This window comes from Amblyomma mixtum, chromosome 3, assembly GCF_055824585.1.
Source record: "Amblyomma mixtum isolate Tamu chromosome 3, ASM5582458v1, whole genome shotgun sequence".
Lineage (NCBI taxonomy): Eukaryota > Metazoa > Arthropoda > Arachnida > Ixodida > Ixodidae > Amblyomma > Amblyomma mixtum.
The window spans coordinates 206,627,988-206,772,166 of NC_143014.1; the positions used below are offsets into that span (position 1 = coordinate 206,627,988).

The 144,179-nt window shown below is 44.5% G+C and overlaps 3 protein-coding genes across 7 annotated transcripts; 2 read left to right on the forward strand and 1 right to left on the reverse strand.

The window, feature by feature from the left end:
* Positions 1-13,568: 13,568 nt before the first annotated feature.
* Positions 13,569-41,892, forward strand: LOC149353424 (uncharacterized). 4 transcript variants are annotated; one of them, XM_089582547.1, is made up of 11 exons: positions 13,573-13,801; positions 14,141-14,318; positions 17,733-17,848; positions 20,996-21,115; positions 26,634-26,720; positions 28,554-28,680; positions 30,551-30,591; positions 32,437-32,523; positions 35,996-36,078; positions 37,767-37,873; positions 41,786-41,892. In XM_089582547.1, exons 1-11 carry the CDS (start codon positions 13,751-13,753, stop codon positions 41,815-41,817), a joined length of 1,029 nt encoding a protein of 342 aa, XP_089438673.1. In that variant the 5' UTR covers positions 13,573-13,750; the 3' UTR covers positions 41,818-41,892. The 4 variants fall into 4 exon arrangements, with proteins under 4 accessions (XP_089438676.1, XP_089438674.1, XP_089438675.1 ...); XM_089582550.1 differs by lacking the exons at positions 37,767-37,873; positions 41,786-41,892 and adding an exon at positions 33,825-33,860 and having other exon boundaries at positions 13,569-13,801; XM_089582548.1 differs by lacking the exons at positions 37,767-37,873; positions 41,786-41,892 and adding an exon at positions 36,674-36,692 and having other exon boundaries at positions 13,570-13,801.
* Positions 41,893-45,850: 3,958 nt separating this feature from the next.
* LOC149353425 (uncharacterized) lies at positions 45,851-73,015 on the reverse strand. Its single transcript, XM_089582551.1, has 7 exons — positions 72,171-73,015; positions 66,378-66,514; positions 64,533-64,694; positions 61,279-61,314; positions 59,890-59,985; positions 56,870-56,969; positions 45,851-51,992 (listed from the first exon to the last, which is right to left on the reverse strand). Exons 1-7 carry the CDS (start codon positions 72,601-72,603, stop codon positions 51,406-51,408), a joined length of 1,551 nt encoding a protein of 516 aa, XP_089438677.1. The 5' UTR covers positions 72,604-73,015; the 3' UTR covers positions 45,851-51,405.
* Positions 73,016-73,259: 244 nt separating this feature from the next.
* Positions 73,260-110,988, forward strand: gcl (germ cell-less). 2 transcript variants are annotated; one of them, XM_089582552.1, is made up of 14 exons: positions 73,260-73,862; positions 74,533-74,656; positions 76,371-76,467; positions 78,204-78,301; positions 78,387-78,433; positions 81,981-82,118; positions 85,285-85,369; positions 88,317-88,404; positions 91,826-91,954; positions 93,680-93,749; positions 96,858-96,933; positions 100,165-100,226; positions 102,141-102,315; positions 106,410-110,988. In XM_089582552.1, exons 1-14 carry the CDS (start codon positions 73,738-73,740, stop codon positions 106,524-106,526), a joined length of 1,431 nt encoding a protein of 476 aa, XP_089438678.1. In that variant the 5' UTR covers positions 73,260-73,737; the 3' UTR covers positions 106,527-110,988. The 2 variants fall into 2 exon arrangements, with proteins under 2 accessions (XP_089438678.1, XP_089438679.1); XM_089582553.1 differs by having other exon boundaries at positions 73,742-73,862; positions 74,471-74,656.
* The last annotated feature ends 33,191 nt before the right edge of the window (positions 110,989-144,179 follow it).

Consider the following 144,179-nt stretch of genomic DNA (forward strand, 5'->3'; position numbering starts at 1 on the left):
GTAGCGTTAGGCTGTTGCTCAAGCATGGAAGAATGTATCTGGATGTGTGCATCCTTCTACAAATGTATTTTAGTTAACTGACGGGCTGATCTGGCATTGAAAGCAATGTATTGCTTCCACTGCCACCTGCAAGCAGCCTGCATCATTCATGAAAGTATAGGAGAGCCCTAGAAAGCAGTCAGTCTTTCAGACGGCCTGCTGCGAGTCGTCGTGGCGACCTGTGAACCTTGCAAATATTTATATTTAGATGATTGCTGCTGCTTTTAGCTGGAATGACACACAGGGCCATGAACTGGCCTCTCTTGTCAATGTGTCCAAAAATATTTGCTACAGGTTTTTTAAGTCAGAAAAGTCTTGTACGGTAAAGTCTACCTTCAAAGAGTGAACTCTTGCGCTAGTTGGTATTTTGACATCACATTCACCTTATTTAGCGCAACCTGCAGGGCAGCAGAAGACTAACACCGGCGCTTTATGTTCGTCTTCTTTCTCTGTTGTCCTGTCCATTGTGCTAAATAAGATGAATGTGATGTCACTCTTCAAGTAAGCGGCAGGTAAACAACCCCTGGCAATTTGCAGTGTGCACTTCATTTTGCCCCTTTGTCCCCCAGATTTTGACTTTGGCAGGTTGCCAGGTATATATGGTGATGTTTACGTGCATGAATTATGCTGGTTTTTCATTCTTTCTATTAGTGGAGCCCTAAAATGGTGCGCATGCATTTCACACCTTCTACACGTGTTAATTTCACAACCATGGTCCCAACATTGTGAAAGTAGCATCCACAGCTTCACACGCAGTGAACACCATTGCATGCAGACGTTCTTCCAAGTGTTAGCAGATTTCATATTTTTTACGTGAAGGCCTTTAGTGTGCAAGGACATCCACATCTAAGTAGGAGGAATGAATAGAGCGCATGTTGTGATTGGCACTGCTGTTTAAGGCACCCTTCTTTGGCGTGATTTCATGGCCCCAACTATGGAGGCTGACGACCTAAAGTGCATTTCCTTCTTGAAGGGGAAAGCAAGCACAGCCATTCATTTTGCAGCGAGAGCTGTCAGTGTCTCTATTCCAGAGATCTCGACGTCGTCCGTGCAGGAATAAGATTAAGACAATGCAGAGGAGGGGAAGAAAGCGGCCAGGGCTGAAAAGAGTATGATGGGTGGCGAGAGGAGCAAGCGGATGAGATGCATGTCACGTCCCATCGTGAATTGACCCACTTGAGTAGTAACACCCTTCAGTAAAACTGTTGCGATTCCATGGAGATACTGGGCCCTTTAAACAGTCTTTTGTGGCAGGCACGAAGTTCTGAATGGAAGCGCAAGACAGCTAACGTGTAGCGGCATCTGCAGTGGCTACAGAAATGAAAGGTTGCGAACACAAAGACCCAGATGCAATACACCAGTCTTCCCTGCCCATAGCCTACATGCAACACTGGTAGCTCTTGGCGTTACAAATGGTAAATGTACCTTGAAAGTTTGTCCAGTCTTCATTTTTATTTTCTTGTTAATGTGATGTTACTCACCTTTTTATTCTTGCTGTCTTTCTGGTTGCTTTGAAAATTGTTTTCGTTTGGAGGGCCAGTCTACTCTTAACATACTGCACCCGTGTCTGTTCAGGTGGTGAAGGTGGCCTGTGATTCAAGCAGGGACGCATCAGTGCAGGAGGTCTGCACTGCTATCGAGAAGCTGTGCCGGCAATAAAGCCATCATTTGTTCATGAGCTTGTCTTGTCGGTGACCTTCTCTTTATTGGGCACAAACGAAGGGACTGTTATTCATGCACATTTTAATATGCGGATGCATTTTACCTGACTGTGTGCACTGCTCGAGGTGAAGGCATTTTAGAACCAGTGCTTTTTAATTTCTGATACTTTTGGACACTGCCTCGATGCCGCAGTAAAGCCTACTTTACTGCCCGCGCTTTAGCCCACACTGAAAGTATCGTACCGTATGGTAATCTAGCGGTCACGAGATAAAAGGTCTTGAATCGTTTTTTGTAGGAACGATAGGCTTGAAAGGAACGATTTTATAGCAGTACCTGTGATGGAAGAGCTCCATGATTAAAGGTTTCAGAATGTACAAAATTTGGAATAATTTTCTGGTAGTAATAATTGAATATGATTCGCGCCACAGTTTTACGGTTCGAAACTTTGGAATGTCTGGACATTGCAAAAGGTCTTGTCCACCTGAACTCGCGGCCAAAGACTAAGGCGTTTTCCGGACAGCGCTCACATAGTTGGAGCATCAATTTCAGTTACTCTTCCGTTTTGGAGAATCGAATGTTAGCACGTGGCAAAACTTATGCTCGGTAATGCTACAGACCTTGCATAAAGGCCTGGCGCTATCTTTCACTGAGAGGCGCCGCGGTGCGATGGCGGTCCAGAAAACGACGTGCTGCACCACGGGGAGCGTCACTACGTCGTGCACGCTGTGCACGGCTAGCTGTGAATACGTCGGCGAAGAATGCGAACCGACGCCAATGTTTTTGTCATTTTGATAGCTATGCGAATCTGTGGCCCGCGTGCGTTGTTTGACAACGGCCGCTTACATTCTTCTGGAAAATTCGCCAAATATTGTCTGGTATCTGCGCATTTTGGGTGCAAGAACATTGGAAAATATCTAACAGCGAATTGAATATACTCTTACGTACTGATATTCACGTGCTGATAACACGCAGCGCTGCGCGCAAAGGTGTCGCAACACGATGGTGACCGCCGCGAGGATGTCGCAAAAATCTGCGCACATTTGGACTTTAGACGCGTCCCTCATGACCCACGAAGAGCGCATAAGCTTGAGCGTGCTCCGTCAATACCCAAGATGTCATATTGCGTGCAGAGGAAGTTTATTAATTCGAACTTTAAGGAAGATCGAAAACTTGAAGGAAATTAAAGCGGCCATGACAGCCTACTTTTCGGCGTACCTTGCTTATTGCATATAATTCCCGACACGTTAAACTAGAACTCCCCGAAGTTTCACTTGAATCTGTGGGGTATATATGTTTAAAAAGAATTTTTTTCGTTTCTCTTACGAGCTGCTTGCTGGTCTGGCAACCTCTGATCGCTAATGTCACAAGGGCTTACCCGCCCCGCGTCGTCTGCTGCGTGCTGTAAGCTGCTTTGAGGTGCTCGCACGGCGTGGACGGCGGTTGCTCGAAAAGTTTTTGAAGCGAAAAGCTTCACTACGAGGGTCGGAGCCGAGCTTCGCGTGAGCCGTGAGCCGGTGCGCAAATTTGTCAGTGCTGCGCATGCGCGAAACCGAGTGACGTCACACGCAGCGCAGGTGGCCGCAGCCATCGCCGTGGACCCCGTCGCCTGACCTGTCGCCGCAGCCGCGCTACTGCGCGTCTGCGCCGCCGCTATCGCTGCGCGCGCTACTCCTCCTCGCCACCGTTTGACATTTCGATGCAGCCGCGCGCTACGTACAAAGATACTTCGTCGCGGCTGGGAATCGAACCAGGGCCTTTAGCATTTAACGCGGAGACGCTCCCACTCCGCCACGAATGCTCAAAGTTTGAGCATGAATAAAGGCGCATCTAGTGAATGCATGGCTCTCATAAATGAAATTAAAGGAACCAAAAAATAAGAACATGAAAAAAATAAAAAGATTTCGAAAAGGAAAAAAGAAAAATAAAAATTATGAGGGAACAAAAGAAATGCAAAGAAAAAACTTTGAAATAAGAAAATGAACAGAAATAAAAAATGAAATGAAAAATAAAATATGAAAATTTAAAAATTAAGAAAGAACAATCAATAACAAGAAAAATTAATCAAAAACAACAAAAATAAAAGCACAATTAAAAAATGCGAAAAGTAAGAAAAAGGTAGTGCGCCAGGAAACGCTTTCGCCTTGCAGCACTTTAGAGAGCCAAAGTGCACCCTGAATTTTAACCGCGCCGATTTCCGTCTCCTCCTCCGCCTCCGCACAGGCGATGCGTGGACGGCCGAACGCCTCCACCGTGGTGCTCGCAGTGCATTGTGCGCGAACTGCAACAGCCGTGACGTCAAACCAAGCATAACTGCAGCTTTTCGCTTGTATATCCAGGCTTAACCAGAGCTAAGCCGTTGCCTCATTTTTTCTTTTACCTTAGCGAAATAAAATGCATTTTCCATGTTTTCTTTTCGGAAGCCTTCAGCTTAGCGCACGTGCTTAGTGAACCTTTGGGAAAGCACACGGGCTCCTGGAGCCTGGTTTCTGATTATTGAGGGAACACAAATCTGTGCACCCCTGCTTTATTATTTACACTTAGAAGCAGAGAAGTGCCCCCGCATGTGAAAAACGGCACGTGTCATGCAGGCCTTCGCCGCCGTGCGCCGTGAACGGCGCGGCGATCTGTCGCTGGCTGTTCTTGCCCGCTATTCGTCGGCTTGATAAATAAACTCAAATTATCACAAGGTCGCACTAGAATAAGCTTCCGGCAAGACAGGAGCAGAGAAAAGTGCCAAATGCGACTGCCTCCCCGCTGCATGCGTGTGTGTGTGTGCGTGTGTGTGTGCGTGTGTGCGTGTGCGTGTGCGTGTGTGTGTGTGTGTGTGTGTGTGTGTGTGTGTGTGTGTGTGTGTGTGCGTGTGTGTGTGTGTGTGTGTGTGTGTGTGTGTGTGTGTGTGTGTGTGTGTGTGTGTGTGTGTGTGTGTAAAGTGTCAAAAGTCTGTCATCAATGTTGACACTGTTTCTTTAATATGTGAGCGATATCTCACAATGAATTCGCTTGATGGCCTTAGCGGAAAACAAAACAATGGTAGGAGCGCTCTGTACGCCTAAAGTCCCTAGATCAGCTTTGTAGAAAAGCTTATACAGGGACTTTATGTACGCCATCATGTCGCTGCCGCTCTCCGCGCTCGCATTGGCTCCCGCTTCCCGTCGTTGCGTTTGCCGCGCGCGGCTCTTCGTTGACATCCAGCAGGTTGGACGCAGGCGACGAGCTGCGATCGGTCGTTGCGACGAAGTTCGCAGCGGCGCCGCACGCACTTTTCGCAAATATGTCCCCCGCCTTAAGGCTGAAATTCCATTTCGGCACTCAACCGCAAATGTCGTTCCTTCAGGTCGGGGTCAATAGTTCGAGAGAAGCCGCAGCGACGGTTGCAAGACATAGGCGAACACAGCAGACAGCGGGAAAGCGAGCGAGCGAAAGAGCGCGTCAACCGGAAGTAAACAAACCGATCTTGTCGATGACGTATTTATGGGCGGAGCATGGTCCCGGCCTGTAATCTTGATTTTTTTATGGTTCGCTCCGGTGTACGAGTTGAGAGGGAAAATGCCGGCGGTCATTTTTAATAGCCATTATCTCTGGTTCCACACAAGGTACATCAAACATTTTTGTGGTAGGATGATGGATGGTTTAATGTCTATCAGTATTTAGACTTCTCTTTGCCTACATGGCCGCCTTTTCAGGGACCTTTTAAGAACGATTGATGTGGGAATGTGAGAAATGTGCCAAGCCCGCAGAATTTCTAAATGAGCAGTATAAATGTAACAAGAATGAGTGTACCAGGTTTGATGGGTGTCAAAAAAAGGAAATCATTGTTCACTATACTAAGCTGGTGAACATCATAATTCACTGCCGCCCTATTTACGGGACCGAAGAAAGTGTAGTGTCGAATAATGGGGGACCAAAATAAACCGTAGCACAGTGTCCCACACCAACGAATTTTTTTTGTTGAAATAATCCGTAGTAATTGCTTAGAGCAAAAAAATTAATTTTATTAATGAAGCACTTTTTTTTTAAATCGGGCTGGCAGCGGCGTGCTATAGTTTTTCATGCTGTATACTGGAATATCGCATCTAAATCAGGCGAAAACAAGAGAGAATTGCCTTTTTTAGCATAAATATGCGGCCTGTGCCGCGGGGCACGCCGTGCGGCGCGCCGCCGCCTGTGATTGGACAAGAGGTTGTGACGACACACTGAGGACCGGTGAAGCTGCCGATATGGATCCGGCGCTGCGTTGAGTGCAAATCGTCGCTTTCCGTGGTGTTGTAAAAGCGAATATGGAGACTATTTTTTAACTGACCTCCAAAGAAAAGGATACTACAGTATGTTCATTCCAAGTAACTCGTGAAACCAAAAAAGACGCAGTAAAAAAAATCTACGCCTAGCACAAGCATACGCCAGCGTGCAAGACGCGTGTGCATTCCATGCGCGTGTGCATTCCAGCACAACCTCGGCTCGCACACTCGGAAAGGAAGGGGTACCAACAATACTCAAGCCAATTACCACCACTAGACGCTTCCTGGCTCGCCCGAAATATCGTCATCCTAAAAAATAAGGCCCAAGGCGTTGTGTACAAAAAATCCTGTTCTCAGTACCCAGCCTTGTAGGTTGGGGCAACAAAGTATTTCAAGGAAACAATGAAGCAGCACAAGGCTGATGTCAAAATGAGTGAAGCGCAGTGGCCGACCACTGCGAGGCATGTGACCACAGGATAGTGCCGTAATCACTGTGCGCTGGAAACCAAGCCAAATACGCGCACAAGGCAGCTGCTTCAGTCGTGGCGCGTTCAGCAGATGCCAGGAAATATTAATCGCTCCCTCGGAAACGTTCGCCCTTCCTATATCTGCAGTTTAGGTTCAGCGACCTGGTGGTCAATTATAATTGACCACCAGGTCGCTGAACCTAAACTGCAGCGGGCGAGTTGCAGCTTGGCTTTTAAACTCACATGTATACATGTGAGTTTAAAAGCCAAGCTGCAACTCGCCCGCTGCTACAACTTGATGAAGAAACCGAGTAAGGTTGCGAAACATCGTTTTTTTTTTGCAAAAACTTGCTTGGCGTTCACGTTTCTCTTAAATTTGCAACCGAAATCAGACAGACCTCGGTCGAACGAAATTATTCCGGAGCCCTCCACTACGGTACCTCTTTCTTCCTTTCTTCTTTCACTTCCTCCTTTATCCCTTCCTTATGGCGTGTTTCAGGTGTCCACCGAGATATGTGAGACAGATACTGGCCATTTGCTTTAATCGAAGACCAATTTTTATTTCATTTTACTTACCCTACATATTGACAGTGAAAGCGCTCAAAAGGACAAGGACGACAGAAAAGAAAAGACATACAAAGCGCTTACTTTCAAATGATTTTATTTCATGCGAAAAACAATTTTATACTCATGGTAATCACCTGCGCATGCTTACAAGAACATTACCAACGAGTAATAGCTGGCACGTTCTTTCAGACAACCGGCATTCCCGATGTAAGATAGGACATCTCTTTTTCTGACAACAAAATTGATAGAGCGCTTACGCAATCATCGCCCGCTCGTGCTATCTCAAGAGCCTCCACAATCTCTCTCGTTATTTGACATTTACTTTTAAAAAGTACCTAACAACTGTGAAAAACGGGACGGCAGCCTTCCTTGCTTTTCTTGCTTTTCTCTTTGCTCTTCAGACAATGGATACTCAAGTGCCCACCTCTTTTGTTTTCCACGTTGTAACTATGCTCTCCTAACCTCTCATTTATGCATCTTTCCGTCTGCCCTATATAATATTTGCCACATGTCAAGGGCACCCTGCACACGACGCCTTCTACGCATCTTACAAAAGGCTTTTGGTGCCTGATTGTGCAAGCGGCCTGTCCCTGGTTTCCGGAAATGCTTTTCTTGCATAGGGCGCTCAACTTATTCGGGGCTGAAAACTAAACGTTTACGTTTACCCTGTTGCCAATTTCTCTCAGGTTGTGTGATAGCCTATGCTTATATGGAATAACAGCCAATTTACTTTTGTCAGTTGTCTTATCCTGCTCTTGCTGGGTCGTAGTTTTCCTTTTTTTCTTTCTGACAAGTCCTTCGGCCACTGGTACCAGCAAGTGAAGCGGATAACCCGCGTCTTGCAACCTTTTTGACTGCAGAAACAGGCTCTCCTCACTCACATGAGGGCATGACTATTTTAGACAGTTTAGAAACCCTAAACGAGCTATGTTTAGTTTTATAAGCTTATTATGCGCAGAAGTGAAAGGCAAAAGCATTTTTCCTTCCCTAGGATGATAAATCCAGCATGCGTGATCTTCTAAAAACTTTAACCTGATGTCAAGAAAACGTATGCTATTGTTTTCAGGATGCTCATGTGTGACGACCAGTGGAGATAAGCAGTCTGAAAAATGATCTAAAATACGTCCCACGGCCTCATCGAGGGGGATACAAGTGGTGTGTAAAAATATTAAAAAATCGTCAACAAAACGAAAGACCTTAAGCACTCCTAGTGCTTCAAACCGGGCAAAAAGCCTTTGGTCACATTCAGCTAAAAAGATATCACTTAAAATAGGAGCAACACTGGATCCTATGCATATTCCTTGTTTTTGTAAAAGCAGGTCATCGTCCCACTTAACAAATGTAGATTTAAGATAGGTGCTTAACAGCTCCAAAAAAACCCAACGCTCACACCCGCAGAATTCTGGAAGGCAACGACACCAGCTTTCTCGATACATCCTTCTACACACTGTAGCAAACCATTTTGGGGGAGCGAACAGTACAGATCTTTTATGTCGACTGAGAAAGCAACCAGATTCTTTCCTTCAGTTTTTTGAAGAAAGGAACTCACACTTTCTGAATTTTTTATCAAGAAGGGATCATCAACAACTATTTCCTTTAGACTTTTTTTGCAGAAAATCAGAGACTGACTTTTGAAAGGTACCCGCTTTCGAAACAATAATTCTTAAAGGACTCTCGATTTTATGTGTCTTGGCAGAAAAAAAACATTTCAAGATTCACACCTTTGGCTTTTTCTACAGACTGAGCTAGACGGGTGAGATTCAATGAGACACAGAACTTCTTCGCTTTTGATCTTAGCCGCCGCGGTGGCTCAGCGGTTATGGTGCTCGGCTGCTGACCCGAAAGACGCGGGTTCGATCCCGGCCGCGGCGGCTAGAATTTCTTTGGAGGAGAAATTCTGGAGGCCCATGTACTGTGCGATGTCAGTGCACGTTAAAAAACCCGAGGTGGTCGAAATTTCCGGAGCCCTCCACTACGGCGTCTCTCATAGCCTTATACCCGTGCCACACGCGCACAAGAAATGGCAGTAAATGCTTAAGGCCTTAAGTTTGTTAATGCCATTATTTCCGGAGTTGGTGCTACACGTCCACATTTAATGCCATTATCGGAAGTGACGATGGCGATAACGCTTGCAATGTAGTTAAAAGTTTCATCTGAATATAGACATTCTTAATGAGCACAGTATATCGGGAATGTTGTTCAAATGTAATGTAAAAACGATTTTCCAGAAAATACGGCTGTTCCTGCTTTACAAGTCGAAAAAGTAGGCATAAACTCGCATGTCAGCACATAAGTCGAGAGTACCTGTGAATAAGGCTGTTTAAAATGGCGCTCTTCGCATCGAAAATGCGGTATAGATGCCTCATCTGACTGAAAGTTAAGAATTAACCATTTCCTACTGGTTAGGAAGTTGTTACTAACAAAGCTGCATGCTTTTCTGCGTGTGGAATGGGAACGAGAGTACACGTTGCACGGGCGAATGAGTTGTGGCGAACTCAGTAGGTCGCGAATGGCAGTACGGCTAATGCCATTAAATTTATGCGTGTGGCACCGCATGAATGCCATTACAACTTAAGGCAGTAAGCACTTAATGGCATTAAGTCTGTCCGTGTGGCACGGGTATTAGTCGCTTTGGGACGTTAAACCCCATAAACCAAACAAACCAGCTTTTGACCTTATTTTAGAAAGATTTACGTCATCTTGCCTGTCAAACACGTTCTCGACAGCAGAATACACTTTTTCGTGAAACATATGTTCCGTGGCATCACATCAAAACCGCCTTTCTTATCGCAAGGAAGAAGGCATAAATCGTCGCGCTTTAGGAATTTCGAAACGTTTCTGGGGAACGCTAGACGCCTCGTCTGCGAACAGTTCTTTAAAACGTCGACACCCTGAGACACGCAGCTCCCTTGCTCACACATAGGTGCAAGTTTCGATACCGTTCGGACCATGGCCAACAGTTCCGGTTTTGAGTTCTTTTGCTCAACGCCGAACTTAGGCCCCAGCTGAAGACACTTTTTAAAAGTAAATGTCAAATAACGAGAGAGATTGTGGAGGCTCTTGAGATAGCACGAGCGGGCGATGATTGCGTAAGCGCTCTATCAATTTTGTTGTCAGAAAAAGAGATGTCCTATCTTACATCGGGAATGCCGGTTGTCTGAAAGAACGTGCCAGCTATTACTCGTTGGTAATGTTCTTGTAAGCATGCGCAGGTGATTACCATGAGTATAAAATTGTTTTTTCGCATGAAATAAATCAGTTGAAAGTAAGCGCTTTGTATGTCTTTCCTTTTCTGTAGTCCTTGTCCTCTTGAGCGCTTTCACTGTCAAGATGGAAAACCAACCCGCCCACTCAATTCCATTATTCCATTACCCTACATACTCTCTTAAAGAGCGTCGGCGCCCCGCAAGGGTCCTTTCACCTTTATTCTTTAAATTGCTCTCATCCCCTTAGCCCGACAACTAGCAACCATTCCTCACCTGAAACATGCCCTCTATGCCGACGACATCACGCTGCCGACTACCCATGGCAGTGATGGCGCCATAGAGGACACCCTCCAAGCAGCCGCCAATCTGACCCAAAATTATGCAGTTAGCTTCGGACTTTCTAGTTCCCCAGAGGAGTCCGAACTGCTCTTCATCCGTCCCAAGAACCGCACCTCCCCTCGCTCTCCCATCGCAATCGAAATAGATGGCAGACTGGTACCAGAGGTCGAAACCCTCCGGATACTGAGCATGCATATCCAGAGCAATGCGAAGTCCGCCACAACCCTCCGGAAACTCAAGCACGGAGTAAGGGCGATCTCGCACCTCATCCGCCGGGTCTCGGGACACAGAGGCATGAAGGAGCGCGGCTTATGTCACTGTCTTCATGCCTTTGTACTTAGCCGCGTGCTAGCTCCACCTCATATCTCCAGCTCTCTCGCCGTGACATTGACGTCTTGGATGCCCTCATTCGTCGGGCACACAAGGTCGCCCTCCACCTTCCTATAAATACACCTACCGACCGACTCTTACAACTAGGCCTCCGCAACACAATCGGGGAACTTGTAGATGCGCACCGCCAAGCATAATATATTCGACTCCCACAGACCGCTCCTGGCCGGTATATCCTGCATTCCTTTGAAATCCGGATACCGGCCAATTCCAACATTACTCTCCATACCAAGACCCCTACACGAAGAACTGCACATTAAGCCGCTCCTCCGTAGCATGCGCCCCGAACACCGCGATCAACGCCGTAGAGCCCGATATTACGGCTCCGAACCGGACGCCGTATGGCTAGACGAAGCCTGCACGGGCGCTGAAGCGGTCGCTGCTGTGGTGGACCACGGTGAATTGCACACATCGGTGAATTCGGTGAATACATCGGTGAATTACAACAAGGACGCCGCGCCCCCGCGAGCCCTTTGGATCGTTTCGGTATACGAAAAATTTGGGAAAGTCAGTTAAGATTCCAGCGTTAGATATACGTTACTGCTTAGCCAAGTTTCAGTGAGTATATCATTATGTAGCTCCTGGATGACGAAATTTCATTCAATATGAGCTGGAGCTTCGGAACGAAGCTGCGAATCATAGTGAATAGGGACTGTCAGAATAGGGGGACCCTATCGAAAGGAGACAAGGAAATAGTGTGCCGCCAGTGCGCATGCGCAGGCCAATAACGTCTCCCGGGTTACTGCCCTTCGCACGTACACTGGCACCCCGCTATTCCCCTATCCCCTAATCGGTAGGGTACCCCTATTGTAAAAGTCCCTTATATCACGGAAAACGTGAGAACAATGAAGGGTGTTTAGTGCGTTGGCGCGCTTTTAATGCGCAGTTTATGGTTTATGGCGGTTTAACGTCCAAAAGCGACTCAGGCTACGAGGAATGCCGTAGTGAGGGCTCCGGAAATTTCGACCACGAGGGGTTCTTTATAACGTGCACGACATCCTCTAGAATTTCGCCTCCATCGAAATGCGACCGCCTTGGCCGAGATCGAACCGGCCGCGTCTTTTGAGTCGGCAGCCGAGCACCATAAGCCCTGCTATGCTACTTCCTTAACGTGGTTGAATGATGAGTCAAAAACAATTTTGAGCCGATGTGATGGGACTTAAAACGCAAGGCAAATGGGACAGATTTCCTCCTGGTAAATATACGTATAGGTCTTTCCGCGCGAAACCAACTCCACTGCTGGAGTTGGTGTCTTTGAATTTGCTGTCATTCGATAGTAGTGCGCGTCCTTATAGTTTTGTGAATATGCCTGCCCGGAAGCCAATTTTATGTGTGCACGTGTAGGGTTGGGGGGGGGGGGGGGTAGAATTCAGTGCACTAAAGCCCCAGCAATCGCTACTGCGGACAACAGCATTTTTGCTCTCCTCTCAGCATAAGCTTCGTATCTCAGATTTGAAATGAATTTAGTTGGAATTCAGCGTTTGTCCTGCAGGAATTTTGTTCTTGTCATCCCGCCGCAGATAAATGCATTGACTCAATTCCCACTATCCATTGTGATCGGACACGTCAATGAGGGCAGGATGACACTTGCAACCAGGGCAAGTAAAATAAAATTGAATAAAGTTGAAGCTGAGTTTTTATCCAGACAAAATAGTTGTCAGAGAAGCTGATCTATACCTATAGCTAAGTATCAACTTTCTTACAAAGGACCCGATCGTCCTTGAGTTGCTTGTTTCTGAAGAAAACGAGGAAAAAAGCGAGAATAAGAGAGTAAAGCTTCGGTTTCCACTCGATGCTACGATGAGCGGCCAATACCATCAATATCAACGGCACTGGTTTCTACTGCACGCCGAAAGTCCGCTGGCCCGTTCACTCAAAGCATTGGACGCACTCGATTGCTTCAGAAGATAAGTGTGCAGCCTACTCAAGCGCGCCCCCACAGCTATCAGTAACGGTTATCAAAGAAACACAGCCGCAGGGACCACAAGCACGCTCCACTCGCTTACGCTATGGAACGGCGTTGATCTGCGGAAGCACTATGAAGACTGCGTGTGTGACTGTCTTTTCAAAACCAGCGCAAGGCCTACTTTTGGAGAGCGGGCTTCTTCGGTGAGTAGTCCACACGGTTTTCTATCGTCTTAGTAATAACTGCCTAAAACATGATCAAGAATACTAGGCCATTACGTTAATTGTGTCTCGAGAGGGCCGAAAGCATATTGTTTTCTTTGCATTGATATGACAGCACTCTGTTCTTGTGTTGTTGACAATAGCTTCGTAGTCTATAAATGTACTGAAATAGCAAGCAACCTGCATTCAGTGCAGTGTCGCTATCAGTATAAACAAACATCCCCAGACACGCCAATTAGCTCTGCGTTGGAAAAAGAAGAAATGCACTAGCTACGCTTGCACTGTCGGTGATTTAAATTGTGTGTCCATCGGAAACGTTATACCAGCGGCTGCGACATCAGAAACAGGTATAACAACTGTATCAAACTAGCTGATGTGCACGGTTCAAGCGCAGGCCGTGGTTGCAGCAATTCGAAAATTTGTTTGAGCCACCTTCCTAAACCGCCTTAACACCGTACAGGTGGCGCTATCTGGTGCTGCAATATTTTACTATGTTTCAATGGCGGCCCTTGCTTTCGTTAGCGAGCGTTTTCGTAACTGTAACTGCATCCAGCACCGACACACTGTCATGTCGAAAGTTTAATTCCCACGTTCAAGCCAGGTGTGAACATTAGGAGTGAACTTATGACACTAAAAGGCTTTAGCCGGCGTTCAGAGCCGGTTTGGCTGCTACGGTGCAGAGTACCGTTCTCACATCCAATGTGTTGAGCGTGCCAGCATGCTATTTCAAGGGGCCATTGGACTGACTGTCATCTTATTGCTGTCACAGGTGGGTCTCCATATTTTATTTAAGCCTTCTATGACTTCTTGAATAGTGCCGCAAGGTCGTTTTGGCGAGGCGTGTTAATGCTCAGTGAAATGGGCGCGTTCTCTTCAAATTGAGAAAGTGGCGCTTGTACGGGTTGCTGTGTGGCGAAATGGATTACCGTGTTCCGTTATTTTCAATGTTGTCATGCAATCTGGCATTCACAAAAGATAAGTTGCCACGAGCTTTATCGCGGAGATGACGGTGCGGGTGCAAGCGCATATGCGCGTCCATATTTTAATCCGCTAACGTTGGCTACATTGATCCCCTACTCATGTTTCAGCTTTCTTATTTCACCGATAGGTGCCGCCGCTGTGGCAGCCAGCGTCGGAGATGCTTTTACACGTGGGGAAGGCCTTTACGACCGGCTTTCTGCGACTGCGAGGTGTCTCATTCAGCTTGGCGAACGTGTCACGAACCATGGCCTACTCAACTGTCGAGAGGGGTTCACCCAACACCCTGACCTACAAGCTGTATTTTCGTAAGTTGCTTACCGCATGTGGTCCTGTCCTTTTTTCTATGATGGGCGATTTTCTGGTTTTGGCGGCGTCTGGCATGGCCTTGGACAGTTACTCCACTGTTGAACGGGGAAGTCCGAACTCCGCGAACTACAGCATGTATTTCCGTAAGTTTTGACGAATGCATGTATTGTTCGTCTGCTTTCGTGGGGTCTGCTTCATGCCTGAGATTGTGCGTGTTCAGAGCATTTATGGAGCGCCTGATGATCCTGCTTGGGCTTGGCCAGCAAGCATTACTATCTCAGGGTGAGAACTGGAACGGTTCTCTGTCCTGCTTTCTGATTTATTGTTTGCTAGTTCGTACACACCTGACCTTGCATTGATACAGAGCAAAAACCAGTGTCCCTTTTAAGTGACTCTGATAGCTAGCGTTGGTGCGCGTATGCAGTCGGCAATCATAGTGGTTGCTCGTTGTAAACCAAGTTTCGTTGGATTGTGCAGCAGGTATGCGCTTAAGTTTGGGCATTCACTGCTGAAACGCGAATGGATCTGAAGCATTTTTTCTGTTGCACCCATAACACTTGCTCCAGCTTCTGGCTGATCTGGTGCACAGATTTGAAGCATTTTTTCTGTTGCACCCATAACGCGTGCTCCATCCAGTTTCTGGCTGATCTGGTGCACAGGATCTTGTATTTTGCCTTCATGTGTTTGCTCATGGCTCATTCTTGAGCTATTGTCCTCATTTAGCTTTTTCCTTTATCCGTGTCTGTTTCCTGCGCTTTTTAGTGCATTTCTTTCTTTTTTCCTTAAGTTAGACTGGCGCCGGATTCTCTGGCTGTAATCCAGATGTTGAATAGGGCCATACAAGCTCCCACAGTGCTCCTTTTATCTGTGTCCTGTTCGTAACGCGTTATCTGAAAAGTCCCGCGTCACGCGCGTTGTTTCAGAGGTGCCTGAGCAATCTGCCTTTCTTGTAAAGGTAGAATGACTCAAAGTGGCCCAAGGCGATGTAATTAACGTCTTCTTCTCTGCGGTATGTTGCGCGAAAAACGTATTTTTGTACGACTGCTAATGCCGCTCCATGGAGAATCAATTGGGCAGGGTCGAAATGTCTATTTCAGGACCTGTAGCTTAGCAACACTTTTACCTGCGCTGCTTTCGAGTCCACGCGGGCACACCTGAAAACACTGTGGCTGTGTAGGTTGCATGCCCCTTGTGCACTATTTCGTACACTGTTTACTCAAATTTTGTGGTAGCCTGTGGATAAAGCACCAGACGCGTAATTCGGAGGTCGTGGGTTCGGATCCCACCGGCGGCATGTGGTTGTTTTTTCTTCTTTTTTTTCTCTTCTGATTTTCTAATCAATTAGCTTTAAGCGACAACATATTCAGTAATATTCTTACTTGATCAACACCACAAAAAATAAATTAATTAAAAAATCCCCTGTGCTCCTTGGTTTCTGTGGCTGTTGGCTTCTCTCACTTTTTAGTCATGTTATGTTAGGACGTTTGTGCAGAGTGGGGAATAGTGCTTGCTTTGTTCTTCCATGTGAATCGCTTTGTTCTGGTTATTCTACGTTTGCAGCGGACATGGGAAGTAATTTTCAGCTTCAGACAGATTATCTGCTGCATCACATGACAAATCCCCAAGAGGTCTAATGTAACGTGTACTGTGCACAAGTGGCACGGCTGGCGGCTTATGCAGCTAGCACAGTAATTGCCTTTCACAGCGATTGCGGTCACAGAGATCACAGGCTTTCTTGCTTTTCTGCTTTTGCTTTTCGTGCTTTGTTTGTTTTGTGTGTGTGTGCGTGTCTCCTCTGTTCGAAATGTGGGCAGGTGGCATCCATTTCAGATCAAACATTGAGTCTCTAGCAGAGCTGTCTTTGGCCGAAGCTTTGGGTATTACAGAAAATGTTTGGGCTTGAGTACAAGGTATTTGGGTGCCTGGATTTTAACACAGTTATCAATATTCCTTGCTGCCTAATCGTTTCTTACTTGCTGTAAACTCATTCATTTCTTGCTGGTTCAGATTTCTTAATATGAGCTCATGCTTTTATGATACACCATGCTTGAGCCAACCTCATTATGAACATGTAAGCTTGTATGCTGCATTCAAAGTGCAATTGATACAGCTGAATTTCAAAAATCCATGGTACATGTCGTGTCGAACCATATATGTTTGTCTGGAAAGTAACGAGAATGATATTGCTGCTTTGCTGGGACTTCTACCCTGCAAGGAACATGTCGAGGACACTTAAGCTGGGGTTCCAGGTACTTGGAAGCAACCTTGTCAGTTGTTTGGTGCCCGAAGGTGCTGAAGGGATTGTTATCATGGTACCCGTATGCAGTACATCATCATGGAAAAAATACAGGCCAGTTTGGAACATTTGTGCGTGAAAAAATTCTGTGTGAAAAATGGTAACAGTGCATTTTTGTTCAGTTAGCAAACCAGATTTTACAAGCTGTCACTCTAAGTGAATTCTGGAGGTTTGCATAAGTTGCTGAGAGCAAGCTGTTTAATACAAAACGGCCTCATCACCCTACCCCAAGAAGGCTTACACAGTCAAATTGGAAATTGGCATTAGTGCTTATTTTTGTTATTGATTCTTGGGAAATTTCATAGTTCCTTTTTGCATGGTAATGTGCTGCTTCTCACTTCACAAGCTGTGAAAGTTTTTGACAGGAAGATTAATTCTGCTGGTTTCAAATCTGCATGTAACTTTTTCCTTCAAAAGGTGAGTGGCCAGTGTTCAAATGCAATGGTTCTGAACATGCTTACAGCTGAAAATTTCCTGCACGGCTGCCAAGAATGATGAAAGCTCACTGGAAACATCTACATTCTCAAGGGTCAGACTTAGAGGGACAAATATTTTTGGAGTCTTTTCAACGCAACAGTTTATAAAACTAATTCTCATTACTCTCCGGTCACCCTTGATAGGGAATTTATGGTCATAATGAGCAGTGCTTTGAGTATTTAATGTTTCTTTTGTGTGCAAGTTAGTGTAGCAAATGTGGGTGACAGTTTTATTAACCATGAAGGAAGAGTAAGCTCTTAGCCACAAAACTATTTAGAAGTACAATTTCAGTTCTGCTGCAGTGGGGAATGGTGCTTGTTTTGTTCTTCCATGCGAATCTCTTCATTATGGTTATTCCATGTTTCCGGCGGACTTAGCAAATAATTTTCAGTTTCAAACTGATTATCTGCTGCATCATGTGATAAATCCATTATTTCACGATGGTGGATTCAGCATACAGTAAGCAGAAATTTTTCTTGGGAGCATGCCCATTCTTGCTCATCATGGGGACACTCTTTTAACTTGAAAGAGAGCTTGTATTGTTGTTCTGGGTTTCATTTCCAGTGGTGCCACGGTTCAGTGGGAGAATGCTGGTATTTGTGGAAAGTGTTTAATAATTGCTGTCACTGTTTCCTCACAGGCAAAGGAGATCAGTACATCTCTCCCTTCCATGACATCCCCATGTTTGCGGATGAAGGCAACCGCATTTACAACATGGTAGTGGAAGTGCCCCGCTGGACCAATGCCAAAATGGAGGTCGGTGTCTTTTCATGTGATCTGTACGCTTCTGTTGTTTATTGCTCGTGTCATTTTGCTCTTGTGTGCCTATTTGATATGAATAAGAATGCCCTTGGACTCAGATGCCTCTTTCTCCTGCCTTAGCATGTTGCACATAGCAGTGGTGTTTTCATGTATAGTATTAATGATATGTTGCAAACTGTCTTGGTGTGAAAACACCTAATAATGTTACCAAAGTGGCTGCATGAAACACTGCTGGTATTGAATTCAATCATTGAGAAAACACCTTTGGGAAGTATAGTCTTCATGGGCCATTGCCCAAGGGCTTTGTCACATCTAGGGTTTTTAACCACATGCATTTTGTCTGCAAAATTGGGAGGGTGTAGTGCAAATGTTTGGTCAGCTGCTTCATTTAATACTACAGTGGCACGTCACTGTACAAAGTTCAAAATGTGCAGTGGCTGATGCAGGTGAAGCAAGGAATGCATGCAGTGCTGACAGGTGCAGTTTGTGTTGTATGTGCAGCTTGAGCTTCATAAGCAGGAATGAACCAGCTAGCCAAGAAGCCTTACTGTACCCGAGCTGTAGTGGAGTGGTCTGCTATATGAAACTCAGATATTATCTCATCATGCGCAGTTGATAGCTGTTGTGAATGTTCTTCTTTCTTTTAACATTCTTGAAATAGCTAAAATTAGTGGTTTTTCAGGACCACTGGTGCAAGCTACAAACTGTGGCATCTTTTTCTGGGTGAAAAACTTTGTGGATTTTGCAGTGCAGTGTTCTAGCATAATGTGCTGTCTGCGATTATGCAAGACATGTCCTTGAAGTGAATTTCAGTTGACAGTTTAGTGTGATAAGAACATGAAAAGAAAGCTGTGTTCATTACTGGGTGTAAAGTAACATGTAAGCAGGTTTTTGACACAGTATGCTCTGCCCTTGTTTATATATTTGCGGCAGCATGCACTAAGTCTTGCATGGCCAAATTATGTCTTCTACCAAGAGACATCACCACCATCTGAACCGAAGCATCGCTGTCTAAATACCGTCTTGCCACAAACCATTTCAAGTGTAGAAAGAAGTGAAAATCAACGTGTGTGAGGTCAGGGTTGAAGACATTCCATCTGAACTGCTGCACAAGAACCCCCCTGCTCCCGAGTCTGTAGGGCCATGCACAGCTGTGCAACATTAGCCTTCCACGTCAATTGTACCATGTTGCTGTGTGCGCTTTCTGCAAAGTGCAACAGTACTGATCAGCATTGATGGTGCAGTTAAAATTTCAGGCAAGCACTGGTTCATCACTGCTTCTGTCATCTTCTTAGCATGCAAAGGCCTAATTGCATCACCAACCTTGCAGTGGGTGGGAGGCTATGTCAGAGTGACAGCCTTTCTCTTGGTAGTGTGCTACAGAGGCTGCTTCCATGGAACTTTGCACAAACCCGGTCAGAGCCACATGTGACACTTGATTTTGGCACTCTTGGAACTAACCTTATGTGTGGATTTGTGTATATATGCCATAACAATGTTAACTAGGTCCATACATTTGCCTTGAACAGGTTATGCCGTGAAACTCGTAAGTACATTGAATGGACTCGTGGTCACACATGTGGAACTACCTTTTTCGTGAACAGTATTAACTTGACAGCATTAAAGGTGTCGTTCAGCAGCATACCCACTGTCGGCGCCGTTGTGACTGGAAAATACTGATTGGTTGAGAGGGTAGCGGCATAGAAAAGCTGTTTCGCTTAAAAAGTAAAAGGCAGTGGGATCAGACTGCTGTCCTTTGGGCTGGGAGCCGGGCATGCTACCCCTAGAGCACTTGGGAGCGTTCAGTCAGTGGGATAAATGGAGGCCTTGTACGAGCACCTCATACTGCACAGTAGGCCAACTACATTGTAGGAACACTTAGTTAATTGGGATCACTAATCATTGTTGCTAATTAATATGGACGATGATGTGTAATAAAGCAGTATGTGATGGCAATTAGCGTGTCAATGTCTGCGTAAGGGTGTGCCAGGGGACCCCTACATGCCTGTAGGGACCCTTTAACACTGTTGCGTCGTATTCTTAAGGTGAACTTCAGTGTCCCCCAAGTTTTTCACTTCCTTTGCGAGCAAGGATGGTTTTTTACATGCTGCAAGTCTGAAAACAGTTTTGCAAATGGGTGCACCACGTGCAGTGGTGCATCCGTATTTTGTATTGTATTTGTATTAAGTACTGAGAAATATTGGCAGCTGCACATCACGCAGAGAAAGTGCTGGTATCAACTTGGATGTTATGCGACAGTCAAAGCCTACTACCTCTTAGACGATGGAAATGCAGAGCCCCACAGAGCACAAATAAAACATGTAGCACCCGCAAACCATCCGCTTAGTACAATGAATTGGGGGATAATGAGCGAGATCTATTTTACTTGTTTCCTTGAGTGTTCTTTATTTACATGCGCCCTGTGGCTGCAGCATTCCAATAAAAAAAAAATGCCATTTGGGACCTCCAAAAACACAAATGGAACCAACACTAATCTGATAGGTTCCATTTGGTCTCCAGTTGTTTTCAGTAGTAGTGGTAGTAGCAGATCTTTTCTCACTGGGATCAAGCATCCAGTACCACTTGGACATTGGAGACCAATATGTCTAAAATCGACCTGTGTGCTGCTTTAAAATCTGCAGCTTTACGCTCCAGGTGTAAGTGAAGGACAGATGCACTTTTTGTGTGGACGTGTGTGCATTATTATTAGATTTTCTTATAGATGGCTGCCTAGGGGATTTTCAGATGTGAATCGTGCCACCATATACGAGAGCTGGATGTGTTTTCTTGCAGTGCCTAATGGTGCATGGGCTTGATGGCCTGTGTCATTTTTATTGGGCAGAGTTGGGGGTTTTGTTCACTTGTGAAATGCACTTCTAGACTTGGTTGTTAGCATAGGTGAGCTGTTAAAATTGATTGCACCATCGCTATTAGTCATTTCAGTCAGTCATTATCTAGCTGCATCCTGTCATATTTGTACTAGTACTCATTTTTTTTCCCCTGAAGTGTAGTTTGTGAAGCACTGCTGTTCATTTTTAGCCAGGTGCTGTTTCCAGCAGTTAACTACAGTGGAAAGATCTGTAGTGTTGTGTGCCACTTGCAACTTTGCTTCATCTTTTGTGGTGTGCTTTGTTCCCTCAGATCGCCACCAAGGAGCCGCTGAACCCAATCAAGCAGGACATCAAAAAGGGGAAGCTGCGATATGTTCATAACTGCTTCCCTCACCATGGCTACATTTGGAACTATGGCGCCATCCCACAGGTGCTGTCAGTTATTAAGTGACTTCTCTTTACATCGAGTGCTTCATGAAAATTTTTCCCCGCCATGGTGTGGCTTAGTGATTAGGGCACTAGGTTTCTGAGCGTGAGGACATGGGTTTGATTCCGGCCACCACGACCCCATTGCGATGGTGGCATCAACAGTGCTTATTCTGGCTCCATCAAAGGGGGGTCTCTAGTGATTCGAGCAGAGGTGGAGAGGGAAACAAAGATAAAGCGGCTGGCAGCCAGTTTTACACATTGTTTTATACAAAGGGGAGAGACAATTTTTAGAGGTCGTTGTTTGCTCAGTTCATAACACAGACCTGAAGCAAACAGTCTGCACGTTTTACCAGTGTGCTCGTCATTGTGTAGCCTTGAAGCTCAGTGGCAATTGCTGGACTGACTCTTGGTGCGAAGGCACGGGTTTCCCTTTTTCTTGCAGGCTTTGTAAAACGTTTTTGATTCTTATTTCTCCTTCTCAGGTTCTAGAAAACATGGTAATGGTTCTTACTAAAAGTCGGTGAAATTTTCGAAATGATGGGGAAGAAATGTTTCGACAACCACTGACAAGGAGAAAAAAAAATGGCTGCCTGCTTCGGATTCATGTAGTCCCTTCATTCTAGCATGAGGGGTCTCAGGTCCCTTGTCACAACTGGTGGGGGGCCTGAGACCCCCTTGACTTTTAAGTCCTGGGCGTGATGAAAGGCACTCATGTACAGCCGGCCAAATCTTTAGCTGGCGTGCGCGATGGCCGCGTTTTCCGTGCTCCTGCCCCTTGTGATGAAGCAAACTTGTGAAAATATCAGCTCTAAGCACAGGCTCACTAAGCCCGTGCTTAATAAGAAGCTTTCCGAAAGTTTGCTTTGTCGTAAAGAGCAGGAGCGCAGAAAAAGCGGCCGTAATGCACACCAGCTAAAGGTTTGGCCGGCTGTACTATGCAAGGTCAGTGCACGTTAAGGATTCCAGGTAGTTGAATTCACTCTCTCTGCTATGCTATGCCCTCTGCTGTGGCATCCGCTCATAGCCCATGTCGCTTTGAGACGTTAAACTCCATATACCATAACAATGAAAAGCTGGAGGGGACACTTAAGCTGTGCTTTAAGGGTATAATGCAATGGCATTAATGGGTTTATGCCCATATATGCGGAACTAGTCATTCTGTGCTTCATAGATCCCTGGGAGTCCTCGTACAACTCCCGGCTGAGTGATGTGGTGGTCAAGAGATGGAAATGCCTACCCTACTATACCCTCCAGAAGCACCACCCAGTTGAAGCCAGTGTAGCAGAAGAACGGAAAAGGAGTGGCGAAATCTAATTCATACTCGGTGGAAAAAGCCAGCTGTCCTCCAGAAGCACCAGCCTCCTCCCCACCCCACGCCCCTATGTAGGGGGCTGCTGGCCACCCACTACCATCACCCTGCAGAAAATTTCTGTTGCCTCTGTCTAGCCCCAGCTGAGAGAGCAAAGCATCAAAGCAATCATCAGGGGTAAACCCAACTTCACTCAGAGGATTGTTGCATTAGATGTCTGATCGTGCTATATTTTCTTTATTAGCAATGGGAGAAGGATGCTGTTTTTTTTTTTCTTTGTCAGCATCCCATTAGCCATCATACACCAGTTATATATACTATGTGACATAAATATGTACCACAGGGTGCTCCCGAGAAATTCTCAAGAAGTGGACATTTGTCAACAGGAAGCGTGGGGTCCAGAATTTGGTCCCGAAATCTAGACACCTGAATAATGGGACATTTGCGCGAGAAGAGCACAATTTATTATTAAAAGTAACGATAATAGGTTTCATTCATCACGAGACCCCAGGGAAAGGAAGATGCATACGATCTGGGAAACTTGGTATCCGAATACACTGAAAAGAAGCTGTAGCATTGGAATGAGCCCAGGTCTATTTCTGTCTGGGCGTGAGGGAAAAAAACCGTGCATCAGTGTCTTTTTATTTTTTTCTTGCTGCCAGCAGAAACTCGCTTCTCAAAAAATTTATGGCGTTTGATGGCTGTCGGTGCGAAGCAGCTGTAAAGTCGCTGAAAAAATTTTCCAGTGACTGCAAGCAGCTGTTCGTAGAAAGGAAGTGGCGAGGAGGAAGGGAAGCTCGCTCCACACATGTGGGCTCCCGCGCCGTTGTCGCAGCGACTGCTTTAATCCAACACAGTTCTCGTCTGTTGGAATCTGGGAGCTCGCCTACGCCACAGGGGTCAGGAATAAAGTGAATGAAAGAAACAAAAGCTTCAGAGCCAACCCGCGCCTCAGCACCTCGTACAGAGCTGCCCGCGCGCTGCATCTAGCGGCATGATTTCGTTTTTTTTGAAGTGCGTAAGAAGCATGAGCAATGTAGTCACTCTTTTCCTTGCTTACTTTTTATGCCCACGAGGGTAGGCGCGCCTAAATGTCAAGCTATAGGCAATTAAGCAAACAAGGGAAGCGGAATGAGGGGCTCGTTATAAATATGACAGAAGCCAACAGCCACAAAAACCGAGCGGCACAGGGGACTTTTTAATTTATTTATTTATTTTGTGGTGTTGATCAATTTAGAATATTACTGAATATGTTATCGCTTAAAGCCAATTGATTACAAAAGCAGAAGAAAAAACAACCACATGCCGCCGGTGGGATCCGAACCCACGACCTCCGAATTACGTGTCCGGTGCTCTAGGCAAGCTGTAGGCAAGTAGGAAGCAAAACAAAAAGTCTTCTCTTGCCCACGTGGCCACGTTTAAACGCTTTCGTGCATGTACTGCAGGCAGCGCCTTCATCTGGGCATTAAGTTGTGTATTAATTATGGTTTTATACATCACTTATGGAACACTAAAGTTTATGGAAAGACTTGCCAGGCCAAAAGGATATTGCTACTATAGTCATGATGGAGTGCGTGAATGTGCTGTTTACAATTATTATAAATCTTTTTTAACAGAGAAACGTTCACTGAAAATTTTCTTTAGGGGCTGCTGACCCGTTTGGACAAAAAATATATTTTAAATTCTAAAATGTGTCGAGGATGTCTTTCTATTTTTTTTAAATAAAAAAAAGAGCTGGGCCGCCACGATGGCGCAGTGGTTATGGCGCTCGGCTGCTGACCCGAAAGACGAAGGTTCAGTCCTGGCCGCGGTGGCTGAATTTCGATGGAGGCAAAATTCTAGAGGCCCGTGTACTATGTGATGTCGGTGCACTTTATAAAGAACCCCAGAGGGTCGAAATTTCCGTAACCCTGCACTATGGCGTCCTTCATAGCCGGAGTCATTTTGAGACATTAAGCCCTCATAAACCAAACCATAAAAAAAGAGCTGCTTAGAGAGTGAGAGTACAGCAAAATCTCGACGGTACGATTATGGTTGGTCCGAATTTCACGCTGATACGAATTTTAAACATGTCCCAGGCGGCGTGCGTTATATCGGGATGCTATGTACAATTTCTCAAGCCATGGTGGATGATGTGAGCTCGCGAACCACTGGGCGCCTTCCTTCGGGCGCTCGGTGATGAAGATGCCGTTCAAAAGGGACTTCTTAGCAACATCGAGGTAAAAAAAATGACCCAATGAACATTACAGACTTCATCGGCAGAAAATAAGAGCCAGGAAACAAATATATCCTCGCACCTAGCTGTGCCCGCTCCGATGGCATGCAGGCATCAGGCGGCGCCGCACCACTTAAGTGGCTGGTGGTGGTGCGGCAAGCGTTCGCGCCTTTATGGCACACCAAAGCCTCGCCAGCGTATGGTTAGGAAGATCCCCTCTTTTGAGGATGCCGGAAATCCTGAAGAAAATTGAAGACCTTAAAGAGGAAGCGTGCCAACTTAGCGAGAACCTCGATGATAGGAATCTCGACTGGTCGTGATAAATATTCGTAACATCCGAAATACGCGTCGTCCTAAACGAACAAGATCTGTATGCAGAAGCATGGGAAATGCATTCATGCAGACCTGTTTATGGCCTGCGGGATTTATTTACGACAGTGCGCCACCACTCTCTTGTGACGTCGGCGATGTGTGGGTCGCACATGGAGGAAGGAAAGATGGGGTCGCACGTCGCCGCTCACTGTTGCCAGTGTGCACCGTGCAGCTGGCGATTGCGCCGTCGACAGTGCTAGGCCTGTGGTAGCTCTGTTGATGCTCTGCACCATCAGAGCAAAACAGAACTGCGCGAGAACGATGGGACAAAAGAAGGCACGAAAGCAGGGTGCTTATAAAGGCTATCACAGCACCCTGCTTTCGCAAAATAAAGTCAGTTGGAAGTCTGCGCTTTGTGTGTGTGTTTTCGTGCCTTCTTTTGTCCCTTCGTCTTCGCGCAGTTCTGTTTTGCTCTAACCATGAACCGACTAGCCCAACATCATGTCTTACTGCACCATTGTTGGGCAGTGGGATGTAGTCATGAGGAATGCAAGGTTCTGCGCTGTTTTTAGCATTTTAGTTGGTGAAATTGAGGGGATAATGGTCCAAACGTAAAATATTAATTTTTTTTGGCCAAAAATAATTCCACAAAATAATACAACTACTATTTTCTTAATTTTCATATTGGAGTTGGCTCGTTTTGGATTTTGATAATTTGGGATGGTACGCTCATTTTGCATACTCCCGGAGAACTTGTATTGAGAGTTCAATGTAGCTGTTTCATAGTTCTCATGCTGCAGCTCTTGCAGTGACAGTTAATTTGTAATTGTGACAGTTGAAGATAAGCTTGGCAGCTGTGTGTAATTGCGAGCCTTGTCAGTTTTTGAGTAGCTGTCATCTGGGACAGTAAAAGTACTATAACAGCAAAGTATGTCTGGTGTATCTGTTGGATGTAATATTTAACCATCATTTTAGCATCCAAGGTTTGTTTAAACGTTCGTTTCCATGTCTTCGATTGTTTCTGCTGACAAAGTTGGTCTTAAATAATATGGTTTTCTTCTGAGGTATAGGTTCTTGGCCACTATATTTTTGACATAAGGAAGGGAAAAATTTCCTATTTTTTGTTTCCTTTCGTGCAATTTTTTTGCTTATCAGATCACTGTTCCTAGTAAAAACTATATATTTGCTATCTCTGATCACTTATTCATCGCTTGACTTAGTGTTTGCATTTTTGTGTCCCAGTACCACTAGCATGAGCAGGAAGTCAGTATTGGAGTCAGTTCACTCCACCAGCTGCTTCTCTGGGCTTTCAAATAGTGTACTTTGGTTAGACCCTGTAAATATATTTAAAGTGTACAGTAAGGAAAAGAATAATGCTCATTTGATTGCAAATGTGAATGTCTGAATAATTGCACTTAAAATCGGCCTGAATATGGCAGATTACTGGCGTGGTTGATTGGAACTGCACTCACTAGGTGCTCAGTAGAGTAGTTATCACTGCACAAAAACCATCCTTTGCCTGATTCTGTACTGGAAGCCTACGATGGACTAGTGTGCATTGGCCTGGCACCGAACTGCGCACACTGCTATTCTGTAGATAGGAAATGTGGCACAGTAACGTTTGAGCTTGTTTTTCTGTTCTCCCTGCTTGCGTACATTGTGGGCTTTGTATTTTCATTGTAGACATGGGAAGACCCGAACCACACTGACAGCAAGACCAACTGCAAGGGAGACAATGATCCCATTGATGTCTGCGAGATCGGTTATCGGGTGAGCTCGTGAATCTTTTGTCTTGTGTACACGGATGATTATCATTGTGAGCTGGGTCACATAGCAGCAGCCATGACGTGTGCCAATTTTCAGCAGGCTTGACCTGGGATCTGAGTGTTTACACATTCAGTTTAGTCAGTGAGCATGACTGCTGGTATTGTGGACCAGTATGGTATTGTTTGATGCAAGTGATTGATTATTAGGGATGTTTCAACATGATAATGTTTTAATGCCACCAATCAAAGTGTATTACTGCACAGGCACTTGCCAGAGTGTGCTATTACATTTCGGACACTGGCACTGATATGCAGCGTGGTAATAACAACATCCAGAGATAGGGTCAGTTTAGCCATTCTTGCATTGTCCAACACCTCCTATGTACAGGTGTCTGCAGAAGTTTTCTGATCATGGAAGTCATGAAAAAAATAAAGCCGAATTTTTTGCCACTCTTAGAATGTAGCCATGAACTGGAGGTTGTGCATGCTCTGTGCCCCTCAATGTTTGGTCGCACCTTCAGAAGTAAAAAAATTTAGCTTTTTAATGGCTTCCATGTTCCATAACTTTTTTAGGCACCTGTTCATGCTTTGACCTTTGCTTACTTAATTTTGCTTGTAATCTTAACTTTGGGAAAACACCAAACCTGCAGTCTGATAAAGCTACTTACATGCATGCAGTGGTATGTTTAAAGGCAAACACAAAAGAGAATGTAAATGCATTAAAGGGGCTCTGAAACACCTGAGCAGTGCGCATGAAGTCGCTCAATCACTGAATTGCGTTGTCAAGAACACCTGAGCCAGATGATACACTTCTACACACAGCAGAGAACCCACAATCATGTGCAAAAGTTCGCGAGCCTTTTCCACCGACTTTTTCATTATTGCACCCTCCTCAATCGTTCGCGCCTGCGTATACAAGTTGGGAGATGGCTATTGGTTAGATTCTCTCAGACTTCAGGCAGCTACCATGGCTGCGGCCAGTAAGCCGCATAGCTCCGGCAGGTCAGGAAGCTCCGGCTCAGAGGTGGGCCCGGCGGAAGACCGACCTTCCAGCGTGCAAAAAGTAAGGAGAGGAAAAGGTGCGAAGACGCTGAAATTCAAATTTTGCACTACCGATAACTCAGCTTCTACAAAGCGCATTAAAAAGATTCTTGCTGGACGGTATTCATGAAGCGAAGTGCTTTAACATCCCAGGCCAACCGCAACTTTATTAGAGCCCCTTTATCAAGGGGACAATGGTGAAGAGGAATTGAGAGGGGTGAAAACTGCAAGACCATTTCCCTATCTCCACAAAATGTGATGCTGATTGGTGCCATTGCCCATCCAATGGCAGCACACACTGGCATATGCTGTGACATTGTAGGCCATTCAGAGTACACAGGTCACATGTTTAGAGAGATAGCCGTCCTTCCATTTCATTGTTGCACGCTACAGAACCAAGGTTTCATCTTTGAGCATGTTCTTGCACAGTGTTGCTAAAGTTGGCACTGTGATAAGCTCCGTTGCTTCTGTGCAAGACTAAGCCTAGGGACTGGGAAGTGTGTTCAAAGTGACTTGTGGAAATGGTTGCAGCCCATGATTCCTGGGCAGGATATGACTGCTCATTACTGAAACAACAAGAATACCATGAAACTTATTTTGCCTGTGCAGAAAAAGGGATTCATATTGCAAAAAATTGCGTTTTGATGAATAGAGCATCTGACCTGCCAGTAGTCTAGTGTGCCCAACTTCTGAGGCGATTTGTTTGAAAAGGCTACCAGAACTCGCTATGGATAGCATGAATTTTTGTTCACTTGGCTTCTGATGTCCATATTTATTGCGTTTGATTGTATGATAGGTGGCTAAGCGAGGCGAGGTCCTTCAAGTAAAGATCCTCGGTGTCATGGCACTCGTAGATGAAGGGGAAACTGACTGGAAGCTCCTTGCTATTGATATTAACGACCCTCTGGCCAATGAACTGAATGGTGAGCCGGGGTTCATTTTCTCAAGCTCTCCCTCATTTCTCTGCAGTGCAGTAAGTGTTGTGTACTTGTGTCACTGCGATGCACTGCATTGAATGGCACCACATAGGTCATGCCATCCTTTCATTCATCATTCTTGCAACGGGTCATCGAAAAGGTGAAGGCTTTTTTTGGTTTTTCAAGCTTCATGCTGGGAGCTCATCTGTTCTCCACATCATCACTGCCTAGCAGCCTAACGTCGATGTGCTAAAACAGTAAGCATTGTTGCATTGCACAAGAGCACTAAGGGTACTTTGTGAGCCCCTGTATGTATCATATATGCTTCTATGCTGCCTCTAAGACTGTATCTGCCATTTCAACTACTTGTGGTTGCTAGAGAAAGTAGTGTGCCCATCATAGGTCGCCACACACTCATGAGCACACTCATCTTACCTCACTTACACGCACATCTGTGAGTGGGTGTGAGTGGAGATGAGTGTTAGTGGTGAGTGAATGTGAGTGTGAGTGGGAGGGAGTGGAGGTGAGTATGCAAGTGAGTGGGTGTGAGGGGAGGTGAGCGTTAGTGGTGAGTGGATGCGAGTAGACATGAGCGGTGGGGATGCGAGAGTGAAGTTTGCCACCTGTGTTTCGCAATGATGATATCTGCTTAGCTTTTTTTTGTTGTTGTTGACAGTTGAGGGAAGCAAATATTCACTTCTTCTATACCTGAGGAGTGCATCCAAAATATAATGTCTTTAAAACCAGCAAAAAAACTGTTTTCCATTTGCGGTACCTTGGTTCAAACGTATTTACCACGTGTCCCAGATAAATGTAACCAAGCTTTTAAAAAAGACTTATTGTCCTAGCCGCGTGCATCCAACTGAGAGTTGTTTAGAGTCACGTGACCTAGTCTGCAGTATTTTGCAATCTTCAAAGGTAATTAGTTAAGCCTAATTAGCTAACGTTTCAATTACTGGCTTGAGGAACAAAGTGTCAGCAGAAAAGTTGTAGATCACTTTGAGAAACAGCTCACTGAAACTTGTGCACCAAGGTACCATTAACGTAGTTTTTTTTACCGGCCTTTAGCCATAACTCGTACAATTAAAAAAAAAAGCTTCCACGTGACGATGGTGCCACTTCAATGTCCCAAGACTGATCTTGGAGAACAAAATCCATCTTTTTTCCTGAAGTGCTTTTCCCAATGAGCCTTTGCGTGCACATTGGGGCAGAGATTTGAGCCAACAGCTGGTCGCATGGTAGCTTTCTTTTAAGGCCAATAAATAAAGCTACATAAATCATATCTGGATAGAAACAGCGTTGCTAGCAGTTTTTTGTGATGGTCTGCAACTTTTCCATTGACACTTTGTTTCTCAAGTCAGTTAATAAAAAGTTAGCTAATTAGGCTTAACTAATTTGAAGAATGAAAAAAATACTGCAGACTAGGCCATGCTGCTCGGAACAACCCTCAGTTGGTTTCACTGGGCTCAGACACTTCGCCTTTTTTTAGAAACTTGGTTCCCTTTAGCTGGGACACCTGGTGTGTATTTATTTATTTTATTTGAAGGTACTGTCAGGCCCTAATTAGAACTGTTACAGGAGTGGGTTGATGTACAGGAGTTGAATACAATCAGGCATACATGCAAAGCCAAAAAATAAAATAAAAATAAAAAGGACCATACCTTAGCATATGTTCTATATAAAGGCTTGTAAGGGCTGCAACCTTTTTTTTTTTTAATTCGAGGATGAATTTTGAAGGTGCAGCCCATCCACAGATTTAAAGAAAAACTGAAGCCGTATTATTTTTCTCAATTATCTAGTCCAGTACAGGGGTTGTGTGGCCCATACACAGGTGTGGCCTTTGCACGAGATTATACGCTAGTTCTCTGATTTGCAGATGTTGCAGACATTGAAAAGCACATGCCTGGTCTTGTGAGAGTAAGTAAATACCAGTTTCTTATTGACATCTCTATGCCTAAAAGCTAGACCATTAGGACCTGTGGGTGCAGTGGCTTGTAATAGATATGTGGCACTGTTTCCACATCTAGTTGTCATTAATTGGTGTCATGTGTGTGACATAACATTATATGACAGAGTAGTGTGATTCAGTTCAAAGCTGCCTTACAACTGGCTGAGCACTTGAACTGTGAAAGGAAATCATTGGCACAAAATGGATCAATTTAGCAAGATGGAAGGTGTTTTTATCTGTCTTCTCTAAACCAAAATTATGTATTCAGTATGTACCAAATTTGGTTTAGGCTTATGAGGTTTAACATCCCAAAGCAACTCGGGCTATGAGGGACGTCGCAGTGGAGGGCTCCGGATAATTTCGACCACCTGGGGTTCCCTAACGTGCACAGCACACGGGTCTCTATCACTTCGCCTCCATTGAAATGCGACCGCCGCAGCCAGGATCAAACCAGCATCTTTCAGGTGAGCAGCTGAGCACTATAACCACTGAGTCACCGCGGTAACAGTACCAAATTACCACGTAGCATCCTTGAAGCCATGCCATCACTATTATTTCGATGAAAATCATCGTTACCATGGTGCTTTTCTTATTTCCCACTCATCATGGGGCTTATTATGTCGTGCTCTATACAGTAGGATGCCTTTATAGTAAACTTGCTAAGGCCATCAGGAATCATTACTGTACTAGTTGTTAGTGATGGCATGGCTTCAAGGATGCTACGTGGTAATTTTGGTACTGTTACCGCGGTGATTCAGTGGTTATAGTGCTCAGCTGCTCACCTGAAAGATGCTGGTTTGATCCTGGCTGCGGCGGTCGCATTTCAATGGAGGCGAAGTGATAGAGGCCCGTGTGCTGTGCACGTTAGGGAACCCCAGGTGGTCGAAATTATCCGGAGCCCTCCACTGCGATGTCCCTCATAGCCCGAGTTGCTTTGGGATGTTAAACCTCATAAGCCTAAACCAAATTTGGTACATACTGAATACATAATTTTGGTTTAGAGAAGACAGATAAAAACACCTTCCATCTTGCTAAATTGATTCATTTTGTGCCAATGATTTATTTTATCACATTTTCGATTTCTACCCAGTTTTGTGGAAGTACCGTATTTGCACAAATATTACATAGCCACAAATATAACAAGGAGGGGAGTTTGAGGCTATATGAAAATAAAAGCAATGCGTGAACGCGATGTTGTCTTCTGTGGCCGCAGTGTCATTTAAGAGGCAACAGTTAAGAAACATGTGACACCGGTGGCTTAGTGGTTATGGTGCTCGACTGTTGACCCGTAAAACGCGGGTTCAATCCCGGGCGCAGCGGTTGAATTTCTAATTCTAGAGGCCTGTGTACGGTGCAATGTCAGTGCACGTTAAAGAACCCCAGGTGGTCGAAATTTCCGGAGCCATTCACTACGGCGTCTCTCATAGCCTAAGTCGCTTTGGGACGTTAAACCCCACAAACCAAACCAAACCAACCAAACACAATCGAGTGCAGCAAAACCTTCCACGCAGTGCTGCAACCGTTTACCCTTTTTTTCCCCTTTTTCTCAATGGTTCATTCTGTGTTTCATGTCTCCACATTTGTCTGTAATAATATAATGCTTCTGATATCACTACAAAGACATGCTGATGTGGTTCTGAAAACTAATTTTGCAGACTGGCAGTGCTTTTTGTATTCCTCAGTAAGGGCGTACAGGTCTTCCTTTGCTTTTGGGTGTGTTGTACTTATATGGCTGCTACCTGTGTATCGTGCATTTTTTGATTGCATCATTTAATTTTTAATTGCATCATTTAATGTGCATCATTTCATTGCAGGCAACGAATGAATGGTTCCGCATCTATAAGATTCCTGATGGCAAGCCAGAGAACCAGTTTGCATTTAATGGCGAGGCCAAGAACAGGGTACAGTCACCTTTTTTTGTTGTTGCTGTGATTGAGTTCCCATATTTCTTCATCATTGGTTGGTGGTCAACTTTCAGGGAATGCTGTGGGCTAGAATCACTTCTGTTTCATGTTTTTTTTTTAACTGCACTGTGCTTCTTTACATTTGTCATGCATGCCTTCTGAAATGAGCTGTATTTGCTGCCTTTGACAGTCCCAGGCTATCAGATTTGTAATTGGGTTGTGCCTGTGTTACGTGGTCAGATTGCTGTCTCTCAAGTTTTCATTATTTGTCTTGAATGTTCGTTTTTGCAACTGTTTGGCACCTGCATCAGATGCACAGGCATTACAGCTGAGGTTACAAACTGAATTCTCAAGAAAGCGTTCAGGTATTTAGAGTGGCTGTTAACCCTAGGAACAACTCATTCTAGATTTACAGGTAAGCTTTTCAGGATAGCAATTCTAGGCTTTAGCAGAAATGGAGCCCTATTAAAGGAGAAAATAGTGTAACTGTCAAGTACGTCTGTGACTTGCCATACATTTTTCCACACTGCGGACTAAGATCATTTTGGACCCCAGCAAGGTGAATCTCAGAAACTGCAATTCTCGGAACATGGTAAAAGTGCACCTGAAGGTTTCATGCATTCGAGCGGGTTTTAACCATGTGACGCTTTCTCTACTTGTACTGTTGGGTTACCTAGTCATGTAACAAGGTGGATATTCCTAAGGTATGCTACCTCAGGTTAGCTAGATTAGTGCAGGCCAGCTGGAGTTAAGCTAGGTTAGAAAAATGTAGACGAACCTAGCAGTCAAGGAAACAAACAAAAGTCGTGAGGTGCAAGGATGGGAAAAAATACCATTTTTGATGACATGAGCATAAGGACTTCAATGAAATGGCGATTTACATGATGGGCATGTCTTGATCAAACAGTGTTTGATGAAATGTTCGGGAGCAGTTTAATGGCGAAACTTGTTCTCAGAATGTATATCCTACCATGAATTCCACTGTTTGACAGCCTTGTATGCCATTTGCTGACTCTATGGCCTGTCCACATTTTCTGCTCTTCAACTGCTGGCAAGCATCATTTGAATTACCTTTCTTTGTGCCATGTGGCTGAGTATCGGTGTTCCTAGAAAATCTGAACTGTGCTGTGTCAGGAACGCTGTCTAAAGTAAGTTTTGCAAGTGCCTTATTTAAGGCTCTCGTTTTGATTTCATGAACTGCTGTGACCTGTTTTCAGTGCAGAGGTTATTTCGTTTCCCCCTAAATTTTTTTGATGACACGTCAGGAAACTCATGGATTGGGTTTGTACTCTCTCCAGACAGGAGCAAGACACCCAGTGGACACATAAAAAAACGTAAACCCTGGCTACTTTTTCGTTTTCCCACACCATTGGCCCTCTTTCACCTTTGTTGCCAGATTTGGCGTTAGGATGCCCCAGATTTACTTGACTTGACCCAACACTGAGGCGTCAGAAGCCCAGCACAGGCCCATCTATGTATGCGTCTGATCCCAGCCCAGGCCTGAAAACTGAAAGCTGGGGCCGAGTCCAGGCCCAGCAAATGACCGCATTTGGCCTGTTGAGGCACGTGCTTTTGGGTAGGCTGTGCAGTCCTGTAATCATCCTTCATGGTAAATAACATGCTGTGTATAGTTTGCAGTAAGTGTCTCTTTGGAATGTGTCTGTACTTTAGTGTGTGTTGGAGCACTTATCCTTCCTTCTTCGTCCCCTGTCACAGCGTTTTGTAGTCAATGTACCAACTAGCTCAACTCTTTGTTTTACTTACTGCCGCCGCGGTGACTCATTGGTTATGGTGCTCGGCTGCTGACCCGAAATATGCGGGTTCGATCGTGGCCGCAGCGGTCGAATTTCAATGGAGGCGAAATTCTAGAGGCGGCCCGTGTACTGTGCGATGTCAGTGCACATTGAAGAACCCCAGGTGGTCGAAATTTCCGGAGCCCTTCACTACGGCGTGAAGCAGCACAAGAGTGCTGGTGTGGGCTGCTTGGTGCATCATTTGGATGTGAAGTTGGAGCAGTGTTCCTGCACTGCTTATGACATGCTATGCATGTGCTGCAAATGTTTGTTTGCAGTGCATTTCTCCACTAATGTGTAAGCTAGTGCCTTAAAAGGTCCTCTGTAATCTTAACAGCATTCCACTCTCTCTCTCTCTTTGTTCCCTTGTGGTTGTCTTGTCGTTGTGATGTTTTCTCATTTCCAAGTAGCAGCACTAAGTTGGAAAATCATTGGAACTCTTCAGGATGTTTGTGTGACACAGGTAAAAGAGAGCGTTGTGTTGTAACAAATGAAAGGAGTGACGATTTGTAATGCTCTGAGGGCACTTTTTTTTTCTTGCAAGTTGAAGGTGGCAATTTATTCATTGTCAGTTCATCTGGTTGTGTATGCTTGTACTGATTTCATAGATTTTTTAAAGAAAGTAAAAATTTCAATGAAATGAATGTAATTGCTTGCAGTGTCAAAGAATTTGTTAGCTCGTAGAGCTCTACATAATATATATTTTAAGAAGGTTTAGATTCCTGTCAACAGTATTCTGCAAAGTGGCGTAGGCTTCCAAGTAACTGTGCGAATCTTGTCAACATGTACTGTTTAGGGCCCGTTGTACCTGGTTTATACTTGCTCCTTTTTTTTTTTTTATCTGGAAGTAAGCAGTTAGGCTGTGTATTGTTTAGCTGAAAATGAGGCACAAGTCAAGGGCTTTTGAAACTTTTCCTCTATATAGATTCCTTTTTAGTTGCTTCTAGTAGTGCCAAGAATTAACCAAGAGGACTCTTTTGTTGTGGTACAAAGGGTACTATATATTCACAAACAAACCATAGACTACTTGCATGTTGGTATATGTACAAGTTAATTTTTTCTATTTCTCACTTTTTTTTACTTGCTTACATTAGCATTCACAGTAGTTGTCCTTCTGAGATTTGCGTGCCCTAGCATGTACTTTGCAAAAATATGCTTTCATTGCAACAGCTGCCATTTGGAATGCTTGGCACCATTTGCGTGCGGCGCTGCTAGCACAGGAAGTGTGTCATACAACAACGCCAGTGAGATGCATCAATACCTATGTTCTGCGGGCTCACCTCTGATAAGTGCTTTTTGAGCTTCATCGTGAACTGAAGCCACATCTTGGGTATCTGAGGTGAAAAGAGGTTTGCAGTCATGAACAGTTGACTGAAGAAGCCTTCCTGAAGTGGATTAAAGGTGTGTGCTAGGTTCTGGAGTGTACCTCCAGCTGTTTGCACTGACAAACAGCGCTTTCAGGGAGGTGGCTTTTCAGTAGAAATCCAACTTAACCTCGATGTTATAAAACTTGTTCAGTGGAACAAAGGTCCTTGGATATTATAACATATTAAGGGTTCATGCCATAAGCAGATGCATGATTGAGTATTGTGTGTGGTGCATCGTAGTGGAATAATTAGTGTTCCGATAGCCATGCAGGTTGTATACTTTTCTGAGCACTGCATTATTTTGTGCAGGAGTTTGCAGAGAAGGTCATAGCCGAGACGCATGGATTCTGGAAGGCACTAATGCAACGCAAGGACACTTCACCATTGAACTGGTAAGGAATACCATTTGCACAGAGTTTTGTCACCATTTCTGAAGCTTATGATTGCATTAAATGAGCCATTAAAGGGATGCTAAAGGCAAGCATCTGATCTGGTGACATTAAGGTTGCTGCTAAGGAATTCTCCCCACATTTCTCTTGCACAAAGGGATGACTTTATTTCGGATAGATCACACGTGAAGTCCCTTAATTCACCCCCATCTGACCGGCCCACCGCAAGTGGCATTAACTGTCACTTCAGGAAATTTTTCAACCCCTTTTTTCTTGCTAAATCAGAGGTGCCAGTGTGAAAAGACGGAAGGCACTTGGAAGTGAACGACATTCTTGTCGTAATGGATTCTGCTGCTGCCCCTGATGATGACTCCAGATGTGTAGGCTGAATCACTCTTCAGCCGAGTCCAACAGCACATTATTCTTTAGAGCTCAAGAGTGCAAGATTTCTACATGTGATGACATCCTTCAGGCTAAGTGAGCTAGCATGGCTCTGCATTCTTGTTTCTCTGTGTGTGAATTTGCACTGATTTGTGAACATTGAAATCGTAGCAGTTGACTATTGTAACTGCATGGAACATTGGACTTTTATTTCAAGGTAGGGCTTTACTTGGCGCGGCCTACCCTGCTGCCGGACTGGCTGCAGTGTCAAACGTTGTCTGGCAACTGCCGGGTTGTGCCGAAAAGAATTTCTCTGAGATTGGACTTTTGCTTCATGTAAGAATTCTACATGCATCAACCCAAAGTGACTGAAGTTCAGCATTGTATATTATAAGAACTTATACCCCTGTCACTGATACAGGTTGAACGTTCATTGAGTCACTTGTCATCGAATGTAATGTGGATCGACTCAGTGGAAGCTCATGAACGGTCACTGGAATCTCGAGGATCCTTTAGGGCAGCCTTGCACCCACTGATAGAGAACTGAAAATAAACAGAAAAGTTTTAGTCATAAATTTTCAAACAATGTTAGCTTGTCCACCACCTAATTTTTGTTCAGTACTGAAAATGACAGCTTTGCAAACTCTGATGGAAACAAGCCAGAGCCGCTGTTGTTGTGCACCATCTCCGTGTTTTGCTTGTTTTCGCCTCTTGGATCACATGCTCACTGCACGATGATCATTGAAATGTGGTGTGCGGTAGTGGTGCATCTGGATGGACCTTGAAAATTTCAGTGGCCATTGCCGTTTAATCAAAGTTTAAAAGCAGCTCTCACCACTTTGCGTCTGTCCTGCTGCAACAATCCCCTTCATGTAATGAAGCCATGATCATTAGAACAGCACTCCAAGAAAGTGGTCAAGTGAACACTCGTCAGTGACCACACTTGTATGTCGCAAGGGCCCATACAGGCTATGACAATGGCATCTCTACCCCATCTTTGAGTTTCGTGTCATTAGCTTATCAACACTGCTTTCTTGTTAAACCGGCATATTTCTTACCTCACAGTGCTCATCTATCGATACAGGTTCACTTAACGTTTTTCTCTGGTGTCCTCTTGAATGCAGCTTGGTATGAAATGGCAGCATTACTCTGAAGCCACTGCTGTCAAGTTGCTAACCAATCACCAGCTGGGCAGCGTAAAAGAATCAAGCCTCTTGCATAGCTGTTGTCTTGTTGCAGTTGACATGGGTTCAATGGTTACACTCGCTGTAACTGATTTGTCTTATTTTATCGCTATGTTGTTTCGGCAGCTCGACTGTCCAGCCAGGCTCTGAACACCATATCAGTGATGAAGAAGCGTCCTCAATAGTGAATTCCACACCAGAGCTTGGTCCTGACGCAGGCATGGATCCCATAGGTATGTCACCCTTTCAACTGGCATGAAGTACACTCTGAACTGACATGAAGTACACCAGAGATTTTTGTTTGAATTATCAGTAGTGCTTCTTAATATAATCCAAGACTGAACGTAATTTGCTTAATGGATATCTGTGCGCTTAAAGAGTATTTTCGAACTATTTCTCCATGCAAACAAAGGTAAACACCTCAGGAATAGCATACAATTTGAGTAAAGGGCACTGATATGTTTACTCAGCCAGATGTATCCAGCCGGTTGTGTGGTTGAAAATAAGTTATCAGTAACATACTAGTTTTGCAATAGAGTGAGACCACATAATGGGACCTCAACGTGTTGGAAAAATCGGCCGAATTATTCAGAGGTCAAACCATATCTAATGGCTGCAAAAAAAAAAAAAAAGTTGCCTACTTTTGAGTCAAAACTGCACGGCAATAACAATATTTCACGATTCTGTCATGCTGTACTGCATGGCAGTTGCGGCAATATGAAAGGTAGACTCTAAATACAGTAAAACTTCGTTAATTCTGACTTTAAGGGAGTGGACAAAATGTCCGAATTATCGAATGGTCCCCAAAAACTGCCAAAAACCATTTGGGTGAAAGAGAAATTTATTTGGTGGGAACCTGAGCAATTATCTTTTTTTTTTTTAGACTAAAACTGCGAAAGCAGCGATTTCACGCAGTTCGGTCAAACATTTTAATTAGTGCATGCTATTAGGAGTGGCTGAAGCAGAACTGCTCCACAATGGTATGGGTCTTCGTGGCTTCTTTCAGTGTTTGAAACAGTAGCGCTGGAGCTTCTTTGTGTGTGGTGTCGCAGTGTTCGCACAAACGGCGAACAGCATGTGACGAGCACAGAGTTTCAGCGCTCTGGAAGAACAGAAATACCACACGGACGGAAGTGAGGGAAGCGCGCATTGGCGCCGGAGCGGCAAGACGCCTTCGAAAAATAAACCAAAAAAGATCAGCAATAAGACAATCATCACACCAAATCGTGTGCGGCTTGGTTTGCTCGCCGATATGTGCAGCAGAAGGCCACCGTCGCCGCGGGCTAGCGACAAAACTCCGAAAATGAAACTATGCGACCGGTCTTGGCCTATTGACGGGCTGGCAGCCTAGCTGCGCGCTGGTAGCAAAGCTTAGAAAACAAAACTACGCAGCGACGGAGAGCCTCGCCAATCGGACCTCGACATGGCCCCACTTTGGAGAGTTCAGGTGGCCGAATTTTCAGCTTGTGCGGTGCCGCAAACCTGGCATATCCAACCTCAGCTGCCGCTCTGTCGTGCCACCACAAGTGTCAGAGCAAGACAAAAATTTTGAATTTACCGAATTTATGGAAAACGGATGTACGAATTAAGTGTCTTCAAAATATATTAACAATATAGGGAGTATGCACTGCTGTCACAGTGGCGACCATTTTGTGGTGCATGTAGCACGGCGAAAGGCTGCAAACATACCTAATTGGCTTATTGCCACCTGCTCCGGTTTGCTCTGCTGAGGCAGCGCGCTGTACCACAAAATGGCACCCATGATGTCACATGAATACCTCGGATACGTGGCCAACCAAAATTTGGAAATTCGTTTGAATTAACTGAAAGTACGAATTATCAGAGTTTGAATTATTGCAAGTCTACTTACTGTATGGTAAGCTTCTACACCCAACTGTCATCACGCCTTTGCCTTTGAGGATTACACATGCAATGCTGAATAAACATAGGTTTGCATTAGAAACTGATGGAAAATATAAAATATCATTTTTAGATTCCAGTCCGACACACTTCTAATGTAATGAAACTTGGTAAGGTTATGGTTTCTACTCTATTCTAGCACAACAACGTGCTTCAATTAGTTATAGGAAGTTCACATTAGAGCTAGTTGTGCAGCTGTTTTCTTGCACCCCATGTGGTTGCCACAACAGCTGCGGAAGTAGTGGCGTTGCATCATCTGTGGTTTGAATGAAAAGTTTCTAATATCAAGGCACATTGTAAGCACTGGCTTTGAAGATCACACAAATGTGCCAACTTCTAATATCATGGCATGCATTTATATGCTGCCATGGGTAGAGTTCATGCATTTTCAGTGCCATAGTAATGAGCACAAGGTGTTCTATATCTTTGTTTTCTAGGGATAACAATATTCTAGTGAAAGTGCTTCATAAAGTTCCAGAAAGTTTCCCTCTTTTGGGGGTATGTTTGTTGTGCGAGGCAGTATATATTAGCAAAATTTGTAGCGGTGAAAACTAGATAATAAAGCAGAACAGAAATTGCATTCACCAGGGTGGAAATTTGGGCAAGTCGGTATTGATCCATAACATAAGAGTAGCGCAAAACCAGGACGACGGACACAAGGGGAGAGAACACACACCAACAACACAGGCGCTAACTTCTGACTGACGAAGAAAACCAAACCCAACCAAGTGAATGGAACCTGAGCAAAAGTAGCGCATGCGCTGACCTAAGAGAAAAAAATCGAAAAAAAAAGTGCGATAAAATGCGATAAAAAATGTGAGATCACGGATGTTTTGAACCCAAGAAGGCCAGCTCTCGAAGAGCTGGCCTTCTTGGGTTCAAAACATCCGTGATCTCACATTTTTTATCGCATTTTATCGCACTTTTTTTTTCGATTTTTTTTCTCTTAGGTCAGCGCATGCGCTACTTTTGCTCAGGTTCCATTCACTTGGTTGGGTTTGGTTTTCTTCGTCAGTCAGAAGTTAGCGCCTGTGTTGTTGGTGTGTGTTCTCTCCCCTTGTGTCCGTCGTCCTGGTTTTGCGCTACTCTTATGTTATGGAGAAATTGCATCTGCTGTGACTGGCAATTGAAATAATAGGTCCAAATTGCAATTAACGTGGAGACATGTGAATATTAACAGTGTAATTGGCACATGGCTGACCATGAAGGCTATGAAGTCTGGAAGACACCTGCGCACAGGACCCATGGCTGTTGCACAGGGCAACTCTGCATGCCCATTTGCTTTGCTGCCAAAATGTTGCAGAAACAAATTGTATCTTAGTTTTAATGCAAGATTGTGTTGGCAAGAAGGTTAGACCTCTTTTGTGGTGTGCGGTGGCTAGTTCTTGAGCACTGTCCACTGCGGCTTCAATGCAGAGAAGGCTAGGCCTTGCAACACCCAGCAAGTGGCATGCTATCAGTGCGCCATGGCCCAGTGTACTGTTAGTGTGGGTGCACCTCATTCTTTGCGCAGCAGGCAAGCAGTATAAAATTTGTGCTGTCCTTTAGGACTGAGGCACCGCAGTGGTGAGGCCTCTATGTGATAGTGGTTTCAGGCGGAGCCTGAGTGGAATGTGTATCTTTGTAATATAGTCTTGCTGTGTGTCTCAAAATTCTTCCAACAAGCTGCAGCAGCCTTATTTTGATGCGTGTACTACATGAGTACATGCACATTTCATCAATGCTGAAATGGCTCTTGGCAGTTTGGCTTCATATAAATGCTCTTGCACAAGTAGTAAACACTGTATATTTTTAGTCAGAGTAGTGGGCAGTGTTCATTATGCAAGGGAACTCTGCATGCCCTGTGTGGTTAAGCATGTGTGCCATTTCATTCTCATGGTGGCCTGTCATTTAGGTGCTTCCGAACTAGCATGGTACTACTGATTTTTCAAGTACTATACAGTTCATGCTTACTTCTTGGTGCGCCAAAATTTGTGATTTTGCCAGTCATGATGTAGGGAACCACTCTCGGGTTATGTCTAGAAACATATATTTTTTTTGTTAGTCAGCACAGGTGAAGTGCAACAGAGTAGCACATGACAATTTTTCTGTTTTGGGTGCTCATGCTAGGCTTCATGTGCTGGTGCTTGTGTCTGTGAGCACTAGAAGTGTGGTTATAATTGTTGACTATTTTAAGTATTACATTTGCGCTCTGAATTCCGTGCTCTGTATTGCTTCCCCCACAGTGGACAAATGGCACTTCGTCTCCCTCAAGTGAACATCATTTGGCCGGCGATGAATACTTTGAAGACACCAGCGTACAGTAAACATGAATCGACTTCGTAGAAGCTCATTCCTGGTTGTTGCGTCATTTCTTGCCCATAGGAGCAACGGCGTTGATGTCTAGCACAAATTTATTTTTACATGTGTGCACTAAGAGATGATAAATAAGTAATATGGTTAACACGTTTCAGGTGTAAGCTTTCAGAGCTTTTCACACCATCATTTTGGTTGCTCCTGCGGTAACTGCAAACGCAGTTATGTGCAGCTTTGTCAAAACTGCCCCACTGTTCATAAACCAGCTTGTGGCTACTGAACACTGCAGTAGAGGACCATGGTTTAGCATTTGTTATTGCTCTATTCTCGCCTTGTGCTAAAGCAGTAGTAGGAGTGTTTACTCCTCAGTTGGTTTAGGCTTAATGTGCTATACCACCAGTATACTTGATGTACTTATTGAAGCAGAAGTTTGACAAAGGATGATGACAATCATGGTAAAAACAAACAATAAGCTTCCAAAGTCAATATACAGGTTGTTTCAGGGAAGTAATTTTCAAAAATAGGCTGTTTGGAAAAAAATATGGCTTTTGCGGCATAGTATTACCAGGGTTGGCGGACACCGAAAGCCGGTGAATCGTCATAAGTTGTGAGCTGGTCAACTAATTTCTCATAATTAACTTTTTGACTATCACAGCTAGGTAACTGGTTGCAATTAGAGATGTGTAGCTGGTCGTTTTAAGGGGGGACACTGGTCTTGAAAAAAAAATTTTTATTAATGAAGTCACAGTTATGAAATCTTCAGGGCATATGTATTTTTGTGTGCTGATTCTAAATATGTCATTTAATTTCATGTAAAACAATTCCTTGAACACTTATGCACTTTCTATGCTAGTATTTTGCGGAGAGTTTTGAAGAAAATTTGCTGCGGGAAACTCGCTGAAATGTATGCCATTGGGTTCTCTTGACACCAAGGAATACAATAAGGGTGAAATTGTCTTCCTGCCTATCATAGAACTTAAGTTATAGAGTTTTGAACGTGTCGCTTTAGAAATGAGAAGGAAAATGTGTATTCCTTTGTGTGAAGTGGCAGCTTCAGTACCCTATTACTCAAGTTCTATGAGAGACAGGATGATAATTTTACCCTTATTGCATTCCTTGGTGTCAAGAGAACCCAATGGCATACATTTCAGCTAGTTTCCCGCAGCAAATTTTCTTCAAAACTCTCCGCAAAATACTTGCATAAAAAGTGCATAAGTGCTCAAGGAATTGTTTTACATGAAATTAAATGACATATCTAGAATCAGCACACAAAAATACATGTGCCCTGAAAATTTCATAACTATGACTAAATTAATAAAATTTTCTTTTCAAGACCAGTGTCCCCCCTTAACTGCCGTATCAGTTTTTAGTTTCGAAAACACTAGCACTCTGCGCTGTGGGTCGACAAAATTTGGCTATATTGTGACAAAATACATGTGCTTTCGAAAAGCATGCAGGCAAAGCAACCTTTCCAGTAAACGTAACTACTAGTCAAAAAAGCCAAATTTTGTCGAGCTAACTACTTAAGACGATTCACCGGTTTTCTGGTGTCCGCCAATACTGGTAATACTGCGGTGAACAATTTCTTCCTAAAAAAAAAGACCTTATTTTTGAGCATTACTTAACCTTTCCCGAAACACCCTGTATATTTAGTGGCTATTGTACAAAGCAGTCATCATTTAAACACAGGATTGGTACCAGATCCTTTCACCACCGCAAACCATAATGCCAAATTTAGTCTCCCTCTTAGTGAACATAGAAGCAATAGGTGCCTGCTCGCAGGAGGCATCGCCACTTATGTGCATGCACTCAGACACCACCATTTGGTGAGGTGACAAAGTTTACACGTCTATTGTGTGTGTGCTACCGTTGCTTCAGGTCTTTTTCTGTGTATATACCAATATAGAGGTATGTTTTCGAATCTTTGTGGCCTCCGGGGTTAACCTATGCTCAAATGCTTTTTGTTGCTCTTATCTGGCACCTACTTGAGGCACTAACCTATTTTAAAGGAGAGACTCTGCTTTCAGCAAAACTATTTTTCATGTATTTACATGAAATTTTTTGAGTGTTCTAGAAATAATGAGTACTGTCACTAAATTTTACTGCTATATCTCCAGAAAATTGTCTTCTAGTATATGTATATTCTCTCTGAATCTTGTGAAAAGGCAGCATAGTTAAGAAAATGTGGCAGAAAACTTGTTGAACATTCACTGCATTCTTACTGGCATGCTACAGGCCAAGACATTCTTAGAATTTTTTTTTTTTTTTCACTAAGCACAAATTTTGCTTTTCGAATTTTTGTGATGCAGTGTCCGTTGACACATCTAGGGTGAAAAGGAAGGAAGGAGTTTTAAAACTGACAAATTTTAAAAACATCTTGATCTACATTATAATCCTAGAAGTGCAACAAAATGGTCAAAATCGATAAAACAGTCTTGAAGAAATCTGCTCCCCAAGGTAAGTATCTAGGCAGAAAACAGAATAACTCCCATTGTTGAGCGTTTCCCTGCTATGCTAAGCTTCTGATTTGATTTCAGTAATAGTTGCCTACCAGCCATGGATCCCACACAGTTCCATGGTTCCCCGCCACATTCACCGCAAACTACTTGTCAAACCTCTCCCCAAAAACATACACCTCACCTACCTCGAACCCCGCCGCAGAGCTCGCGCACGGGCGCTCCACAAACACTATGGCTCGGAACCGTATGCCGTTTGGGTGGATGCCGCATGCACAGGCGAGGGCGTGGTTGTAGCCATCACGAACCCCTCCCTCCAACCGATTGCCGCCACCCTTCACATATCCCCCGCTGCCACTTTGGAGGAGGCCGCCATTGCCCTGGCCATCACACGCGCGGAGGCCCGATATATACTATGTATCTGATTCTAAAACTGCCATACTAAATTTTGCTCGCGGGAGAGTTCACGTCCCTGCATTTTGCATACTGAACTCCCTCGCCGCACACCTGCCCCGCCACGTGGAGCTGATATGGACGCCTGCCCACTCCGGGAATCCCGGAAACGAGACCGCCAACGAGGTTCTCTCGACCAGGCACCGGCGGCCTCCGATCTGGGGTTCTCGCGGGAGCGCATGCATTCATTCAGTGAAATGACGCGCAAAGCCGAGTGTCGGCTCTACCTCCCACGTCCTTCCCTTGACAGTTATCATCAGACACTTTGGAGGCGGCTCCAAACACGCACTTTACCCTCCCCTTTATACGCGCGCGTTATCACCAAGCCCACACGAACCACTCCTATACCCTCTGCCACCACCCCAAAGCCACTCTAGACCATATCCTTTTCCTCTGCCCGGCGGATATCCCCCGCGGGGCCTGGAGCACCTTACCACTTGGGAGGCTTGGGAGACCCCACTGTGCTCCGAGGACCCGGACAAGCAAGCCATCGCCGCAGGCCGGGCTGCCAGCGTCGCGAGCCTCCGGGACATGAACGTTTGAGTGCAGTGGGGCCGTGCGGGGGCCCAAGGACCTACGTGTCCCAAACTCCCCTGTTCCAAATAAAGTTTTCACCACCGGGTTCGCTCCCGGCCGCAGCGGTGGCTCAGTGTTTAAGACGCTCGTCTACGGAGTACCTGGGTTTGAACACGACTGCGGCGGCCGCGTTTCGATGGAGGCGAAGTGCAAAGATCCCCAGGTGGTCGGAATTATTCCGGAGACCTTCACTCGGCACCTTTTTTCTTCTTTCACTCCCTCCTTTATCCCTTCCCTTACGGCACGGTTCGGGTGTCCAACGCTATATGCGACAGTTACTGCGCCATTTCCTGAAAAGTGGTTATCATTTTCAAATTCCAGAGACCCGGGTGCTGAGTGACGTCAGTGCTCAGTAATGTTGCGGCATGCCTAAGACGCCGCTTCACAAATATCCTCCAGCAGTTTTTTTTTTTTTAATGCGTTTTGTAGAAGCCGAGTTATCTGTAGCTTATATTTGAATTTCGTGTTTTCGCGCATTTCTCTCTCTCTCGACACTTTTGCTCACTGAGGTGAGGTGAAAAAACTTTATTTCCGCCAGAAGAAGACCCGTGCCCCTCCGGGTCCGCACGCAGGCATCCAGGGAGGGGCAGCGTCGCAGCTGGAAGACTACCAACAATATAGTCGCGCAGCTTCTGCTGCCAGGCGGGTAGCGTATCGTTGTATGCTAAGGTCGGCACTTCTCAGTATGGTCTCCCATTCCTCAGCATTATTAATTCTGCCATATCCTGGGGCATCTCCGAGTGTAGCGGTATGCCCGCAGAACTCGCACACCTCCGCATCCTCCCTCGTGTCACCTGTCCAGCTCCTCCAGAGCGGTGATGCAAAGTTTCTAGCTTGGAGTCTTCTCCAGTCATAGGCCTCAGCTGAGCTAAGCGATCTATCCGGAGGAGGATGGATCATTTTGCTCTTTTTCTGATTGTCTGTGATGCTATTAAAGGTGTTGGTTTCCTCTTTAGTGCTGAATTCGTATCTGTAGCTTATATTTGAATTTCACGTTTTCGCACCTTTCTCTCTCTCTCGACACTTTTGCTCACTGAAATGTCTGCGTTCCCCGGCCCCTACGCCGGCTGCCAACGAGCTGGAGTTCCGCGGGGGGCGGAGCTTCCGGCCGCGGCCATGGTAGCTGCATGACGTCAGAGAGTTTGCACGGCGAACCAGTGACAGCCCTCCACTGCTGACGCAGCGCAGCACGACTCGTTGCGCACGGATTCGGGCAAAAGCCCGGCGCCGACAGTCGCCCCGAGACGTGGAAGCGCGAATTTTTTAAAATATATTGCAAATGATCGGCACGGATTGGATTAGACAAACTTTATTGATCTAAAAGATCAGTGGGGTGGGATTAATGGCCCCCTAACCGAAGGCGACCTTTCCTACCCAGTCCGCAACCTTGGCTTGTGTGTGCTTGTCTGGCTCCCTCAGGAGCCTAAGCCAGGCCTCCCGGGAGGGAGCCAGTGGAAGGTCTTTTGGAGGTGGATTTTCCTTACAGTCCCATAGGATGTGTTCGTCTGTTGCCATGTAACCGCAATGTATGCAGTTGGGATCGATGGGTTGTGTGGTAATTTTAGAAGAATAGGGGTCAGACTGTCCCAAGAAAGAGCTCAAGCATATTGGTTCACCTTCTTGTTTCCCGCATTTCCCTCGTGTGCAGAGACCCAAATAATTTCTATGTGGCTTATTCTTTGGCTGTGTTTGATTAGTCCTGCGGCTGCAGAGCAAATCGGGCCTTTCATGTAATTTTGGATCACAGTCACTAATTATTGTGCATACGCTGTCATCACTGAGAGCTAAGGCAATGGCTACTTCTTCGGCCTCTGTTGCTGAAGTTATTGTCGCTACGGCAAAGAACCTGGGCTGGTCTTCTGTCGCTCGCACCTTGGTGGTGAAGTATTTGTCTTCCTTTACTCTGGCCACATCCGCATAGACTGCAGCTAAGTAGCTACTGTAATGGTCTTCGATTCTTTGAGAACGGCTCGCTCTCCTGGCTGCATGCCTTTCCACTGTCATGTTTTTGGGGAGGGGTAGGATTTTGATGTGCTGTCCGATTGCGATCGGCAGCATCTTCTTGCAGCTAGAGTTGTACACCAGCTCTATCCCTAGCCTGTATAGTACCACACGGCCTGCAGTGGAGGCAGAGAGCCTCAATATTTGTGCTTCCTTATGTGCCTTTATCAGCTCTTCCAGTGTGTTGTACATGCCTAGTTAGAGTAGTTTTTCAGTTTTGGTGTAAATCTGTGAAGCCCTAGAACTGCTTCACAAACCATTCGAATGGTTGCATTAACTGATTCTACTTCTCTTGCCTTGAGATTGCAGTAGGGTAGAGAGTATGTAATGCGGCTGATTATAAAGGCTTGCATTATGATATGGCAGAGATCTTGCTCCTTCATCCCCGTTTATTAGCTACTCTTCTGATCGGTCCTAGTACTTGTTTACTTGTGGGCCGAATGGCCTTGAGGGCATCTTGACCTCCCCTGTCTTTGTGGAAGGTGAGGCCAAGGATCTTGAGGCTATCCACTTTGGCGATATTGTTTCCTGCCAGTTTGGTGTTTAAAAGTTTCCTCGCATTAATGTTTTTGCAGTGATCGCATCAGCGCATGATCTGATCTCCACTGCCAGCACTTTGGACTTTGTTTGGGAGCACTTTAGCCCGATATGCCAGTGGCATATGAGCTGACTGTATCTGCAGCCTTCTGTAGTGCCTCTTCTACCTGTTGCTTGGTACCAGTATTGGTCCACATAGTAATATCATCGGCACACAGCGCGTTTGACGAGCGGGATTTTGCGCAGGAGCTTCGGGAGGGATCTCGTGGCTACATTAAGGAGGAAGGGGGAGAGGACTGACCCTTGAGGCGTGCCGTTGGTACCCTTTTGAATCACCGATCCTTGTAGCTCCCCAAATTTAATTGCGGCTGTTCTGTTACTAAGGAAGTTTATGATGTAATGGTATGTCCTGGCCCCTACGTTCATCTCGGAGAGACCCTTAAATCGATTCATGGGATAAGTTATCGAAAGCCTTGCACAGGTCTAAGCTGAAGATAGTATGCAGTCATTTTTCCCTTATTGTCTGAGGAAAGACGTTGTTTTGAAACATCAAGAGCCTGTCCTGAGTCAAGAGGCCCGGCCTGAAGCCAATTTGGTTACCAGAGAAGAGTTTTTCCCTCTCGGCATAAACATTTAGTCTGTTGAGAACTACGTGCTCTAGGACCTTGCCTATGCAGGAAGTTAGCGAGATAGGTCTAAGATTTTGAAGACCTAGTTTCTGGCCCGCTTTGGGAATCAATATGACCTTAGCATGCTTCCAGGGGTCTGGGATAGAACCGTTGTTCCAGCACTCATTGAAGTATTTGGTAATGGCTGTGATTGACACATCATCCAGGTTACGGAGGGTCTTTAGTGATCCCATCTTCTCCCGCCGCCGAGGCGGTTTTGATGGTACTTAGCACAAGCCGGGCCTCCTGCTCTGTGATTTCCTCGTCTAGGCCTGGGTTATCCGCTCCCAGATAGTCCTCGAAGGGGGAAGCGCTTTTCTCTGTGTTAATGTACGTGCAAACTCGTCATTGCTGCCTGGGTTGTCTTGGGCTATGCGGAGTGGATTTTTCTGTGCCGCTGATTCAGTACTAATTGGGTTTGTAAGGTGTCTGAATAAATGCCGGATGTTTTTGCTTTCTAACTTGCCATTCATGAGGTCGCACGTGTTATTCCATTGTTCTCTGCTTAGCTGGGCCGAGTATTTCTCGATTTTGCAGTGAATTTTTGAAATTTTAAGTTTTAATTACCTGTTGTGCTTCTGCTTAAGCCATCTCTTGAGGAGACCATTATGCGCTGCCCAGAGGTGTAACAGGTGGGAGTCCAGCTTAGACTTGTCCTCCTGTTGCTCCACCTCCTTTGTAGCGCGGTATGAGTCCGTGCACAGCTTCTTGGACCACTCTTCAATGTTTGTAATTTCACTAACTTTTTTCTTGTTCCGTATATATCTGAAGGCTTCCCAGTTGATAATCTGGAAATTGCGGTATATAGCGTTGTGTTTGCCACTGATAAATGTGGTAGCAAGAACACAGTGGTCACTGCCCAAGCGGATCTCTGTGTTCTCCCACTGCGGATTGGTTACCCCTTTAACAAACGTGAGGTCTGGTGACTTGTTTCTGCAAACACTGTTGCCGATTCGGGTATGTCTGTCCGGATCGAGCACAACAGTCAGGCCTGGCGACTGGGTGGTTTCCCAGATTTGTGCCCCCTTCTTATTATGTGGCCTGTTGACACAGCCCCATGCCTCATACCTACTAGTCGCCTACTATAGCTAGGGGTTGTTTTCCTGCCTGTTTTGCTGCTGCTCTAATGATTTTGACTGTGTCAGAAGCAGTATCCTTAGGCGGCTGTAAATGTTTAGGACGTAAGTGCATTTATCTCCTCTATTGCGTGGTAGTATTTGGATTAGGGTATATGCAATTTTGATGTTGCCAGTTTCCAATTCAATTTGGTTCGCTGTCGTATTCCTCTGTACCATAATGACGATGAGCGGTTTGCTTTCTGTGAATTCATTGAAAGTTGGTAGCCTGATAATTTGCACTCAGGCCGCGTCTCCTGCAGACAGATTACGTCGGGTTTTGATTCCAGATCTAGTATTTTCATCTCCAAAACCCTGCGCTTGGCGGTGAAACTTCTAACAGTTCCACTGCCAAGCCATGATCTTGTTCTCTGGGTCTTTGGACATTGTAATTTCAAGTCCTGAGGCCCCAGTGATGGCCTGAGTTATCTTTTGGGCCCCTGCACTGAGGGTGGAGGTGGTAGGGGGCTACAATGTAGGCATTGATGTGAACTGAGTGAGGACTACAGTTAGATCCTGGATTTGCGCTGTGAGGGTGTCAATTTTGGCATTCATGCTAGCTATGCATACACCGTGCTCTTCCAAGACTTATTCTATCCTGGCAAATCTCTCGTTACAGTGCGTCTTGAGTGCGAGTAGGCGCGGTTCTAATTTGTTAACTTTAGGATCAAGATTGCTCTCACTGTTACTGGCTTTGCGTGCGGGGGAGTGTCGATCTCCATTTCATTTCACATCAGCTCACTCTAGAAGAGCCTTTATCAACAAGGGTGTTGATTTTGGAGAAAACTTCCTCCACAACACACTTCCAACTTTCTACGACTCCTTGCTTTCTTCCTTGCTTTTGGCTCCTTTGCTGACACTTTCAAGAACAGAGTTTGGACACTAGGAGGTGGTCACTATTGACATAAAGCAAGTTAATCACGACATTTACACACAAGCACAATTCCACCCTGGTTCATCATACAGGCACTTTAACTTGCTTAATGCACCCCCTCTAGGTCATTAAAATTGCCAATGCACTTCCGTGATGCTTAGGCAGAATGCTAATGCAGCATTAAAAATGGCTACATTAGTAGTGCTGCATGGAGCTGGGAGACAAAAAAAAAAATGGCTATGTGATGAAGTGCCAATAAAACAATAACAATGTGTAGATGGTGGTACCATGTGACAGCACGGCAACAGTTTTTATGGCATGCAAAACATGCACCTGCAGCAAATGTGTGCCAGAAAAAACTGGTCACAAATACCATGATGTTGCAGGCTTCTTCACAACAAGGCATGCTTAAAAATATTTGATAGAAATAAGTGCTGTAGCTCTTTCAGGTGACAAAAAAGTACCAACTTTGGGGCAATACTACATAGTCAACCGATTTAAATTTTTACCAGTAGTCATGCTCACTTGTTCCGGCTTTGCCTCACAGATACAGTATTTTTCCTGCATTTATGGTACAGGCAATTAAATGAAAGACTGCAGACCACAAGTTGTGATCGGAAAGAATTCCATTCCTTGAAAGAGAGACAAGTGGTCAACCTTGTTTACAATTTTGTGTGGCCTACACTGAAAGAGGTCAAAGCATTAGCGTCTTGTTTTGTTAATTTCTGCATTGCCCCCTACATCCAAATCACACACTACCTTCCGCTTTGCGAAAAGCATTAATTTTGCACTTACATAAACCTATGCACTCGTTAACCTTTCTAGAATTAAAAAAAGCAACAGGGATCACAATACTTCCATGCACAGTCCCTAGTAATAACCCCAGAACGTTTTGTTGCGCCAGTTGTTGGGCATGAAAAAACTAGGGTTATCGAAGTTGGAACACTGGCCATAGTTGCCTTCTTCTCCCTGGTAAGGATTTCGCCCCTGCTGCTGCTGCTTCTGTTTCTCCCTCTTTCTTTTCTCCTTCAGCCTCTGCCTCCTCACTGCACTCTTGCTCATGGGTACGGCTGCTTTTGCAGCTTTCGCAGGTGACTTCTTCTTCCGCTTTGCAGCCGGTGCTCCGTCATTTTGCGCAGCTTGCTGGCCTTCACAATTCCCTGCTACATGCCCACGCAGCTTCGAAGGTGGCCTCTCAGACTGTGTTGTCTCCCCACTTTGAACCATGCCACTCGTTTGCCCATGGACCAGGGGCGCTTTCCTCTTCCTACCGTGACGTGCTTGCTTCTGACGTGGTGTGGCTTGCCCATTGCACTGTGTGGCTTGCCCATTGGACTGTGTGGCTTGCCCATTGCACTGTGTGGCTTGCCCATTGGACTGTACCATCTCCAGCCACTTCTGAAGCTGTTCATTCTTCAACTTGCGCTTCTTATCTGCACGTTGCTTCCGTTTTTCATCTGAAAGATAATGAAAAATGTACTCTTTACAGTCACCCCCGAGGTACTGCTCTAAAATGGCCTCTCACGGCAGGAACGAACAATGCACAGGCATAATAAAGAAAGAAGTACAGCAGAGTAAGATGAAGAATATAATAATGAATTGTAAGAAAACTTGACAGATGAAGAAGGCAAAAAGAGCACATGGACAGAGTAAAGCAAAATACTAATTCAATTCCCAATAAAAGTCAAACAGTCAAACTCTACGCCACTGCAACAAGAGTAACCCAAAGATGCCTACTGCGAAGGTTCTGACTAGAAAATACGTGAAAATAATTAGGAATACAGCACCAGCAGGCCATGTTATGTGGTACCTCAAAACCTAAAGTTGAAAAAAACCTTGCAAAATCGCACCAACCCAATTTGAAATAATCATCTGGGGCCACCCGACAACAATGATCAGATACTCCCTACTAGTAGTAAGCATGGTGCAAGTGCTGCAAACTTTAACAACTATAAAGCAGTTGGAACATAAGGAACAAAATATGATAACCCTTTTTGAAAATTAAAACATGTCACGTGACCTAAGGTCAGCATTATGAACTGAAACTTACAAGTTCTCCTGCTCAGTTAAATAAAAACACCAGCTAAAATGAACTTGGTGCCATTTACAGTAGACTCTCTTTAAGACAAACTTGAAGGACCAGAAAATTTGTGTCTTATCAGAAGTTCATCATAATGAAAATGCCGCTAAAAAAGATATGTGAACATGCTAGGTGGGTCTATACATATGCTGCATAAAAACAATGCATAAAATAGCCTTTGAGAGAGAGGATAATTGCAAATAGAGCATTTATTGCACTATGCATGAAGTGAGCTGAAGGCTGAGAGCATGAAATGAGCTCACACTATCCAACTTGAAAATAGCATTTGGTCTAGTTTTCTTTTTTACTCTCTCTTTTTTTTTCTCACCGTATCTCACAGCAAGTGGTTTTTTTTTTTCTTTTCATCCTGCTCCAATAGCTTCCGTGCCCAGCAGGGTAGCCGTGCGCCTCTCGTCTCGCTCCTTCCTTAGCGCAGCTGTTGCCAAATCTATGAGGGAGTGCTTGCTCCATGCGCCTTTCCATCCACCACAGGCAATGCGCTCGCCGCGCGGCGCCGCTACCTGGCCATTGCTACGCCTCGATAACGTGTGTTGTGATGCCGCGTCAGTTTAAAATGCGGCCCCGAAGTTTTTAAGACCCAAATCAACAAGTGGGTGCAGTATGCGCGTATGCGCCTTTCAGTCTATGGGAGGAAACGCGCAGTAAGCGATGCACGTGTGATGCCAACATAAGACTACTGCGGCAGCGCAGGCGCGATGGTGCCTTTTCTGCACCGTCAAGAAAGCTTTTCCCCCCAAAATCACGCTCCAGCAAGGCATCTTCCCCGTAGTTTCGCACGAAGGTGCGCGGACGCCATCTTGTGGGCGTTCGCTTTCTTGAACAGAGCATTTTATACACACTTTTTCTTTCCTTGCCAGTGCTGCGCAGACACCCCGTAAGTGCCGTTGCGCGGGTTCACCGTGGTTCGCAGTCGCTGCGAAAGTTTTTCTTAACCAAAGCGCACGCAAAACAGTTCATCTTAAACGGATTTTTTTTTTTTAACATTAAGCCCTATGAGCAAGCAACCTTATGGTTTTGCATTGTTCATCTTATAGGGGAATTCGTCTTAACCGAGTTCGTCTTAACAGCAGCCTACTGTAATTTAATCCTGGTAACAACTGTTTGTTCCCACCACCAGCACATTAAATCCGAATGCCAGCTCAAACGCAGCCAAATTTTTGTATTCGCATGAGTAATCTAATTACAATAAGTACACAACATGCAGCCATAAATACCATAAATTATGCAAGGTTGAACATATTTGTATTGCCACGTGCTGGCTCTTTGACACCACCGTGTAGATTTTGTCCTCATCATGTTGTGGATAAACAGCTTTTTGAGAAACTTGCAATTCACGGCAAAACGCACTACTATACCCTCAATATTTTGAGTGCATGCTTGCAGCTAGCAGACTGGAAGCACTGCTTACTGACACTAGGCCTATCGTGCTTAATGACCCAATTATAAGCAGTTCTGTGGCTAAGCAGCTAGAACCACTGGATTTACCTCATATGTTCAACCAAACAGAGTTTGCAGCATTAGGCTTCATACATATTACTTTCTAATACTCAATACCAAGCAACTCAACTGACATTGCATCTAGGAGGTCAAGATGTAAAATATACACCTACACTTTGCTTTCACTTCTGTCTCGTAATGCAAGAAAAATCATGTGAGGTAGCTTCGCAATGTGGCTGACATCATGCACAAAAAAAAATCAAGGGCCCAGCAGTCCTCAAAAAAAAAGAAAGGAAAAAGAGAAGCATGCGCTATGTAGAGTCAATGGCTGCATATATCAGTTGCAATAAACAATACACTTTAGCTCAGCCCCACTTCGGTGAGCCTACCGAATTTTTTGCTACGACAATAGATTTTATATATTCTGTTTACAGTATAACCCCACTATAGCAAACTAGGCTATAGCAAAGTGAACGTGTGGTGCCATTTCACCTCCCACTGACAACTGTACATTTTTTTTTTCGTTCATAGTTAAGACATCTTTATTAAAGAAACGGCTACAGTAAAGAGCATCCGGCCGTTGCAACGTACTTCCCTCGGAATGATGACATCGCAGCACGCGCGAAGTCTAGGATCGCGAGGCCAATATTCGGAGGCAAATGGGTACCGAAGTCGATAACATGGTGCTCTTTGAGATGGCTTAACCACCACGCTCGAGAGCCGCGAGGAGAAGCCAACTTTTCGAAGAACTTGGGGTTTCAAGGCAAAGTAGGCGGAGACGAAAAAAAAAAGCAAAGCTGGCTATGAATGTAGAGGGAAGACGACGCGCGTCGCTGAGAAAGCAAAGACAGGAAAAAATGCAGTGCGAAGTAGGGAAGGGAAGAAAAGCGCGAACGTTCGCAGCACCGGGCAGCGCGAAGCACGAGGCAGCAGCGGCAAGACGTGAAGGCACGGTGGCGCTGCATGAGCGGCTTTGCCGAGCTTGACTGTGTCGCACGCGTAACTTAACTACTGCCTCTTAAATGACACCAAGGCCGTGGCCGTTTTTGCGCAAAGCTCTGGTTTTCACAAGGGATCAAACCCGCCTTGTATTCGTACCAATGTTGCACTGCCATGAGACATAAACAAAATTGAAAACCTGATGACATAAAATGTGACAACTGAAAATAAGTAATTACCACATAAAGGGACGTTGAGAGCAGGATGGGAGGTATTTCTAAGTGTTTGTTTCCTGAACCAAAACTCTCTGTTTAGTAAGTAGCCCATTAATTACCAAACAGCATCCTCAGGGCCATGCCATCTCCACCAACAACTGATATACTAAAGACCCTGATAGAGTAAAAATTTTTGTTGGTTGGTTGGTTTATTGGGGTTTAAAGTCCCAAAGCAACTCAGGCTATGAGGGACACCGTAGTGAAGGGCACCGGAAATTTCGACCACCTGGGGTTCTTTAACGTGCGCTGACATCGCACAGCACACGGGCCTCTAGAATTTCGCCTCCATCGAAATTCAGTCGCTGCGGCCCGGATCGAACCCGCGTCTTTCGGGCCAGAGATTTTTGTTGGTCCGAGTTACATCACTATAGAGGAGTTATACTGTTTAATGTTGCACTTTGATTTCGTTCAGAGAAAGTTTTCCAACAGTGAAATTATTCACACTTCCAAATGATTTCATCTGAACAAGAATTAACTGTATGTATGTGTATATACAGGGTGTCCCAGCTAAAAGTAACCAAGCTTTTAAAAAAGACGAAGTGTCCTAGCCCCGTGAGACCAACTGAGGGTTGTTGCCAGTCGCGTGTCCTAGTCTGCGGTATTTTTTTTATTGTGCAAACGTAATTAATGAGCAGAGATTGATTAGCTAACTTTTTAATTATTGCCTTTAGGAAGAAAGTGTCAAAGCAGGAATTGTAGATCTTATAGAAAAATAACCGGTTGCGGTGTTTCCAACCAAGTACCACTGATACAGCTTCTTTTATTTGCCTTAAAAGAAAGCCCGCGAAATACAAAAAGAACCACGTGATAAGGAAGCAGTTTCAGCGCTCCCAAACGACCGGTCAAGCAACGACATCTGCTTATGTTTGCAACGCTGCCCCGAACAGGGTTCGGCGTTTTGAGGTGGTGGCGAGATATGCGTCATGAAAAGTAAGCGGGCGCTGCTCGCATGGAGCGCTTTTTCACGCGAAACCTCGCCTCGAGTGATAGGCATGTGGCCGTGCCGCCGAACTTGCACCGTCACGCACTAGAGCGGTCGCCCTAGCGCCCATGCGAGAGTTGCTGGCGAATATCTCGCCACCACCTCAAAACGCCGAACCCTGTTCGGGGCAGCGTTGCAAACATTAGCAGATGTCGTTGCTTGACCGGTCGTTTGGGAGCGCTGAAACTGCTTCTTTATCACGTGGTTCTTTTTGTATTTCGCGGGCTTTCTTTTAAGGCAAATAAAAGAAGCTGTATCAGTGGTACTTGGTTGGAAACACGGCAACCGGTTATTTTTCTATGGGATCTACAATTCCTGCATTGACACTTTCTTCCTAAAGGCAATAATTAAAAAGTTAGCTAATCAATCTCTGCTAATTAATTGCGTTTGCACAATAAAAAAAATACCGCAGACTAGGACACGCGACTGACAACAACCCTCAGTTGGTCTCACGAGGCTAGGACACTTCGTCTTTTTTAAAAGCTTGGTTACTTTTAGCTGGGACACCCTGTATATATATATATATATATATATATATATATATATATATATATATTTGTTGCAAGCGTGACATGAGAAACATGTTCCCCAATGGCTCACCTCTAATCACAAGTGGTGGTTGCTCAGGACGAAATGGGTCTTTGTATGAGATGATGTAGGGTGTTGACGGGTGTCGTCCATGTTTCTGCTGGCGGCATTGCTGTCAGGAAAACAAAGTTGCAATACTTTAAACCTGCTGCTAGCACTTTGATGACAACACAAACAAAACAAATAACTTTTAACTGTAGGCTTAGCATTTATGTATAAGCAGCTAAGGATTCCATTAACATGCAAGTTGTAACCGATCTACTGAATTTGGAGTTTCTTCACATGTTGCAATAATCTACCAAGATCCCAGTCCAGCCATGTGACTTTTGTACCCTTGCCTGTGTACTTCACATATTGTACGTGGAAAGCACAAAAGAAGGCAGAGGGGGCTTCAGCCCTCAGGGATTTAACCACAAGTGGGACTGACACCCCTAACAGGGAAGAGGAAAGCTCCAGGATGGTCATCCTCCCTGGCTATATTTTCGTGCCAAAAGCTGTTTTCCTCCTCGCCATGAAAATTGTATACACGCGTCATCTTACTGCAGTTCTAATGCTGATACCCCATACAGAGCAAGAGCAAGCACATGTGTGCATGTGTGCATCTGCCTTGAAGAATGCTGACAACATGAATGAGTCCAAAGCTGAACTGTGCCCATCAGTAGGTGCAACAGCATCGAGATGCCAAAGCAGAACCAGCTATGAGGTGAAAGTGAACACAGGTAGGTGGTTAATGCCATACAACACCATTGGTGTCAGGAAGTTATACATGTCAATGATGAAAAGGCGCACCACAGATGGCAACATTGCTTGCATACCTGCTGAACTAAACAGGCTATGATGACAGAGCACAGTCAAATGCCTGTAACTACAGATCTCAGAGGCTATAAGCTGAATCACTTAACATCAAGGTAAAGGAATCTGCTTTACCCTGATGTTGCCTTAGGAAAGCAACGTAGTACAGACTAAATATTAACTGTCATGAGCATGCAAACAATCATGCTTTTGCTTTACAAGTGAACCAGAGTGGTATTCAGCTTCAGCTGGTTATTAGACGACCAGAAAATCCCACCAACACCATAAATGCTGTCACAATGGGCACTGTTTCAGGCTAAGCCAGAGCTTCTTTTTATGGGCACAGCATAAGCATGTTGCTCTTGACGCACCTTAAATGCTTTTACCTGTCTGCATCAGCATGCTCAAGTGTGTAGCATCAAGAGCAGTGCCCCAACTCTAGGATGCACCTGCCCACAGGCCAAGTGGCCACTGGTTGGTCACAGGTGGTGTGTGAGGCGGACCAGTGGTAAGAGTAGGTAACCTACCCAAGGAGAAGACTGTCCGCTTTACATCGAGCATGCACACTTATTAGTACAGTATCCTTCATTAACATGACACACAAAATAGAAGGACACGCCAGACTGTTGCATGCCCACCTATCTGGAGGTACAACAAGGGGTGCTGGAATTCTTACACAGCATGTCAGTATAGTATGTGGGGTTTAGTGTTCCAAAGCTGTACATACGCTATGACATTATGCTGCAGTGAAGGGATCTGGATTGATTTTGACCACCTACGGTTCTTTAACCTGCACTGACATCGCACGACATAAGGGTGCCTTTGCATTAAGGTCATACAGAATGTGGCTGAGGATTAAATCCTACGACATTGGGTTCATCTGTAGATGCCAGAGGAGTTCTCTCTTTCCCCCATTTTCCATGGACTGCTGTACCTGATAAGCATACTGCACTATGTGGACACTATGGCAGGGGTATATGTCAAGGACAGTGGGCTAATTGGCCCACTAATTTAGTTATTTAGCTGACAAGAAGAAGGAATTGAGGTTCTCATGACAATACACACATGAAGAAAGCCAACAGGCACTAAAACTGCGGAATAAATATACAGAAGGTTCCTATTTAATTTGTGCTGTTGATCAACTGGAAATTCGTAGTGTAGCTTACTTGTAAACATAAATACCCCCGAAAGCAGAAGATTTCACAGCCGTCGCCGTAGCTCAGAGGTAGAGCACCGGACGCGTAATTTGGAGGTCGTGGGTTCGGATCCCACCAGCGGCATGTGGTTGTTTTTTCTTCTGCTTTTCTAATCAATTAGCATTAAGCGATAACATATTCAGTAATATTCTAAATTGATCAACACCACAAATTAAATAAATAAATTTAGAAAAAAAAACAAAATCCCCTGTGCCCCTTGGTTTCTGTGGCTGTTGGCTTCTGTCATATTTATAACGAGCCCCTCATTCCTCTTCCCTTGTTTGCTTAATTCCTTACTGAGAGGTAAATGATTAGGAAGTAGAAGAAAAATCAGCCACATGCTGCCAGTGGGATACGAAGTCATGACCTCCACATGTTGCATGTGGTGCTCTACCAACTAAGCTATGATGGTGGCTGTCAAATCTTCTATTTTTGAAGAAACTGATGTTGCATATAACCAAACGTTGAGTGTGTTCACCAGTGCCACCCTTGACCATAGCGGCAGACATAGAAATGTCCTGTTATACTGCAAATTCAATGTAGAACGTGATATAGGACAGTGAGTGATAGAGCTGTGCAAGAACCCTCTTATGCTTCCTATGGCGTCAATACTGCGAGAACAGAGTCCCTCATGAAGCTATTTAGCACACAAGGATAGGGAATTAAGATAAGTTGATGACATACATATGAAGAAAGCCAACAGTCACTGAAACCAAGGAAAGCATGGAGGAATATTTCTATTTTTTTTATTAATTTGCAGTTTTAATCAATGGGAAATGAGTAATGTAATCGTTTTTTACTTAAAAGATACCGTTTCCTTTTAATTTTCACTTCTATTTTTGGTAAGAAAAAACTCGTTGCATTCTAGTAATTTCATCAGTTTTCTATCTTATGGAATCTCTACTGACAGTATACTTAGTGTCTTCACTGCGCTGTACTGATTGTGATTAAATTAGAAGAAATGCTAAGTGCATTCACCCAGACAACAGCCACAAACAATAAATGACAATACTGGCAATCAGTAAATTTCAGAGTTTGACTTACATGGCCATAGTGCCCCTGGCGCCCGCAGTTGAAGCAGTAGCGTTCTTCTCGTGGACGCATCTTGACACGAGCTCGAACTATGGGACCATCCTCAGTCTAGAACAGAGAAGACAAAAGTGACCAGCCCATGAAAGAGGTTAAACAGTACTCAGTTTCACATGTGTAATTATGACGCAGCTCCGTTCAACGGAAACTTTGAAACCTTGGAAACCATAGGGGGCCCTGAATCACCCATCGCAAGCTTGATGAGCAACCACATGCAATAGGTAGATTTAACTGAGCTGCCATGAATCACATCATTTGGTCTTTTTCTTGCATGGTATTCTTCCATTATTACGGCTTCTTTATCATGTCATTGTGACATAATACTACAGCTGGCACTTGCGGGGGGATCAGTACCTGCACTAACATGTCATGCCACTCAGGACAGCAGTGGGAGCCAGTTTGTCATAGCAACAGCCCTGTTTACAGCCTTGATAAGGAAGGCAATGCTCCCCTCCCAGAGGCACCAGTTAATGGAAAACGGAGGGCAAAATCAAGTGAGGGAAACAGCCAAACTTAACATAATGTAACCTGAATTTCTCTGCTCCTACTGTGCATTCAGGAAAAAATTGGGGGGGGGGGGGGGGGGGGTGACACTGCTCGTTCAGAGCCCAGCAGATTCCAAGACGTTTCTCGTGATCAAAAAGTGCATGCTTCAAGGTATTCTACAAGCGGCACCGGTATATGGGGTTGGGTTTAATATCTTGAAGTGACACATGGGCTACGAGGAATGCCGTAGTGGTGGGCTGCGGATTAATTTAGACCACCAGGGGTTCTTTAATATGTGCAGGTGTTGAACGGCACAACGGCGTTTTTGAATTTCGCTTGCCTTGAAATGCAGCCCGCTATGGCTGATATTCAATCCCACAATCTGGGATCAGCAGAAGAAGGCCAAAGCCACCTAGCCACTGTGGTGGCCCCTTGTACAAGAAATAATAAGGAATTCTCTATGAGTACATCCTTGTGGCCACTCTGGGAAGCGCACACAACATGATGAAAACCTGCATTTGCTGGGTAGCTGAGTAACAGTGCTTATATATCTGCTCAAGCTTCTCTTGCAGATATACCCCACTGAGAGTATGCTTCTTTTTAGTTTCTACAGCATATAGAAGTGGTGTTACCATTGAACACAACAAATCAGTCAATGTTTTACAACAGAAGACCCTTTAGGATAAATTAATTTAAATGTAAACAATTCAAAAGCAAACAGAACTTCAGGATATACAACAACACAGCAGAAAAAGCTTAGCTTCAAGGCTTCATAGAATCAGGGCAAACATCAGGAAATTAATGCCAAGAACACATCACCAATGCAACAATCTTGAAATGTCTGTGAAACACACTTACCGTCATATGGTATCGTCGCCACAAGTCTGGACAGCGCTGCAGAAAGTGACAGTACAATGGTCAGCCAAGCAAATTAGCACCAAGTTTCCACAGACAAATCTGCTACGCATGAACATGCCACAAAGAAGACAGCTAAGCAGATGGCCACTCAAGCCTTGCACGACTATCTCCTCTGGAACAGCCTTGTGAACTACTATTCATTTATATTTGTTTACCCTTGATCAAGTATGCTTCAACTCATAAAGTGCAACCTGAAAACAAAATGCTGCATTGCAAAACAGTGCTAGTTAAACACTGATGTCAATGATTGCAGGTCAAACAAATATGTGCTCAAAATTAGCAACAGCACTCACAAATTTACAACCTACATTCAAATCAAATCAAAAGCTTTATTCACAACATCTGCTACAATGCTGACGGTCTCCCAGACAAAATGCTGTGAGAACAGTTTGACAGGGGTCAAGGAGCCCTTTTCTGAACAAAGGACAACACTAGCCCCAATTGCATGACAAGCAATACAGATAATGCTGAAAATATCAGCTACAAAAATATTGCACAGTTTAGCATGTGTGAGGGCAGTAAATCCAGGTTGGAGTTAGTGCAGCTTGTTTAAAATCACAGGGACATTATACATTTATGATTTAGATGCATAATTTGTTTGACAATGTGGCACCAACCTTTTTCCAGAACGTTGTGCTCCACAAGGATTAGGTCGCACTGTTAACCCTGATAAGCTTTTGAGAAAGTCTTGATGGAGGTCATTTGAAAAGTTTTACTGGTACAGAAGACGGTAGTTGCAAAGTTTCTGAATGGTTTCTTTTCAAAGTTTCTTTTTTCTTTTTCTTTTTTTTCTTTCTTTTTCTTGTGTTTACCTACTTACTCGCTTGTTTTTCTTTTGAAGTGTTCACAGCTGTATCTACATGTGTCTAAGTTTATGTTCCAACTTTGTTCTTTGTTCTTTGTGACTTGATTACTGTTCGACCCCCCCCCCCCCTTATGTAATGCCCCCTGGGGCCCTTAAGGGTAAATAAATGATGATGATGATGATGGTAACTACGTTTTGTAAATAAAAGTTTCATCACGTGCAGATAAATTATGCTAAAAAATAGCCTTTTTTCTTAAAAGTAACACACTGTTAATATTCTTTCGAGCAGTTGTAACTGAAACTAATGTACAATAAATTACATGTGAATGGAAAAAAAAGTTGTAAATGTGAAGCTTAATGTGGACACGAAACATGCTGCGGCATTGGTGCAGTGCACCAACAGCACAAGAACAGTTGAAGATCCAACAAGGCATGCCATACTATTCTCTGATAACAGTTTCAAAAGCAGGGCCCACTCGGACACCACACGGAATGCTGTCACAACTGATCTGCGCTGGATGGAGGGTTCAGCACTTAGGCACGGTCCATTCGAGTCGCGCTGGTCATAATGCTTACACATGACCTCCAAGACTGGGTGATGTGGCAAAATCAGGTAGGCTCAGCAAACCCTGCTTTGATGTCTGATCTCGGACACTGCTGATACACAGCTCTCACCCCTCTTATACACTGAGATTTTTATTTCATTTAATTTTATTTCTACTTCTGCTATACAATCTGCCAAGTCACTGTCTGAACCCATATCCAGAGGCTAGTGTGGGGTTCAGAAACAAAAATACATGCAGGCAAAGACGCAGCTCTTGTGTAAACAGAGAAGCACAGTACTGGCGTAAGACCAAAACGAAACATTGGGTAAAGATAAAATACATTAGTGTGCATGTTATAGTACAGCCAATAAAATCTAATCAAAGCAACACAGCACAACAGACACAAACCAAAAACGACTGTCACCTTGGTCAAAAAATGTTCATGAAGTATGCTCTTAAGACTCCTTTATCTCTGGTGATAAACCCTTCCCACTCTTGGTTCCTGCAAACTGCAGCAGCCGTTCATTCTACCTCCTTTTCTCCCCGAAAAACGAAGACAAACATTCTGTTTAGCGGTGGCATTGCCATCGCTGCGTGCGCTGTGTGCTCGACCTGGCTGACGATGGACTGTTGTCACCCCAGCTCCTAAGGTCCCGGCGCCTTCAATAAACCCCCGTCTAACAATATTATTATTTGCTGGTAGATGGATAGATGGAAGTTACAGTACGTCAGGTTTCTAGTGGGTTAAGAAGAAGAGCAAAACAAAGAGGCACTGAAAGAATAATTATATTTTACTATGTTGCTTATATTTCACTAAAGGAAGGATATTTAATAACTGGAACAGGGGCCTACTTGTCTCGATAAGCTTAACCCCATGATTCTACACAGTATGTTAAGTGATTGTCAATAAAGACAAAATAAAGGATGCACAATATACGTCTGCTGAAACAACTGTGTGCCTGTAACAAGGCATAACAGACAGAAGCCGGCTTTGCACACATAGCATTAATCTCGTTTATCCACTGGATATGTTTGCTCGTTCAAGTCGGTGATCATTAATAATGTTAATTTGGTGGTTGTTAATGATTTTTCCTCATTAGCTAAACACTATGTGGCCCTAGATTATTCACTGTATAGACATCAGTAGGAAGCGGAAATTTTTCTATACGTTCAGCACGATGGTCCTAGAATTAATATACGATTTCATGTTGCATGCCACCTATACGAGACCAGTGTTGCATCTATTGATATATAAGTCCATAAATTATGGCATCGTACTTTAGCGCCACTGCTAGTGCTTCGCTGTTTCACACTAGTATTCGTTTTGTACGAACATCCGCATAAGTGACAAATATTAATAAAAATATTCAATTCTTATTCATGTTCATATTCAATTCGGGTTTTAGCTACAGAATTTTGGAAGAAAAGCTACACTATTAGTATTTGATTTGGTCTTGAAAAAGTACTATTCCCACAACCCTAGTAAAGATAATTGCTCTTGCCACTTTCAAGGCGTGTGTACAGCATCCACTCAGTAGGATAAGTGTAAAGTATGTGTCATGACTGCCCAGTGGTGAAGCTGAGGGCATGGCCCTGCCCCAGGATAGCCTCACCCCCACCTTCTAAAGACAATGTCTGGATGCTAAGAACTAGAAGATGAAACACAAGCAAATGCCTATGCCCACCTGTTAGCAGCACACTTGCTTCCTGAATATCATATGCAAGTGCATGTCAAAATGCACACTGTTGTAGCTAAAGTGACAGCGAAGACACATCTTAAGGGGCTCTGGCTGTGTCAACCACGTCAACAAACTTGCCAAGAAAGGATAATGCAGAGATCATACCTCTTCAGGGTGGCCCTTGGTGTTGCATAGGCTGCACGTAGGCACGAATGTCTGCTTGCACTCAGACAACACGTGACCTTGCATGTAGCAGCGTGAGCACATGCGTTGAGGGCAGCACTTAGCATCGTGACCAAGCTCTGCGCAGAAGGGACACACGGTGATCTGCAAGGAAAATCACTGTTCATGCATCGTACCGTTGCTGTGGAAGTCTTTACAAGAAAAAGGCATAATCAAAGGTGAAACAACCAGGCATATATAAGCAACATGTACATGCCTTCCATGCACAGCATTAGAAAGCAGCAATGGCATGCAAAATAAGCATACTGAAAGCACTCACTGAAAAGAGTATGCTACAATAATAGTTGAACTGCGGTGATAGTTACAGAGCATCAGTTGATCATGACTGCAGTGTGTATGTCTTGGTAGCGCAACAGCCAACTTAGCAATGTTTATTACCAGAACCAGAACACCAGTTGCAAAGCCACAGCATGTGTAATCAAAGCAAACAATAAGCTGGCCAGGGATTGTACTCTCTAATGATTATTAATTGTAGAAACAGAATGCAGAGAAGAGGATAAGTTTTACAAGTAGTTAAGTAGTTCTATATGCAGTGCTAATCTTGATTGATTTTTAGATTTCTTCATGCTTTCTACTACATTTCTTTAATATTCTGCACTTAAATTTGACCTTGAACAGCAAGCAACAATAAAAGATATGCTTAAAAGAACTAGTAAGCACTGCAAGAGCGGAACTCGAACACATTAATCAACTTTTAAACATGCAGAAGTGTCAATAACAATGCTGCACGGCATCAAAAGTACCCACTAATGATACAACTTTTACAAATATAGGTGTTTTGAGAATGTTCACTCCACGCGATGATGAAAGTGCGGAAAACTAAAGGAGCCACAAGGCAACTGCTTGTGCACTTTTGCAGCAACTGCGGCTTCACGAACTTGGGTGCACCACACTGACAACTAGTAGTGGGAGCGCTGCCAGCTGAGGGTCTTTTAAAGCATATATGCCCCTTGCTATGGGGTACCAGGTTTCGCGTATTTTGCCCCGAGTAAAGAAAGGGTCTGCAAAACAAAGCTACCACTAAATTTCTGAAACATTCATAATTTCCTGTGATGCTTTACAGCTATTCAACAAACATTTTGCATATCTGCTGCAGTTCAAAAGCTGATTAATTTCAACTTACCATTGAGATTAGCATAAATTTAGAAACACTCAGGTCTTGGAATGGCCACCAACAATGATGCACAAGTTTCGTTTCTACAACATGCAGCATTTCTTTTCAAGCCCTTAGCACAAGTTAAGGGGAAACTGTACAGCTACAGCACAAAGTTTTGCAGAGGCCACTTACACATCAAAGAAATGGCAAACCAGCTAGATCTCTCTGAGAGTTAATCTTTTCATTCCACTATGCTACACTAGGATACAAATTAAAAAACAACAATTGGCAGCAATAGGCCATGTCCGTGTGGGTCCTGTATTACGCCACTGACCAACTGCAACAGTGAACAAAATCAGCTTTTAAATTTTTGGCTATTTCAAACAAGCCACGCATCAAAATTCCTATGCTTATAATTTAGTCTTGTGATACATTTCTTGCTTAGGTAACAGGAAAAACTTCAATAATGAATTACTTTTTGTCATGGAGGAACTGTATGTGACGGTCATGAATGTGGGCAGAGCTTCACAGTAGACGTTTGCTGTTCCAAGTGCGGTACACAGTCTTCCATGCTTATTAACCACTAAACTATCAACCTCTACAATCAGTAACTGTTTTGATATGTGTTGCTAGCACTGCAGAATTCTGCATGAACAAATGACAAGGCCCACCTTCGGTTCAGTGCAGTGCTTTGATAAGTGGCCCATTTGGTCACAGTTGCGGCAGTGTACATTGGCCAAGGTGTGATGGTATCGGAAACCCCGGTTGTCACGGTACAGATCTTCGGCATCCACATGCCAGAGGCCAGCTGAAGCAAGTTTGCAATGCATATGTCACATCCAGCAAGGCCTTAAACAGGTTTGTTTTGAAAACACTTGCACAAGGAGGACGCATGCACACACACAATAACCTTTCCCTAGTATACAATAAGCAGCCACAAAAATTGGAGCACATACTGTGGTAGAAGAATTGAAAAACGAGCTATTTGGAACAGATATACAGGAAAATGTCCACAGCAATAGTGGTAGAGAAGGCACAGAATGAGCATTGCTCTCAAAGTTCAAATTTATTATAAATACAAACTGTTATAAATACAGATGAAAAAGAATCACAATAAAGGTAAAATCGCTGAAAAAAGTCATGTGCTGAGCAGACTGGCAAGTGCAACTTAAAACTACTTCAAATTTCCCCCAAAAGGCTAATATAATCTTCAAACAATGCTTCAGCATTCTGAAAAATGAAAACAGGCTTCTATAGAAACCTTGTGCAGGGTTCATGCTGGCTTCAAGCTCCAAAATTCAGGGGTTTTCAAGAAATTTTAAGGCCTGATCGATATTTTGTCAAGGAGTAATCAAATTAGCACAGTGGCTTACCAAAGCAACATTTTCTACACATAACAAATGTACTTTCATTGCACCAGAAACTTCTACCAATGAAAACACACAAGTTGTTTTTCAGCTCCAGCTTTTATGAAAGCTCAGCACTGATCCTGATGTCCTGTGCCTTTCCTTTTGCAGTCCTCCTCAGACTGCTGGGCTTTATCACCCAAGTCAAGCGATTAGTAGTTCCTGCTTTCTTCGCATAAGCATCTGCTGAAGCATTCAACTCAGCAAAAGCAGCGCCCAACTTCCTTTTTCCCAAGATGTTTTTATGGATCTCCTGCATTGCACTTTCAGCCTCCTGCTCCTTTCAACTATCAAAAAAACACATTAATGCTGCCAAACAGAAGCCATGTTAGAGGCATACGCCTGCATGCACTGACTCCCAGTGCTGAGTTGCTCAGTGGCAGATTCAGTAGCTACAGTGCGGATTTGATGCCCTGTTCCGAAACTAACCCTGGAGAATTCCATAACAAACTTGTACGCAAAAACACAAACAAAATTTACCAGGTGCAAGCATTCCTTCGTGGATGCCCTCTTTCATCAACATCACCAGCAGCAGCCTGTTTACATCCACCCCATGACAAAGGTTTCTCTCTTTAGCTTCCCCTCCATCCTCTCCTCCACAAGATGCAGCCCCCTTATCCCTGCAAACTCCCTAATCTCAACAACCCACCTGACACTCCCTGCTACGTTTGCCCACTCTTGGAATCCACTCTGTTACCTTAAGAGATCATCGGTTATCTCTCCTTTGTATTACATGCCCTGCCCATGCCCATTTCTTCTTAATTTCAGCTGGGACATCATGACATTGTTCCCTGGTCCACTCTGCTCTCTCCTTGCCACTCAACACTGCAGTAATTATTTAAATAAAATGACACACCCTTTAGTACAACAGAAATTCAAAAATTTTTAAAGACTGACAGAAATTCCAGGACTCTCAAGGCCCTTGAAAACACCTTTCTTATTATATTCAAGGGTTTTTGGGACCCGCATGGACCCTGCTTGTGGATCATCATCTCTCTGTATTGAACAGGGTGTCCTAGTGATAGTGGGGAAACAAATAGCTGAACAGTAGCTAAGCGCTCAGTTCTAGCTGGAGTGCTGTTTTTCGTCTTTGGCGTCATAGGAACTGTCTACTGGCAAAGCATCTTGTTTGTACATGAAAAGTATTGGCTTCAAATCTTGGTTGCCACAGGGAGACTAGTTTTTTGTTTCATAGCTTCAAGCATTCCCCAGCCAGGTGCACAGCTGTAGCAGGAAAGAAAAAAGAAACAATGGAAAAGGTGCTACCCAGTCTCTGACAAAACTGCTGCGTGGTGGCCTACGTTGTACACTGGGCTGTTTAGCAATTTTAGCTTCGTTGCAGTTTCTTTTGCATCTGTCTTTATATAAGACTTTCTAGTATACTTCAGCTGAGAGTGCATTTCGCTTTCTTCAGTATTGCACCACATCTATACAACGTTTTGACATGGAGATACAGCGGCATCCACATAATACGAAATTGCCAGTCTTTCACTCAGTTACTCACTACTTTTTACCAGCCAGGTGGAACATTTGGAGAGACTGATGAATAACATCAAATTTTCACTAGTGAAATCAAAATCAAGTCATGTCATGCTATGTTGGATTTAATGTGCTAAAGCTGCACATGGGCTCTGAGAGATGCTGTGGCGGAGGGCTCCGGATTTATTTCGACCTCCTCGCATTCTTTACTGTGCACTGACACAGCATAGCATTTGGGCCTTTTTTCACCCCTATTGATACACAGTCACCATTGCCAGGAGAGGATCCCATATCCCTGGAATCAGCAGCTGCATGCCATAGCCACTATACCACTGTTGTGGGTCTTGTGTAATCACACATTACATTCAGTACAAAAATAAAATTTCACACACAACAGCCGAGGGACCTTGACTGCTGCATCTCCTCATTTTTTTACTAAATGCACTACCATACACCTGACCCAATATAGCACATTATTACACCACTACATCACATCCACCAAGAATTTTTACCCCTTTCAAATGCCATTTACCATTTCAATTCAAAAGAAATATTTTTCTACATAAACAGTATATCCTGGGACCAAGAACACAAATTAGATTTACAATGAAACACGCCAATGGTTATTAATGTTTTACATGGATGTATGGAATTTCTTACGAAGTGTGAAAACATTTGGAAACTAATAATATAATACCAATATTGGTGGAATTAGCCCCCTATGGATTGCAAAACCATTTTCTTTTTCCGAGTTTCCACATGATGCTAGAAATCCAGAGAGGAAAAAAATGGTGCACTGGTGCCAGCACCTGTCTGCAAGACAATGGTGGAGGATATGCTACCACGCTGTTTTGAGAAATATTATTTGCTGCGTTTACTACTCAGCATAAAAAAAAGTCCTATATGCAATATGAAGGATGCTAAATTTGCCTGAAACAAAAAAAGATTAGTGCTAGGTAGAGCACACTCTGAGAAAAAGCTGACAGTTTGGAATTTCTGTGAGTTTGCAATGTACACAGTCATGTACAAAGCACCTTAAAGGGTTAATTTGCCCTTGCATCATATCAATGACTTTCTTCAATGTCATCTTCCAAGCACAAATAAGCTGCACTTTTTAAAAAGTTGACATCTACCTAAAATACACTTGTACCACCACAAAAAAACACAAGGTGACTTTTTTTTTTTTGCAACTAAAACAAAATCACACAAGAATAAACTACAGACAGGTTTCTCATCAAGGGGGTCATTTCAGAGCACTACAGCTCATTTACGTTTGCAGCATGACAGCTGCGCTTTGTGTGGGTGTCATGCAGTGATAACCAACACACATTCTAGTGAAATAGCGCTCAGAGTAAATAAAGACTGTCGTGACATTACAGTACTTCATTTTGCATTGAATGCCCAAGTACCAAGCAGCCAACGTTTGTCAAAAAGCATAAAAAGTAAAAAAGGAGCAAAAGTCGACATCAGCTGCCATTCTTGAGCTCTGATGCTCACATCTGTACAGCCAGTATATCTATGTGATTGCACTTGAGCAGAGAGTATCATTTGCCTTGCTTTCCAGCGTACTACTTAAACACTTTTGCAATCATGGTGCTTTCTGTATGGGTTAGCAGTGCCTTCTGCCGATAACTGCAGTTGTATAGCATCATGACTGCAGCATTGTTTGGTGATTTTCACAAAGCAATGCTGTTATAAAACTGCACGCTGACTCCTAACGTGCTTCTTTCCATTTGCATAAAGCCCGTCAGATCACCATAAAGACTCTGCTTTAGGACTACTAGCAAGAATCAGCAAAAAATAAATAATAATGATTGTGAACTTTTTACAATGCAGAAACATTATAAGCATAAGCTCTTATTTTCTTTTTCCTGAAGAGAAACCACAAAACAGAATGTTGACAGCATGACTCAAAGAATCAAAGAACTCAAAGAACCTGCAGCCCAAGCAAGCAGGATGTTTTTATCAGCAAAATTACTGAACTGGGACCTAAAATATGAAGCAGATACGACAGCAATGCAAAAATAGCAACCATTTAATTCTTTAAGTGTCACTCGTTTTCAAAGGCAAGGGAAGGGAAATGAGGGGCTTGTTATGACATACATACGAAGGAAGCCTACAGCCACCGAAGCCAAGGAGCATAGGGAAACGTTTCTATTCTTTCTTTAAATTGTGGTGATGATCAATGGGAGATTAATAGTGTAATTATTTTATCGCTTAAAGATAACTGGTTAGAAAGCAGATGAAAAAACAACCACATGCCACCAACAGGATCCAAACCCACGACCTTCGAATTTTGCAACCGGTGCTCTACTAACAGGGCTACAGCAATCGCTATCCAATCTTCTGCTTTCCAGGGGTAGTTATGCGGCGTGCAACCTAATCTTGAGAGTTCACCAGGTCATCGTTCATCAGTTTTCGCAGGAAAATAGCTCTGTGTGAGGCGACCTTAGTGCATGCCAATTTTCATTTCAATCTAATGTAGGGGGCATTCAAGACGCACAACCTAGGAACTTTTCAGTTCAGCCACTAAGCTTACAGGAAGAGATTGGATGCGTGCCCTTGAGTGCGCGTGTTGGCTCTCGCAGCTGCCATGCACACTTATGCCACCTGCAGCACAAGTGCACACGTGCAGTGGTAGTGGTTCATTACCGAATATGTGCCAAAGCCAAGAGAGGAACTGTGAAATGCCCTAGTGGAGTACTCAAATTTTTCAACAGCTGATTTTTCACATGTCCCGAAATCTCAATCCACGGGTGCTGTCGCATCATGAGTCCATCAAAATGCTGCTGCTGCGGCTGCGAATCGAATCTAGACCTTGTGCCTAGCACCAGTGTGGCACAGTCACTGAGCCACTGCGGTGGGTATGTGCAGAGGCACTGACGGACTGCTTCGACACATAACGCCGCTATCTTCATCCCCCCTTTCTCTTGCTTGTCGACTTATCCACCTGCTGGCACTGATGCAGTCTTTGGATAGAAAAAGAAAACATTGCCAGATTAAACAAGCATGTATAATACTCCGGTTCCTCCGCGCATCCCTTTTTGAACGAAATACCAAGGATAGGGAAGAACAGAGGAGTAAAACTTAGTTATAATCCTTTCAACATTATGCAGGTGTAACCAAGCCTCATTACGCATTATTTGCTTTGGTCCTGAAAGGATGTCTCTGAGGGATGAATACCACAAACCAGTGGACACCATGCAACTTCACTGTTCAGCACAGTGAAAAGCTTTTGTTGCAGGCTTCAGGTAACGTCTTTGACAAAAACTGTATTCATGCAAAAGCTTGATATTGTGCCCCAAGCATCAAGTGCCCAGTAACATTAAAACACTAGCATAAGACAAAGTGCAGGCTAACTGTTATTACATGACTGTGATAAACAGCACAATGGGGAAAAGGTCAAAAGAGGTAACAACCCATGCTGTTACCGGTTTTGTTTTGTCCCCTTTGCGCTGTGCATTACACCTCAGCACGAAGCTGGCTCTGAAGCCAACTTCCCATTTCTACAGACTTACAGATCAGTGACTACTTCCAGCAGATACACACTGCTTAAGAATACCAAGATTTCGTTCTCACATTTGTTTTCCTTGTCTTGCGACGTTTCCGCCACGTTCAGAGCAATGCTCTCCTGGCTGTCTTCGCTGAAGATCATCACTTCGTCGTCATCATCACTGCTCAGCAAAATGCAGTCGGCCGAAGGCGATGCGCTGGGTTGCGGCTCTGCGGCGAGGGGTGCTAATGGACGCATTTTACTTCTCTTCGCCTTCTTCGGGACACATCTGAACTCTTCCGCGCTCGCCGTAGAAGCACCGGCACGACGCTTTCTCGACTTGACCTTTGGCAATGGCGCATCCGCGTCATTGTTGATGGCAGTCGGTGACGCCTCAGGCACTGGTGCTTCTTCCTTTGCAGTGTGGTAGATACTGGAGTACAGAAACGTCTCGACCTCGCTGCCATATCCATCGCTGTTCGCTTCCTGATCCGAGCTTCTGTCGCAAATGCCCCACATCTTAGCGACAGGAGACAGCGCTGCGCATAACCAAAAACAGCTTCGTTTCCTTCGAAGGAACACGCTTTTCAATCAACCGTCACCAGCAGGCGAACGGTGTCTTGAGCACGTTCGACTGGATAGAACAATCGGCTACCAAAGCCAATGACCGTCGATACTGAAACCGCACTGACACCTGACACGTTCAAGACGCGTCTGACGTAAAGCACGTGCTTGTAATAGTGGCTAGAAATCAACGTCACGACTATCGAAAATTTTCCTAGCAATTACATAAACTAAACTTCAAAACTAAAATCAACGGGACTCGACACACTTAATTTCAGGCTGAAGAATGGGAGAAAAAGAAGAGGAGACCCACACGACCCAAGCACACACACAGGCGCACACACACACACACAAACACGTGAAAGGTTTCGACTTTGGCGAATGCTAGTGTTGGCTTGAATATGCCTAAAAGCCTCATTGACGTTTCAAGGTTTATGTACTTAAAAGAAAAGCAAGTTCTGAGTCATTTATTATTTTTAACACAATTTTTATTAGTAAGAATGAATGAGCTGCTGTTTTTTGCTGCGAAACCTTGCATAAACCTTGTTTCAAAAACCATTGTTGTAACCGTTGTAGCTAAACTAAATTTAAAATTGACTGTTGTTGCGTCATTTCGGTTAACGACTAAGCTGTTCTTTTGCATCATTATTCTTGTAGATGCCTTGAGCAAATTCTTTTCAAATCGCAGATAGTAGAAACGTCTGCTAGCTCAACAAGTCGCAAATAAATTTTGCCGGAACTTGCAGCGTTGTTTCGGAATAGGAGGAACAAGTAGAACTGAGAGTCTGGACTGGTCTAGACATCAACCGCTGGAAAAAGAAAGCGAAAACGGTGAAAACGACGCGAGCTCGCTGGATTTCTTTGGGTTGGCGGCCTGGTACTTACGCACCGCCCACGCGAGGGAGGCAAGCTGGAGGAAGCACTAGCTGGACCGCTGGAGCCAGTCAAGTCAAGCGCGACAGCTGATCGTGTGGCCGTCAGCTAGGCGCAGACAACGACAAGGCGGACGCTGGCCTCGGACGTTGTAAAGTGTGTACGGCGTTGTGCCTGCCTTGCCTCGCAAAACGACCGTTACACAGCACGACTAGCATGGGGAACGTCCTGCTAACTTCTCCTCTCGGCACAGCTGCAACGTCTCTCGCAAAGCGAAAGCGGAAATCGGCCGACGGCGATTCCTCCGAGAAAAACTCTGAGTGGGGCTCGGCGCCGAAAAGGTGTTGTCTTTTTCACCTCTTTTGAAGCAGTGTTTACGTTGCGTATTTTTCAAATCTTGCGTCGCTCTCTGGCTACCTAATGTTTTGATGAGTATTCGCAGTAAACAGGAACTACGGAAACATAACAGACCGCGTGCTTCCGCACAGATGGCATGCGTTCGTTGTGAACGCCGCGTCCGTCGGATGAACTGTGCGGCGTTTCGCCTGTGTCTTCCGGATGACACCGTTGTCGCAGATAAACGAGTAGCGCTCGGCGGCGATTTTCGGCTTATCCTCATGCCGTGGCTTAGAGGCATGACCTGGTTGGCTGGTCCGGGCAGCGATCTGCATCGCATGGGCGTAGCAGCTAGGAAGTGGTTCAGCTGTCCCCAATATCGAGAGGGGACGAGTTTTCTTCCCATGCGTGCGCCGCGTTTTTAAGTTTCTCTCGCAACGCGTGACTGACACGGTTGGCCCTTCTTCGCTTTGTGTTGCTCCCTTTTGTTTGCTCGTGTCGCCCCTTCGAAGGGTGCCGAAGCCGCGATATGCCGAGTCGTTGCCAGCGCCGGTGGTGCGCGTGTGAGCGACGCTGCTGCCTGAAACCTATCGTGATGATGGGCTCGGTTCAGCGTCCCGCAGGCCCCGTCAGCGGCTTCCTCACGCTCATCAGGCATGTGACGCGACCTCGCAGGAGAAAACTCATGACGACGTCCCAGTACATCTACCGCACTCTGTTCCTGGAGGGCCAGAACAGCGACGTGACGATCGTGGCCTTGGGAGTCGACTGGTGCCTCCACAAAGTGTACCTTTGTCAGGTGCGGAATTCGCCAGGTGTTTAGTCGCTGATTGGAGGCGCTTTGGGCGCTGCGAAAACCGTGCAACGGAAGTAAGATTGACAGTCCGCGCTGCTTGTCATGTGTGCGTATTTGTTTACAGTTCACCGTATGCGCACCTTGACTGATACAGAAGCATGGAGCCTGCCTTACTGCAGGGAAAGGGAGGTAGTTAGCCTTGATGATTAGCCCGCCAACGTATACAACATTTGTAAATCTTCAATGATGAGTACTGTGCTAGTGCAAGTTTTTGTGTTATCCACATTCGGGTGTTTTTCTTTACATCTCGCCCGTAATCTGTTAGCCTCCTATCCAGGCCATGAAAGTTGCCATTCTTGGGGTGCTGCTGTAGTATCAGTGGTGTATCTTTGTAGCCATTTTTAGATGCACACTTCCAGAGCATGCAACGTTGTAATAGAATAGGGAGGGAGTGCTAATATTTTATGGTTTCCATTATTTCTTCGTATTCCAGCAAATTTACAACCACATACATTTTGTAGGACAAAAATAGTTGTTTTATGCACCATTTCCTCATGCTTTGTTTTATTGAAAAGTCCAGCTCTGTTATTAGTGTTATATAATATGTTGGCTTTGCTGTCTTTCTTTTTGTGACAGTTTATTATTTTTTGAGACACTGTCATGAAACACAGACCAATCTTGAGCACAAAAGCTATTGCAGTCAACTAGAAATGTTGACTTCAATAGCCTGTTGTGATTTATATCAAGTTTTAAAGAAGTATAGAGAACTGATTTTAGTTGTATGTTTTCTTCTCTGCAATGATGCACAAGTCATTGGAATACGTGGATCTCCCTGTGGTATTTGCCTATGACCACTAAATAATTTATTAATGAATTTCTTCTCTCATGCTGTTGCAGTTTCGGTTTAATCAACTGAATGATGGATATGACATTAAAGGTTTTAGGGCATGCGAGAAATGGAAGAAACTGCAATATAATTGCTGATACGCCATTTGTTGTCATTCCGGCTCTTGAAGCAGGTTGGCTTAATCATTACAGTGAATTAAGACTATGTATCAGCAATAATATTGCAGTCTTTTTCATGCCTCTTGTAATCTAAACCTATCTTTAATTTCGCCGCCATTGCTGGGATGTTGAAACTGAAACATCATCAAGAAGACGTTCAGTAATAAATTACTTAGTGGTCATAGGGGAATGCCACAGGGTGATCCATATATACTGAGGTCTAATGAATCATTTCAAAGCAGAAAACAAGCAAGCAAGATTTTGGCACCTGTAGTCCTTAAAGTACATTCAGGATGCAAAAGCTGGTGGGGTGCATTACCCTCAGATGATTCCATTTTTCAAAATGATTTCTTGCGAACATGTTAAATGCTGAGGATTTTTTTACACTAAAAATGCTACTGCCATTGGAGAGTGTTGTGTATAGGCCTTCGAATGTAGTTTTCTTGCAAACTAGTCGCAGTATTCCTCAGTGAAGTTTTAAAGTTTTCCTGAGATAATTAACAGCCCGTTTTCAACCGGGTAGTAGTTTCAAAGAGCTTTCAGTCGTGTGACATTTTTTTCCGGTAATGGAGAGTATCACCAACTTTAGAACCGCTTTACACCAGACTGGATGTTAAATAAGAAACACGAATAGAGCTGAAAGGGTCAAAGGAAGAAGAGCTTAAAATTTTTATTTTTTTAAACGTTGTGCATTTTTTTTTCTCCATTGTAGTCTCCCTATTTCGCAAGCATGTTCTGCGGCGATTGGAAAGAGAAAGAAGAAGGTACTGTCGAGGTGGGAATTGAAGACCCGCATATTACTGTTGATGGTGAGCTCATTGCCTTGCTGTGCTGTTACATAGCATATAATGTGTACTGTGTAACAAACAGCACATATTATGTGTGGTGGAGGCAGTTTCCCTTCCTCAAGTGAGAAATTTACTTACGAAAGCCCATGCTGAACCCCATTTTTTCTGCAGAAGAACAAGAAATACAGTCAAGCCCACTTATAACGGCTACAGATATAACAAGCGCTCGATTATTACGAATGTGGGCAACACTACCGTCGAAATTTGTATTAGGGTAATGGCAGTGCATGACAGATACAATGAACAACTTTGGCCGCACCACTCGGTTATAACGAACGAGGAGGTGTCCATATATCTCCCCTAAAATAGAAAAACCTGTGCTTCCAGCAAACACAGAGACCGCAGAGTGTCTCACAGCTCCACTCTCACTGCGCCACTCCAGAAAGAATATGGTGAACCGAAAAAGCCGTGAAAATGAAAAAGGCAGATTGAAACCGTAGTTAACCGCCGGCCAAGCGTGCAGCGATGGCCTACACGATCGCTTATTCCGTACATGAGTGCCGACTATGGAAAGTGTCAGCAATGCGATGATAAAGGGGCCGTGTCCAAAGTGAAGCTGCTGTGCACGGTCGGGGGGGAGCTAGATGTCAGCGGGAGAGATTAGAGAAGTTTGAATGCCTTACTGGCCCCACTGGGCAAGTGGTATGCATTGCCTGCTTAGTTGACTCGCCAGGTCTTGTGCTGATGCGTGCGACAACACACAGACTGCAGACAGTGTCGCTGATAAGTTCTTTGTGCACGTACGCTGGGCTACCTTCGTTGCTACATTTGCCCATGAACGAAAGATGGCGCTGCAGAAAGAAAGCTAGAAATCTGATTAGAAAGGCCTTCTTGCCATCAGCTGCCGTTAACGCTTAAAGTGGGATTACTTATAACGGATATAGCATTCTTAAATCATGCTGTTGGCAGCAAAGGTCTCGGCACGAAAATGTGATCATGCTCATGAGCTTGGAAAGGAAAGCATCGCGATAAGGTAAAATAGATAGGCACACATAGCTCACTGTTTAAAGAAATAAATGGCACTTTTGTCAGACTTGGTATTTTTGTAGTAATATGGGAAGTCCATTTACTATGAACTTCTGATGTAATGAACGCTGTCAACGTAACCGTCAGGTTCGTTATAAGTGGGCTCAACCATACATGGTTCATATGAGACTGCCTCCTCCAAAAGTGACCCATAAATCCGCCCCTGGATGATTGAGAATGTGTCATAGGCCTTTTCCTTAGTCTGCTAAGCTGGCTCTTTTTGAGCACTTCATTTGAATTAGTTCGCAAATTTTTGGCTGAGATGGGAAGGCAAAGTTTATGGCAAGTCTTCGTGGACTTTCAAAGCACCTGCTCCAAGCATTTTTGCAGACCTGGTCTCAGGAGCCGACTGTAAAACATGGAAGTACTAAAAACATTGGTGCACCTTCCTTAATGGTGTTTTTTACTTTGCTTCTCTATTGGCGCATTTATTGTGTCCTTCTTTTATTTCTATTGAGGAAGCACTAAAGTAAACAGCATGCACCAAGCAGTTCTGCACTGCACTCATTCCTTTTTTTATGTTGCTATGTGTTAAAATTGGGATATATTGCTAACTTAGCTTAGAGGATTAAGAACCATGAAAGGCTGTAACAGTTAGCTGAAGCATTATAATCATGTTTATTAAACCTGCACATCACTCTTCTTGTATTGATATTTGTCTGCCATTGCAGCCCTCAAAATTGTCTTTGGTTCTCTGTACTTGGATGAGATTGCCATTGACCCAGAGGATGTGATACCTGTACTGGCAAGTGCAACATTATTTCAACTGGTATGTGCTATTTTTCTTAGCCTGTACTGTTTAATGCCAACGAGGCTTCAACTTTGAAAAAGCACGTTTCTTTTTTTCCTTATAGGACGAGCTTATTCAACTCTGCTCTGAGATAATGGGAGAAACGATCAAGTAAGTTCTGCTTTTTGAGAATTATGGGCTATATGTGTGCACCATGGTTTATTGTGCGAGTATATATAGGTCTTAGTGGTGAGAAGTCTCTAACATGTACTGGAGGCCACCTTTCATTTGTTTATTGCTAGCTTTTAATGTTCTCTACCTTTCCACACTGCATCCTTTCAATAGCTAAGCAAGTAACTGTGGTATTAATTGTATATTTTCTTTCGTAGTACTTTCTGTGAATTTTTATGCTGACTTTTAAATCTGTAAGAGCAATGAAATTTCTTCAGCTTTTGCTTTTTAGGTAGCTCTTCAGTGGTGTGATGGGCGATTGTAATGTGTGGCTGGTTGACATCTTTGCTCCTTTTATTTTGTACATCATTACCTGATGACTGGAAGTAATGCATCGGTAATTATTTTTCTAGAGACAAAAGAAATTTGGAGGACGTGGAGTCCCGTGCATCAGTGTGCAGCTGTTTCTGCCAACTTTGGTGGCAAACAACTTAAAATATATTGTGAAGAGATGCCTGAAAATCTATAGAGCAAATCTGCGATTGCCGTAGTGGGTCCCCAGTTACTTTTACTGATTTGAAAAATTAACTTGTGTAAAATTTCACAAATTTTTAGCACATAGGAAGTTTTATTGCTTACTTTGAAGGTCATTATCTTAAAAAAATATTAATATGCTATAACCCCAGATATCTAGCATTGCATTCTATGCAGATGTATGGTCAAATGTTTAGGGGAATCCCCCAAGGTGGAGTAGATTTGTAATAAGGGAGTAATTACTCATTGACATCCCCCCAAGCGCAGCCAAAGAGCTACAAAGGAAAGCTATACAGCTTTCTCAGAAACTTCGTAGTTAAAGAAAATTCGTCCTGGTCCTGGGTTCGAACCTGGGACCAGGACGAATTTTCTTTAACTACGAAGTTTCTGAGAAAGCTGTATAGCTTTCCTTTGTAGCTCTTTGGCTGCGCTTGGGTGGATGTCAATGAGTAATTACTCCCTTATTATGCAAACTTCAAGAAACCACAGAATCACAAAAGTCTTGGGTGGCAATTAAAATGAAGTCCAGTTTTATTTATTTTTATATTCCGTCCAGTTATTGTAAATTTATCAGTGTTCTTGAGTGTTGAAGATGCAGCACCTCCAAGAGAACCTTTTTCTACAAGGCACCGCTGTTTTTGCCAAATTATGCTATGGATAACTTAAATAAGGTGCCTAATAATTGTTTGAGCAAATTTATTATTGCCATTGAGTGCACTCAGTTATTCTGGCCTATTTATAAAATATTTTTTTCTACAATTTGTCAAACTTGGCAACAGGAAGTTTTTTGTGATAACTTCAAAGGTCTTTATTTTCTAAAAGAATATAACTATAGCTGTAACTAGTTTACTTTGCATTCTATGCTGACTTCACTGCAAAACAAGATAAAATTCGCCTACATATCTTAGATACAAATATGGAAATATTGTTGCACAAAAAAAATTTCAAGTTATTTCTTTTTCAAAATAAAGACCTCAAAAGTTAACAAAAAACCCTCTCTGCTCCAAGCCTGCAGAATATTAGAAAAAAGAATAATTTTTAAAAATTGACAAGAATAACTGGGCGCATTCTAATATAATTATATATTTACTCCAGAAATTCCCCCCGAAGTATGAATATTAAGTTATTCAAAGCCAAAGTTTGGAAAAACAGTAGTTCTGTACTCTGAACTTTTTTTTCTAGACAAAAATAGTTTCAAATCCGTTAGTCCTAGTCATCAGGCATTGGCATGCAAAAAATAATATAGTCGTATACAACTCAAGAATGAAGTGGCAAGTGCCCCTCAAAGAAGCCCCTCCAGCCAATGGCATCAACCCATTCTCTCCCATTGATTGATCCAAATGGCAGATGAAACGGGATTATCCACTGCTTAATCAGATTACGCATTGTGCCATGCAAATCAGTGGACACCATTGGTTAGAAGGCTTCCTTTGAGGGGCATCGGCCTTTCATTCTTAAGTTTAATTGGTCTATAGGTAAATCGAACATGCGCACCAGCCACCCTTAATCTTATCTTATATCAATCTTGATTGAGTGGACGTGGGCAACACGTTTTGCAAGGTACACTAAATCAATGGGACATTTTTTTTTTGTGGTCTTGGTGACGCTTGTTTAGTTTCATACAGTCTTATATGAGCTCCTGCTTTCAACGCTACTCGTGAGGCATTTTGTGGTGCGAGATTACAAGGAGGTACTTACATCCTTTCTCAGAAACTTGCACCCTAAGGGATTTCTTTTGGAGAAGCGCAGTGGGGCTCTCTAGCACCTCGGGAGGTTCAAAACCTCTGCAGGGTTGATGATGAGTTCTTTCAGTAGATTTGTAGTCCTGACAGTGTAAAAGAAGCCGCATTGCATGAAGCAAACCCAATGCCTGTGTATTTTTGACTAGTGATTTATTTTGAAGTATTGAAAATTCATTAATATATCAGAATTACATGTTGTAAATTGTTTCAAACGCGTCGTTAGTTTGCTTGAGCATGAAGTTTTAATTTTTGTTTGTTTATTTCTTAGTCCACTTTTCATATTCAGGAGCCTTTGTAAGCACCTAACAACCATCACGATCTCCCAATGTTGCCCTTTCCTCTCCCTTCCCATTACATTTGGGGTTGGTTTACCAGAACAAGTAAGAGCCGCCGTGGTGACTCAGTGGTTATGGCGCTCGGCTACTGACCCGATAGACGCGGGTTTGATCCCGGCCGCAGCGGTCGAATTTTGACGGAGGCGAAATTCTAGAGGACCGTGTAGTATGCGATGTCAGTGCACGTTAAAGAACCCCAGGTGATCGAAATTTCCGCAGCCCTCCACTGTGGCGTCCCTCATAGCCTGAGTCACTTTGGGACGTTAAACCCCCATAAACCAAACCAACCAGAATGAGTAAGCCAAACTGCCAAACATTGCTAGCGAATTGTTTACATATTTGTTATTCGTATTTCATTAGCCCCGGACACAGTGCTTAAAGTCAGGCGGGGTCTTGTGGGGGGGTCTCAGACACTTCCCTCAGTAATGACAAGGGACCTGAGACCCCCCCTTGCTATAGCCAGGCAGCCATTTGTTATTCTTCTTGCCAGGGGCGACAGGAACGTTTCTTCGCTATCGTTTTGAAGATATCACTGTGGGTTTTAGCAAGGATCACTCAACATGTTTTTTTAGAACTTGAGACAGAGGAAAAGAAATTCGGCAGCACCTCACAAAGTCTGGAAGAAGGAAGCCTGTGCCCTCACAGCACTGGTAGAGCATGGGGATCGCTTGGTTCAGGTCTGTGTCATAAATTGAGCAAACAACTTCCTTTGAAAATGACTTCTTCTCTTTGTATAGAATGATGCGTAAAACACGCCGCCAGCCGGTTTCTCTCTCCCCCTCTTTATTTTCTTCTCCACCTGTGCTTGAATCACTAGAGACCCCCCTTCGATGGAGCGAGACTTTGGACGTTGCGTGGACCTAAAATTCTTGTTCCTTCAGATTGGGGTTTGTGTTGTTCATGTACACACATTGGCCCCTTTTTTTCCCACTGCAGGCTGGACACTGTTCTTCCATATTATGAAGTTGCTGCGCAGTATGGCTTGACACAGCTCAAGAAGAAGTGCTTTGAGTGGCTGGAGCGCAACCTTATGTTCCTCGTGAACGAGAACCCCAAAATTCTACGCCAGATTTGGTGAGTCATGCAGATGTCAAGCTGGAATACATATTCCAAAAAATAAATAGAGAGGATAGTAATAGATGAGCATCACCTATAGACTTCATTCATCAGAGTTTGCTCTCGTACATTGCTTTCCTTGTTTTTGTGAGCAAGGCTGAGATTGATGTAATTGTTGCTTTTGTAGTCTGACCACCAAACAGAACATTGCTGATGCTCAGGTATAAGGCAATCTTTATAATTGGCCGCATTGTATATGTGCTTTCTGCATGTGCTTGTTTCTACTGTATACGATAATTTTCAGCATATAAGCTGAAGCTTTTTCCCAAAATTTTTGTCATTGCGTTTCGTGCAGCAGTGCAAATTAATTTAGTTAGTTTCTTAAGTTTGTTGTAAGCTCTGGCATTACTTGGGCAATATGCAAGCCATGGAAGCTTTTATGACAGGGTAGGGTGCCACTTTGATGCTTGGCTGGCTGGGTAGTTGGGTTTTCTGGGGCTTAAAAAGTCTGTATTTTATCAAACTTTGAGTTAAAAGCTTGGTGTCTTTTTTAGCGAAAAATATTTCACAAGTGTTACGCAGCATTTAAAATGTTTGTCTCTCCAAAAGTTTAAAAGTGCATGAGGCACTTGCAGTGGCCTTCTCCGAGGAAAGCCGTTTTACTTCAACACAAAGTGGCATACTTTCTGCATCGGTGAAACACCAGCTGGCCGAGCACTGCCAATAGAACGGGGAGGGGTGTTGAAATTAGAGGGATACTGAAGCAAAATCTCAAAATTGAGAAAAAGCGCCGAAAATAGATTTTCGGAATGTGATTACACCGAAATCTAGTCGTCACTGCGCCTATTTTTCAGCGGATGGTTTTATTTTCGATGTTTCACGAGCGCGCGCCAAGCCCTCCCGGCAGGCGCGAGGCGAAGAGTGTGATGTCGTAGCACCCCCCTTGCATTCCCGTGGCGACAAATATGGTGGCGCCCTTCGATGCATGAAGCCTCGCTTCGGACTGGATTTGTCGTTGTAACTGCCTTCTTCAGCGCGTTCTGTGGCCATAAATGGGCCACTAGTCTTTCGCTTCGTCTCCTGTCGCCGATAAGAAAACGTACAAATAATAAATTTGCTTTATTTTTTTATTTAGAGTGACGATTCTGCCCCCTTTAGGCTTGAGGGGCGTTGGTTTGTTGACAACAGTGGTTTCTCTCTTAACCACCAGATGGCGCCACTAGTCTAAACATCGTCGCGTCTCTGTTTTAAAAGTGAGAATGTTAGAAATGACGTGAGGTCCGGAAAAAATAGCTGCACTTAGCGTATCATAAGCGTGCATACGGTTATGGCATGTAGACAGCATCGATTAACTTCTTGACATATCTGTGTACGCCGTGAGCAGACGACAGACAGACGACGAGCAGCCGACGCGATGGCAATCGTGCTTCTGCGGGAACGGTGGGCGCGCGGGTGTAACGACGTCTAGTCGCAGCTTCCACAGGCAGCCGCCGGGTGCAACAATACGGCAATAAATCGTGAAAAAAAAACGTGTTATCTGCCTTTTTCGCTAAAATGCTTGTCGGATTTATCAATTTTAGCAGTCAAGCTCTTGTTTACATGTAAAAGAGCAGCTCCAAAAGTTTGGTTCAGTATCCCTTTAATTTCAGGGCCCCCCTTGGATATGTGCCTGAAATGCACTATGTAAAATGAACAGTAGTGGTATCCCTTATGGTGCACTATTAAGACAATATTTAAGTGAAGTGATGCTATTAACGATAGTATATTCTTAGTAACCAAATCTTGCATGATAGAGTGCTGAGCATTATCACTGTGAGGCAGCAAAAGGAATGTTGAAAAAATGCACAGACAATACATACCGACATACAATGTGATGCAACAAATCTGCACTAGCAGTATATTGGTTGTACATTTCGCTTTGCCTTCCCATGACACCTTTGAATTTTATTTCGCTGTCACTCCACTAGGGGCACGACCTCCAAGCAAGTTCTTCATGAATGTAGCTAAAAGGAGATAACCAGCACAAGCTAGCCTTTTTGACCATGCTTGTACCATTTGGGGCTCTGCACTCTGTCATGTGAGAGATGTAACACATTTAATAGCTGCATCACAAGTTTCACTTAATGCTGCACAATGAGGGCTACCCCATTTTCATTTTTACTGTGTGCATCCGCATGAAAATATGTTCATAGTAGAAGCAAAGAGCCTTTTGCAAGGTTCAGGTTGCCATATCACCTTAACTGTCACACTACTTGAAGAAGTTCGATCTCATTTTTTAGATTGATATTTGAAGCGTGTTGCTCGGTTGTTGCTTGTGGTTGAGGCTGAAGTTTTTGCGCTGAGGACAAGCCAGCTGCACATTGCGTTTCTGTCACAGCAGGTAGTGAGGGTAGATGTAGTGGGAGACGAGATGACAGATTGTTGCATGCACACGACTACGGCCTTCTGAAGCATTGGGGGTCTCTCTAACACCAGTGTATTGCATTCAGAGCATCAGGAATTGCTCGAAGGCCCAGCTTATTTCTCTTGGATGTTACTGCATTCTTGAACACTATATTACTTGGTATATTTCACCCAACCTGATGGTGGTATGCAATCACAAACGCATAAACAGGCCGTGCAAAAATTAATGCAAGGTTTAAGACAGAGGTTTTTTTGCTCATAGCTATACTGTGGCTCAAAATAATATAGATACACTGATAACTAGACCCATTTGATTGTAGGAACACAGATTGCTGCTGTCGCTAAGGTTCCGACACCAAGCAGTGATTTTTTTTTTTTTTTCAGCGCTTTAAACGGAAAAAACTTGATGTTTTTTTACGAGCGGAAAGTGAAGATTGCTCATACGCAGTTCTGACTGTGCTTTTGTTACTTTTCAACACCGGTGTTTGTCTGATATCTTCATGGGTGCGTTGAAATTTTTCTTATTGACCACTAGTATAAAGTGCGCATTGGAGTCTGAGGCAGATATCAATAAGGCCTTTGTATCCTGGTGACAAGTGACTCATGACGGCAGTTTTCTGATGCCAACCCATCCAAAGAGTTGTCTGTCCTGAGGAGTGACTGATGAGTGGAAAATGTGCTTTCCAGCTTCTTACCTCTGCATTAACTGGTACAGAGGTGCAGAGTGTAGGATGAGGGCATTATCATAGAGTAACATTAAACCCACTCGTTTTTCTTGCAGCCCCACCCTTATGCAGCAGTTGGTCGAGTCACCATCGCTAGTCGTTGTTCAGACAGAGTTTTCACTCTACCTTCTGATTTCAATGGTGAGTTTGCATTAGTTTTTTTTTACTGTTCAGCCTGCGTGTGTGTATATGCAGGGTTCTTCGTTTATTTTTTAAAATTCAGGGGGTAAAAATCTGGCGCTATTTTTCAACTTCATAATAGGACACAAATTGGGTTTTTCGTAAAAACATTCCGAAATTCAATATTTTTTGGGGGGGGGGTCACATTTACGAACTGTAATAATTTATTTCATTTTTTTTTTCACAGGGTAACAATTAGGGCTATGGTTCGGGCTGTGGGGAAAAATTGGAGTTCCCAAGAAAATATTCTGGAATTTGGCGTTTCGTTGCTAATTAATAATTGCTGGCTGTGAAGAGCCAGTATCAGTTTTGGGACATGAAACATTTTATTCACACAAGCTGGTCATCAACTTTTTACACGTGCTTGTTAATATACCTACTGGGACGCACAGCGTTTTGGTTTCTGTACGAGACCTGTCTGGTCTTTGTAAGTAACTCTGCTGAGAGAATGTTCTCTTAAAATCACAGCTGCCATCAGCTATGCATGAAATTGTTAGCGTGGCACTTACTACCCTGGGGTAGCGCACAGTTGCGTCGAGCGTGTCAGTAGTTCGTGACTTCAACACCTGTTTTAGTGGCGCTTGCTTCCAGCAAGTACTGGTCACGGTAAGTAGACTCACTCCTCGTGAAACGAGTCTACATCATATGTCACGGAAGTCAAGGGAGGTTGGTAGTCATCAAACAACTAACCCAGCAGCCGCTGGAATGGATCCAGTCCGGCTCCCAGTTTCCATAACGTCAACTGGGTTTCCTCTTTGTCTATCAGCAGCCTCTCGCCCATGCGTCAACTGGGGGCAGAGTAGTTCCGCGGGCAAAGTTGTTCCAGAAATCGGGTAAAATCGAGTTTTACCCAAAAACGAAGAACCCTATGTATATATTTTGTTCCATGCCACTTGTATTTGCTGCTTCTTATCAAGATATGCATAATTTACCAATTTGCTCAACTTGTTATTTTCTTTCACAGCAAGATGACGTTTTGTTGTCCGATCAAAAGTTGAGGCCACCAGTTTCAACTGCAGGCATAGATCACTTTTAGGTTTAACATGGGGAATTTTCATCAAGAAAGGGGGGAGAGGAGAGGAGAGGGAGGGGGGAGTTAAGCATAAATAACACCAAAATTTTCAATCAGTTCAGGTTAAGCGTAAATGGAAATTTTGTAGGTAATGACTCAAGCTGCTGGGAGGCTCTCTTTCTATTTTTTTGCTGTGTTGAAACTCACAAACTGTGAGTTGTTCATTCTACAACTGAAAACAGGCTGTTCATTTTTCATTCAATATATTTTGCTCGCCCTGTTGAGGGTGAATATGTATGGCATATTAAGTTTGTATGTATGCAGTGCTGTAAGAGCAGTAATTTGACCTCTTTACTCTTTCAACAGAAGTCTGTTCACTCTGATTTTATCAATTTGTACAAGTGTAAATGAAACCATGAGGGGGACACTTGTCAGAACCATGTCTATTGTTTTTTTCTGCAGATTAGGTGAAACTTGTTCCTTTGGTTCGATTCTCACCTGTAAAAGAAATAGAAATATGGCTTCATAAAAAAAATCATTGGCATATTGTCATGGACAAAATGCAGGGTCATTTCGAGTCTAGAAAAAAGAATATGACACACAGCATGTCAGGTAAAAATGTAGGCAATGCTTTGTTTTATGCTTTGATTAGTACTCATTTTATAGCGCTCAAAATTCAGCAGTCAGATGTGCTATCTGTTGGCTTACATCAAACATCAGGTGTAAATTTTAAAAAGACTTTTCCAGAATTGTATGCTTTGCATGTTCAGCTAAACTTGCTCAAAAATTACATTTCTGCAAGTACCAGAGGCTAGGGTATAGCTTTTGCACACTTGCTGGATCCTGACATTTATGGTAAATGCTCTATAATACGTGGGCCATAAATGTTATGAATTGACATTAGTGTTGAAGTACTTGCTGTATATTGCCACATATAGCCCACTGCGGCATGGCATTTATGGTTATGCATGCGACTTTTCTAAATTTTTTTTCAAAGTGTCCGGCGCTGTTATTATCAAAGTGAGTCATGCTGGCTACATCTGAAATTCCTGCTTGATGACAGAATGACAGGGCCACTTCGTGTCTAGAAAAAAGATTTGTTTTCCAGAGCAAGAAAAAGATGAGCATTGCTAAGTTCTGCAGCGCACTAAGGAAGTGCCTATTACTCTTCTTTTTCTTATGCGTTGCAGTGCTTTGTTAGCTGAGTTTTCATGGCAGAAGAGCTTCAGATGGTGATTGACTTATTCATTCGTGCATTAATGTGTTGCATAGACGAATGAGGCTGCGATTTCACATGCAGGCCAGCGTGAGCGCGCGTGTGAATTCCTGAAGTTTTTTAACCATTTATGTCATTTTTGTGAAAAAGCCTACAAAATATACATGAAAAAAATTTCGTATTTTTCTTTATTTTGGAACTAAATGTCTGTCTGAAAGGGTTAAGTCAACGTTTTTTCACAAAAACAGCCATTCGAAGATAAGGGTCGACCTATTTGCAGGGTCTTGGGTAGTTTCTGCCGAACTGCAGGTAGTACGCACGCACCCCGCGCCAGTTCCTGTTCCTGTCAGTTTGCGGGGAGCTTTATTAAGAAGGCTATAAGAGTTGGGGGGCCAGTTTATATCGTAACCGACTTATAGTGGAAAATATAAGGTACTACCTAAAAATTGAGACCATGCCAAACTGAAAGAAAATCAGTTTTAGAGAGTTTTATTTATATTTATTTTACTTTGTCTCGAGATGCACGCCTCTCTCTCTCTCTCTCTCTCCTTGTAGTAGTTGTATTTGGTAACCTCTAGCCTGAGTGCATGGAGCAGCTATAGGCTTGATGCTCGGACAAGCAGGGAATCTCTTTAGTATGTGGCGTATTGTCATCTATGACTTTTACTTGCAAATTGCAGTGGACCTACCTGAGGATTCACGCTTCTTGGGAAGGTGACATCAGGGAGTGCTCACAGCTGGCACACGAGTACTTCCAGCAGAGAAAAGGTGAGCTCAGAGCTGGGCACTCGCACGCTTTTTCCGAATTTGTGGTGTGGCAAAATCGCGGTGTAAAGAATTTCAGGAGAATGCAGAAAAATTGTTGGCTATTTTCGAAAAATTGAATGTGACGGCATTCGCAGGTAGACAGATGTGCGTGTAGCTTATCTGGGTGACACTGCAGTCAACGGTTGCCACTTGCCAACTTGTGCTGTTACTTGTGGCCCGTAGCCAGCGCTTTGTGGCCGTGGTGTTTGCACAAGTCACTTGCTTGCATGCTCACGCCAAGTCTAAAAGTGGCGGTACACAACTTATTCCCAACACATACATATTCATGTGCTCTTGTCAGAGGATCATGGGTGCTACGAGAAATTAAAAATCTGAGGGGCCATCCTCTCTCTGGGCAACAAAGTGACTGTACACTCTAAGCATGAATATGCCTATATGCATAGAGTTTCTTACTATTACCTAGAGGGAAAGCTGGCGGCGCTGCACTTCAGCCACCATGGACGCTCAAAGCATCATGGGGCGGTGAGCTACTTGTTGCGAGACAGTCGTAGTTTTTCGAGAACACAGAGTAGCACTACTAAGACGTATCATTCCGAAAACGCTGTTCGTGTGTGCGCAGACGACTTTCGCGCGAACGCAGTGTGCAAAACTAATAGTAGTGAAAACGCGACGACACACGACGCCAATAAAAGGTTTCACTTTTCTGAAATGCCATTAAAAACCTCTTAAAGTATCTAAACAACAATATTTTTTTTGAAAACATATTTACTTTTGAAAGTGCGTCTGTTAATAACGAAATATTAGTTTTTACAGTGTTCATTACTAGGCCAATAGGAGAGCGAGTCGTCTCTTATTTTGGGCAAACTTTGCACTTAAATGCTTTTCTGCTCGTTTGTTGCAATCATTAGACAAGATATTGAATGTTATGACGTTCGTAGTTATCAAACAGCGATTACTTTTGCATTGTTTTTTGGCCAAAAGTTGAAGTTCCGCAACAAGTAGCTCACCGCCCCATGATGCTTTGAGCGCCCATGGTGGCTGAAGTGGTCTCGAGGGGTCGCCATGCACACTCCCATAGACGGGCTGCCAGCTTTCCCTCTAGGTAATAGTAAGAAACTCTATGCCTATTTGGGAGTAAAAGGGAAGTAGATTGTCCTCTTAAGCACACTCCAATTTATGAAAGGCAATGTGCAAGAGGGCAGCTTACTCTCTTCTAACTCCTTTCTGTTTAGAGTGTAGTAATTGCATCACAACCTTCTCCCCTTCTTTACCTTTTGCCCTGAAGGGCCTGCTAGCCACATTTTCACTTGACAGACGTGCAGCATACCAGGATCACATTTATTGTTCTGGGGTAACCATTGGAGAGTCCATGATCTGTGTTATGGTTATCATGATACAGTGAACTTGGATGTGGGTCGCTCATACAGCTGTTGCCGTAAAAAAAAAAAAAAATGTGAAAGGTTCATTTTTTCTTCTTTTTTTAATTTGGCCTTATGGCTTGCCAGCTACTCATACGAGAAATTATCTCTAAGGTAAAGGTCTCTAAAAGCAGGTACAGTAAAACCTCATTAATTCGGACTTCAAGGGGCCTGGAAGTACGTTTGAATTATCATAAGGTCGAAGGACTTAATGGCCCCCAAAAAACTGCAGAAACTGTTCACATCATTGTAAATTTATTTAGGGAAAACACGGGCAGTGGTTGCCTGCTTGTGAGATAAAAACTGCTTGACTGCGATTCATCGCAGTTTCATCGAATGCCTTACGGCATGCACACTGTCGGGCTTGTTGAAACAAGACTGCTTCAAAATACACAAAATACATGGTGCAGTGTGGTAGCAGTGGAGCCTCCTCATGCTTCTCACAAGCAGCATCGTCACTGTGAGGAGGCTGCCCCGCACAAACTGTGAACGGCATGGGACGAGCACGCAATTCTGACACACTGGAAAAACGGGAGAACCAGGCGGATGGCAGTGCGGGAAGCGCATTAAAGTTGGAACGGCGAGACACCTTTTCGAAAGGAAAATAACAGCGATACACCAACTAGCAATGGAAACTGTGTGCAGCCATGCTCAACTGGCTGAATGATGTGCAGCATTAAACCGTGGTCGCCATGGGCTGGCGCGAAGCTCAGAGAAGCAAAACTGAAACTATGGTGTTGACATTGAGCTGGTGTAGTTGGCGAAAAACTGTTTTTCAGCAGTGAAGTCGTGCAGCCATCGTCAGAGGTGCGTGAGGAACGTTACACCATGCAGTTAAGGCTCGAGGAGGGCTATTTGGATGATCACTTGCTGTGCCGGTCATACCTTGACACGGCTCCCTGTCAGCAGCCAGTTCGAATTAACCTGTGTGAACCCAGCTGGGTCCGAGTCAGCGAGCGCCCGACGTCGTAGGTTTACTTGGGTATAGGCCTAGACCATGCGGGCAGTTCAAACTAGTCAAATTTCCGAATTAATAAGGTTTCTTTACTGTACCTGCAAAACAAGTACAGTATTTACTTGCATAATTTTCACACTTTTTTTCTTTAGATTAAAGCTTCGAAAAGGGGGTGCGCAAACTGCATGAAAACTCTGAACACGTCTCAAGAAACTTTACAAAGGTCATAACGCTCAATATGTACTGCATATTACTACTTATACGTAGACCACCATCTCACACCCCTCACTAGGCAAAAAAAGTTTGCTTCAAATATAAGATGCATACCCCCGCCTGCCCCGCTCTACGTTTTGTAGTTCTCCGCCGGATGGTGCGTGACGGTGCATGAACAAGCTCGAAGCAATAAATGTGCAACGGTACAATCGCGAAGCCAGCAGTGGGAGGCATAGAAGATAAGGGGCAATAAAGCAGTGCTGTCGTATGCGGTGCGACTAGTGGCAAACCGAACAGCAAACCATTTGGTAGATTTGGATTCGGGCACGTGCACAACTGTTGGTCTGGGAAAGCGATCGCCAGCATGAGCGAGCTGGGTAAACGACGCACAGTTTGTGCCCACACCACTCTTACCTTTTGCTACCGCGCATGGCGACGCGACTGCCCTTTTTTTCTCAAGCCTGCCTTGCACGCAGTGTAAAATATGTAAAAGTTTCTTTTTCAAAAATCCATATAAAAAGTGGAGGGTGCGCAAATTAATGCTCGGGCACAAATTACATGAGTAAATACGGTATGTACTACTGATGGCTGCGCATGACTTTGCTGGGATCATGGTGGGACCAATGTGATGGGGCTTGCAGAATTGTAGCCCATTTAGCTGATGGTCACGAGTACCTCCTCTGTCACAAGTAGAACCTCTGTCACGAGTAGCAGGCTGTCAGGCAACTGAATTTTCACCAGTTTTTTTCTTGGTGTAATAGTGCATAAGCTGAACATCTGAATTCTCACAGTTCCGTTTTCCTTCTTGCTGGTTTTTTTATTCTTCCCAAAACAGAGGGCAGCTTCACACAGAGTGAAGCAGGTGAAGAGTATGCAGATGTGTTCCAAGCATTGCGCATTGAGCACCTCATCAACCACCCCTTGGATGTAGCGATGGTGGAAGAAGACAACATCTTCTCAAAAGGTAAGCATGCAAAGAGAAGCTGGGGGTATTATGTAAAGAAAATAGTGCAAAAGGGACAAAGGACAACGGAGGAGACACTTAGGACGATTAACAAGCAATTAACAAGGGCATGCTATCAGGCTAGTGGTGCAGACTTATTTGTTGAGCTACATATTTTTGTGGTAGAAACACTGCACTTCCAGTGTTCAGGCAAGAATAGACTGAAACGCAGTTTAGTGCAGTCTATGGAAAAAAAAAAAATTATGTTGACTGTGGCCCTGCCCTTATGTTGTGCTGGACCGAAATGTGTCACTCATTAAAAACAAACTTGCAGTTCCATGCGGCTGTATAAGATACAGTGGCACAAGCGAGCTTTTACAAATCTATTATGCACGGCTGGGTTTTTTTTTTTTGAAACTTTTAACTGCCATATTTACTTGAATGCAACGTGAATTTTTATTTTACCAAAAATACAAGTGGAAGGCACCTCTTGGATTATGACCAAATATTATGTGGAGACAAGTGATGGAAAAGGAAAAAAAAAGGAAAAACTAATTGGGATGTTGTATAGGTATGTTGTATAGGTATGTTGCAAGAAGCGCTGACAATGCATTAGGGTCGATCCTTTCCACATCCATCCGAGATATACACCTACTTTTTGGGTAGCCTCGCAGTGAGCTTAAAGTTCCTGCGAGGCAAGACAATGTTGGTCTTGTGTGGATAACGGCCATCGTTTTTGCGTTGTGTGCGCAATATTTTTGATGCTCATGTACGCTGGTGATGAAGATCGTGGCTGCACTGTGCGTCCCAGCATGTGGGCTTCTGGTGCCTGTGACTTCGATTCAACCGAGCGCCGCGTTCAGAGACTTTCGATCTATCTGAATTTAATAGCTGTGTCAGTCTTATTCGTGCTAGGCCAGTGTTCTTTATAAATGGACATAGCTGTATGGAGCTTCTGCGTTCGCACTTCACCATTCATTTCAGCTGTGCAACATGGTGATTCCAGCACTCTGTCGTTTGTTTAAAAAAACTGGAGCCGCATATGCATTGTTCAGGGGTTGTGCAGGCAGAAATGTTGGTGACGTTTCAGCCAGCACAGTGGCTGATCAAAACTGGCCTGGCTCACAGATAAGGAAGTGACTGAGTCTGATCAATTGCTTCTGATTGAGGCAAGCACAAGTGCAAGAAAGCATGACTGAACTGGCTGACATAAGTGAAAAACCGGAGAGGTTTCAATGTGGAAGAGAATTTAATAATGTTTTTTAAGCTTTGTAATGAAAAGTGAAGAGCCACAGATCACCACATTTAAGCCATTGGCTCGAGAGTATGTGCAGTGTACAGGCTGTTCAACTAAACATTGGTATTTTATTTTGCAAAGATGTTTTCTTTTCAATTAGACAGCGTAAAACTTTGAATTGAACACCTTTCAGCAGTGACTTTGGGTCAATAATAAGTCTTAATGGTGCAGCACGTCTTTACACCACACTAAAATTTTTCTGGTGTTGTTTGCAGCCTTGGAAATTAGGAAACTAAAAACTATGTCTCCAGAGTGCTTCTAAACCAATGTTTTTTGCTCCATAGTGCTCCAGATCCGAAATTTTAGTGCTCCAGACTATTAAATCGATGTTCCTCAACTCCAAAAGTTCTCTAAATCGGAAATTATAGTGCTCCAAAAATTGCTTCAAATTGCATTTTGCCAGTAGCATCACTGCTGACCACCACACATTGCTTGTTTTGCCTCTGCAGAGTCTCTGTATCCAGTGTTCCGCAACCAGTGGTTCAGCATGCTGAGAATTGACCAAGGTCTTGACAAGGGGTGAGCTTTTATGTGTGCCAACATACCAACACAGAGGGAATGCCCTAGTCTATTACAGTGTGCATATTTCTGGCTATGCTTTAGCAGACACAATGACATATTACATGTATAGAATAGTAACAAATCGCCTAGATGTTGCCAAAATGTGTTGCAACAACAGTGAACTTTATGCTCACAAGAGTTGAGTTGTTTCGCAGGTCAAGTGAGTCCTGATGTCTGAATTTCAGGTTGCCTTCCTTTGGTCAAATGTTTAGGGGAATCCCCCAAGGTGGAGTAGATTTGTAATAAGGGAGTAATTACTCATTGACATCCACCCGAGCGCAGCCATACCGCTACAAAGGAAAGCTATACAGCTTTCTCAGAAACTTCGTAGTTAAAGAAAAATTCGTCCTGGTCCAGGGTTCGAACCCGGGACCATCGCTTCACCGGAGCAGTCGCTCTACCAAGTTGCTCTTCCTTTGCTTTGACAGGCATCTCTTGACACTATAGTTTGTGGTGTTGAGGGATAGGCAGGGCTGAAGCGTCCAGTATGTCCAACTACTAGTCTACTTGTACAGTTTCTTGAAGTAGTCGAGAAAGCAGCCCCACATGATGTCACAGGTGGCCTAGCATAACCAGCAATCATGTGACCTCAAATAGCTTTGACTTCACACTTTCACTCTTAATATACTGCATATCTTTTTATTTGGTACCCTTTCTCACACTTTGCTATGCATACATTGCATAAACCCATGTTATGTTACTCTGTTTTAGAGGCTTCTATGGGCTATCACATCCTCTGAATTCTTTTAAGGCGGAAGCCTTTAATGTCTCATCGTTGTAAGCAGGAGCTGTCGACAGAAAATGTCACGCTTTTCAGTTGGTCGAAACGGTCGTGACGTCACAGTGCGCGAATTTCAAACAGGGCCAATTGTACTTTGGCTAGTTACCATGCAACCAATTAAAGGGATCATATAGTCATGCTCCAAGTAAGTTTGACTGAGTTTAGTTAATTGCTTACTTAACCAATTAGTCCAATTAACCTTTCTAGTCAGCCCAGATAAATAAATAAAACCGAGTAAGAAATTGGCCGAGCTTGGGAATCGAACCCCGGTCTCCGGAGTGCGAGTCGAGCACGCTACCACTCCGCCATGCCAGCTGGGTGGTTTGGAATGAACAAAGGTGCGTCTAGTGAATACGGTGTCTTCGTTCACTCCCATCTTCCTCCCTTCCCGTTACGGCGAGGTTTAGGTGTCCACCGAGATATGAGAGACAGATACATTTCCTTTCCTCAAAAACCAATTTACCGACGAGCAAGGCAAATTTGTCCGCGTTTCAGGTTGGTCCAAATTGTCGTGACGTCACCACGTGCGAATTTTGACGGGTGTCCACCAAAATATATGAGACAGTTACTGCGCAACTTCCTTCCCTCAAATAAAATTTTCGACTAGTGTCTACTGAGATATGTGAGACAGTTAATGCGTAATTTCCTTTCCTCAAATACAATTTTCATTTTCTTCACTACGGCCCCTCTTTCTTCTTTCACTCACACTTCCTCCCTTCCTGTACGGTGCGGCTCAGGTGTCCACCGAGATGACAGAGAATTACAGTCCCATTTCCTTTCCTCAAAAAGCGTTGCGTTCACAGGGCAACGCTTCGCGCCGAACGGGTGGTGGCGTTCCGTGGACTCCCTGGCAGCGCTACAACACGCTGTCGCGTTCCAATCCTAAAGGCGAAGCTTAAGCGTCATTAATTGGCAGTTAATTAATGCACCAACAAAATGTGAAGTGAACAATTGCGTAGCAGAATGCAGCACTCAGGCTTTCGCCTTTCACCACTTTAGCCGCTAAAGTTCCTCGTAATTTTTTTTTCGTCTGCTTGGTCATTAAGATCAAATTACAATATTCTATAGGCAACAGGTGTCGATGCTTAGTGGAAGGTATCAAAATGTAAAGGTGTGGATAAAAGTAAACTGAACACACTGTTCTCTTCTAACACTTTTCATGTGTTGCCTAATTGAAATTGCCTGATGTGGTAAATGCATGCTGGCAGTGGATGCTGGGGCGCTTTTTCTTGGACAAACGTTGTTTCTTCATTTCGGATAGGGAAGGCGTGATTGTGCTTACAGTAAAATAGTGTGCTTCGTTTGCTTATGTTCATACCTGTATCATCGCCATCAAATGAAACGTGAAGGGGCTAAGGGAAATGCGAACACAATGCAGAAATATTTGCTGCTGAAGAAAAAATGTGGGTGGGGTCTGTTAATACTTCCACACAGCGGTCCCTGCGCTATCAAAGTGTAACTCAAGTGCACTACTATTCAGTTACTTCCTATTCAAACCTTCTCGTTTTTCAGTTCCCATTACAATTGTCTTGTTCACGTTTCATTTGGCACTAACAGTGTGTGAATGTGAAATCATATTATTTCAATTCCTTAAAAAAAACACACACTAGGGAAAAGATGCACTTTTTTTTTTTTTTTTAGAGAGATATTGATTTGCAACTTTATGCATATTATGAACCAAGTGGTCAGTTTTTTTCTTTTTGCTCTCTAGAGCAAAACTTGGTACTTAATTTTTGTTTACTCTCTTGTGGTGACAGGGAGAGCATGCTACACTAGGTGTAGATTTGCTCACTTTAAAGGGATTCTGCAGACAACTCCAGCTGATTTTTGTTGTTAGTAAAATTTGATTGCGTGGTATTTTGTGGCTCTTTTGACATTCATTCGGCAACAAAAGGTGTATTCGTTGCTGAGGAAGTTTGAGTTGAAACTGGAATATTTTTCTTGTCATTAAATATGTTGATGACGATGTTCAAGAGATTATTGACTTTGTGTTTGCTGGCTGGAAGTGGATGGTGGTGTTGTGTGATACCAGAGCTATACGTCAAAAAAAAAAAAAAGAGAGAGAGAGAGAGTTGATGTCATTGCAGTTAGCGTGTGAAAATGGCCGCTGGTGGTGATAGCAGTATTTAATTTTTTTTGCATTTCCTAGCTTATAAAAACATTTTTTGCAGTGAAAGTGGACTTTTTGTCATTAGAACATGATAATCAGTCGATATTGGTCAACTTGAATTGGTTCTTTTCAGTCCATGTCACTTGTAGTGATAATTTGATTGTTCTGTTTTCAGTCCAAAGAACTTGGCAGAGGAAGAGTTTAACAAACGCTGCCTACGCTGTGGGCGAGTCCTCACGACAGATGTCCAGGTATGTAAATATCGCTCGGGGCCTGGGTTTCCCCCTTGGGTAGTTTGAAAGTTTTATGGAAGGAAGTTATATCTCTTGCAAATTAGCACATGCTCGCGACTCTTGGGAGTACAGTAAACTCCCGTAAAGACGAACAACTTGGTTAAGATGAATTCTTGGATAAGATGAAGAATGTGAGACCGTTTGGTTAGTTACCCATAGGACTCGATGTAAAAAAATCTGCTTAAGATGTTGCGTGTCCTTTGGTTGAGATAACTTTTGCAGCGACTGTGAACCATGGCGGCTCTGTGCTGTGGCATTTACAAGACGTTCGTGTGGCACTGTCAGAGAAAGAAAAAAAAATTATAGAATGCTTCTGCCCAAAAAAAGTACACCCCGCACACACTGACTTGTGTGCACCTTCACACAAAGAGGCGGGGAAGCTGTTTTGCAAGAGCGCGCATTCTAGGAGGGGGAAGCTTTCGTCCAGTGCGGAAAAGGCAGGGCACCATTGTGTCTGAGTTGGCACACAGAGGTCTGACATGGCCAGATTTCAGCATTGCGCGCATGTCATGTGCCACATGTTGCCGCCCAGAGACTAAAAGGCACATATGCGTGAAGTCCACCCTCTTATGGATAAGGCCGCATTTGCAACTGACGTGCGGCTTAGCAACACAGATTTTCATGGTGCAGAGATTGCCAGATATTGGCGCCGCACACATTGCCTACAGAGTATGGAAAGGCGCGTCGTGTGTCTGCTCGTGGAGTTTGCAACAGCTACAGAAGGAGCAAGATAAGAGATACTCACAGGGGCCTTTCCTGACACCTTCAAAGTGCTCAGAGCAGGATGGAAAGCAAAAATCAGGAATTGTGCCTTCCACTAGGCACAATACTTTTTTCCTTCCTTCTTTCTTCTTTTCCACTTTCCTGCAGGCAGTGCTATGTCGGGCAGTCGGGATGCTGCCTAAACAACTGGCTACGAGAGCATCTTGCATTCATTAATGGGGGCAGTTTTTTGGCGAAACATTGTAAGCATTGTGGGTGCGTGCCAGCATTTAATGAAGTGTGTGCTTGGTAGGGAGGCGTGAGGTTACATCAGGAAATATGCGAGGCCTACAACGTTAGCAGGGAAGGCGATAACTGTGTCAGCACGCCTTCTCTTGCCCTATCACAAAAAGAAAAGATGTACCTGGGAAACAGTTTGCCACATGTGGAATTGCGATTTTTGTTGGTTGCTCTGTTTTAATTCTGCATGCACATGTGCCATGGAAATGCATTTATGCACCTTCTCTCAAAGTAAAAATTTAGCTGATGTTTAGCGCTCGTCCTGTCTGTTTCTATTCCTTTGTCCCAGTCTAATGCGCTAGTCTTTTTAGTTAATCAGTCTTAACCGAGTTTGTCTTTACGGGAGTATACTGTATGTTATGTGGCTGGTGCATGGTTTTATTCCCAGTTCTGCCTGGTATCCTCCAATGGGTGCAAGCTTTCTCTTGGCTTGGTGCTCGGCTTCTCTGGGGAAATGCTTCGACCCCACCTTGTGTAGACTAAAACACCTTGTGTAGACTAAAACACCTTGTGTAGACTAAAACACCTTATGTTATGGTGCTTTCAGGCCAAAGCTGTCTTTGCACCACTAAAATTCATTAGCATCATTAATGAAATATGTATTTCAAATTTATGCAATTCATCACTATTTTTTGCCGTTTGTGCTGTGGTAAGACACCCCATATAAAAAAAAGCTTTGGGTGCCAAATAGGGAACCTCTGTCTTTTTTTTTTTCCATCTGAAAATCAGAAAGTTGAATAGAGGCTAGAATGACATCGTAATTTTTTTATCAGCATTAATTTCAAGTTTTCATTATAGACAGCCACAGTCAATAGGAGTGGGGGGGAGAATTAGTGTCATCACTCTGTTGGTGCTTGTAGAGGTGGAACGTACATGACTCAGACAAGTTTCAACATCTCTTCCTTTTTAAATTAAAGGGGTGCAGACTCGAAATTTCAGTGGTCAATGGAAAATATGCAGTAGTGTCTTGCTGATACTAATTTCACAGGATTGTGAAAAATATCTTGCATCTTCAAAATCGTGTCTTCAAAACACAAACAAAGTCTGTGGGCTGAAGTACAAGAAATGCATTGACACAAATCCCATCACGGCTGATGGGCTTTATTTATGACCACACGCTGCCGCTCATTGTTCGTAGTGCTTATTGCACAACTGACAATCACAGCCTCAGCATTGTGCAGGCCACGTGCCACCTCTTAATGCTTGTAGTGTGTACTGTGCAACTAGGAGTCACAGCATTGGTGGTGTGCTAGCCATGCACTGTACCGCTCTGTGCGCATGGGCTTGTACTGCTCACCTGGCAGTCGTAGTGTCTATGGTGTGCAGGTCATGCGTCATTGCTCGGTGTTTGTGGTTAGTACTATGTTCTGCTGCTCTGCTGATCGCAGCGTTAGCGATGTGAGAGCAGCACTGATCATGGGTGCAGTCCCAACTCCCATGTTCGTGTCATTTGAAGAGGTGCAGGAGAATGTTCGGAACACAATGTGCACAATGTGCAAGGACATTGTGCACAGTCTACTACTTCAGCTAGAGAATTTTAAAAATTCATATCTCGAGATTCGTATCATCTCTGATCATATTACTGTGACTCTGCTGTAATCGGTGTCCTCAGCGTAGTACTATAGGGATGGCACCCAGCTATCCCAGACATTGGTTGCTACATCATTTAATGATTTTCACTGCCGGCTGGTGAGCTGCTTCCACACGGATTTCCACATGGAAATCAACATTCAGCAAAATGAAAATCTGAGCAAGATGAAAACCGTAAAGTCTTTATGTGTGACTTGAAGCCCGGCAGGCTGCTTGCCGTTACATGTGGAAATGCTAGGTGAGCATTCCGTGCATCACAGATTTCAAGCCCTCATGATCATTGGCACTGCTGAAGTTTAATGTGACATCAGGCAGGTCCCGTGCACTGGCACTGGACCGAAACCAACACTGGTGGTAAAAAATAGTTTGGAATTATTAAGTCCTTCTGCAGAGTGGTTTTCTGAGGTTATTTTCTCGATAACTGCGCTTGGAGAAGCCTTTCAAGGCGAGAAAACTGGCATACATAGTCTTTGTGTCTGCGCTCCTTAAACTGGGACCTTTGTGCTAACTGTGTACATATGTATGTGCCTGAAAATGTAAGAACAGTAAGCCTCAGTTTTGTGCCATGTCTGAGTATGTGCAATTGTTATTGTGCAGCACATTTGGAGATGGACAGGCTACAACTTTGGAGTGGACCTCATCGTCACTTACCATGGCAGGTCAGTTCTGTAGCACAGATTCATTCTCTTTACTTCGTATCTTTTCTTGATTACTTTATCACCTAAAATGTTCCTTAAATGGGACATTTGTAGTTGTGAATGAGCCAATTTTTTCCAGCATTTTGTTAGCGTGTACTGGTACAAACTTTTATGAACCTTTGAAAGGAGCTGAAAGGAGCAGAAAATATTCGTGAAGTTCATTCGAATTTTGTGCGATGAAAATAGTATACTGAGTAGAGTGAAACCTCCATAAGTCAAAATCTGTTTATTTGAAATCCTGGTAATGTCGAAGATTTCTGATGGTTGAAAAATTTACCACCACTACATACCATATTTACATGCATATAGCACAACCGCGAATATAACGCGAGGGGGGAGTTACGAAAAAAAAAAATTACAATTGTAATGTAACCACAGTTTGTTCTAGCCAACTACAAAAGCGACACCAAGAGCTCAGAAAAAAAACTGACATGGCACACAAAAATAAGGAAGCAATGGATACATTGATATTATTTACGAGGTAGCACTTGAGAATTGTGCTCAGTATCGTCCGCAGCAAAGCCTCTGACTCTTTAACGCACACAGTCTCCCTTGCAAGCCGCCGCGGTAGCTCAGTGGTTATGGCACTCGACTGCTGACCCAAAAGACATGGGTTTGATCCCGGCTGCGGGATTCGCATTTTGATGGAAGTGAATTGCTAGAGGCCAGTGTACTGTGCGATGTCAGTGCACGTTACAGAATCCAAGATGGTCGAAATTATCCGGAGCCATCCACTGTGGTATCCCTGATAGTGTGAGTCGCTTTGGGACATTAAAACAGCACAGTACCAAACCAAACCAGTCCCCCTCACAGCAACGACTGACATTGTTGTGCTAGCACTGCTTCGCGTTTCATGCTGCCCAGTCTTGTGCTCTTCACCCTTCTTTACTTTCCCCACTGCACTTAACTTTTTCACCCCGTCGTGGGTGTCTCAGTGGTTATGGTGCTCGGCTGCTGACCCAAAAGACGCGGGCTCAATCTAGGCCGCGGCGGTAGCATTTCCATGTAGGCGAAATGCTAGAGGCCCTGTGTACTGTGCGATGTCAGTGCCCCGTTAAAGAACCCCAGGTGGTCGAAGTTTCCGGAGCCCTCCACTACGGCGTCCCTCATAACCTGAGTCACCTTGGGACGTTAAACCCCAATGAACCAATAAACCACGTAACTCTTTCACTGTCTCTTTGTAAACAGTCTGCGCTATCATCTTTCCACGTTCATAGCGACCCTGTCCTTTGCCCGCTGGCCCGCCACGTGGCCCCAAGGGCCCAGGGTCATCGAAAAGTTGGCTTCTCCGTGAAACTCGTGATTCTGGTGGTGAAGATTGCTGTACCTATTTTGAGGAGCAGTACAAAAAAAATTCGCATTATGGTCGTACCTAGGTGCCATATATAATGCAAGATGCTTTCAGAAACTGATGAAACAAGTATAAAACTTGCATTATATTTATTCGTGTAAATATGGTAATTCGAGAAACCGATGCACCACTGACTGGGTAATTCGTTGGCATGGAATGTAGCCTCTAAGGCCCCCAACGTGAGTGAACAGTGTTACAGTTCTGTGCTGCCTTATATCTCAGAGGATGCTCAGTCTACAGGTTGGCATCCACAATGGATGCTTTTGTTTAAAAGGACTTCACATGCTTTATCGGAGAGGTTCATACATTCAACCCCTTAAAGCTTGTCTAATTCTAAAACCCCTGTAGTTGCCCTTTAGTGAACACCTTACATCAGAAAACAAATACTTGTTTGCAAAAGCTCTCTGACTAGAAAAGGAATGGGGGTGAAAATACCTAGTGGAGGTGCCAGTGGGCAAACAGCTGCCTCATCAAACAAAAAGAAAATGAAGGTAGCTGAGTCATTGCCTTACCTCCCTCTGCAGAACCATCAAGTTCCGGCGCAACGACCGGTCTGAGCCTGATGTTCTGCGATCCATTGCGGCCTGGGGCCGGAGGCACTTGCTCTACCGTGTCTCTGTCTACACAGCGGGGCCCTTGGGTGATGCCCTGCTGCTGGCTTCCAGTGGTCTCCGGTCAGCCACTCTTGCCCGAAATGCTGTAAGCCTTCTTTTGTCTCGCTTCAACTCACAAGGGCACCAGTATGGTTATTAGCTTTCCAGTGAACGAAGTCTGGTTGAGGGGGATGATGGGATGTTGAAAAAAGATCAGCGAAAAAATAAATGCATTTTTATTTATGCGGCTTAAACCAAAGTTTCTCATTCTGCCTGCTGCTTTCAAGCGATCTTACTTGAGCCATCCTTATGGCGCATTTGTCTTTGATTCTTGCAGGCCTGTTAACCCCTTAACACCTTTCTTACCACAGAAAAAATGGCCCATTTTGAGTGTTTTGAAATAAAAATTATTTCTTCAGGAAGTGCTAAATGCACTGCACATTGTAGTACATCAAACTGTAGCTTAATGATTTTACTTCCGAACGAAAAATACGCTAGAGTTGTGTGTGCAAAATTTTTCGAACATTTATTGGTTAAATATGCTGGTAGCACACGCACAAAAAAAAGAATAAAGGAAAAAAAAGCCACTGCACTAAGCCAGAAATTGATAACAAAAAAAATAAAATATACAAAACATTGCACATGTTCTTGGCTACCATTCTTGCAATTTTCAGCTGCCTACATAGTATACTGCACTTTCTGTGGCCTTTCAAGTTAGGCAGTATAGCTGCTGTGCCACTAGAGAAAGCAGTCGCATGAGTACATGAAGTGGAGGTAGATGTGGGAGGTGCTGCACACTACACTTGTTCTGAGTTGTGTTCTTCGTTTTTTTTTTTTTTATATAACAGAGCTTGGAGTTCCTACTTTCTTCCATTTCTTTTTCCATTGGTAGTGATAGGTTCTATGGGTCAAAGTCAGAAATCATAATCAAAAATAATCAAAATCATTATCAAACATCTGCTGGCACACTTGGTACAATATCTTGGCTGTATGCTGCAAAAACCCTAAAGCACCATATAAAACCACTCTCATTTACAAATCAAGCGCACCATATAAAGTACAATATGAACGGTAAAACAAAACATATGCGAGCACACTTTGATGTCCTTGGCCTCTGAGACAAAGTCTTGCAATTGAAACTGAAATTCGACCATTCCGCTTGGTTGTCTAGCTCACCACTACTGCTCTAAAAAGAAAAGACAGCAGAAGAACCGACAAAAGTGCGCAGTGTAGCCTTTCGCCTTCGAGGAGCGCACCGCGAAACAGACGCCATGATCGGCAGCCATCAGACTGCGTCTGGTCAAAGTTCTATTTTTCACGTTGCCTCCTCACATTATTAAAAAACAAAAACAGAAGAAAACTGAAACCAAAGAAATGATATTATAGAAAACTCGATGGTGAAGCTGGTTCAGGATTGCAGTAGTGAATTTTTGGCGGCAGGTTCAAAACATCAGTCATGTATGACCAATGGCCTGTGGCACGATATGGAAAGAGTTAATGCCCAAGTTGTGAAGGGATCAAAGAAAAAAAAATCAGTGCATCCTCATTATGCTAGCTAATGTGCCCCAATTCAAAAGCCAAAGTCATAATTTTGTTAGTTTCTCTGATGTTTGAGAAATATGGTGTGTTACGAATTGGCAACAATTAGCATTGAGTACATTTTCTACAGGTAGTTCATGTTTTATGCAAAACACAATCGAAGGCCCAGAGAGAGAGAGAGAGCTATTTTTTTTTTGCCCAAGAAATGTCTTCCGGTTTTCCTCTCAACGTTTCTGAGAAAATCTCAGAGATGAGAAATTCTTGGACTCGGGCTGGAAGTCACACATTCGTGCCCCCATCTTCTTCGCACAGCTTGCTCACAGTGGTGCCAAACATCCTGACCAGAAAGCATTGGCTTTTGAGGGCATGTTGACATCAAAATTTGTTGCAGGCTCAGTGTACTAAAGGTTACACGATGTGCAAACAGTATGTCATGAATTTGCGTACTTCCCATGGCTTTTTGACAGATGCATGACATTGTCTTGTAGGGGGCATACTCATAGATGACCTATGTGCCCTATACTTTGAGTCGGCTTTTTTTCTGGCCAGTGAGGGGTGTGAGTTAGGGGGTCAACGTACAGAAGGTACCGTACATGGTACATATTGCACATTAGGACCTTTGTAAAGTGTTCTTAGGTCATGTTCACGAAATGTTTGCATAATTTGCGTACCCTGTTTTGAAGCCTCAGACTAATGAAAAAAAGCATGCAAATTACGCGATTAAATACGGCAATTTTTTTCCTTTAGCATTTGCTAGTACAGCTGTCAACATGCCGCCATCCTCCAAACTGAAGTAGCAGCATTTGTCTCGGCCTTCTGAGCCTTGAATAGCTCTCTGGAATATGAAACTTTGTTCAGGCCACACTATCCCTTGAAAGCACTCTCAGTGCACTCTAGAGCATGCTTGCTACATCGTGCTTAATATGACTGAAACTAGTGCCTCTGATAAATGCTGGCAGCTACATTAAATAGCTATTTGTGCATTGTGGCATTTTACTTTTAAACAGTATGCACGCTGTTTCATTAGTATGTCGTGATTGAGTGAAGTTAAAATTAACTACATGATACTTTAACATAATTTTTGCACTGGTTCACCTTGTCACTTTGTCAACTTGCTGGATGTTATTGAAGGCCTTTTTGGCCCTGTAGATATTTTCAAGCTTTATTTGTTTTTCAACTTAGAGGCCAGTATGGTGGAGTGGAGTGCTGCACATGCATCAGATTAAACACATTCTGGCTTTTTTCGATGGTATGCATGAAAAAGATGCCCAATTGCTCTTTGTATATAATCTTTTGCATTGTATTATACTAGGAATGCTGCACAAATTCATTTTCGTCAGACATATGTGAACTGACTTAGCCTTTGCAGGTACTAATTCACAAAACTGTGGACTGAACCATAGAACAGAGGAGAGTCTCTGTTGTAGCAAACAATGCAGCAGAACAGCTTGTTGGATAAGCTTTGTGAAAAATTCAACTATCTTTCCTGTTCAGAAGACATCGGCATGCAATCAGTGCCCATGTTGTTTTGGCTTAGCTGGCTTCAAATTTGGTATACGTATTTACTTGCGTAATTTGCGCATGTTTTTTTCCTGAAATTAAAGCTTTACTTCAAAAAGGGAGCATGCAAATTATGCGGAGATTTCGTGAACACGTCCTAAATAACTCTACAAAGGTCATAACTCAGAATGTATGCGGTATAAGTCGATCCCACAATTTGCGCTCCTTGCTTGGCAAAATAGGTTGACTCCAAATATAAGTTGCGGCATCCCCCCCACCCTAGACCCACGGTATGTAGTCCCCTGCGTGATGGTACGGCGACGCGTGAGCAGCTCAAAGCAATAAACGTGGAATGATGCAGCCGCCAAGCCAGCAGTTAGAGGCAATTGTAGATACTAGGCGATTAAATGGTGCCCTCGCATGTGGCCCCACTGAGTAGCACCAAACGGAATAACAAACGATTCAACAGTTTCTGATTCTGGCGCGACGCATGCTTCAGAGGTTACCAGAAGTTTTCTCTCGCAGCCGTTTCTACGGGAAAGCGACCGCTGGTGCTAGCGAGCCGGGTAAATGGCGAGCAATTGACTTTTTCTTAAGCTGCCGCGGTGGCTCAGTGGTTATGGCGCTCGGCTGCTGACCAGAAACACGCGGGTTCGATCCCGGCCGCGGCGGTTGAATTTCGATGGAGGCGAAATTCTAGAGGCCCGTGTACAGTGCAATGTCAGTGCACGTTTTTAAACAACCCCAGGTGGTCGAAATTTCCGGAGCCCTTCACTACGGCGTCTCTCATAGCCTGAGCCGCTTTGGGACGTTAAACCCCATAAACAAACAAACAAACTTTTTCTTACCAGAAGCAATTTACAAACAAATTGCTGACTTTTTCTGACACTACTCACCTTTCGCAGCCACATGCGGCGGCGCGGCCGTGCCAATCTTCCCAAGTCTGCCCTGCGTGCACCCGCATACATGCTGGTGTGCTTGTGCAGCAGGGAGAGCAAAATATGCGAGTTAGTCTTTTTTGTTTAAAAATCCGGGCAAAAATTTGGGGGTGCGCAAATTACGCGAGTAAATGTGGTATATAAAAAGGTTTGTGTTGCTCTACCACACACATACCACATGTTTTTTTTACCTGAACATTTCTCTGCGACATTTTCTGTGCAGGAAACCAAAGTGCTCACCATCGAGAGTGAGCTCAAGCTGCCAATCATCATCAGCGCCAACTTCCTTGTGACCACTCCACTTGACCAGCCAGAGACTCCCGAGTCTCCACAGAGCTAACTCGCTACTCATTGTTTACTGCCTGTGGACACGAGTGTAGGGGAAGGCCTTGGCTTGAGCACCATGTCCTTTTCTTTTTTCTTCTGTGTACGCACATACGAAAAAGTTGTGATAAGCAGTGTGAGTGCTTTGTAAGCCGAAAGCATCACCAGCTGTGCTGAGCATGAGGGTATATGTAGCTGCGGGCACGAGGTCTAGAAAGCAGGAGTAGATTTTTTTTCTTCTAGCCGGGTTTTCTTCGTGTCGAGGGCATATATACAGCTTTGCTCTGCATACTGCTCTCATGGTGCCAGTTAAGCCATCTCCTACACTCTTGAGGTTGCACTTTGTTAATGTCTTGAGAACCACAGTGTGTGTCACAATAAGAAGGCCTACCGGTCGACTTTATTTCCTACTTTGTCCTCCAGTGAGTGATGGATACAGTTCAAAAAGGTGCATATTTCCATGTGCAATTTCTGGGCAAATGTGCACTGTTGTGTGGTTGCACCTTCCGCTGCTGGTTGTTTGCAAAAAATTAGTGTTAATTCATGTATATGAAGAAAGCAGAGTGCTGCCATTATGCAACCGCTATACTATGTAAATGACCCTTCCTTGGTCTGAAAGAGAAGGTGAAGCCCCAGTGACCGTTGCAATCAGAGTTCCAATTGTAGTAGATGGTTTGATGGCATACCGTCTTGGTCAGGAATCATGGTTGATGTTCACTGGTCACTGACCGTGGCCGAAAAAGAATTTACGTTTCGGGAACGCTACGGCTTCCTTGTTTACAAATTGTGAACAAGGGAACCATAGCACTCCCAAAATGTCATTCTTTTTTGACCATGGTCATTGACCAGTGAGTTTCATCAAGAATTCCAATTGAGGCTCACAGTCCCTTTTTTTTTTTTTTTTTTTTGAGTAGAATTGGCATACATCACGGAATTTCAAGACATCTGAATTGCATTTTTTAACTCTTTAGCTACGGAACAAAAAGGCATCAAAATTCCGTGCAGCTCGAGCCCACTTAAAATAACAAACTTGACCGCCGAGCAACTTTCATTTATTATATCCCAGAGGTCCCACTGAGTGGACTAGGCAGAACTGATGGAGGATGTTTTTGCAGGCTAGTTGGTGCATTATTGGAACTGGATTTAAGCACAGAAAGACAGCACAGGAAGGAATGAAGTTGACAGGGCAGAGCACTGTCCTTCGCATCAACTGTGTTCCCTTCTGCGCTGTCTTCCTGCGCTTAAAACCAATTCCAGAACTGATCGGGCTGCCATAAGGCAGACTTTCCTGATGCGCTTTTCAAGTTATATGCTGCAGCCACAGTTGGCCTGGTGATGTTCCTGTACTCGGCATGTTTTCATGTTGCTGCCTGTTTCTGCCTAGGCCGTTCATTAAGAATTGGGAGGAGTGCATGCACTGTGATCAACAGGCAGAGCATCACACCGATTGGTGCGTTAGGCCTAGCACTTATCAGAGGTTGCTTTTTATTATGGCCAAGAAATTTGACCCACAATTGTGATGGTATTTGCATCTACAGCATTTAGTTTGTTCAGGGTGTCATCTTTACCGAGCACGGAATGGTGTTAGAGAAGAGCTGTTCGAAGCGCGGAAGGACTAGAAAGCAAGCTGAAAATATTAATTCCTCACATTAAAAGTAAGTGGCTTAGTGATGAGGCTGCAGCAGACAGGTGATCTGATGCCAGAAGAGGCATGGCACCTGTCGCTCAGAAGATGAACAAAGAAAATCCCTGGGTGCCTGTTCCATTGCCGGTATGTGGTCGAGGAGATTGGCTTTGTTAAGAGGGGAGCATAAGCAAAATTGAGTTCTCATTCTTTATCACCTTTTACAGCATGTATAGCGCTAATGTTTTGAAACACAACAACCCGATCTCTGCCTGCACTTTGTTGTGTCCAGACCTAATTAAGGACCTTCCAAAACAGATGCAGTTGTGGAAATATAAGGAAGCATCATTTTGGTTATGGCTACAAATATTAAGATTTCAGTTAGATGTCAAAAGAAGCTTGAGAAATCTGGGTGTGCAGCTGCACTAATGATGACATGTAGGAATGCTTTGTGAATGCGACTGCACGCCTACAGAGCATCTCTTCCTGAAGACTGCTTTCAATATAAGTGGCAGTGTGCTATAGGTAGTGTCCTATTCAAGTTTGCCATCTTGAGAATTCTGCTATGCAATTGATGCCTGCTATGCAGAATTTCTGTTGAAAGTTGAGGTCTTGCATTTGATGAGCACAGAATTCTTTGCACTTGTTCATTCCGTGTGTACCCTGCTTGGTATCATCTCTTGGAACCAAAGCGTGTGCAAACGATGCAGTGCATGAGAAAAAGTGCATTCCTCTTTTTGTGCTGTGGTGCTACTCAGAAGTGTAACGCTTTAAGGAGCAGGGTGTGGCCTTTGATTAGTGACTTCTCCATCACTCCTTTTGAGGCAGCTGTGTGCATGTATGTTTGCTAGGCAGCAGCCTAACAATGAATCTATGGAGGATATAGCACCTCTCCTATCCTTCCAAATTCTGTTTTAGTGTGCGTGAAAACCTTGCATTATTGTATCCTTGTTGGATGGATCATAGCCAACTAGCCAGCAACAAGTCTCATTTAAAGCTGAACTATGTTTTCATCTAACCAAGCTCAGGCAACCTGGGTGTGAGGGTTGTAGTGTGGCACTTTAGACATATTGCAGATGGGCAAGAACCTTAGGTGAATGAGCAATATTGATTTTATGCTTGAATTGGTTTGAGAAATTCAGTTGCATGCGTTTGTTGGTGTAACAGTTGATCAACTAGCCACAAATTTTTAACACTCCAATGATGCGCTGTGTGATTTCATTTGTGCCTAACTTAAGTATTAGACCAACAGCGTGGCTTTTTTTGGCTTGTTGGTGCGTGTTCATAGCGAGACTGTAGCACAGCAGAGGGCGACGACACACGAAGAAGAAACGAACAACACGAGCGCTAACTTCCAACAAGTTTTATTTCAAACATGCATTTCATTTATATGCCAAAGACATGCTATCACTTTCGCTAACAGTATTCATGCCTTAGAAACGATAGTTCTTTATCACATAAAAGTACAGATGGAGTGCTTACACATGTCACACCTGAAGCATTTATCCTTTCGGCTTCAATTATTAATCGCATGGTCATGTCTTTGCTTTTACCTATCACAACAGTCTTCTCGAGAAATGGTTTGCACCTTTTTGATTCGCATAAAAGAATGTGGTTGACGAGTGAATTCCCTTTGCCGTTCTTGACGTTACGTGCGTGCTCCATTAAACGCACATGAAGACAGTGCCCCCTTTGACCTATGTTTGGCAGTTTGGCCTTTGCTGTTAAGAATTCTGATGAAATTGTAGAATTTGTCCGGAACTGGTCTGGTGGCAGTATTAACGCATTTTCAGTGCAGATTAAGGATTTATATTATTTGTTGCCAATTGACAAGGTACTATGTTGTGTAGAAGAGTACATTGAAGATTTCGGGTGTGTCGTCTTCCAAAATATGGCAGGTATAGCAGTGGGCAGTTTTTTAGAGCTTTTAGCTTTTTATTTGAAGTCAACTTTTATAAACTGGTAAGGAAAACCGTACCTTCGAAAGGAAGGGATATATATTGTCATGCTTAGCCCCGGTTTTAAGTAACTTGTTTTTATCTAAGCTTCACAAGACTGTTATCAGTCGCCTTGAGAGTATGGACGTATTGAAAAGCTTTAGATTTGTTGATGACTTCCTAGTTGTTGTTAATGACTCTGGCTCTCTTGAGTCAAAGGACATAATCATTTTAACCGTCATGAAAGACTGCTTTGACCCACTTATTTTAACGTTTGAATTGCCCGTTAATGATTCTATCAGGTTTTTAGATCTTAACCTCACCTTCCACCCTAATCTCATTTGCTGGGCCTACCAGCCTCATAGTAACAAACCTCTATTGCTGTGTCATTCTGCACGCTTGAAACTCATAAAGAGAGGCATCGTCAGCATGTGCTTTCAGAACTCCCTCCAGAAATAGTGTACGCACAAAATGATTGAAAGTTTTAAGGAGCAGTCCACGAGGCTGACTAATGTTGGTTACCCCGCCGATGTCCAGATGCCAAAAAACTTCTCAGAAAACTGAATGGAGATAAATGTCAACTGCCTCACATGCTCAGTGAAAGAAAGTGCCTTGTTGTAGTGCCATACTTGCACAGAATTGCACGTAATCTGAAAAGGATCTGACAACAGGCAAATACAACAGTCATATTTTCGGCCCCCAAAAAACTCGCCTCGTTGTGCAAATTAGGAAATACCAACAACAATAGAGCACAGGGATGCACAACTCGTCGTCAGAAGCCCTACATCGCTTGCATTGAAGGTGTCATATACAAGATACCTTCATCATGCGGGGGTCATTACATAGGCCAAACGGGGTGCCGTCATAATGAGCGTTGAATGGAGCCTGCACATAACGTCAAGAACGGCCAAGGGAATTCACTCGTCAACCACATTTTTTCATGCGAATCAAAAAAGGTGCAAACCATTTCTTGAGAAGACTGTTGTGATAGGTAAAAGCAAAGACATGACCACGCAATTAATAATTGAAGCCGAAAGGATAAATGCTTCAGGTGTGACGTGTGTAAGCGCTCCAACTATACTTTTATGAAATAAAGAACTATCGTTTCTAAGGCATGAATGCATGAACACTGTTAGCACAGGTGATAGCATGTCTTTGGCGTATAAATGAGATACACGTGTTTAATAAAACTTGTTGGAAGTTGGCACTCGTGTTGTTCGTTTCTTCTTCGTGTGTCCTCGTTCCGTACCGCGCTACAGTCTCGCTATAAGCATTAGAGATGTCTTGAGTAAGTCTCGCAGCACTTCTGCGTGTCGTGCTAATGAACACAAGATGTACGGCTCTCCAGTCTTTTAATCCTTTAATGCCCTCTATATCATGTATGAAAGACTCATGTATTGTAGATAGTTTGTTTCTACTTGCACTTCAGTTTCTCACTGTATTGCAGTGGCTGCTCTTCTCAACATATTGCAATTGACAGTGTGAACAGTGATGATGTGAACTAGATTTTGCTAAGCGTTTTCTTGATTGCCTCGCCTTGGTTGCGTCTCATGCCGCATGTGAAGTCAGACTGCCTACTGCCAGAGATGCAGGAGACTTGCTCCAAGTACTAACCGTCCTTCTTACAGAATGATCTAAAATTTCAGTGGGCATACTGCTTGCTGCATTGATGGGTGGTGGACTAATTTTTAATTTTGCTGTTGTTGCGTGTGTTAGTATGTGTGAGCAGTTTTATCATTTCTGAATGTTCAGAAATTATCATAGTTTGCAAAGTCAAATCAGGCAGGACACTTATATTTTTCTTGGTAAATTCACCAGTTCTATACATTTTCTGCGGTAGGGAGCAGTAACAATGTGATTCTTGTGGTTCATATCCTTCGTCCAACACTTTTGCTGCCCGGACATTATGGGGTTGATAATATTGTGCAAGTATCGGCTGGCTGGTTGGTCAGTGTTGTACGCTCCTTCAAAGTTTATGATGGAATGTGGCAAAATCAGGGTGTGCTGCTTCCACGCAAATTGCTACTGTTGTCTGTTGTCTCAAGCCCACTGCAGTTGTTGCAGTGTGTCGGTAGTAGCCCTCTATTTAGCAGGGATGTGAAAAGAGCATGCATGCTGAGATTTATGGATTGCATGAAGTCGCACTGTAATAACTATGACAGAGGCAGGGGCTTCCACTTCTGTTCACGATAGGCACTCTTGGGTGCACATCTGCATGAGGCAGTAGGCAGCGCTTCCAGCTCTAGGAATTGGGTTAGGCTTAAAAGTGACAGCCGAATGACTGAAAGTCGCACTTTTCACGCAAGTGCGTGTCCACTTTTACCCCTTTCTCTACCACCCTCCATTTTATGGCTCTGGCCAGCCGGGCATTCAATGCTAGTAGTAATGAAAGAATGGAGAGCCGTGTAGAGCCTCAAAAACAAAAGACTTTTAAAATAAGCCGGAAAGGAAAAGTGATTTATGCCTGATGTGCCTAGTGCACTGAAAAACCCCAGTTTTAACGTAATTGTTTTGCATCGTGCATCTTGTAGTCGTCGAGCAGACTTGCTGTCTGTGATTTACCAGCCCGTCCTAACACTTCATCAGTGGGGCCATCAGCACCTTCATTACGGATTGTTTCGTACCACATGCTGTGTTTTTATTCTTCGCAAAAGAATGCAGTGATTGAACATTACTCATTGTTTCCATCAGCCATTGTCAGCTGCGATTCATGTTATACAGAATTGCTTTCATAAAACTGATAAACGGAAAAAAAATTGAAAGTGTTTGTGCAAAGAACTTGTAGAGGTCTCTGAACTATCTAGGTCTTGTGTGAGGTGTTGTGAGTTTCTGGTTGTTTTGGCCTTTGTACTGTTCCTCTCACTGCTGCTTCTACTTGAGAAATCGGTGCACAGCTTGTTTCAGCAAATTTCTTGGGCACAGGGACTGCATAATGGTCGTCATGCAGCTTTTTGTTGAAATGGCTGAGTGGTGAACATCGTGGGCATCTATCCAATGTTTCCTGTCGTGGTAAACATTTTTTGTATCGTGTTACAGCTTCAAGAAAAATCATTAGAACTTGTATTTGTTAAGGGAAATCATTTTACCAAATTATAGTGTCATGTTTGATACCAATCCTGTAGTACTGAAATGCATAGTTTGAGTAGTGTGAAAGCAATGGCGCACTTGTTTTTCTGGCTTTGTTAGAAAAAGTTCAGCGCTCAGCACCTTTGAGGGACTGCATAATGGTCATCATGCTTGTGGCAGGAAAGCTGTGTGATGATTTGTTTTTCCAGTGCGAGAGGGAAATGGAGGCAATGTGTTAGCTGTACTATTGAGTTTTTAAAGAGCACTTCTAAGAGATTTTATTTAAGTGGCTCTTTGTGGTTGTTACTCAGCTTGCACAATCTGCATGAGTGAGACAAAGTGCCTTCTAAGTGTAAATTTTCACAGTTGTGCAAGCGGGCCACATCTGCTTTGGCGAGGAATTTCTGGGTTATGTTCTCTTTGTTTCAAGCCTTTCAAGCTTGTTAACTTTATACAGAAGCGTTTGTCGTAACATTGTTCAGAGAGCTTTATGTTGGTTGTGCAAATTTCTCTAATGTTGCATTTGCTGTGACGTAGTTGAAAGTTATGTTTGTTGTGCAGTTTTCTTTGCTGTTGTTTGTACCAAAGTGTTGGTATGCATTTTTATGCATTTTTATCTTGTGTGCTATGGTTTGAGACGCATGGGCTTTGTGCTCTCTTGAAGGTTTTTAGTGCCATGTCATTGAAAATTGACAATTTTAGGTATCAAGGTTAACCACAATCTGCTTACCACTTGCCTTTTTAATTGTTTTGCAAACTTGTTTTAACATGAAGTGCAATTGCCTGATTGTGTGAAGCAGTTGCCCATGTACTATCGCGATGCAAAGAAACGCGAAAGACGTGGCGCTTACGTGCTCCACTGTTCGGATTTCTTTCGATCGTGCTTTTACCTGGGTGGCAAAAAAAAGACGTTATAGTCGTCCTAGAATTCCTCACGGACGGCTCTAGCGTCATTTCGCTACTACTGAAGTAAAAGCATAATGAAAAGAAATGCGAACAGCGGAGCGCCTAGGCTGTTCGCATTCTTTCCATCACCCCTGTACAGTGTGCTCAAAGAAGATGGCCACCCAGAAAGAGAATGTGGCACGAGTACCAAGCTCTGTGCATCTTTAGCAAAGACAGAGTAATCCAGTGAGAATGAGCTGGGGCTAGGCAAGTTGCAGCAATTTCATTACCCTTTGCCAAAGTACAGTTATCAAAGTTGGGTCAGGGTCCCAGAAATGTGCGAACATACTCATTTCCACTATATGGGCCATTAATGAACTGAACTGATTCATAACAGTCTTTACAGTCTAGACTGCTTATGAATTCGTTTAGTTGTATGGGCAAAGGTGCACAAACTGGCTTTTTTTTTGCTAACTTGTGGTTACGTACTCATTATGCAGAGCGTTTGTCTACATCTGCTTTTCTTTTTTTTTTGGTGCAGGATTAAAAGTATCATTTCAAGAGTGTAAAGTTAATTTGTCAGTAAGTGATAAACTGCGAAGTAGAATAATTGTTTCTAGCTTGAATATGTGACATGTTTGAACTTGCTATGATGTTTGACCATGTGCGTACTGTTAATTTGCACACACTGAGGCAAGTTGTGCAACCTCGTGCCCTTTTGCTTCATGCTCTGTTTGTAACTGATGTTGAAAGTGATTACAGGTCATATGTAAACAGTAAAACTTGACCCGTGTCATAAATAAAAACTAGTCGAAGAATGCAAACTGTACGCACATTTCATCATGTTTTCTGTGTTGCCAGCATGTTTTGTTTTTGCTGACTTTGGGTGCCAGGTTTGAGCACTTTGCACAATTTCACATGAAGTGTGGGGCCATCCACTTTTAACATTTTTATTGTAAGATTCTTTCTCTTGTTGTGTGTTCTATGCTGCTGGATGTCTAGTCGTGGTGATAACGTTTTTGCATGAGACTGGATTTGCTGGTATTCAGCTTTCAGACTAACCGTGTTAACTCTTGCATGGTTGTATTGATTGTACAAACTATGTAAATATGTGTTTATCCATAACACTAACTTTTCCTCATTCTTATCACTGAAAGCCTGTATGCACAACAGATTCTGCCCAGAATTTTTTTTTTTTTGTAACTAATGTATCATGACTGCAGTTTTGATTTAAGAACTCTGGAAAGTATGCATCTGGTACTGCTGCATGTGGAAATGAAAGATGCTTGTTATTGACTGTGCACTCAGAGTGAAAGAAGCCTTTCAAAAACAGTTATTTCTTTCGTCTACAAGTGTTAGGGTGCAGTGGTGTCTAACATTTATTTAATTATGCAATATTCAAGCCCAGCTCAGTTACTGCGCACATTCAGAGATGACCATATATGTTCTGTGTTATTCCTAATTCGCATACTATGTACGCAATTGTGAGATGCTAATGGGCACATAATAGTTAGTGGCTTCGCTTAACTTTCAGGTGACTTTTGTGAAAGCATCTTCTATCAATTTGCAAAACTGAAGTTAATGCCAATATGCATTTAAAAGATGTTTGTTTAGCTGAATTTCACTGATGCAGTAGGTACATTACTTAACCCTTGGTCATTCCACACCAAAAGATTCACTGCTTTTCTTTAATCTTCACAAACTTAACTGGAACAATTTTCACATATTTTCTTCAGTGTAAAAGAGCATTTTTCCACTTTTCAAGTTAAGTGTGCTGAAATCCACCAACTGGAGGTAGTACTGTGTTGCATCCTTTATAGACTTATGTTAGGCAAAATGTACTCATTATAAAACTGTTTATGGCAGGCCAACAAACTGCTCTGACCTTTAAATTAAATGTTGTTAAAGTGTTCAGGTTGACAACTTTTTCTGGTTCCTTACTAAAGTACGTCACTGGTGTTAACGTTCTTTTTACTGAACCACTGCTAAGTGCTATAGGTTAGTACTGCTCTGCTGAGGCATAATTTAAGACTATTTAGTGAGGAGTATAACAGGTAGCATTGTAAAAAATAATAAATCCCATGCACGGTTTTACTTTTTTAGAGCTAACTTTTTCTGGGGCCCATAAGTTACTCTGGTGGTCAGTATATGTCCACAATGAAGGGTCTCTTTAGTTGAGCACTTATTACATGAGAGACGGAGAAAGGTACCAAAAGGTAATAATTTTTTCAAGGGCAAAAGTCCTGAATTCTTGTCCCACCGCCAAGTTTTCATTGCCGTAGATTGTGTTGGAGTCTTGAATGGCATGGTCGCCTACCTCAGAAAAAGCAAATTAGATGAACACAGCAGGTAGTAAGAAGTGCCCACTGCTTTCCCTGGTAAAACATAATCCCAATGCAAAAACTCTGCCGTGGTGAATATTTAGAACATCGGGCAGATTGGCTGCCATCATTTCAGTTACTTGGTGCAACACCACTTTCCTCAGATTAACACAACGAGAGTATGAAAAGCATGGAGGTCTGTGTGTGTAGCTTTATAATGGAGGCACAAGTCCAGAAAACTAAATTATAGGATTTCACTCAACCAAGTTCATTTACACTTTTTTTAACAACAGTGCAAAGTGGTATAAGGCCACTTGGATATGCTTATAACTGATATCATCGATGCTGTCTGGGCTGATAAATTAATGTCTGCCTGCTTGGCACACCTAACAGAGTGTAGAAGTGGTCTTGGTCTTAAAAAATGTGTACATGTTTTTCAATTTCTTTCACAAGTAAGGCAATTGCGAAACACTTCACAGCAGTTTACTGTGGTCTGTTAGTTTGACCACAAGCAGGATCTGGCTCTTGGAAGTGAAGTTTTCAGAAAAGCAGTGCTATTCACGCAGAGAACATTCTTTTCAGTTGCACTGTGGACGATATTCATTTGAAAGCTATTTTCATATATATTTTATTTTTCTCTTCATGCCTCGTGGATGCATAAATCTTAAATGAAAAGAATAAAAGTGCATGCTTTGCATTTTTATTGTGTGCCAGAAAACTTTGTGTTGTGTGAATCCTGTATTCCTAATACAAAATTTAGTTTGACAGGATAATTTTGTTGACCTGCCCCGGGCACCTTTAAAATACTTGATGAAGAAATGAAATACACCTGTAAAAAAAATACAAATACAGCATGATCTAAAGGTCGCAGAAAAAGTCAAAATTCAATAATACGAAAAGTTGAGACAGTAGCACGATGCAGTTTTCAGAGATGCGCAGAAAAATATATTTGCCCGCCAGGAAAAGATGACAGCATAGCCTTTCATTTGTTTCTTGTAGTACACGTTTGGTCATAAGTTTGGCAATCAGATTTTTCAGTATTGAAAAAAATTCCATGTATTTCTGTGCATTTGTGTGAAAACCACATTACACTGCTGACTCTACCTTCTGAGTTATTGACTTCTAAATTTTTTTGTGACTTATGGATCACCCTGTATAGCATGGTACCTCACTTGGCAAGTTCGTGCCTTAGAAATCGAAAAAAGCATTTTTAATTGGAGTAAGTGAATCGGGAAACTTCCTTTCAAACTGCCAGCACTGACTGCAAAATTTTCCTGCTAAGTGCATGATGGTTGAAAAACTTTTGAGCTTTTTGGTGTGGAATGAATCAACAGTGAAGGAAGCGGTTGTGTACAGAAATTAGTGCATGCTGAATTGTTGATGCGACGTGCACAAAACTGTTGGTCACACAGGCACTTTGTTATGCACTGCCACATTTGGTGTCGAACCATTTCACTGTAATATTGCCTGTGTAATTAGAAGACTGCCATTAAGATTGCTATTTCAAATTCTTCACCTAAATGCCTTAGCCTTGAAGGTCTTTAGAGTGTTTGTACATTTCCAAAATATTTTATAGGACCTGCTTGCCCTCTGGATTGATTTAAAAATAGCCATAATACAAAGTGGTTCTTGTATTGTAGATAATGGGAATGCATTTCATGTTGTGTTTAGAAAATAAATGTACCATGCCTATCAGTTGTTCTGTGCACCTGTTCCTTTATTTTTTTTATTCTTGTGAGTCACTGTGGGGCACTGGCATAAAAATGAATGTGCGTTATTTTGCACCTTATACATTGTATTTTTTCAAAATGTTGCTTGTAAAAGGACGATTGATTTCATTTACTAATGCTGGCAAAGGGAGTGCAAAACTTAAGCTACATTGTCAAAACATAAACTTGCAAACAAAGACAAGCCACAGTTATGAGCATGGAAAAAACACACAAGTGATCTGAGTAACATTGGATTTTAAAGAAGTCAACCGCTATAGTCGGCAACTCAAGTATATGACAGAAGCCAACAGCCACAGAAACCAAGGGGCACAGGGGATTTTTTTTTTCGTTATTTATATTGTGGTGTTGATCAATTTAGAATATTACTGAATATGTTATCGTTTAAAGATAACTGATTAGAAAAGCAGAAGAAAAAACAACCACCTGCCGCCGGTGGGATCCGAACCCACGACCTCCGAATTACGCGTCCGGTGCTCTACCTCTGAGCTACGGCGACGGCTGTCAATTCTTCTGCTTTCGGGGGTATTTATGTTTACAAGTAACCTAACCTTGAGAGTGTTCATCAGCGCCACCCACGTTCATAAGCGGCGGACGTAGAACGTCCTGAGTTACCGCAGGTGTGACGTAGAACGTCATCGAACGGAGAGGGTGGAAGCTGCGTGAGAACCCTCTTATGCTTCCTAAGGCGTCAAGGCTGCCAGAATCGAGGCCCTCGCTAAGCAATTAAGCAAACAAGGGAAGGGGATGAGGGGCTCGTTATAAATATGACAGAAGCCAACAGCCACAGAAACCAAGGGGCACAGGGGATTTTTTTTTTTTCGTTATTTATTTTGTGGTGTTGATCAATTTAGAATATTACTGAATATGTTATCGTTTAAAGATAACTGATTAGAAAAGCAGAAGAAAAAACAACCACCTGCCGCCGGTGGGATCCGAACCCACGACCTCCGAATTACGCGTCCGGTGCTCTACCTCTGAGCTACGGCGACGGCTGTCAATTCTTCTGCTTTCGGGGGTATTTATGTTTACAAGTAACCTAACCTTGAGAGTGTTCATCAGCGCCACCCACGTTCATAAGCGGCGGACGTAGAACGTCCTGAGTTACCGCAGGTGTGACGTAGAACATCATCGAACGGAGAGGGTGGAAGCTGCGTGAGAACCCTCTTATGCTTCCTAAGGCGTCAAGGCTGCCAGAATCGAGGCCCTCGCTAAGCAATTAAGCAAACAAGGAAAGGGGATGAGGGGCTCGTTATAAAAAAAAAAAAAAAAATCCCCTGTGCCCCTTGGTTTCTGTGGCTGTTGGCTTCTGTCATATTTATAACGAGCCCCTCATCCCCTTCCCTTGTTTGCTTAACTCAAGTATATGTTCATTATTTTCATAATCTAACGTGTGCACCTGCATGTGTACTAGCAGCATTGTGTTCTAGTATGTAAGGATCGCATCAGTACTAGTAATGCACATGTGTAAGCATAGCTACGAGGATAGCATGTTCTGTATTGTTTGCGGGCATTGTCAGTTTATGCCAACATAGCTAGGGGTTGAACTTTTCGTTTTTTATTTTTGGGTTCTATTTCAAAATGCAAGTTTCGTTTTTTTTTTCGCCGAATATTATCTTCGACTTATGAATTACTGACTTTTTGCAGTGATTTAATGAGGTAATTCTACGTGGTAAAAGGTCACCTAGAGTGTATCTCGGCATTTTTGTCAGCGTGCCAGTTCGTTTGCTGGTATTTAACATAATTTTACCAGTAATTTTGCTTTTGGGGGGCTTACTTTTCGAAGAAAATGCCTTTGTAATTGAAAAAGAAAAGCAAGTTTAATGAGACAGCTGGCAGTCAAGAGCGCAACTGCAATTTACTTCCAAGAACTAAGTTGACAAGTTTTCTTTGGGTTGTTGCGCTTGGTTTAGCGAGAGGGCGGGGCATCACGTGGTCTGCTTGTTGATGACAGTGATGGAACTGCGGCTAAATCGTCGCGGTAGCCCGAGCATGATACTTTTCATGACGTCCATACATGGTGTAGTGTCAGTGCCCTACATTTAGTTGATAAACTTAACTAACCAAACTGCTCTAAGTGGGAGATGATAGTGAACAAACAGTGCTTAGCTTGCAGGCTGTGAGAAGAGGGTGTTTTCCTGGCAGCAGAGTATAGTGTAAACAACCAGAAAAATGTCTCAATTCACACATCTTTGCAGTGTATCCAACAATGCTACAATCTAGTTATGCCCCTGGCTTCCTCACAGTTAATTTTTCAACTCTGAGTGAGTGTAACCCATACTCAACAGCCAGCTAGCTATGCCTTGCATGCCGAAACTGCAGACTTTCTTCAGTTAAAACCGAATTTAAAAAACTAAATTTGGCGCACTCTTTTTTTCGGTTGAAACCGGAAAGTCCAACCCTAAACATAACATTAAGAACTTCAAGTTTTCGTGAATTTCAGTAAAATTATGTTGCTTTCTGGTGTTTATCTGAGGGGTCTTATTTTGGTAACCTAGCTGTAACTGCGGCGGCACAAAATGTGCTATGGTGGTGTAAATTTTGTACGACATGCTTGCTAAGTAAATGACCCCTCCATAGCCACATTGCTTAAGTCTGCCAATAGCATCTATATTAAGATTACCGTTTTTATAGCCGTTCTGGCTCTCCGCCTGTGTAATGAAACAAAAGAGCAGACAACGTTCGGCGATGTCTACAGACCACGGACGACTTGCGTAGCACAGCGCCCGGTGACCAGTGCGATTATTAGGAGGAGGAGTTACATCACCTCGCGAGGAGGCAGTTGCTAAAAGCGCTGCTGCTGGCGGCCATAAAGTGCTTTTCAATTTTGTTCGTTCGAAGCCTGCCCGCGCCAGGCATGTTTTTTCCTTTCACCTGTGCGCTGGCCGTCTTGTAACATCGTCGTGTGTGGGGCTGCCGGCAACAGGGGACGGCATTGGCAGTGGTTATCCCTCCGTCGCAACTCGCATAGCACCTGCATGCGCGGTTTTGTGCCAGGCGCATTCGCGCGACTTGCGATGATGCGCATATTCGCCAGGCAGCGAAGGGGCTGCTGCGGCCGCATCGCGGTGCAAACGCGGACGTGTATATACCGGGTGTTTCGGAGAACACTTTCAAAAATTCTCATAAGTAGAATTTTCTTGGTAAAGATATGGCTTTTGCAGCATAGTATTACCAATGTTGGCGGACACCAGAAAACCGGTGAATCGTATTAGGTAGTAAACTGGTTCACTAATTTGTAATAATTTTGTAACTGTTACAGTTAGGCGCCTAGTTGTAATTAGATATTTGTAGCCGGTCGTTAGTAATAGCCATATCAGTTTTTAGGATTTCGAAAATGCGATTATTCTCGGCGCTGTGGCTCGACAAAATTTGGCTTTTTCGACTAGTTACGTGCACTGGAGGGGATGCTTTGCCTGCATGCTTTCGATAACGCATGTATTTTTCGCACGATGCAGCCAAACTTTGTCGAGCCACAGCGGTGAGGGCAATTGCGTTTTCGGAATTCTAAAAACTGATATGGCTATTACTAACGACCGGCTACAAATATCTAATTGCAACTAGGCGCCTATAACTGTAATAGTTAAGAAGTTAATTATTAAAAATTATTGAACCATATTTTACTACCTAATATGATTCAGCGGTTTTCTGGTGTCCGCCAACATTGGTAATACTATGCTGCAAAAGCCATATCTTTACCAAGAAAATTCTACTTATGAGAATTTTTGAAAGTGTTTGCTGAAACACCCGGTATGTGCCCAGGTTGTGGGGGACTTCGGTCTGGGAGTGGAACCCTTAGTCCAGGGCCCCAATAGCCCTTGTGGCCGCCGCAGCCCGGGCGACCAGCTGGCGCTGATCAACCAGGTCGGGCGACCGGAGGACACGCTCCCAGCCGGCTACATTCGGAATGGGCAGCCGAGGGGCTGCCCGAATGCAGCGGATCGGGTAAAGGCGGTGGTAGCGCATGAGGTTACGGTAGGTGCCGCGTTTGAAGTTGGCGAAGGGAAATGGACTCCTCGCGGCGGAGGCGAGGGTCAGCAAAGGGGTATTGGCGGCGTTGGGAGCGAAAATGCTCTAGAATCTCGGAGAAGACCAGGGCTGTGGGGTTGAAGCGGAGTTTCGGGTCAGAGGAGGCTGCCGGAGGGAAGTCAGGAAAGAGCGCGAGCCCGGGCATGCGCTTGTTGATTTCCCTCAAGAGCCATGTCCAGACAGGAGTGCAAGGCGAATCTTGATGAGGTAGGTGACGGAGGACTCGCACAACGGTGCAATCTGCCGTGAGATCACGGAAGCTATTAAAAGCAGAAGCGGAGTCGGACAAGATGTCGCAAGGAGCGGAGCTACGGAGGGTCATGGCGAGGGCCACTGCGGGTTCCGTGGCCACATAAGAGGCTGAGACGAAGCGGAGACGAAAACCATGCCGACGGGTGTCTGCCGGGCAGCGGGAACGGCGAGGATGCAGTCTACTGGCTGAATTAACAGCCGTAGTTCTGCGTGCGGAGTGTCGCTGGTGCGTTTCGCGTGATGTCGACTCGTGCTCCGAGTTCGAGGCTGCAAACATGCGTTGCCTTTCGCATTGCGAAGATGGTTATTATGTGAAGACGAGTAAAGAAACCGAATTTTCGCCTTCTGTTCATGAATGTGCACCTGCGCACACAGTTATACATGCGCACGAGTATGCAGTGTGGAGTGCAGCTGAACAGCGCGATAATCCGCGGGAAGGGATTTTTTTTCGTTGTGGAGAGAGTTTCGCTATTTCGGAATTTGCACATTTCTAATTCCGGGCGTGGGGAGAAGCGAGAGGAATGAGCTATACTGCCTCGCCAGCATATGTTGCGCGGTTCACAAGGGCACAACAATTAATTACGCGGTAGCCGTATGAGTGTTGTCCTTTCCCAATTGTTGATTGGTGATGTTTTCATTTCCCAATAATTTATTGGGTGGATGTTTGTGGTGTGACCAGCTGAATGGTTACTGTCCTCGCCAGCGCGGGGGCATAGGGTTTAATACCAGCTGTTTCGGCGGGACCGAGGGCTGTTTTCATCACTTAAAACTACGAGTCAATCAAATCTAAATAAGTTTTCTCCTTGCTTGTATCTTTCATTGTTTTATTAATTGTTAATAAAAAGTTAACTTAGCCATCTAGCAACGGGATTGAGCAATATCGAATCTGCAAGACGTCAAGCACCCTTCATTAATCATCATCAACGCAGTTTCCCTCTACAAGATTGAGAGGGAAACTCAGCTGTGATGAAACATTGCGGCGATTTTCGGCAGTGGATATGATGTAACAACCAAATTGGCCACACCCTTTTTTATTGGTTGGGCGTACAGTTCGAACTTAATTTTTGTGTACTCCGGAAAGGGATATAAAAGATGTCTGTGAGTATTGTGACCGTTTCGCTCGGAAAAAAAAAACAGAAAAGAAAAGCAGTACAAGCGAATGAAAGCTAATAAGAATCAAGCTGGGGCAACAGTTTTCGTTTCGCCTAAAATAAACGTGCAACCGAGTGCTGCAGTTCAAACTGCCAATACCGAGAAGGCAGCGAAGAATAAACCGCCCGACAGGCGCCACAGTCAGAAATGTGACCAGAAGACAACAGAAAACTTAGGGCGGCGGGCAGACGGAGGGCCAGGAGCTTTTCATAAACAGGTCGAAGGGTGCCGGCATATTCGGCACTGGACTGTGCCCGCAGAACAGGAAAAGTTGAAAAATTAAGCTCCCCCGCGCTCTCCCGTAGTCCAAAAAAAAATTGTTTTTTTTTGTGCCAATAAAAAGGCTCCCGTCAGCTTCATGTAAGCGGAACTCCGTCGCCGGCAATTTTAGCGGCTGGGTGCTTGCTGCCTTGGCAAGTCAACAACTGCATAAATCGAAATGAGCTTGTGAAATGCGATTTTGTTTATTTTTCGTGTTTCCAGAGAAGTAAGTGGATTAACTTCTGCTTGCCCACATCGATTTCAGCAATCCTATCCACACTTATATCTGGACAGCATGAGGTATCCTTTGAACCGGATATTATGATTTCCTCTAAGAACTCCTGGATAGCGCTTTTTCCCTGTAAAGTCCTATCGTTTCAGAAGGGGCGCGTGCGCTACAAAATGGCTCACAAGTTACCTGCATATGAATTCTTCCGCGAATGACGTTGGAGAATAATCGGGTGCAATGTAAGCACCCCCTATTACCACGCGGATGCGCACGTGGTCTCCGCACGCTCTGGCCTCAAAAACACCCCCCTGGTTTGTAAAACCTCCTTTAGACATGGATTATGTGCAATGCAGAAAACGTACTGCACTGCAGACATGTCCACAGATCGGTCACACATAATGGCCTAGGAGGTTTTGTAAATGGATTACTAATGGCAACCAAGGGCGTCCGCAGAACTTTTTCCGGCACTCGATGGCCGGGTATGGGTATAGTATGGGGGAGGCGCTAGCTAGGTTAGCACCAAAAAGGAACTATTTGTGGTCTAAACTGCGCACATGAAAGAAAAATTAGAAACAGTAAATTAGTGCTAGGCTTGGAGAACAACATTGGAATTTATGAATGAACAATTAAAGAAATAACATCCGTAATTCTGGGGGGGGGGGGGGGGGGCAACCACCCTCCCTTGCCCCCCCCCCCTTCCGGACGCCCATGATGGCAACTCCCCCTAGAATTGTTATTACGCGGGGGAATCCTCCACTTGCGGCCCATTCCAGTCATTTTCCTTTCCGTGAGGAAATCACTCGATCGTTTAAAACGCACGCTCCATTTTCCATGCCGCGAAAAGTATTCATAGTCGCCACTTGACTCCAATGTGTTCATGCAGAGTCGCGGAACGTCATTGTCAAGGAAGACCAAATATTGGTAATACTAATTAGACGCCATCCAAGACTATTGTCAAGGCAAACTCATTACTGTTACTTAGACATTGTCATAGGCGCGCGCACAAGGGAAGGTGGTGTGCCCCCCCTCCCCAATCGTCTAAGCCGCTATAATCGCTAAGTCTGCGCCATACATTTACTCTGTCGGACCTGTTCCCTCATTGTTTACTGTGCAGTGCTATGGCCAATCAGGTTTTTTAGTGGCCAAAGTCCCATGATGTTTTGTTCCAAGAACTGTTTACTTGCCGGGTCATTATGAGGAAATCTTTCCCGGTTCTTATTTTGCAGTGACGGTAACCAAAAAACAAATTTGTCACATATTCTGGGGTCTAGAGAAATGGAAATTACTCTTGAAGCGCGATGTTGCATTGATGCTTCAGCGACACATTAAGAACAAAGGACGGGAAAGCCTCAGGGCGCTTGCAAACATTTCAACAAGAGAACTGTCTTCGTATGGGTGAAGACAAGACCTCTTGTGGAAACGCTGGCAAGCACCCTGAGGCTTTCCCCTCCCTTTGTTCACATTTTTAGTGTAAAAAAAAAACCAGCGGCTTACCCTCTCTGTACCACATATTCCTCTGCTGATGTTACAGAATAAAATAAAAACTACTGCTGAATAATATCTTGTATATTTTGCAGTTCCATTACATGGAAATAAATGTTTTATAATCATTCCTCATCTTTGCGCTCCGTTTTGATCATAGGGGCCTAGGTGAGAGGAGGCTGTGGAGGAGGGGGGGGGGGACACTGCGCTGAAGCTTGACTCATTCTCATGGAGAACGCTGCGCACGCCTATGGACACCATTCAAAAACTTCCCTAAGCATCTTAGCTGAAGTTGGACAGGCACTCATCGTCTCAGCATGCAAGCGCCGGAGCACACGTGCGTACCATTCGTTGCATGGAATATGCATGATGAGCGGCCACTTTCCTCGAGCATCGAAACTGTGAAAATTGGCCTATAGCCCGACAAAGCCTGGGCAGCTCACCACCCCCTACTCAGGCTATGCTATGGGAGCCACGAGGGCAGTCGGCCGCGGCAGTAAATCTCACAACCCCTCCGTTGTTAGGAAACAAGTGAACGTGAATTAGAGTGAGCGGACATGAGCGTGAGTGGGCATTGTGAGTGAGTGGTTGTGAGTGCGAGTGAGTGGTTGTGAGTGTGAGTGAGTGGTTATGAGCGTGAGTGGACAGAGTGTGAATGAGTGGATGTGAGTGCGAGTGGCCGTGAGTGTGATTGAGCCACCTCTATTGCTGCCGAGGTATGGCCGTAAGGAAAGGGAGGAAGGTGGGAGTGAAAGAAGAAAGAGGTGCCATAGTGGAGGGCTGCCGAATAATTCCGACCACCTGGGGATCTTTGGCGTGCACTCACATCGCACAGAGCACGGGCGCCTTTGCGTTTCGCCTCGATCGAAACGCGACAGCCTCGGCCGGGTTAAGCGGTTTTTGAGAATTTGGGATGATTCAAGGATTCGAATGTATGAAGGTGAAACGTGTGAACTAGAATTTCGCTAGCATTTAAACTGATGACGTAATCTCCGATTAAAACAGCGACGATGTTCAGGCTTCTGCTCACTGTGTCGGAGAAGTGTGTAGAAACTCGTGATGACGTCATTGTTGCCGAAATTTAAGGTTTCCCCTGCCTTCACCGACATGCTGCCGTGCGTCGTCCGACGCCGCCAAACAACGCTTCGTGGACTTTACCTTCGGTGGCGTTCGCTTTCTTCCTCCAAGCAACCGTTTCTTCGCTTTTCGCCGCCGTAGACTGCGGCCTTTCCCGCAGCTGTGCACTGCGGAGAAGCCTGAACGTCTATGCGGCTTCATTCGGCGATAACGACACCATTTCATTTTTTGCCTGCAAGTTTCACTCTACCCCTTTGAGCTCATCGAACTCTAGAGCCTGTTCAGTTGCCCATTAATCCTATTTCTTCTGCCAACCTCTGCGATGTCACGCTGGCAGGTCCAAGGGGATTTACCACGGCATCGGGAGAATCGATCGACGCCATTGGCTGGAGGGACTCCTTAGAGGGGCACTTGCCGCTTCGTTCATGGGTTGTGTCAGACTATAGAAAGCTGATAAACTAGTTTATAATAATTAATTTCTTATATATTAGGCGCCTGGTTGCGCTTAGAGATTTGTAGTTAGCTGTTATTAATGTACACATAAGTTTTTAGAATTCTGTAATGCAACTGCAGTCGGCGTTGTGGCTCAGCAAATTTTGGTGATTTCTCGCGCAATTCGAAAATCGCGCGCCTTCGCTGAGTGATGCCTCTCAAGCCATGTCACTCCGTGGCGGACGTGCCGCTCGACGTTTTCTGCAGTGCCTGCCAAGGCTCGATCGGCTGGCGTAGCGATGAGCGGTGAGCCCCGATGTGCGGGCGGGAGAAGAAAAGCCACGTGGCACGCGCACCACGGAGTGACATGACTTGATAGGCATCACTCACCGCAGCGCGCGATTTTCGAATGACGCTAGAATTGACAAAAATTTGCTGAGCCACAGCACCAGCTGTAACAGAGCAATAAAATTTAAAAAAAGAAACTGATATGGCTATTGCTAACAGCCAGCTACTAACGTCTAATTTCAACCAGACGCCGAACTCTAATAGTTCAGTTAATTATTAGAAACCACCTTCCTGGTGTCCGGGTAATACTATGCCGCAAAAGCCATATTTTTTTTTACCTCAGAACTCGTCTTGAAGAATTGCTTAAAATCTTCCCGGAAACACCTTAAATATAGGGGTATATATGATCTCCTTACTGATTGTTTAAATATGGACTATTGTCGAGTAGCCTTTACGAAAGCCAGCGTGCTTCCAAGATTCCGATGCCCTCGAGGTAATGATACATTGAGTATACAGGGTGGCCAATTTTAATGCAAGAATGCATTTAACGGCTACACTTTCACCTCCCTTTGTCAGCAAAATTTGTCTGATCGGTTTCCGTCCGTCAGTCCACCTGTCTAGGCCCGTCCTCTTGGGTTCAAGTGCACAAGGTGCAGCTTGAACGAGGTTCAAAAATTGTCGTTTCCTGTGCTATTTAACAATAGCGTCAATTTGAGCTGCACGAACTACACGGGGTATCAAATTATCTCATACAGTAACAAACTTGCGAAGGCTGATATCGGCTTACTGAAAAGACGTATGATCATGGAAGACAGTCGGGCTAGTTGGTGTGTATTCGTTAGTGACTGCGACATTGCACCTAGCGTGGAAAGCACAAGGACAGCGACAAAAGGAACCGACGGGACAGCACGCTAGACTTCAACTGACGTTTTAAGGCACACATAACAGATTTTTACAGGCGTCTCTCATAGCCTGAGCTGCTTTGGGACGTTAAACCCCAGTAAACCAACCAACCAGATTTTTACACTTGTATTCGGCGCATGCTCAGGAGACTGTACCCCCGCCCCTTCTCTTTATCACGAAGCGGGTTGTCGTAACAAAGAGTAAACATTTAAACCAAATTGACGCGCAAGTTTTTCGACAGATAGGGAGATATTTGAAGCATATTGCATTGATAAGGCAGGGGACAAGTGCGTGAGCACACCCTCAGTAGCCCTCACGAAAAAAGAGATAATCTATCTGTCGAAAAGCTTGCGCGTCAATTTGGTTTAAATGTTTACTCTTTGTTATGACAACCTGCTTCGTGATAAAGAGAAGGGGGCGGGGGTACAGTCTCCTGAGTATGCGCCGAATACAAGTGTAAAAATCTGTTATGTGTGCATTAAAACGTCAGTTGAAGTCTAGCGTGCTGTCCCGTCGGTTTAACTGAAAAGACGCAGCGACAGCATTTAAGTCCGCCGCGAGGGCGCCAGATGGCGCCAAGTGCCGGTGAGCGAGCTAGGTGCAACACGCCTGGCGCATCTTGGCCAATCAGCGCGTGTTACGGCTGCTGTAGCGGTACGCGCTAAGCGAAAAGTATATTATGCTTGTGCTAGAGTTAGCGTCCTCGTTTCCTTCACTACATACTTCAGGCCTTGACTCAGGGTACCGCAGGCTGTCCACACGAGATGCGCTCATTGCCTCCACTCCCGCTAGTCTCGATTGGACCATATTTCACACTTCGCTCGAGAAGGAAGAGCCATTTTGACTCACCTCTCAAAAATTTTCGCACAAACTGTGCTGCTATGACCTAAGAACATGAATCAGCACGCATGCATTCCTGCACTGGGGTCGACTAGACGTAGCACGAATTACACTGCTACTTTTTCTAGCGCAAGCTCCCCATCGTCCTTCAACAGATCTGCAGCTGTTTGATCCTCACCTGCTGCTTTCTGCCATTGCATTACTTTTGAGGCTTTCTTTACTTCCCCTTTCGTTAGCGGCAGGAAGTGCAATTCTTCCAAATCCCAGCCTCCGTCCTTATTGTCGTGATGAATTCGGCTATTGTGTAGATCTGTGTAGAACTCCTCGGCTACCTGAACTATCTTATTCATATTGGTAATTACAACTGAAGTACTCAGCGCTTATTCATGCATAGCCGTCGCTTTACTGCTGTCGTTTATTACTCCTTAAGAAAAACGCGGCGACCTGGGGGTTTTGACTGGCCATGATGTTGTTACGGCAATCCTTCCTTAATAATCCAGCCACCGGAGATTACGGCTGGCACAGCAGGCGACGAGGGCACGAACTATGGAGAGTAAAATGTAGTTTCATCCCCTGAAGCAGCTCTGAAGCAGTTTCAGACTGCATTTTCATTGACTTTTGAAAGGCTCTGGAACGGCGTGTTACAAACTGCTTCTCAAATTAAGATAAATTCAAATTCTAAACTTTGTGCACAGTTGCCTTTATAACGCTTCAGCGCAGGCGGTACTCAGATTGTCACGTGGCACGTTCGCCACGGAGTGTCGCGATTTGATGGAAGTCGCTTTGCGCTCTCCGCAGGCGCGCGGTTTTCGAATGGCGCGACAAAATGACCCAAATTTGTTGAGCCGCAGCGGCGAGGATAATCGCGTTTTCGAAATTCTAAAAACTGATACGGCTATTACTAACGACCGGCTACAAATTTCTAATTGCAATGGGGCGCCCACCTGTAATAGGTAAAAAGGTAACTATTAGAATTCAGTTATTCTTTTATTGCGAAAGCAATACTGCTTGCACTTTTCTGCCATTGATGGTCGTGGCGCCTCCTTTTTAGTAGTTAACATGACTCGTCTGTTTTCTGACGTCTGCCAACACGGGGATTACTAAGCCGCAAGGACGTCTCTTTAACTTAAAAAAAAAAAACTCTTTTCAAAAATGAGTGACAGGCTTCCCTGAAACACCTGGTGTATTGACTTACATATATGTGTTTTTTTCAATACTCACTTTTTTTTGCCGACAATCGTGATATTTTCTGCGAGATTGAAGGCGATAACAGCATAAATGTGTTATTAAGCGATATTAATGCTGTATCAGAATGGTGCAACAAGTGGTAAATGGAATTTAACTCTATTAGGTGCACATTCTGATGTGTTTCCCGCGGTTTCCAATAACAGTGAAACACCGTTAATTTTGCCTTCAAGGGGCCGTGAAAAACATTCAAATTATCCGAAAGTCGAATAATTGATTGCCCTCCCCAAACCGTTCGCATATTGTATTGCGTACTGAAAACCTGGGTATCTGCCGTCTGCTTTTGAGAGGAAAACTGTACGGCAACGACGATTTTCCCAGTTCCGTCAGATGCCTACCTGTGCCCACATTGCCGAAAATGTCGAAACAGAACTGTTCCATAACGCCGGACGCCTTAGTGACCTCTGCCACGGCACGACGTGGTAGCCGTCCTACTGTGGCATTTTTTCCATATTGCTAATGACATTGGCTTCTTTGTCTCTTAACGCATATCTGATTTTTGACTAGGCCTAGTTTCCTCTTCACCGCTTTTAGGCTCCCTCCATTTTTTAGGGCATGTTCGATTTCTTATGTCGGTTGCCTTGCGCTTACTCATTAACTTTGATAGCTATGCCAGTTCTATATTCTGTCTGTGGGGTTAGATGCTTTCATGCTTTGGCGTTTGTTAATCAGATCTTTCGTCTCCAGAAAGAGCTTGCCGGTAAGTATCCTGTCTATCCATCCTATCGCCTACTTGTACTGCGCACTCCGTCAGGATAGCTGGGAGGTTAACGTAATTGCTTGAACATTAAGGTCATCGTCCTTGGTTAAAGCCAAATATCTGTCCTGTAGCGAGATCCTGAATTCCTCTACTTTCTCTGTTACCGCTAATTAGTTGATGGGTTTCTTCCTCACTAGTTTATTCCGTTCCCTCTTTAAATAAATCTAATTTAATTCCAGGCCTTACCATCATATGGTCGCTAGACCTCACCTTTCCTTGGACCTCCATATTCTGCGCGATGAAAGGATGCGCGCAAAATAATGGTCCATTTCATTTTTAGTCTCACTATTCGACATCTTCCACGTCCACTTCCGGTTCTGGCATTTGCGGAAGAAGGTATCATGATCCGTAAACTGTTTAGTTCTCTGAACTTTACTTAATTTTCCTCCTGCTATTCGTAGAATCTATGCTAAGGACGCCCTATGCCTCGTCTCCTGCCTTTTTCTTGCCTACCTCGGCACTGAAGTCACACATCAGTATACTAGTGCATCTCTACTTTACTCGTCGCCCATTCCACGTCTTCACATAGCCTTTCGACCATCTCGGCATCATGACTGGATTAGGTGTGTAGGCCCAGCTCCACTGGTTGAAAATAAAACCGCCAGCTCCTACTGCCGAGTTCATGTTAGTGACAGGCGCATGCGACAGAGCCGTCGCCCTCCATAGTGGGTACTCGCAGGGGTCGCACCCAGTCTGATCATCCAGTCGACACTGCCAACCGTGCGAGAGATTTAGCAATCGATGGGGAGCGTAAACGCGCTAAAAGGGCAGCCTAAACCTATGAAGAGCGGGAGCTTCGAAAGCAAAGGAAAGGCGCATAACTGGAGCTACGTGGCGGTAGTGACAGATATGCCCTGCACGCGTTTGCACTAAGAACGCCGTGGCAGAAACGCGGCACCGGTGTTCACTTTGTTCATTGGCGTTGGCTCTGATAACGTTCCAGACTCCGATGATTTTGAGTAAAGGAAGGGAGCATAACTGGCTCCCTGGTTCAGTGGAAGCCCCAATCGCGCTTTGAGGTACGTGGCGGTGGTAAAAGAGAGATGTGGGCTGCATGCGTTAGCGCTGACAACGTTGTGGCAGACACGCGGTACTGCCGCAATAGGCTGCACAGTGACTACAGGCTGGTTATGCAAGCATGACTTTCGCTTGCATAACCACGGTTAGCTGAGCTAAGCCGCAGTTATTTTTTATATCAACCACAGAAACAGTGATAAAGTATACCAACAAAATTCACGACCCAGGTAGCACCCACAAAAACGTATCGGCGCCATTGCGCATACGTGAAGTAAACGACATCTACACGAGCACAGCTGTGAGTGTCCAGAGGGAAACAATACAGTGGCACTGATGATATATAGTCCAAGCTGTCACAAGGTTGCATAGAGCAATGCTGCATCACATGCCTTGCGGGGAGTTTCTTAATATAACTCGACGGAAAGCTGGCTGCGTTACACTTCATCCACGATATATGAAGTGGATGCCGGGAAGACCAGAAGAAATGCCGGGAAGACAAGTTTTCTTACTTGGCTTGGGTACTGGGCATAAAATGGCGTAAAATTACGACTATTATTCAGGCAAACCTCTATGAAATGCTGTGAAAATTTTCATACCAGCCTAAAACCGAACTTTCACCCGCTTTAAATCTATTGAAGACGCGACCATGGTGGCTCAGTGGTTATGGCGCTTCGCTGCTAACCCGAAAGACGCTGGTTCGATGTCGGCCGCGGCATAAGAATTTCGATGGAGGCGAAATTCCAGAGGCCCGTGTACTGTGCGATGTTAGTGTCGTTAAAGAACCACAGTTCACGCCAGACAAGACACAGACATAACCTTTCACTTACGCCAATATTTTCTAAAACAAAATCCCATATGAATAGTTTCTTTCCGCGTACTATTCATGAATGGAATTCTATACCTGTCGAGGTATTGCAGTCACAAAACTTTGCAGAAGAGCTAGAAAAACATCTTTTTTCCATAAACTAACTGAAACAAAAGTGTTCACAATCTGTTGTTTTCCTAACTCCTTCACTCTGTCACGCCTTTTTTTCCCCCAGAAACAGTTCTGTTGTTTTGAGTAAAAATTGCCCGCCTGTTTGTTATTTCACATGTGCCACTCTTCATGTTTTGTTAGTTATTGTGCTGGTGCCAGAATGTATTCATTGAGTAACACTGCTACATCCAGCATTATTTTTCGTTAGTGTTTGTTGTTGTTTTGCATTGTCACACTTTTTACTGTATTGCCCCTCCTGCTAGGGCCAGTTTATTGGCCTGCAGTATCAATAAATAAATAAATAAATAAATAAATAAATAAATAAATAAATAAATAAATAAATAAATAAATAAATAAATAAATAAATAAATAAATAAATAAATAAATAAATAAATAAATAAATAAATAAATAAATAAATAAATAAATAAATAAATAAATAAATAAATTTCCGGAGCCATCACTACGACGTCCCTCATAGCCTTCGTCGCTTTGGTATTTTAAACCCCCCTAAACCATCAAATCTATTGAAGAAGCGAAAAACGCGGTATTGAAATGCCTTAATCTGCGCACAGAGGAGAGCATCTCGGCCCAACTACCAACTCTGAGCCACAATCCGCGCTTTCGGCCTAACACTACCCAAGCCAAACACGAAACCCCGTCTTCCCGGCAGTCGATCCCGCCATGGATGTAGTGGTCTTTAGAAAATTCTCATAGGCGGTTGCGCCATTTATCTCACTATGTAAAAGTTAGAAACACGATGATACCCATAGGTCATTGCTTCACAGAGCGCCGAATGCTTCAGACCGTAGAGTACTATGAAGGCACAAAAAGAACTTAGCGCTGTCCACAAGCAGAATAAGAAAATGACGCTTCAAGAAAACTCGAAAAGAGCGGCCTTAACAAACGACAATGACAAGGAAGCAATCAGAGTTCAAGAGAAACACTTTGCAATCGCCATATTTTAAGACCTGCGAATTAAATTTATGCCTTCCTAGACAGCGCCAGCGCTGACAGGCTTTACGACAGCAATGAACAACTGCCCACTACTTCGTGACAGTGTATTAACTCTATGCTTTGTAAGCGCTGCAACTTCAACAGAAATCATGCCTTCACAGTTTCTCTACAACGGAGCCACAGTGATTAACGGGGGCGCAAAAAATATGTTAGAACAAAATGACTAAATTTAGCATATCGTTGGTGTGTCTCATAAGACAAAGTGTGTCATTATTCAGTCTTGATTCCTTGGTGGGCTGCATTAGAATTAGGAGTTTAATGATTTTATTACGAGTGCCCCCCCCCCCTCCCTGCATCCCGCATGTTCGGCCCTCTTGCAGTTGCTATCCACCGAATTTGGGCCACGCCTTCGTCATCAGTTTTAGGCCGCTTTTTTTTATGTCCGCATCAGTTTTAGTATACGTTATCCCTGGGTCATGACATCTCCGCGAGGATGCCCCGAGAAGAAAGGAGAGATCACAAGTTGCCAAATCGCAGAATTGCACATCGGAAAAGCATACAGCAGCCGTGCTGGATAAACGCATTGATGGGAAGCATTGTCGTCATGGCAGTTTTTGATTGATGGTATTTTCACATAGTACACTGAAAGCAGAAAGAGATCCATAACCTTACGACCATTCCGCAACGATATGTGGAGAACAGCAAATGGAATGCTTCAAATTCATGCGTAATCTCATTGACTTCATAATCTCACTGACAAGCTGACTCCACTTCGCAACCGAGACGCAAGGACCCACCACGATACGACTCGTGAAGGACGTGCTGACTATCGAGATGGATGGATCGGGTTCGTCAGCCCCATCTTTCTCTTCATGCGTCGCAAGGTATTAATTAAAGTGAATCGTTTACTTATTTTGTACCCTCCTAATATTTTTGTTACTCTGCATCTTATTGTTTGCTATCAGAATCTAATCGGAGCGTCATCTGAAGGTAAGACAAACTCATTCATCTCGTGCCACCCTCCGTGCACGAACCCCACTGCGCCATCTGCAGGCCCTAGTGGCTGATCTCCTCTGCTTCCTCTCACAGCCACTGGCACTAACTCCCATAGCTTCTCCCTCTCGTTCCTCCGAGGAAATGCTCTGCTGGCCGCTAACGCGGAAGGCCAGGCAGCCCTGGTTACAGTGAGCCAAGCGGGAGGCAGATGCCAGAGGGCTCCTGCACCGAGGAGCCCTCCCAGAAGAGAGAGACCACACCAATTTCCTTCAATGATGTTTCTCTTCTTGCAACTACTTCTATTATATTCGCCTTGAGGAAACATCTCATACGCTCATGTAGTCTAGCTGACTGTGATCGGAACAGCAGGAAAACCACCTCCCTCCATTTTTTTGTTGCGAAAGTTATGTGTGTGAGAAAAAAAATATATTTATTTTCCGAACAACTTCGCAGCCGCTGCGGACGCCGGTTCCTTTGAAAATCAAGCTCATTAGGAAGTTATTGAACTAAAATGCAGACCTTTTTTAGTCAGCAAAGTCTGGTCAAGGAATCGCGAGATCGTATCCACAGAAAAGACGCCGTTCCTATAAACGGCATCCGCGTTTAATTGCAGCGAACGACGCAGCAAAATAAACTGCATGCCCCGATAAAGTATTGCAGACGGTTAGAAATTATCGCCGCAGGAATTGCAACACGTCACCACCGGACGTTGTGTATGTCATGACCTCGAGCCTTGTGCAACGCGTGCGCTGCGTTTCGGTTTTGTGCGGAGAAAAGCATCGCAATGCATCGCGCAGGGCAATAGAGAACGAGTTTTTCTTCACTTCAAAAACTGATATTAGATCGTCACCGCTGCGGCTACGAACTCGCCATTGGCTATAACCGCCAGTCCAATTAAAGTACAGTTAATTCTAGCTGTATTTCGATCTAATTATTATAAAATTACTGCCATCAGCCAAGTTTGAGAGTTTGCTCCTCAAAAGATAACCTGAACTCCCTTGAAAATGAATAATGACTTTTTGAGAAAAGGAAATGGCGCAGTAATATTCTCAAATCCCGATGGACTCCCGAACCGCGCCGTAAGGGAAGGGACGCAGGTTGGAGTGAAAGAAGAAAAAGAAAAAGGTACCTTAGTGGGGGACTCCGAAATTACTTCGACAACAACATGCGGACCTTTAACGTGCACTGACATCGCAGGGCGCCTTCGATTTTCGCCTCCATGGAAAAGCGGCCGTCATCGAACCCCGTACTCCGGCTCAGTAGCCGAGCACCCAAACCGCTCAGCCGCCGCGGTGGTTGGACCACATTAATGCTAGGAATTTTTTAAACAACTCGCGAAGACACAAGGGTACTTTTTTTTTTTACTTTTATTGGCACACCACGCGAAAGCACACAGCAAAGTACACGAAAAAGAAAATGAACAGACCACTCTGAGATAAAGGTAAAGAGACAAAAAATGCAAATTACAGCTTGGCAAAAATATCGCGATAAGGAGAAAAAGTGCAAGAAAGATAAAGCAAAAAAAAATGTGACACTGAAAATCCGAACTATGTACAAGTGATCATGACTGCCTCTCTCGCCGGCCCCCTCCACAAAAGCCGGCTCCATCAAGATGTGCGCATTGTGTCGCCTGGTCCTCCAGCCCTTTCCTCTCTCCTTAACAGTGTCCAAGATAGTGCGAGTGTTCATCCTGCACCGCTGTCCAAAACTCCCTCCGCCCCTTCATTCCATTGCCACACACACAAAAAAAATGCTCTGCCCTGGTCGAGTGCCCCTTCAAAGCGTCCGAAGCCACGCTGTGGTGCCAGAGTGGACAGTGGGCGCCCTTTGCAGCAGCTGCGGTGACTATGGTGACCCCACCGCCCTAGACTGCATTCGGGCGCTCCACTTTCGCCGCCGTAATCTCCTCTCGCGACGTCATCCGCCAGTCCGGATACCGCAGCGAAGATTTCTTCGGCAGTGCGCCCCATCTTTCTGCTTCCTTCTACGGCTTGTATCCCTCGCTCAAGGACGCCTGCGCCGGTGCTGCCTTGGTGGACGTGGGCGTCGGTTGCGCCTCCCAAAACGCCGCCGCTGGCCGTCCTGCAGGTTCTCCACGCTCACCCATCAAGCGATGCAGATGCGCTCTTCCTCTGCGCTCCGCTTCAGATCGATGTCGGTGCTGAAGGAGCGGGAGAGGACGACTTCCCCAGGATGTAGACAGCGAGCATCCCGCGCAGGTCCTCGGGTGCTGACACGGTGGATGAGGGTCACCGGAAGCCTGACCTGTGCCTCCGCCCCGGACTTGGAGCTGTTCTCGACGACGCCAACCAGCTCGGACGCCCTGGGACGCCATACCGCCACGTAGAAGGGCGGCTCCGGCAGGAGCCGCGGCCGCAGCCACCACCGCCCCCTGGCTTGGAATGCCCCGTCAGCGTTCCGGCGCAGCGGTGGTTCGGCAATGCGCGTGCCCTCCGTCTGTTTCGGCTTCGTCGTCGTCGCTTCCGCTTTACGACCGACATCTGCAGAGCGTCTCGAAATCCCCCAAGGGCACCTTTAATTGAGCTTGGTTCTGGTGTGGACAAGTAGCTCAACAGTCTTCTGTAACTACACGTAATTTTTTTTCCGAAAGGAGCAGCCGTTTAGCAGAGCGAGTTCGCGTTATGCTCATTATTTGCTTTATTCTTTTATGCGAAGCATATTGCTAGAGCTACCACTCACGGCGTCGCCGTGGGACCCCTAGCCGTGAAACCACGTGACACCGTGACGTCACACCACGTGACATCGGATGAGAGAGCCGGCCTCCACCTCGCGCCGTCGCCGTGGGACCCCTAGCCGTCACACCACGTGACACCGTGACGTCACACCACGTGACACCGTGACGTCACACCACGTGACATCGGATGAGAGAGCCGGCCTCCACCTCGCGCCGTCGCCGTGGGACCCCTAGCCGTCACGCCACGTGACACCGTGACGTCACACCACGTGACATCGGATGAGAGAGCCGGCCTCCACCTCGCGCCGTCGCCGTGGGATGCTTCGCATTCCCAAGGCTTAGCCAAGCTGAGCCTCAGCAATTTTTTTGGGTACGCCATACATCGCCGCTAACCGCAGAAAGGAGGCGTCAGAGTGAACCTCCTTTTATCTTTTTTAGGAGTGTAGCATTGTGGCTTGGTACTGATTTCCTCGTTCGCGTACGGTTCACTCTTGCGACTCTTGCGACCCATCTTCCGGCGTTCTCGCGCTGGCGTCATGGCCGATGCCGAGAGACGGCCAAACTGGCACAGCGCACCTTCTGAAAATCCTCAGAGAGGAGGATTCTCGGTGGGCTGATTCCGCTTAGGCTGATTCCGGTAGGCTGATTCCGCTTCGCTGCAGTGGAGAAAAAACTGCGGATGATGTTTTCCGCATTCGAATCAGTGCGAAAACACGGATTTGTTCGACGTAGAAGACGATGATGAGCGGGCAGTGCCGCGGGATGGAGAGCTCACGCTAGTCCAGCTGTTAACAGACAAGGGAGCAGACAAGGGATGATTTTGCTCGGGGTTGGGGAGTATGCCGCGAGCGCGTCTCGACTGCGGTTCATCGGCATGGGCCCCGTCGAAAACCTGCTTCATCGCGGAATCTCACGCCCACGACCCGAAATTTTGGCAGAATCCTCAAACGAAACGCTCAGCGACAAACAGTACACCACGATTTTGAAGGTGGGCTCAGCTGTTCGTATTTTATCGGACTTCGAAGGTTCAGACCACGCCGCACCGGTAAGCCTACCGGGAGAAATAGCCAACTCGGCGGCCTTCGAGCTCGCAATGACGGCGGACAAGCACCGTGACGGGCAAATGAGGCAGTAGAAATGGACTCGGAGGTCGACAATACCCCCGCTTAAAGAGGATTTTGTGTTGTAAGGCTGGTAGAAAGTCCAAAAGGGGGAAAAGTGGAACCACTGCTACACGAGGAGCGAAAACCGGCAGTTGATGCCTCCCCCTGGCGGGAGCGGCCGAACCATTTCAACCGTACCGCGGGAAAGAAAATAGCGGAGAGGTCAGCGGGGAAACAGCACGTGCGCATCCCAGAGGGCGCCACCAGCGTAATTTTGCGACTGCAAAGGGGCCTGGGCCCTCGAACCAAGATTGGGACACCAAACTGATCTACTGCATTAGCAAGGAAACTGGAATCCAGTATGGTGACGTCAGAAGAGACATTCTCTACCCCAAACGAAACCCAGCAGACCTTGCTAATCGCTACAGAAGACTGAGAGAGGTTAGTAAAATACCAGAAAATTAGATCCATCACCACGGAGGAGGAAACCAAGACGAAGATAAGGGCGTACATGAATATCCCCGAGCGGAGAGGGAAAGGGGTGATACATAACGTTCACCTTAGCATCTCCGACGAGGACTTAATTGAAGACCTGGAGTACAACGCAAATCAAGGAATAAACCCGAAAGGTAGCTACAGTCAGGAGACTCCGCCCCAAATCAACGACGATTCTTCTCATCTTTCAAAAAGAATGCGTCCCAAGGATATCAAGCTCTTCAGCTTTATGGGGTCACTCCGCGTCGAGCCGGCCGGGAAGGTGAGCTTCCGTGCCGGCTACACGCACTCGTACGCGACATGTTTCCCGAACCCGTGGCGCAGAGTCGCAGCCACGGCAGGTTCGGACGAAATAAGAAATGGCAGAGCACGCTAGGAAATAGTTTATTTTCCTAACGCGAGGTAAACCACACTGTGGAAGAATGTTCTATCCGATAAAATAGCGGTTCAGTAGCTGAACAAGTCGTCGTCGACCAGGGTTGGGTCGTCCGCGGGTCGCGGGCAGGAAGGGGTCCGTCGGGGAAGCTCGCAGGAGGACCGTGGCAACAGAGAGCGTTCCCGCCGCGAGCTCCGTACGGGGCCAGTACGTAGTCGTGACGTCACGCCCGAGTTGGGAATGAGAAGAGTGGCCCGAGTGCCTTCTCTCCACATGCCCGGCGGCGCGCGCGCTCGTGTCGTGACTCCGGCGCAGGAGCGATACGTGTACCCCACATCCTCCCCTCCTTAAGGAGCCTCCCGAACAGAGAAGCAGGTGCAACATTACTTTATCTTCTCCGCCATGCAGGAATCGAAGTTCTTTGGCTCCCACCGGTACAACTGTTGACGTCCACGCCACGCCCGCGCCGATCAGCTGGTCCGAAGGCTTGGCCACCCGCAAGATGCCGATGTCGAAAGATAGCTTGCTACCGGCCGCGGTCTCCCGAGCCCGCGCGGTTGCGCCGCTCCGGTGAATATGGTAGACCGCCTCCGTGGCACCGGCTGCGAATCCTTGGAGGCCAGGTTCGTGGCCGCGCCGCCCTGAGATAGATAGATAGATAGATAGATAGATAGATAGATAGATAGATAGATAGATAGATAGATAGGTAGATAGATAGATAGATAGATAGATAGATAGATAGATAGATAGATAGATAGATAGATAGATAGATAGATAGATAGATAGATAGATAGATAGATAGATAGATAGATAGATAGATAGATAGATAGATAGATAGATAGATAGATAGATAGATAGATAGATAGATAGATAGATAGATAGATAGATAGATAGATAGATAGATAGATAGATAGATAGATAGATAGATAGATAGATAGATAGATAGATAGATAGATAGATAGATAGATAGATAGATAGATAGATAGATAGATAGATAGATAGATAGATAGATAGATAGATAGATAGATAGATAGATAGATAGATAGACAGATAGATAGATAGATAGATAGATAGATAGATAGATAGATAGATAGATAGATAGATAGATAGATAGATAGATAGATAGATAGATAGATAGATCTTTATTTAGACAACAAGGTCTCGGATACAGGGGCAAAAGGCAGATGCACTCTGCCTGACGGGGCCCAAGCACCCGACACAATGCTCAGGACAAGCGGCAAAAGAAGCAAGAGCTTCATACACTCTCATTACAAAAAACAACACATAATTATACAAGGTAAAAGTAGGAGGAAGGTGCATACTTTTGCAATGACATAATTAAAGTAAATATTTACAAGGCACATCACAACAAGAAAAACACGAGAATTCACAGAGTTGACGGAAAAACAGGGACATCAAGAATTTCTGTGTGAACAACCCTTTAATCATTCGGGCGAGAAAGGAGGTAAGCTTTAGCATTTCTTTTGAAGGACTTTTGGGAAACAGATTTCTGAATAATTTCTATGGCCTGTGTATGTTTATTTAGAAGACTGGGAATTAAATATGAAAGCATTTCGGTTCCATAGTTAGTCCTTACGAATGGTACTCTGTAACTGACGTGTCTTAATTTATAAGGCGCGTCACTACTAGAGTTTAATTGAACATATTTAGTGGGATGATGTTTGAAATCGTTAAACACATAAGAAAACAGTTTCAACTCAAATAATTCATTCAGAATAGAATGCTTAGAGAAGTACAAACCTGTATGATCATTGTATGCAAGGTTTTCGACATATCGTATTGCTTTTTTCTGTAATGTTATCAGCCTTGCGAGGTTAGTTTTCGTTGTAGATACCCAAACAAGTAAACAATAATGAAGATGTGATTGAATTAGGGTATAATATAACTGCCACTTCAGCCATTTCGGAACAAGGTCTCGAAGTTTATATAATACACATAATGACCTTGATATGCTGGCATGAATCTTATTAATATGCAGGGTCCAACTCAAGTGTTCTTCAAAGATTATGCCTAAAAATTTGTAGGAAGAAACACGCTCAATTACGCTATTTTTGAATGTAAGATTAATTTCACTGTTGCTGTGTCATGCTGTGTCAGGTGGCTTCAGGGGCCTCACCTCAGCTCAGCTGGCGAGGACCGAAGGCTGCGGTGGTAATGTGGCCGCGGCTGCTCTGTCTGCGTTTGTCTAGCTTGCTCTGGGAGTGGTGGTTGCGGCGGCGCCTATGAGCTAAGCGTGGCGTCTAGTCGACAGGTGGGCAGCTCCGGCGCGATGTGGCAAGTAGTAGGGGTGGCCAGGATACAGGAGAGTGGCGGCTGCAGGTGGCGGGCTGGGCGTAGCGGCGGGCCATGGGCGCGGAGCGTTGCCGAAGCTGGATGGTGGCTGGCTGGCGTGTGAACGATGCCGTTCTGATGCGCCCGCTTCTTTTCCATCTGCGCTGAAAAAGGCCAACACGGATGTAGCCAACTCCCGTAGCGCGTGCTACGTAGCTGTTCGGCCCTCACGAGAGTCATGAGGGTTAACGCAAGTGAGCCTTACGTAACACTGATCGGCGAGCGGCACGTACGTTCATGTATCTAACGAAATTGCGTGCCGGCCTGCGCCCTCGCTCTAGACTGCGCAGGCAGATTTTATTTCTGCCTACGGCGCAAGTTACAGCAGGACGGAGCATCGTCGGCTGATCGCAGCGCTCGTTTTCCGACTGCGGCGACGGTCGGGCTATGTCCTCTATCCACTCATCCCGCTGCACGTAATGGTTCAGGTCGCACACGTGCACCGGTCCACCGGCCGGCTTCGACCGCAAGTCATCGAGCCCGTAAACGAGCGAGGAAAGCTTTTCTCGCACGCGGAACGGCCCGATCCATTTCGACTCCAACAAGGCCGCGAACTGTTCGCTAGCATTGCTCAGAACGTGTTGGCGCAGATGCACCACATCGCCCACTTCGTGGTGAACATCCCGGTGCGAGCGGTTGTACTGTGCTTTCTGCTGCGCCCTAGCGGTGCTCAGGTTGCGGCGTGCTTTCCGTAAGGCCTCCGTCATCTTAGCGCGCAGCTGCGTCGCGTATTCTGCTCGTGCTGACCAAATGACTGGCGTCTTCCTGCTGTCCGTTAGAACCCGGTCCATCGGATTTAGCAGCTCTCTACCCATATTGAGAGAAGACGGCGCATACCCAGTCTAGCGGTTAACGGTCGAACGCAAAGCGAACGCGATCTCCGGGAGATAGGAGGCGCAACCTTTGTGCCTCTCAGAGTACGCGACAAGCATGTGCTTGATGTTTCGGTTGACTCGTTCCGTGGGGTTCGACTGAGCATGATAGGTGGTCGTTTTGTTGTGCTTAATGCCGAGTACAGCGCACGAATCTACGAACACCTTCGCAGTGAAGTAGGTCGCGTTGTCCGTTATCAGCTGCTCTGGGAAACGGAACCTGGTGAATACGTCCATCAGCTCCTCCATGATCACTCGTGCCGTCAGCTTTCTAGAGGGGAGAAGTTGAACCCACTAGCTGAAGTCATCTGTGACCAACAGCAAGAACTTGTTCCTACTCGGTGTCGCGGGATACGGTCCCATGATGTCACACGCCGCGATTTGCCAGCGAGTCTGGCTGTTAATCAGCTGCATGAGGTCTGGCGGTCGTCCACCTCGGGGCTTCACGCTTTGGCACACATGACAAGAGCGGGCGTAGTGTGTTACTTCCCTTTTCATGCCAAGCCACGTAGCAATGCGACACAACTTAATTCAAGTCTTGGGGCCGCTTGCATGCCTAGCGATGCACGAGTCATGAAAGTAGCGTAACAGTGCCGCTCTCAACACTCGCGGTGTCACCACCTCGAACGCCTGGCGTGTGTCGTTCTCGGAGGGGGTATACCTTAGCAGGACACCGTCGGCATCCAGTAGATACGTATCCAGCACGCTCGCAGCTTTACCAGCTGTTTCCAAGTGCACCGCGCCGACAGCAAAACCAGCTGTCTCCGTGTGCGCGGCGGCCCGGACCGGCCGCCCAGCTCCCGGAGCCCGTCGAACACCCTTCGGCAGAATGGATCCCTCTGCTGAGCCTCGAGCGGCTCCTTTCTGCTGAACATGATCCCCACGGAACTCGCGTAGTCCACGTGGTTCACGCTGTCGCCCGGGATCAACGGTTCGTCCGTTTCCCTTACTTGGGCTACGGCTGGAGGCAGTCCCTCACTCTGTCTGTCGGGTGGTCGGTCGCGTGACCTTCCTCGCTCTGGACAGGCGCTCGCGAGAGTGCGTCAGCCCCGGCGTTGTTCTTCCATTTGCTGTAGCGCACAGTGAAATAGTAACGCTGCAGCAACAGGGCCCAACGCTCTAAGCGGCCTCTCGGCTCGCTGAGTTGTCTCAGCCAGATGAGCGCCATGTGATCCGTCTCGATAACGAATGCCACCCCGTCGACGTAGTAGTCGAACTTACGCAGAGCAAAAACTATCGCGAGACATTCCTTCTCTGTCACCGAGTAGTTCCTCTCTACAGGCGTCAACGAAGTGCTCGCGAATGCTACCCGGTCGGAGGGC

Excerpts from the sequence above, each read along its gene's own strand:
- LOC149353424 (XM_089582547.1), top strand. The coding sequence starts at position 13,751 with ATGCTATTTCAAGGGGCCATTGGACTGACTGTCATCTTATTGCTGTCA. Across the intron at positions 26,721-28,553 it reads TCTGCGAGATCGGTTATCGG|GTGGCTAAGCGAGGCGAGGT; the intron begins GTGAGCTCGTGA and ends ATTGTATGATAG. Across the intron at positions 30,592-32,436 it reads ACATGCCTGGTCTTGTGAGA|GCAACGAATGAATGGTTCCG; the intron begins GTAAGTAAATAC and ends ATTTCATTGCAG.
- LOC149353425 (XM_089582551.1), bottom strand. The coding sequence starts at position 72,603 with ATGTGGGGCATTTGCGACAGAAGCTCGGATCAGGAAGCGAACAGCGAT. Across the intron at positions 61,315-64,532 it reads CCAAGGGCCACCCTGAAGAG|CGCTGTCCAGACTTGTGGCG; the intron begins GTATGATCTCTG and ends CACTTTCTGCAG. Across the intron at positions 56,970-59,889 it reads GCCAGGGGCACTATGGCCAT|CAATGCCGCCAGCAGAAACA; the intron begins GTAAGTCAAACT and ends TTTTCCTGACAG.
- gcl (XM_089582552.1), top strand. The coding sequence starts at position 73,738 with ATGGGGAACGTCCTGCTAACTTCTCCTCTCGGCACAGCTGCAACGTCT. Across the intron at positions 73,863-74,532 it reads TGGGGCTCGGCGCCGAAAAG|GAGAAAACTCATGACGACGT; the intron begins GTGTTGTCTTTT and ends GCGACCTCGCAG. Across the intron at positions 82,119-85,284 it reads AAAATTCTACGCCAGATTTG|CCCCACCCTTATGCAGCAGT; the intron begins GTGAGTCATGCA and ends TTTTTCTTGCAG.